The sequence below is a fragment of the Leguminivora glycinivorella genome, chromosome Z, assembly GCF_023078275.1.
Source record: "Leguminivora glycinivorella isolate SPB_JAAS2020 chromosome Z, LegGlyc_1.1, whole genome shotgun sequence".
Taxonomy (NCBI): Eukaryota; Metazoa; Arthropoda; class Insecta; order Lepidoptera; family Tortricidae; genus Leguminivora; species Leguminivora glycinivorella.
The window spans coordinates 35,421,937-35,539,087 of record NC_062998.1 but is presented as its reverse complement, the minus strand read 5'-3'; the positions used below and the strand labels follow the sequence as shown (position 1 = coordinate 35,539,087).

Here is a 117,151-nt window from a genome sequence, read left to right as displayed (position 1 = left end):
AGTATAGATAAAATCTATCTGGAGTAAAACGATAGTTGAGGTAAAAATAAAATAATTAAAATTAATTTTACTTGACCGGTCATGGTGATGCCACTCGCATGATAAAACACTTTTGATGTGCAATAAAGTTTAAAATAATGATAAAATTTTTGTAATGGGACGGATATTTTTAGGTAAGTGTCTGTTTTAACCCACAACCGAACCAGGCATGAAAAATATTCGTCCGGTTTCAAATATATTTTATTGGTACAACTGATTACGTTTATAGTCAACAATACAGTAGCTTTGCTACATCTTTGGTTTAGTTGAGAATTATACAAACCGTAATTTGGAATTTAAACTTAAACAGTTAAAGCTTGAGTTTCCTAGGATAGCGGTGCCGTCATATAGCGGCTGTCTCCATGCAAAATGCATAAATAGAAAATATGCTTTCCTAGGAAATACGAGCTTTATAGATAAATCTTAAACTTCGCCGAAACCTACACTAAAACTTGGCTCAGAGAGACCCGTACTCCTCTCCGTGAATAAACACAACTAAGTAATTGGGACAGGGCTGCATTTGTTTTAATTCTTCCAATTTTCAAACAAAACAAAGTCTGTACAATGTTGTTTGTACAATGTACAAATATCACTATGAATTTTATGAGAACCTAATAAGAGAATTGCTGGTTGACTAGTAGCAAGTGGCACCCCCTGGCGTCAATAAATCATAATGCCTTTTTGCCTTCATAGTATTGGTAAAATATTAAGGGATTCCCGATCTTTTAGAGTATGCGTCCGCGTCCTGTCTGCATAGGGCGCAATTGGCGCCCTAAGCTTTTCTACACAGAAAATATAGAAAAGTAACTAGCGGTTAAGGATTTCCTCGCGGCGCTGTGGTGCACAGTTCGGGAACTAGTATAACCTAACTACATATTATAATATAACACAAGACAGTCTATCGGTAACTCTATGGTTTCTTATAAAATAGTGACTAGACTTTCATCTAAGTATGTCTTTTTAGGTTTTCTTTTTTTTTTACAATAATGACTGGAACAATACACAAAGTTGAAGTTTCGTTTCGAAGTAAACAAATGTGATTTGTTTCATTTCGTATTTTCTATTAAACTTGTAAGTATGTATCTATTTTTACAGCTGCTTCCGAATGCTACTTGGAAAGCACAAATATTATGTTATTTAACCTATCTACTTATGATTATGACCTCTGGCTACGGCCTAAATCAATATTGGTATTACTTAGCCTCTGTACTAAGCAGATGTATAATTGTATATGTATAATGCAGCATACGTATTACGTAGGTACCTACCTATACTTTTTATCTTCAATATCTAATGCATATTGTACGCCAAATTCTGGCAGATTGTGATGTTACAAAATACTAACCCTATCATCATTTAAACCACTCACATTCGAACAATAAATAAATTGAATTGAATTAATCATGTGAGCAAGATACAAGTTTCGATTTCAGAAAGTACATTACCCTTGTGTAATACCATGTAATAAGGACAATCTCATTGTACAGGCTAGATATTAGATAAAAAAGTAGGTATCTAAATTGTAATTGTAAGAAAGTATGGTAAGTACCTATTAAAACATAAAAGTAATGATGAAATATTGACCTAACTGAATCTAAATCTTGTACAAGGGTAAACAAAATCTTTCGGTTCACGATTCCAGTTTGTCGGACAAGGAGAATAGGCAACTTGACTGTACTTAAAATAAAATATTTTATACCATGCACGAAATAAAGCATCAGATAATTATAAGAAAAACAGGACAGAAGATATTTTTAACTCCAGTTCATATTTTATAAATCAGATAGAAATATGTAAAGGAAATCAGTTGACCGTGACGTCACTCAATTTATTAATTCCATATTAGCAAGTCGTTCAAAATCGTTTTGACAGTTCTTAAAAAGAAGCTGATTTGACTAGGAGGCAAGTAGCCTATTGCAAGCCTTAAACCAGAGGTCTAAATTTCCGGATTAGACAAAAATATCTTTTTACTTAGGTATACTACAATTCATCAGAATTTCAAAACTTGGTCTACCTTTTGGTCTTATACTTGTGCGACATTTTTATTATTTGAAATTATATTTTTATACGGTAGTCATTATTTTCTTTTCTTTAAAAATGTAGGAATGTTTAGTTCAGGAAACATCTGGAGCAAGTGATCTTGTAGTTCTTTACCCAAATATCCAATATTTTTAAATACTGACTTTTAAGCCGTAATAAATTAGACAAAAGGTATGCACCCACCAACAAGTTAGGGAGATCCAACTCAACGACTGCCATTTCACAAATGTCCACATCATAGTATGTTGAAAATCGAGGTTTACCCCACACATTTATCCGAACAACGAGGAGTACGTAGACCCCATATCGATTTATCGATATACAAATATCATAACATATCATAATCAACAATGGTGTAAGTAATACTTTGAGTTTCCTTAATTTATTATACTACCAATAGTTTAAAATATAGTTGTTTTTATGTAGGCCGCCAGCGGAAATCTTAACGAAATCACTATAACTACAGCTCCACATGTTCTTAGGTGTATGATGGAAATGATGAAACCAATATCAAAATATTGCTTGGATAATAATTATATAATAACATTAACATGCTAATTAACATTTCTAGTTAAAAGAGGCAAAATTCATGGCTGTGTCTACAGTACATTGTATAATACTTCATTATCATAATACTGAAATCAGTATTTTGGCACTCTTTATAATACTTCCTACTCGTTGATATAGTATAGACTGCAGTGGTAAATAAATACTTACCCCCTTATTCATAAATGTTCACTAAAGTTATCACGCCGATAAAGTTCTTTTTTTTATACCACGTCAGTGGCAAACAGGTATACGGTCCGCCTGTCCCTTTCCGACATATTGAAGTGATAGAAAGGGACAAACGAACTTTATCGGCTTGATAACTTTAGTGAACGTTTATGAATAAGGGGGTAAGTTTCTTGATATACAATTTACCACTGAAGACACACTTCAATGTTTTAATTAAAAATAGTTAGACGTCATAATTACTGGTCTGTGCTTATAAATGAATATAGCTTTCATAATTCACGTAAAATACAAATTACCAATTATTAATGAGCATTAAATGAATTAAGTTTGTTTTTTTTTGTGTCTTACGAAGTGAGGCGAGTGTACAATGACGGATACAAATTATGCATACGGAACATTTTCTGTTACTACACCTAACACTTTGTCTACCGCTTTGCCCGACTTACTAAGTTAGCGTGTAAACGTCACGAGCAGATTATAGGCTGGTGTTTATTTGATCTAATGAGTCGATTATTATATGGATGCTAATACGCAATAATGTGTTATCCGTTATCCCACATGAATTTTGCAATAAAATGTCAACTTTAATCCTCAAATTTGTGGGTTGACACATTATTGCGCATCAGCATCCATATTAGGCAAACTGACTGTACTAATTAATCAGTAAAGTTTGGAATTGTGGCCAGTACGCACTTTTCCCCGCCACAGCAAACTCACACACACAGGGACAGTAATATTTTATTAGCATATATGAAAAACTTTCAAGAAATACTTAGCGGTTGAAATAAACACTACACGAATTATTATATATATCGTAGGAATAATTTCCTAAGCATATACTGAGCATACTATTGGGTTGGTAAGAAAGTAATGAGCGATCGATTGAATTCCACATAAAATTTTTGAGAGAGTTCTAGAATCTTCTATGGTCGAAAGTATATAAAGGGCAAGTCGCACAGTTTCTCGTCAGTCATTCACTAGCTGTCGCCGAGCTAATATAAGGAAGAAAATGGACGAATTAAAAGTGCATGTAAGGCATTGCTTATTATATGAATTTCAGTCTGGCCATTCAGCCGCCGAAGCAGTGCGTAATATATGTCAGCGTGTTGCTCCTGAAGTTGTGTCTGAGGCCACGGCGAAACGATGGTTCCAGCGTTTTCGTAGTGGCGACTTTTCATTATCAGATCAACCTAAGTCTGGTCGACCGGTGAAGATTGATGTAGCCAAATTAAAAACCTTAATTGAAGGAGATCCGAGGCTAACGAGTCACGAACTTGATAGACATCAACTAAACCGCCGTGCCGATATCTACATACAACTTCTGTCTTTTCGCCGCACATTCAACTGGTTGGACCATCTTATCACTGGAGATGAAAAATGGGTCTTATACATAAATCACACACGCAAACGTCAGTGGCTAGCTCCAAACGAAAAAGGAATAGAGGCACTAAAAACAGAGCCTCACCCGAAAAAAGTTATGCTGTCCGTTTGGTGGGATATTCATGGTATTATTCACTGGGAACTCCTACCAAGTGGAATGACTGTTACCGCATCAGTATACTGTAATCAGCTTGAAAATTTAAAGCAAAAAATCTGTCAGAATCGTCCACAGCATGCTAAAGTTTTTTTCTTACACGACAATGCTCGCCCACACATTGCAAAAGTGACTCGGCTAAAGCTATTGGAGCTAGGTTGGAAAGTGATACCTCATCCACCGTACTCTCCAGACTTGGCACCTACGGATTACGCATTGTTCAGATCGCTAAGCAATGCCTTGAATGAAAAAAAGTTCGATGATCAAGCCCATCTACGACAGTACATAGCTGAGTTTTTTGAATCTAAACCTAAGAACTTCTTCGCCGATGCTATTCATTCTTTACCAGAACGATGGAGACAAGTAGTAGATAACGAAGGCCGTTATATTTTTGATAAATGATTAAAATAATAAATTAAATAAAAATTACAATATTGGTTATGATTCGCTCATTACTTTCTTACCAACCCAATAAATCTATTGACGCGCTTGGTGAGTGATTCAAAAGGCCAAAAACACCCCCCGATCATTATATGTTAGTGTGTACGGGAAAACGTTCCACTTTGTCGATTGCTATAAAGCCGCTTGGTAACCGAAAAAGTGGGACGATTTACTAAACACACTCACATATGCACTTAGAGCGATGATTCGGATTGAATGCTGTAAACTGTACCTATCTTGCTTTGGATGACTAGTGGCAGTGTCAGTTCTTATGTACGGAGCTCTTGAAACGAGTCTAAAAATTATTGTCGGCCTTGTGAACGATCGATGCTTATCTAATTAACATACATATTTTACATAACAGACATTGAAGTTCTAACGTAAGCTGTGTTAGTATTTGTACGTGTTCGTTGGTTCATGTTACCACAATTTGGTTTTAGCTGTAGGTATCTGTGGTTAGAGTCGTCAGTGAGAACACTGTAGAGAGTGTCAGGAGTGAGAGGCCGGAGTGGACCGGCGCGGCGGCGGTCGGCGCGGAGGCGGTGCGGGCGCTCGAGGCGTGAGCACGGCCTTTCACGGTTATTCCGTACTGCAGGAAGAATTCTGGGCAGAATCGGCTGAGTTAGTCGGCGGCTGGACGCTGATTCGGACGTCACCTGTAGGGCCCACCACGATTTTCACCTGGAATTTAACAATTGGATGTTATGGTATGTTATGTCGAGTTTTTGGCACTTATTGCAAAGGTTTTCTTTTTTGGTAGTTATTGTGTGGGGCTGTCCCAATCGCTTCTGTTGTTTTTTAAAATTCGTCTCATTCTGTTTTCATGTTTTTATTTGTTATTTTAAATAGTAGTCTTTGATCAAAATATCAAAATTAAAAAAAAAAAAATTCACAGTTTCGTTTTCTTTCAACCCCTTATTTGCCAAGAGTGGCACTGAAGCTTTAGTAGTTTCATGTGTTCTGCCTACCCCTTTATGGGATACAGGCGTGATTGTATGTTGTTGTTTATTTTTAAAAAAATTTTTTTTTATGTTTTTTGAATAGTAGTTTTTGCTTGCATTTATCTTATTACTAGCGACCCGCCCCGGCTTCACACGGGTACTATACCTACATGTAAACCTTCCTCTACAATCACTCTATCTATTAAAAAAAACCGCATCAAAATCCGTTGCGTAGTTTTAAAGATTTAAGCATACATAGGGACATAGGGACAGAGAAAGCGACTTTGTTTTATACTATGTAGTGATGATAAATAATATTAGGTATAAAAAAACAGATTAAATAGTAAACGGGAGAATAGTTTGCGATGAAAGCGGAATGGGACGCATTCAATACCTTGTCAGAAAATGAATGGCACGCTCCAAGACAAAATAGAAAATTCATAATGGTATCAATGGTTTTTCGCCGACATGAGGGCTGTTTTAGTGTCACGCGGACTACTTATTTCTAATTTAACTTAACTGTCGGCGGTGAGCCTTGGATGTAACTTAGTGTTGACCATGAGCGTTTGGACATCTGACAGAAATATGGCGTTAGGATGTTTTCGTCAGCCGCAAGCCACATTTCGAAGATTGTGCACACTTATCAGTCGCGGTCGTCATTCATTTGTTCCCAGCTTCAAACCGGACAACCGGACGAAGTAAATAGTAGAACAGAAGGTACTCGCCTAGTCCCCCCGTCAGACGTTCATCGCGTAGTAGACCGGGTTGGCGGGCGGCGCCATGGGCGAGGTGGCGGCGGCGGCGGCGGGGCCGGCCGGCGCGCCCTCGGGGGCGCCGCGCGCCGCGCGCGACGGAGACCCGGGCGCCTGCTGGTACAGCGGTGCTGCCACCTACCGAAAGTAGGATATACAGTTGCTATTTTATACAAATGTGCCAAACAGTGCAACATTGCCAAAATTGTATGACTATTGTCGAGGCCGCTGTTATTCTAATGTATGGGGTGACAGTTCAGTATAGTACGAAGAAAACAGTTCTAATGAAATTCCGCAACATAACGCGTAGTCATATATTTCTGGTCGGGCTTTAAATAAAGGAGGAAAAATAAAACAGCCATAGAAAAGTGTTGCCATCTCATATCTTGAGTGTTGTTGTATGTAGACAAAGTGAGAAAATTTAATTATTTATCGCTCGCGTTAGAAAGAGACAAAAAGTAGCCTATGTCACTCTCCATCCCTTCAACTATCTCCACTTAAAAAATCACGTCATTTCCTCGCTCCGTTTTGCCGTGAAAGACGGACAAACAAACACACACTTTCCCATTTATAATATTAGTATGGATTCCTTATATTTAGTCTAATGACTGTAAAATATCTAAAGTATTATCTACTGCTCATGATTTCTTTTGCTTACCTATTAGCGTACATATTTTTGTTAGTATGTTAACAATCCTTTTATTCAGTAATGAGCCTTCAAGTCTTTTTTTATTCTAATTACTAGTGCCTACATTGTAATACACCAACTCATTTGTTTATATGACTGTTTGTGTTCTAAATATTTTTTTAAATAGCCTATAGAGTGTTCCACTGCTGGGCAAAGGCCTCTCCCCCTAGATTTCCAATCCTCCCGATTAAGTGCAGCATCCATCCAGTTGTTGAGAAAAGAGTCCAGATCATCCCGCCATCTCTTTCCGGGCCGACCGTTTGCGTTTTCGCACCCACTCCATAGTCTTAGCCCACCGCTGTGGATGCATACGCCGTACATGGCGTGCCCAGTCCCACTTCAACCTGGCGGTTTTGACCCCAATGTCAACAATGCCTGTCTTGGCGCGCAACGTAATGTTTCGGACCCGGTCAATCCTTTTCACCCCAAGCATGTTGCGCTCCGTAGCTCTTTGACAAACCTTCAATTTGGTCTTTTGTGACTCGGTAAGTGACCATGTCTGAGAACCGTAAGTGAGGATTGACAATATACACATGTCGACGAGTCTCCGCTTGAGAGCTAGTGGTAGGGTTCCCTTCAATAGCTCCTTGAGGGACCAATAGCTCTTCCAAGCGTTTTGGGACTCTTCTTTCGATCTCTTTGTCTTGCCTTTGGTTGAAAAAGACTATTTACCCCAAGTAAGTAAATAAATTAAAAAAATATATCTTAAGAGCTCGTTGTAGCGATGGTATACCTTTTCAGAGTAGCATATCATCTGCTTCCCGCCTCCGGGCTGCGGGGCCGGCACCGGCCGGTACCGCGCCGGGGCCGGGATCAACGTCTGCGGAAAAACGCCTCGTCATAATATACAAAACACAATAGAATGAAATAAAAAAAAATGCTCTAAAGGACAATATTTTATAAAAAAAGTTACTTTGCAGGCCTAGGCCTAAAAAATAATATGAAATCCCTTTACAGTCCTCTCGAGTTGTTGCGCCCAAAAAGCGATACTTCCCAGCCCATTTTAAGGAACGTAAAGACAATATTTCATTGCATGTTTGAGAAAAATATATTTCGTTTTCATTATTTCAGCTTGATTAACAAGGGGGCAAAGTTGATGTTTAACATGCAGCATTGTGCTAACATTGATACCCGAACAAGCGAAAGATACCAATGCAGATGCCGCAAGTTGAGCCCAAAGAAACTATCGATAGTGAATAGGAATGGAATCGATTGGCATCAAGTAAACACCATGTGAAAAAATATATACAAATTATACTTATGGGAAAAGTTTTTCGCGATTGGTGACTTTTCTAACCGGAAATTATTTTTTAGTCCCATACAAGCTTTTGATCCTGGATAGGAATGGGATCGATTGGCGTCAAAAAAAAAGTTTGTCAAAAATGCCCTGTATGTTTTTTCCAAAATCTGTAAATGCCATTTTTCATCAATATGAAATCGAGGGAAGGTCTCCTCTTAGCATATTTTTGCGTAGGACCACAGGATTTCATAGCTGTCCTTACTGAATCGCTATCAAAATATACCCTGAATATGTAATAAAAGTATAGATACCTGTAGTTGCAAAGCATGTGTGTACTGAGCGCGCTGAGGCTGCGCCGGCGACGGCTGCGGCGTGCTCGCGCCGCCGCGGCTCTGCTGCTGGTAGTATGAGTGCATGCGCGTGTCTGCAACAATCGTGCAACACTTCATTCACAACCGTATCCAATCAGAAGACAGTTGACTTCAAAAATACTGTTATTAAGGGCTAAATTCCTACAAAAAATAGTTGTGCGTTCAGTCCGTAGTCCATCATCTGCCTCTTTACCACATTCCCATATACGTGACCTACGCTAAACCCACTATAGTGTACGCACCATTACCTGCCATTCACTTCGTATGAACTAAGTAGAGATGAGAAAAGACAGCGGGGTTTACGATCAGCCTTGGCCTTGATTTCCCACTCACAGGCACGTAGAGCAGCTGGTGGTGGTGGGCTGTCTACTCCGAGCCTGTCTGCGTGTGTACACCTGGCTTGTGAACTCACAGTCGCTGGCGGTCCAGTGCGCCGTGTTGTCGTGGTGCTGGTAGTGGTAGTGGCTGCTGTAGGGCACGTAGAGCAGCTGGTGGTGGTGGGCTGTCTACTCCGAGCCTGTCTGCGTGTGTACACCTGGCTTGTGAACTCACAGTCGCTGGCGGTCCAGTGCGCCGTGTAGTCGTGGTGCTGGTAGTGGTAGTGGCTGCTGTAGGGCACGTAGAGCAGCTGGTGGTGGTGAGCTCGTCTGCGAGCTGTATAGCTCTTGGCTGCTGTCTGAACACCTGGAAAACCGCCAAAGTACATAGTGGTCACAAATAAGTAAATGTGTTATCTAAGTATTACATAAGGTAAACATTTACCTAAGTGAGTAGACAGAAACCTCTCTATCATATCACCCGCAGTGAGACAGCTTATGCAAGGAACTGATCATTAGAAGGATGTGCGGTTGTATGACATGAAATTTAATCATCTTGATATTACAAGTTTAAACACTTATATTGTAATGTATCACTTGCTATTAATACGGTTTTCTACTTCTGTTTTTCTTTCTTTTGTTTTTTCTGGTTTACTCTTGTGAACACACGAAAACGTACAGCAAATTATAGCATGTTTTGGTTTGTAAATAATATTCTTATAAAGGAAACTGAAAGTCTACAACTTAAGTGCTTTAAACAATGTCAATGACGGCATCGCTCGGGAGACAATAGGCTAGATTCCTATACTTAATATGAAATATTTTATGCAGTGCACGAAATAAAGCACCACATAATTAGAAGAAATATATGGACAGTAGTTATGCTTAAACATAATTTCTATTTAACTAGTCAAAGAGAAAGATATAAAGTAAATGAATTGACCGTGACGTCACTCCTCAGTATTTCATAGTACATAATTCCATATTAGCAAATCATTTTGACAGTTCTTAAAAAGAAGCTGATTTTACTAGTAGGAAACTAGCCTATTAGACATATTTAAAATTGCAAACGGGACTTAATCGCGTATTTACTATGTTTTAAACTGTTCAAGTGGGTAGTCAGGACCAAGTGCGGGTAGTTCCAAAAACTCGTACAGCTAGAAGAGATGTTGATGTCAACTTCAGCCAGTCTGCTCCGAGACTACGGGGACAGTGCCGTCCTTGAAACGTCGAAGGTTAGTGTTTAAAACATAGTAAATACGCGATTAAGTCCCGTTTACAATTTTAAATATGTGTAAAAATCGTGAAAGTTTGAATCAGTGTTTAGTGTTTAGAGTTTGGTGAGAGTTGTAAGGGCACAGTTAGGCAGTAACATACCCCACATTGGCGTAGAGCGAGCAGTTCTTGTAGACGGCGTCCTGCCGGTGCTGGTAGGGCGCGTACGCGGCGCCCGCCGCCGGCCCGTAGCACGCGTCGCCGTGCGGCACCGGCGTGCTGCCGCACTGTCGCCCCGACACGTACTCGGACGACTTCTGCGACCTGATGTCAAGTAAGGACCTGTTTTACAATGTCCAAAAGTTCCGAATAATCATCGTTGCTCTGCTCAAATAACCTACTGGATAGTAAAAAATTTAAAACCTGCTGCGCTTCACTGGGGGAATAATAATTAAAAAAGTCTTACCTTCTGTGCTATGTATGTATGTACTATGTATCCATTTGTCGCGTGTTTGTTTCGTGTTACTGTCTTTTCCATCATTGTCAGTCATTGTTTCATATCGTGGACACTCTGTCAATGTTCCCTGATGTTTGTGCTGTCACTCGTTCTAGTTTTAGTTTAGTTCTTAGCTTAGTTTATTAAGTCAGGGTCCCACTGAAAATCAGCGCCTCGGCTTGCCGTGGCAACATGCTGAGTGGGATCCCATTTAGTATCTAGTTTGTGTTGTATGTACCTCTACCTTGTATTTGTCCAATTTGATGTTAAATAAAGTATATTCTATTCTATTCTAAAAAAATGCAGTTTAAGAGGAAGTTATTTCGACTGTTCTTACGATTTATCAGTAAAATATTGCGATTACAAATGTGCACATTCCATTCCGAAAATAAACTTCTCTTTGGGAGTCGCAAGCTTGATTACCATACTTTAAAAAATAAAAAGTGTTTTCAGGTGGCAATTTTGCAGTTGTGACGTCTTGAAAAGATCTTGTACCGCTCAATCTTTAGTAAAAGAGAGGAGGCACACTCAAGATTATGACATGTGGCACCACATTATAAGTCCATTGCACAGATAAAGAATTTCATACGTTTTCACGAGAAGAAGATTTTTTTTTCTCTTTCTCACATACGAATGACAATGACATGCCTAGACACTTGCACAGGCGCCGCCTGAAGGGATAAAATGTCAGTGTGTCACCTCATTAGTCGTAGCTTTGGCGTAAAAGTTTGTAGAAGTTCAAGTTCGCCTCGGAGTAGTACGTAGGGTCGTTCTGCATCTGGTGTCCTATCCGACGCACCGAGTTGCTTCTTGATGGCTATGCCACGCAGCACCGACCGCTGAGTCTTGTTACTTACCAATTGGAGGTGGCACTGGCCCTGCTCTGCGGCCTCGAGTTGAGGTTCGCCTCGGAGTAGTACGGCCAGGAGTAGTTGGAGCTGGTGCGCTGGCAGGCGTGCGCGGGCGCGGCGGCGGGCGCGGCGCCGGGCGACGGCTGCAGGTCGTTCTGCATCTGCTGCAGGATGTCCTCGGACGCGCCCAGCTGCTGCTTGATCGCGATGCCACGGACCGCTGGACGGCGGTGGAATCCTGAACCAAGACAATGTTGACACTGATTCTCACATGATCTACTCGTACGTACATAAACGTCAGATGTTGACTCACTTTTCTGTCTCTGACTTTGTCTTATGATTTTTTTTTTTGCAAAAAATCATTTTTGGCACAAGCTTTTATCACCGACTGTACCTTTCCTTCAACAGTCATCTACTGCTCTCCGAGACGTTTCTAAAAAAACTCTAATCGATGGGGATATGACATTTCATAACAGAGTTCCTATGACCACCTTTCTGCTCTATCATCAGATCAGCTTTATGATACCATAATATTGCATTGTCACGTGATTTACATATGTGTGCAAAATTTCAGCTCAATCGGAAATCAGGAAGTGGGTCAAATTTTGCTTCTACGTTTTGACCCAAACTAACATACTAACAACTCTAACAAGGCAAGTTGAATAAAAGCTTGTAAAAGTATGTACAATACGAAACGAGCAAAAATCAATCAAATCTGGCAGGCAAGCAAGATCGCGTGATAAATGATATAACGTCAGGCCGACGTTTTCGCACTATTTGTAATCCGATACGATAGAGTTTATCACACTAGTGTGCTACACTCGCTGGACAGTGCTTTCGGTCATATTGAACTTGAAATCGCGTACAGTGAAAGTGTTAAACGGTATCTAGCACGCTTACCGTAATCGTCGTGTTCGTCGTCGCTGCTCGCCGGCTGCGACTCGTGCCCGTAGCGCTGCCGCAGCCGCTCGGTCCGCGGGCCGGAGGCGCGCGCGAACGCTGCTAAGCCGTCGTCACCATCACCAGCGCCTAACGACCACAATGATAATATTGATAATTAGGTACGTACAATCGAGTTCGGCAACAGCTATAGAGATCAACGTTTTAAAAGTTTAATATTAATACTGACTACTGTTTTAAAAGTATAGATCTATAGTAACAGTACCGCACTGATCCCTCACACCGCAATCTGTTACTGGCCTCAGGCGAGGCCAAACAGTGTAAGTTAAAGTTCAGTCAGCGCCGTCAGGAGCGCTAGTGTCGCCAGCAAGTGTCTAGTGGCAGACGTACCGGGGGTCCCGGCGACGACGTCGGGCGCCGGAGCGTCGCTGTGCTCCTGCAGGTCGATGTTGGTGGAGGCGGAGGTGCGCTCGCCGGGCGGCACGTAGTAGAAGCCCTCGTGGTGCGCCGCGCTGCCCACGCACGCCGTCAGGGGCGCTAGTGTCGCCAGCAAGTGTCTAGTGGCAGACGTACCCGGGGTCCCGGCGACGACGTCGGGCGCCGGAGCGTCGCTGTGCTCCTGCAGGTCGATGTTGGTGGAGGCGGAGGTGCGCTCGCCGGGCGGCACGTAGTAGAAGCCCTCGTGGTGCGCCGCGCTGCCCACGCGCGCCGTCAGGGGCGCTAGTGTCGCCAGCAAGTGTCTAGTGGCAGACGTACCCGGGGTCCCGGCGACGACGTCGGGCGCCGGAGCGTCGCTGTGCTCCTGCAGGTCGATGTTGGTGGAGGCGGAGGTGCGCTCGCCGGGCGGCACGTAGTAGAAGCCCTCGTGGTGCGCCGCGCTGCCCACGCGCGCCGTCAGGGGCGCTAGTGTCGCCAGCAAGTGTCTAGTGGCAGACGTACCCGGGGTCCCGGCGACGACGTCGGGCGCCGGAGCGTCGCTGTGCTCCTGCAGGTCGATGTTGGTGGAGGCGGAGGTGCGTTCGCCGGGCGGCACGTAGTAGAAGCCCTCGTGGTGCGCCGCGCTGCCCACGCACGCCGTCAGGGGCGCTAGTGTCGACAGGAACTGTCTTCGAGGCTCCGGACGAGGCTGAACATGCATAATAGCATTGAGATTACTGATTTCCTTTTTGTTGTTTTAGGTATACTCTTATAATGTAATATTTATGTTTTTTTTATGTGTTCAGTTAGTGTATAAGACACGGAAAGATACATAATATCGCATGTAGTTTCACAACTGAAGATGATGATGTAACTCGCCACATGATATTTTAACTGAATTGACAATGGAAATTAAAAAAAATACGTATATCTCTTCTACAGTATGACCAATTAATGACATTATTTAGCGTACATTAAACCGCAACCGATGCTAATTTCACACGTGTCGTAATTAAGCCGCTCCTGCAATACGTATTTGATAATATCACATAGTGTTCATTGGTAGTTTTGAATTAAACGTTGATTGATTACTTGATTATCACTAGGGCCTGGATTTTGTGTGCGGTTTTTCTAATGTCCTAAGGTTGTGAAGTTGAGAACACTAATGTTTATCGATATATCGAGGGATTTTTTAGTCTCTTTAAATAATACCTCAAACTTAGCAATGATACACTCTTTACAACGATCAATGATGAAATCGCGTGCGTGGCCGACAGCGTAGACGAGGAGGAGCTCATACATCGCAAGAACTAAATTCTATTACCATATAAACAAAGGAAAGATGTCTGACTGAGCCATCCCAGTCCCAGAGTTGAGAGGATGTCTCACCTTCTGCGGTTCCTGACGAACATCTCCCAAGTCGGGGGGTATCTGGCGTCCGATCGCGGGCGTGACCGATAGCGTGGACGACGATGAGCTCGTACAGTGCAGCAGCCAGACTCTGTTACCACATAAACAAAGGAAATAGGGATGACTGGGTCCTCTATGTATCAGATGTCTCACCTTCTGCGGTTCCTGATGAACATCTCCCAAGTCGGGGGGTATCTGGCGTCCGATCGCGGGCGTGACCGACAGCGTGGACGATGAGGAACTTGACGAGGCGCTGCCGAACGCCTTCTCGTTGTTCCGGTCGACGCTGTTGTAGGACTTGTCGCTGGACTTGTCGCTGCCGCTGCAGTACTTGTCGGCCGCGGCGCCGGCCGGCGACGCGCGCTGCTCCTCGCCTTCGTCCTCCACGTCACATGTGAGGAGTCTTATTCGCTCGGCCAGTGACGTTGTCTCTTGCTGCAATACAGTAACATAACATGAGATAGCGCTATAGTCTATACTATACATTAGTTGGTTTAAAATCCACGACACCCCACGGTATGTCACTAGACGAGTTCGCGCATTTCATTAATTAGCAAATGCATCCATTTAAAAACATTTTACATCACTTGGCATTGTTGTTATAAATAGTACAGATTTTTATATTCTGCCATTTCTTGTAAGTAGCTCTGGAATTCCAATAAGTAGTCAAGATATTTCTGCGATTCCAGTAAACAGGGTAGACAAACCCATGAGCGAATGTAAAAACGTTATTCTCTCTAAACCGGTCCGTCGGCGTATAATGCGATTGTAATGTTTATCGATCCTTGCTAAACCTCTCGAATTGATTTGCTTCTCTGTGAAGTTATTTTATTCGTGACGAAAATGTTTCTCAATTTTATTTAATATAGGCACATTAAAAACAATGACTTGTTCAGTTTGATAAATACCTTGGGTTGTTGTTTCTTTCTCGCTTCGCTCCGCAGTAGAGAGCACCGCAGGGCATTTCTCTCGGCTACCCGACGAACGGCTGCTTCCTCGGTCTTAGGCCTGACACCGGCGTCCCAAGCTCTGTGATCATCCGATTGATCCAATTTATAACTTTAATTCCATTATTTAAACTACAGGCAAAAAGTTACGGACCCAAAAGGACGCGTTTGTTGTAACAATAAATGCAGCGATGTGCATCTACGAGGGGCGTTTAATAAGTAATGATAATGAGTATTAAAACATAAGAATGTAAGTATCCTTATATTTTTATAATTAAAAGTAACTCTTTTGTTATTTATTTACATATTTAATTTTTTCAATTATTACTTTTTTGCCCTCTTTAAAAATTAAAATCTTAACGATAGTCTAAATACCATGTCAGTAAGCACTTCACTTCATTATACTTCAGAGTAGCGATTATATTACAATTTTATTTAAAGGTCGGGTATAAAATATTAATGATCTATTACCTTCAATATTAGGTATGTCACTTGTAGCTTTAAATACACTAACTTGAGCAGAACCCTCGGCAATTTGAGGATTCGGCCCTGTCGACTGTTATTTTGAAGGCCAAAAACATTATTATTTGTTTATTTAAAATGTTCTTATTGTAACTAATCATTTTTTTAATATTAAAATGATTGTATGTTCTTCTTTAATACTAACGTAATTTTGTTTCCAATCTATATTCTCAATTTTCGTGATAATCTGTAAAAATCTTGAACATGACCCAAAACAGCACCTAGATTTTTTTTGGATACCATACCGTTTGAAAATGTATCTATACGAACTTTTTTATTGCTGTTACTAACAAAGGATAAACCCAGCTTTAATTTAAAGTATGATTATTTTTGATATTCATGTCAGAAATGAACTCACGACATGTCAAATATTCATGAAAACATGCTCTTATTTTACTGAAAATTTTCATCCCCCACCTTGTGTCAATTATTTACATATCAAAGAAAAACAAATGAAAGTAGTAAAAATTTGAATTATGCAATTTCACTTTAATGAGTACTGCTACATGGACAAGTTAAGAAAAATTAAATCAAGATACAGGAACATATCATTCTCATTACTTTTTGAACGTCCCTCGTAATGACCATATACAATTTTACGCAGCATGCGTATGCTAAAATTTGCCGATATGTTTTTGAAATTCCGTTGATTGCATGAGCTCAACGCTCTCTTTGTCCCGTAAAATACGCGCGGATAAAGTATTCCTTTAGACGACTACGAAGTGCTACGCCGCAGCGTGTAGATACTTACAAAAGTAACAACAAAGCTAGCGACACCGCCTAAAGTATGGGTAAAAAAATATATCAATGGATTTACGTAAAATAATATTCAAAACGAATACGAATACGGCATAAAAGAATGCATGCAAAATTATTTAAATAACGACATTTTAATAAAATCAAATTATAACGAGAAAATATCGACGTTAAATACTCGTAAATATTTACGTTCATTTTTATATGAAAACACTAATTCAATTAAAAAAGAAATTGGATAGCTCGTGTACTATCTAAATGAATAAAATATCGACATGCACGGGTTTTATTGAATTTACGAATTAACCAGTTTGCTTTCGAGTAGGTATGGGTGAAAAAATATAACAAATAAAAAACAATAGGTACTTATTTATTATGTAGATACATAATTCTGATATCTTACATAAACATACCATTATCATGACAAAATACACTCTAATAAATATTTATGTTTTTCGAATACTAACTCAATAGGAATGCGCTATCTCGTGTATCGTGAAGCGTTTTAATAAATAAAATATCGATGTGAACGGGTATCATTGAAACTGGCCAATTACATTAGGGCGCGTTCGGCATATAGTCATCCTATAGTGCATCTGCATACCTACATGTACCTAGATAGGTACCAGCCCGCTTAATCAATGCATGCATTGATTGACTAGGGTTCGCAGAACAGAGAAAAGACAAAGCTAAGCCCTCATAGATTTTTTATAGACTCCGCATCGTGAAGCGAAAGCTGGTTGTCACCACCGTCAGCCGCACCACTGAGATGCATATTAAATCCTGTACTGCTGCTAAGAGAGTGTCCGAGTTGAGTGTAACTAAGTCATTCCTTTTTGTAGTATGTTAAGCATACAGCCCTTTTGGACTTAGTTTTCTGCCAAAAAAAAAAAAACAAACAACTTCTTGTGTAGATACCGATTTCTTTTATACTCCACTACATTACACTATATTCTTTAGACATTTTTATACATCAACAAGACAAGTAGCACTAGGGTAAACTCGCCTCATTCGGTGGCACGCCTAATTCGGTGGAACAAAGCTTGTAACACCGAATTAGGCGTGTCATCGAATGAGGCGAGTTTACCCTACTGGCGTCATCCATATATTACGTCACAGTGTAAGGGGGGAGGGGGTCATACTAAATGTGACAATCCCTGTTATACGGATGCAAAAAAGCGTGACATAGGGGGGGTCCAAAAACCTGAAATTTGGTGTGACGTAATATGTGGATGATCCCTACTACGGAAAAATCATGCATGTGTGTGTGGTCGGTACTGTAAGTGATCTGGGAGCCAGTGAGCAAACCACATTTGCTTGTGATTGTCATAATAGGATGCGACGTTCGGTCTGTGGTTTTGAGATGTTATCTCTTAATCCGAATTGAATGACCTATGTTCTATAGCTCAATAGTCAAACGTTCTCGATCCCGTTATGTCTACGGTAGTTCAATTCACTTGTATGGCTACAGTCAAGTGTAAAAATATGGGTGCGTACAACTTATCAAAAATATGTCCCATAGCACTTTATGTCGGCGGAATAAGGTCTCGGTACATATTTTTGAGCGGATAAAATCGATACGTATTTTTGCACTTGACTGTACCTAGAAATTGGCACTGACGTGACTTTGACATAATTATTAGTTGACGTCTGAGTAAATTACTTTCTATACATAGAAGTTACGTGTATGCTATCGAATATGTTATTAATAGTGTCACGACACGTCTGTGGAAATGGTGGTGCTTTTAAAAGGATTTATTTGGTTTCTGAATAATTATGTTAAGCGTATTAAAGCCGAGCGGTTTTCATCATCGTACCTATTATTGATAGTAAGTATTTAATTTATCCTACGTGGATTAAAATTTACTTACTTACTAAAGCCACATCTCGGACACTGGCGATCAAATATATGAAAGAGGCGCGTTCCTAGCACACATTCTAAGCTTCTGTAGGTGAACGCGTACCATGCTTGTATGAGTGTGATATGACAGGTCGACTCGACTGTTCGCGTTTTTGACAGGCGGTAACTGTGAGGTAACCGAGAGGGGGTGGTTGGCACTTTCAGCGGGGAGCGGGAGTGGCCATACTGTACGATAGTACTCTTTATTATACTGTGCTAAAGCTACATTCCGAAAATTCGCATTTACACGGGAGAATGGTATACAATTTCGTCGAATATTGCAATATCAAACGAAACGAACAGAGTTAGTGAGAATGTATTGCTGAACTGCCATGCACAAAGCTCCTTTTGTGCTCCCGGTATAGGAAAACTGGCAGATATAAGTCTCATTAATCGGAGTCAGTACAAATCAAACGGCCCATAAGTAGTGGGGAATTTACTAAGGTAAATAGAATAATCTCTAGCTTAAGGATGTATATCAAAGTATAAAATAAATAAAAATAAATATTGGGTGGCACCTTACACAGATCAACCTAGCCTCAAACTAAGCAATGCTTGTATTATGGGTGCTAGGCGACGATATACATACTTATATAGATAAATACATACTTATATACATAGAAAACATCCATGGCTCAGGAACAAATAATATATTTTACGGTAAATATGGCGTTGCTTTACAGCCGTAGTAGGCATAATAGTAGGTACTTTGGTATTATGGTCGAAACAAAAATGGCCATTTATTGTAAAAAAAATGTTTTAATGCTAATAAATAATGTTAGAATTATCTATATTCGCAACTTGTGTCGATTTACTTTTGCGAATAGGCAATTCGCAACTCGTGTCAATTTAAAATATCGCCACTTCGCCCATCGCCACTTATTTAGAATTTTTAACGTTTTATTTTAACCCTTGTATGTAGTAATGTATAAAAATGCATAGGCCTCTCTTCCAGTAGGTACATTACTTTCCGGTCTTAAGCTAGTCTCATTTATATCCACATACATAATAGAAGATACATACATAAAAGTAGATCATTTATTTCATATTTTGGTACGACGAAAAAATCTAGATCTTTAGAAAACAGCAAGTTAAGACTTAAGGCACAGAATACATATTAGTACAAGTACAGAAAGCCCACTCCAACAGCCCATTTAAAGAAATAACGACTCGCGCTACGATACTACATATTAAGTTGAAATTCCGACCGAGCAACGCTAAATGCCTACAATTATATTGACGTAGAAGCGCGCTCTCTTCCTATCGCGTAACTCTTACCTTTTCTGACGATATAGGGTAGTATCCTTTTAAAAAATAATATAATCTTAATATTTAACTAGATATTGCTCTACTTTAGCTCGAATAAACCTAAGATGTTATGTCTTAGTGGTATGTAGGTTTAATTTTAATAAATTCGCGAGTAACTAGTTAGGAGTTTTTACTTAGAAGTATTAAACCTATTTAGTATAATCATATAATGATAAGTAATGGTAATTGGATGTAAACCTATAATAATAATATCCATTTAAAAACCTTTCATCGTCCTTAGGGAGCTTAAATAAAGTTAAATTTGGTTCGCAATCCGTGTTAAGACAGCTAAACACTGCACAATATTTCTTTGGCCTTTTTTTTGTTCATTTTTATCACATTATTAATACTCGTATCAATTCTGTGACAGCGGTCGAATCAGTACGTAGGTATGCGACGAACACCTCTCGCGCGTGCGTCACCGCTCGCCAGTGAGGCCCTACTGATTGCCACCTGCGAGGGGTGCTTACGATTCGATACCTACACGCGCGAGTGGGACAGGCCTGCTTAAGGCTAAAGTTACAGTATTTAGCGCTAGCAAAATTATCAAAGCGAGCAAAAGAAAGTTCTCACCTTAGAGTTTCCGAAGTAACCAACTGTGGCTCGATAGCTGGAGGCGGCGGCCTACTGCTATTGAAAAGTTGCTGCACGGCTGAGTTGGGCTTCGCTGTTTGAGTTGAAACTATCAGCGGAGTTTCAAGTCTATGAAGAGAAGCGGATTTATAACACATGTTCCATTAGCAGTAACAGTGGAGAATATTTATGTATACATATAAATATACCTAACTTGTTTTGCTGAAAATGTTTTGTCTGCGGACGGCAAAACTTATTAATTTATCACTTACCATAAGAGCGAGTTTTTACTATATCTTTATAGAACTATAACATGTTAAATCATCTTTATGGAAAGTGGGACATTTGTGGTCCGCGGTCACATATGGACTGAATACAACTCGTAGAATTAGTTACCAATAGATACACCGTAGACTTCCAGGTAGGCAAGACAAAGTTAGCTTTGTAGACTTGCTATATTGTTAACAATTAACAATAAGCGATAGACGGATATACCGAATCACAGATATATTCCCCAGTGAATATTAATTTCAGCAGCAGTACTGTTCTTGACTGGTATTTCTTGGTACAAACTGTAGAGCTAACGAAAACGTTCTCACTTCTCACCTCTGTGTATTACTTGAATTGTCCTTTTGAGTGGAGGTTTCACTATCAGACAAGGACGTCCGAGCAGAGACTTCGCTCTTTTGTGAAGAGGCGTCTTCACTCGGCTCCTTGGGCCTCTCGACGAAACGCACTGAGCGCGGCGTGAAGGACCCGTCCTCGTCGCTAGCCGTCGTAGTTGAACGCTGGTCGTCATTCTGTTGAATGCACATTCAAACTGGTCATAATAAGATAAGAACTAGAGATGTTGCTAGCACGAACGTGAAGTCTGAGCTTGATAAAATAAAAACTGCGACAATCCGGCTATTCAAGTTCGTATTTAATTGATCATAAAATAGTGAACATTTATCAATGTTTTTAATAATATTGAGTGTAGGCCTTATTTTATTTTCACAGAATTTAGATGATGGTGTACCTACCCACACATTTTTATATTGTTTAGATTTAGCCCCATTGTGGGGTGAATTTGAAAAATGAAATGGACATTTGTTCGAAATTCCAATCGAAGTTTATACTTAGGTATTGGAGATGAAGCATAGCGACTCATATCATAAGGCATGGAACGGAACGCCACTGTAGTTTATAATTACGTTCTGTAGTCACAATTCGCTTTAGGAACATTCTCAACCAGCATACTGCATAACGTATGCACCAACAAACCAGTCAGTGATATTACAAAACTTTATTCATTATACCATTCACTCAATATATTCAAATACCTTCTAGTTTGTTTTCCAATATAGGTACCATCGTTTGATAAACGATGTGGGCAGCGATTCTGTAATTTGGCAGTGAAAACGTATGGCCACAAATATGTTGATCTCCAGTAGGTACCTATATGTATACTGTGTTTACGACACGATAACATAGATGATATCCATAATCACAATATAATAGACTTCCTCTTATATAGTAACTTTCATGTCAAAGCCATTCACTGAATATCGAAACTGAAGATAATAAAGGGTTCAATTAATAAGACGAATGAATAAAATCATATCAAAATCTCGAAATTAAAGTTTAGAGCCAAGTCTATGAAACATTCGTTTCTTTGATGTCGTAGATAAAGTGAGCGGAAATCACCTGTTCGATAATATCCTTGTCGTTGTCGAGCGATTTCCAGAGTCGGCCGCCTTTCAGGATGCCCCCTCGCCGCTGCCTCGAAGGAGAGTTCTCGGAAGACTGCCGACCTTCCGCGTCTCCCGTGTCACTCTCTTCGCCTGATCGGAAATAGAAACGCTTTGTAAATAAACTTTCCGATTTATATTGCAACAGGCGCGGCTGCTGTGTCAACCCTACTCATCTTTTATCAGGGTTCGGTATGCAACCAGGAGAGACCTATGTTTAACGTACTTATTCGGCTTAGCTTACTGATCGGTATTAAATGATAAGTTGAGATGGAAATAATATGAGTAAATGCGTAAATATTACCTGTACCTTCAGGTAGGTTATTCGCGTTTAGAATTGCAACTGCACCGGAAGAAATCGATATCAGAAAACCGGAAGAGTCCGATAATAATACACGGAGCACCGGTATCACACGAGGCCCTGTTTATACCTTGTTTAATGATAATAATGGAATGTTTATTTATGGTACAGTCCACGATAAAAATGTACATAAGTTTAAAGTGTTATAAATATGAATACAGGACTTATTTTTTGAACATTAAGTTATGTATTTACTATACACTTCGGCTACATACATGTCCTTGTTACTGACTGTACCTTTCTATTAAGAGTTTTCCTGTACCACGGTAATACTACATTATACATGGAATGAAGACCGCTCAACAATTTTATAAAAATTGTATTCATATGTGCGTGCACAACCCACGCGTTGGGGAGATGGAGAACGCCCACGGCTTTATACCCGGGGGTATTTGAAAGCCACTCACGTCATTTCTAGAATAGAGGCACAGCGCTGCCGTCAACAACTTAAGCTACGGTGTTTTACGTTTTTAACTATTTAACAAATCTCTTCTATGTACTTATATAGTACATTACGATACAAGTGCGTAAAAAAGGAAGTTCGAAACGAGTGGCGATAAATTAAAACACGACCGAAGGGAGTGTTTTAAATCGACACGAGTTACGAATTTCCTTTTTGCACGTGTATCGTACGACGTTTTTCAGTACAGATGAGCCTCCGAAGTTTCGACCTGGCATATAATGAACCACTTTTCGCACTAGTGCTTAAAAAAAACCATCTGTACTGAAAAAGTATGATATGCAAGTATTCAGAGGAAAAAATAAATTCGTTGCACAAAAATGAAAATATACAGAAAACCACTGTACATTTACATTTTCGAAATGGGAAAAAACTGTAACAGTATTTACAAGTGGCGTATAACAAAGTTTACCTTCCAAGTACCTATCGAATTTCTGATATCGAATGGAAAAATATATTTTTTTGCAAAAATTTTTACGGATTAAAAAAAAAATAAAGCATTTTAACAGTTTTAACTGAATATTTCCCAATGTAGCAGGTATTATTGCTGAAAAGTAATATTTTCCATAGTAAAGCACCGTATTCATCCTAAAACGAGGTTAATTGATTTTGAACATTTAGTTAATTCACGGCAGCCGCCGTTACGGCTCGCGTAGATTAACGTCAGGAATGTCAGGATTCAATGTAGCCGCCTACGCTTTCCACGCCAGCCAATGCCAATCAACGAAGTTAATGTGTACTTATGTGTGTGTCATATACTTGACAAATAATACGAACATTTCCCAGGAGGCAGGTACTAATATTTCTATATTAATGATGTTTATGTATTGTAATTATACTTATTTAGTTTGTGCTCAATAAACATTAAAACAAATAAAAAGAATTCTGTGGACACATCTGATACTGTACCTATAAATAAACGACTTGAAATAACATGAAGTATTTAACTTTTATATTCAACGCCTACTTATACCTATTACAAACACATTTAATATTTATATTAAAAATAATATGATAAATAAAGCACGTTATCTATTCGCGGATTTGCAAAGCGATCTTGATGATTTTGTTTTTCCCGTGACTTATACAAAACTAGCTTTTGCTCGCGGCTTCGCTTGCGTTAGAAATTGACAAAATGTACTTCATGTCACTCTCCATCCCTTTAACTATCTCACTTAAAAAAACAACGTCAAAACTGAATATTAAATCACAAGAAATATTAAGCCGCCACATAACAAGCCGTGAAAGATTGGACAAACAAACAGACAATACATATCTTTCCCATTTTAGTATTAGTATGTGATGTATACTATTTGTAATATAACCAGAACGATCTACTATAAAACCGACCAATCAGTCGCTCAGTTCGTTGACCCTGCAGGCTTACGCCGCGGTCCCGGATTCGAATCTAACGTAAAAATAATTTCAAATTGTGTGATGAGCACAGATATTTCGTTGTTCATAATCTTAGTCATAAACTAACGGTTTTTACTATTACGTGATATATATAAGTATTTATATATTATATATATCGTTGTCTGAGTACCCACAACACAAGCCTTCTTGAGCTTACCGTGGGCCTCAGTCAATCTGTGTAAGAATGTCCTATAATACTTATTTATTTATTTATTTATAAGCAGGTATACATTTGCTAAGCAACTAAAAGTGTCTATAGAATGGTCACGATTTAACGCCACGTGCCGACTGCTGGAGACAGTGCTACGTATACAACACGAACACGACGCTTTTGCGCATCGCGATAAAGAGGACGAACTAATTTCCACAGAACTGTTAAGTGAATAGGTAGTATTTTAAGAGTTTAAAAACAATGTTGTATCGTCTTGGAGCGTCGCATAATTTTTTTTTTTCAGTGCAGATGGTGTTTTTTACGCACTAGTGCGAGAAGTGGTTCATTATATGCCAGATCGAAACTTCGGAGGCTCATCTGTACTGAAAAACGTCGTACGATACACGTGCGAAAAGGAAATTCGTAACTCGTGTCGATTTAAAACACTCCTTTCGGTCGTGTTTTAATTTATCGCCACTCGTTTCGATCTTCCTTTTTTACGCACTTGTATCGTAATGTATTATTTCCACTTTTTATTTTTGCACTTTGTTGGCGTGATTGATATACATGTTGGTACCAAATTTCAGCTTCGTAGTGATTGCTCTTTGCTTTTTATTTACCCATGTGTATTTAATTAATTAATGGGTACTACCTGTCAACTAACTTTGCCCCGGAGTTCCAACAATCCATACCTACTATACTACCTTACTACCTAATATTATAAATGGGACAGTGTGTGTGTCTGTTTGTTTGTCCGTCTTTCACGGCAAAACGGAGCGACGTATTGACGTGATTTTTTAAGTGGAGATAGTTGAAGGGATGGGGAGTGACATAGGCTACTTTTTGTCTCTTTCTAACCCACCACTTCCCTAGAATGGGGGGTGGAAGTTTGTATGGAGTATTCCGCAATTTTAGAATTTAATGCGAGCGAAGCCGCGGGCAAAAGCTAGTAGTCTATATAACATACATAGTATAACGGCTTAAACAATTTTTGTTCGTTATACGTAGATGACATTAGGGCGTTTAAGGGGATAAATGTTCCTGAAAGAGACAAAGATTGAAAAACACATAGCCTCGGCAAGCGAGAACTACAGAAAAATTGTTTTCCTCAGTATAGGTATTTACATGTAAATTTTTGTGCTGGCTAAATTTCCCTCGGGTATTGGTTTCTTTTCAGTTAGCAGGGTTCTAGAAACTAAGTCTACGTAAGTAGGTATACAAAGATAGGTATCTACTTATTTACACTTTTTTTTCTTAGTTTAGTTAGTTAGGTAGGTATGTATGTATGTACAATGTGATTTAATAAATGAGACAAAATATGTGAGTGTGTTTAGTAAAACGTCTCACTTTGTCGGTTACCATGAAGGCGAGATTTACTTGTATCTTTATATGAATAAACTGACAAAGCCTCAGAGCATTTCATATATCTGTGGACAAAGCGGCTTTATAGCAATCGTCAAAGTGGGACGTTTTCCCGTGCACACTCACATATAACTCTCTCTTTCTCTCTCTCTTCAACCTAGCGTTTTCCCGGGTTAGCCCAATGGTCCGCTTTCTCTTCTCCACTTCGCCCGAACACAAAATATAATATCAATCGTTATCAGGGTGCACTTTTCGTGGCAATTGGTACGGTTGGCAAAAAAAAACAAATACATTTAAATATTCACTTTGTTCTTAACTACAAAATAAATACTTACCTTCTTAGGATTACACCTATATTTTTAAAACAATATACGTCAAATGACATGAATTATGTTTGCCATGAAAAAAAAATTACGCGAAGTGTAATTATATTATTTAAACGACTAATTATCTAGAATTGTTATTCAAGTAGTTCAAGTCAAAAGTAGTGCACGAAGTAAGACGAGCACGGAGGAGTGTAATAAAGTGCACCAATAATCCCAGTATCTTCATTCACAGTATGGATATCACACAATACCTAGATTTTATAACAACCTTCTTGTAACTTCTATCAACGTAGAAAGGTCATTTAGTTATTAAAATGGATTTTTTCTAATCGACGTGAACGACTGACAGCCAAATATGTTGAACAAATTTTAGTTAAAGTAATTATAAATATGTATATATTTCATAATTTGTTAAGTATATGTAGTGTTTTAAATACTTGTGTATTTGTTTTTTTGTCAACCATACTCTGCCACCAATACAGCAAGCTGATAACGATCTTTACAGTGATATCATTCAAAGGCTCTGATATCAGGGTAGACTCGAATTGGCCTTAATCAGGCTAATCACAATCAGTATTGCCCGTCGGCACTTACAGGATTAACTACATATAAATATGTATATTAATTAACTTATAATCTCGACTGTTAATTTACCCGTTCACAGTTTACCTAAATAAGGAAGTTAATATGAATAAAATACAAAGAGAAGAATGTTTAAGTGCGTTTTCACATTATCCGACATCGGATGTCGGACTGATATCCTATATATTTACGCCGCCATCTTAGATTTTTTCTTTGAAATCCTTCCTACGTCCGATATCGGATCGAATAATGTGGAAACGCACTAAGGGCACAGAATACGGTACTATCCGGTGTATGTAAGCTTTTAAGTCCCGCCATCCTTAAAAATAACAAAACAAATCCGAATTTGAACTACAGTCTGGGTCTTGGGAAGGTAAAGAGGGGATTAGTTCCGCTTCAGCTTGTTTAGTGAGCTATCTGAGAAGCAGACACCAGAGTTTAGTCTTCTCAGAGAGCCATGAAACATAACAAAACTAATCGTTAGAAAATCCTTTTCGTTTAGTTCTTTCCCGCGGCATTTTTGTGACACGAGAGACAGAACCCCCTTATTGATAAAAAAAGTTACTGATTAGTTAAACTTTCTCGCAAATACATACTTAAGTCAACGTATGACAGAAAGGGACATAACACTTTTTAACTTATCAGTTCAGTAACTTTTTTATGAATATGGGGGTTAATAAATACCATTAGAATAGTATGAAACCGCAAATAGTAACGTACTGCAAGCAGGAATAGGAAATATATAAATACGGGCAAAATTACTCACTTGTTATAGGCGCAGAAGGCAGTTCTATTTGGTTATCCTCTATAAACATCTCTGACGGGCATTCTGTAACAAAACCAACCAATTAGTATAAAATAATGCTTACCAATAGATTATTGTTCAATACTTATATAGGATAGGTGAAGTCAAGGTTGTGAACCACTGACATAGAGGAAACCTTGCTCGTGTTCGGAGCAATTTTGTCTTTGATGAAAATTGCTTTTCTAAAGGCAACTGTTGGAAATAGTTATTTGAGTTCGAATTTGCCCCTTAACTGTTCGTTATTGTTAGGGAGCAAGAAGCAAGGTTGTTCTTAAGGCCCAGTAAGTTCGTATAATTTTAATGTAATAAATCGTACGCAAGCGACATGGAGCCCATTTCTCAAAACTGAAAGAAGAACAAGTTACAAGCGGAAGTCTCTTTCCAACTTGTCATGTTAGACATTGACTACCGCTTGTAAATTGTAACTTATAGCTTCGAGAAATGGGCTCCTGGAAGTGCTTGAATATTATGTTCTTATTTCTATTTTATTTTTTAATTCGTGAAGTGATACTTGTAATCGAAAATGATATTGATATGATATGATATTAGATATTAAAGTTTTCTATTGCGCGATAGTCTCAAGCCCTGGATTCAAAATATTCAAATCAACATTCTCTAAAAAAAAAACCCCTATTGCTAATCATAAACTAGAACGTTCCTTTGCTAATCCGCGAATTGATAACGTGCAAGTCAATCAGTGCTAACCTGTTGTACTTACTTGCGTATTTTTTACATGCAATTAATTTTCCCACCCTCCCACCGCAAAAATAAAAATAAATACGCAAATAATTACAACAACCCACCACCAAAAATACAAAACTTGACACGTGTTTCGCCTCTCTACGAGGCATCCTCAGGAGCTGATGTTGACGGTCCGAAGTTCCGCAACTGATCTCGTAGAGAGGCGAAACACGTGTCAAGTTTTGTATTTTTGGTGGTGGGTTGTTGTATTTATTTATATTTTTGCGGTGGGAGGGTGGGAAAATTAATTGCATGTAAAAAATACGCAAGTAAGTACAACAGGTTAGCACTGATTGACTTGCACGTTATCAATTCGCGCATTAGCAAAGGAACGTTCTAGTTTATGATTAACATGGATTTCCGCAAAGTAACGCCTGATTCCATCGATTACCCTATTGCTAATTATATGTATTTCAGTATTCTTAACTTCTGATTAGCAGAAACGTGGGGTCATATCTCGAATATAAGGTAGGTGCCGAATTTTTTGAAGACCATTTTGTCATAAACCTGAAAATGAAGCAGCGTGAACGGGAAATTGTCGCGGAGATGCCTTTGTGCCTCTGCTAAGTTTTTAAAGACTCTTCTGCTATCTGCTTTTTTTATTTAAATCGTTAGTATTTCGTGACAACCCTAGAATACCGTAGACTTTATCTTTTTTCGTGCATTTTGTGACAGAGGTTGTTCTAGGCGCCTTTTCACCATGACGTTGTCACTCCATTCATTTTCTTTTGTAGGTATAGAGTATCGTCTTACATAACCATGGTTTCATCTACAGTAGCAATTGCATTCATAAAACTCGCTACGCGGTGTCTATGCTGGTCTCAAGTTTCATGAACTCACGGTTTTTCACTCATCTCGCTGTAAGCACGATAAAAGTATGGGCACTAACCTGGCACTAAACACCGTAAAAAAACCTATAGCCAACAGACATTTAAAGAAGCTATACACCAAAAAAGTGGAATAAATGACGAACACAATGATATCTATACTTTTTTTAAACTCTTCCGTCATATTTGTCGGGCCGGAGACATTTGGACCGCACCTCGTATTTCAGTAAGATTACAATAAAAACCGTTACGCCTTTGTAATGCCTTCTGAATCCTGAACCAACCACGCCTTAAATTAATTTGGCTCAACGTGCCGTCGCCCGTGGTAATTAATTATTAAACAACGTTTGATGTTCATTGTTGAAAGACTTCGATTGTAGTTATTTTCAGGCTTGGCCTACGGCCTACGGCAGACCTTCATATCACATATAGACCGTCAACCAAATCTTGTCACTAGAAAAAGGTGGCAAATTTGAAAAATCGCGGGCTAGCAACACTAATTTTGAAAATCGGTGGAAATTCGCGTGTCATTTGTATCTTATCTGTGGAAATCTCCACCCTACCAAAAAGAGAAATAACTAGCACATATCCGTCCCTTTTTAATACATTATCTAATTCGTAAGGAAGAAGCGAGCCCCTTGAAAAAAAAATCTGTAGCTGTTCGACGTACATTGCTGGTTTTTGTTCGTTTCATAGGGATACCATACTTTAGTTTGATGTACATTGCTACTGCCAAAATTTGGTTGACAGGCTATATGTACAACTTATGAAGAAGTAAGTACAGACATGTAGGTGAAAGCACACAATTTTACGAGTACTTAGGTACATTACGTACCTAAAACACTTATAGCTACAAAAGCTACTTAGTTATAATTTTCTTCTAGCTAGATATTCATTGGCATTTGCATATAAAACGTATTGTTATGGAGCAATAAAGAATACTGGTGTTCACTACCCTAACCAGTCGCTATTTCTGGATGGGTATTAAATTAAGGAAGCGCTGGTAGCCTAGCGGTAAGTGCGTACGACTTTCGTTCCGGAGGTCGCGGGTTCGAACCCCGGCTCGCACCAATGAGTTTTTCGGAACTTATGTGCGAAATGTCATTTGATATTTGCCAGTCGCTTTTCGGTGAAGGAAAACGTGAGGAAACCGGACTAATTCCAATAAGGTCTAGTTACCCTTCGGGTTGGAAGGTCAGATGGCAGTCGCTTTCGTAAAACTAGTGCCTACGCCAAATCTTGGGATTAGTTGTCAAAGCGGACCCCATGCTCTCATGAGCCGTGGCAAATGCCGGGATAACACAAGGAGGATGATTAAATTAAGACCCCTGCCAACGTATCATGCTTCCAATTTTATCACTTATCCACACTGACATACTTGCCAAAGCGTGACGGATGCTTTATCCACGTGGATAAGTGATAAAATTAGAAGCATAATACGCCGGCAGGCCGTATTTAGATTAAAGATTGAAATAAGTTATTATAATATTTCTATTAAATTACCATGCTTATTTTTTTCGTCCTAAAATATCCTCAAAAATAAGGAAAAAGTTGTAATAATGAAAATGTACACATAGCTTCAAAATAATAGCTCATTCACAATAAAATAATAAAATGACTACCTAGTACCTATCCTACTTAAAATATTTAGAAGATCACTACATTTATTGGGTTGGTAAGAAAGTAATGAGCGATCGATTGAATTCCACATAAAATTTTTGAGAGAGTTCTAGAATCTTCTGTGGTCGAAAGTATATAAAGGGCGAGTCGCACAGTTTCTCGTCAGTCATTCACTAGCTGTCGCCGAGCTAATATAAGGAAGAAAATGGACGAATTAAAAGTGCATGTAAGGCATTGCTTAACTACTATATGAATTTCAGTCTGGCCATTCAGCCGCCGAAGCAGTGCGTAATATATGTCAAGCGTGTTGCTCCTGGAGTTGTGTCTGAGGCCACGGCGAAACGATGGTTCCAGCGGTTTCGTAGTGGCGACTTTTCATTATCAGATCAACCTAAGTCTGGTCGACCGGTGAAGATTGATGTAGCCAAATTAAAAACCTTAATTGAAGGAGATCCGAGGCTAACGAGTCGTACTCTTGCTACCGAGTTAGGCTGCTCTCATGTCACCATAGAAACACATTTACACGAGTTGGGAAAAAACTACAAATACAGTGTTTGGATACCGCACGAACTTGATAGAGATCAACTAAACCGCCGTGCCGATATCTGCTGCATACAACTTCTGTCTTTTCGCCGCACATTCAACTGGTTGGACCATCTTATCACTGGAGATGAAAAATGGGTCTTATATATAAATCACACAAACGTCAGTGGCTAGTAGTGTATGCAAAAACCGGTTAACTTAAAAAACCGGTTAATAACCGAGACTTTTCCTTCAAAACCGGTTAACCGGTTATTAACCGGTTTTGAGGATTTTTAGTAAATGGCCGTACTACGCAATAATTACCATTATCTTTAAGAATTCTGATGTTGATGATATCGTAGCATATATTACTTGCACGATGAAAATCATTTTTATCCAGTTTTTGGAAATTTGGTAAATGCGGAAATTGCTAAAAAAGGCTTGTGCGGTTTGAATGTGATTCGACAGTTGCGTTTTCTAGGCATGTCGCGATGGTCTACAGCTCCCAGAGCCCCTAGTAATACAAGCAATTGATGTAAGAAAACCAAGATCTCCATTTTACCTTTCTTTTAAAAAATATAGTTTGAAATATACGGTAGACTCCGGTTACAACGACGCTCAAGGGACCGCTGATATTACGTCGTACTAACCGGATGTCGTACAAAACGAATTTCATTTCTTTTAATTGAAAGTAATATCTACATCTCTATTACTAAAACATTACAATCAATAGGTTTATTTACAGCGTATTATTATCATCATAGTATTAATACCTTATTTTATTGTGACTTGTTTAGATAGAAAAGTCCTTTTTAGTATGCGTGCTTGCTCATCATTTGTAAGTAAAGCTAGTTTACACGCAATCGAAAAATACAAATTGGGTTCTATTTAGCTTATAAGATTAGACCCGAGGCGAACAAATTGTTAAAATTTTAAATGCAATACTCCAAAAAGTTACGTGGCCACAATGTAATGTTGCTGCTTGTTGTAGGCAAGACTGGGGGCCGTGCTCGGGTGGAAGTAGCCTTGTTTCCTCAATTTACTAGTAAAACTAAAAACGTTGTCGCTCGTCGTTGCAACCGGACTTGACGGACGGATTCTGTGTAAAATGTGTCGTAAAAAGCGGCTGGTCGTTAAAATCGGAGTCGTAATAAACGGATGTACTTTCATACTATCACATACGAAAACCAAATAAATAGGTACCTGTGCTTATGTCGTTGTAAGAGGTTGGACTTTAGGTCTATGCGGAGTCGTAATATACTAACTGGACTCTACTGTATTGTATAAAATGTGTAATTGAGTAGACTCGGGACAAATTTTTAAAATAAACGCATTACAGATAATAATGTTGTCAATGAAAAGTAATGAATAAATCTTTATTATTACAAAACATTAAATAATTACGTATTTTTGAACCTTTTAATGTCTAATTTTCCAAATTTTGAGAAATAAATACAGTTTCGGTTTTTAACCGGTTAGAGACTATAAAAACCGGTTTTTAACAGAGGCCAAAAAGTCTCGGTTAACCGGTTTTTCGGTTAACCGGTTAACCGGTTTGCACACCCTAGTGGCTAGCTCCCACAGAGAACCTCCTATAGAGTAGCATTCTTGTATATTTTGTTCGCGATACGAGTCACCAGTGCCAGGGGTGCGAGGAGCGGGCGGGGAATGTGTTAAGCGCGCTGTGATTGGCTGTTTCAAGGACGGCGGGCAGTCGCGCCAGATGAAAGGGACTGTCCCTCTACTGACGCGTAAGTGGCCAATGTAAGTTGACCTATGCCGGCTCTGAATAAATTATAAATATGACGTTTATGTGGAATGTAATGACGTCTGTTTTTAAATTTGAGCTTCTTGTTACCTTTCCACACCATTTCACACTACAGGTGGACATCTTTAAGACATCAAAATACCCTTTTTCAATTTTTTTACTGCGAAAAACACGCGCTGCTTTCGGGTCTGTTACTTGGTCGCTACTGATCGGGCACGGCGAGCGCCCGCGCTTATATCAGTGCAAATACTAGGAAGGCTGGCGACCGCGAGTCGTCTTGTAATGGATGTCTAATTGTCTATAGGGGTTGGTCTGTGCTAGCTCCAAACGAAAAAGGAATAGAGGCACCAAAAACAGAGCCTCACCCGAAAAAAGTTATGCTGTCCGTTTGGTGGGATATTCATGGTATTATTCACTGGGAACTCCTACCAAGTGGAATGACTGTTACCGCATCAGTATACTGTAATCAGCTTGAAAATTTAAACCAAAAAATCTGTCAGAATCGTCCACAGCATGCTAAAGTTTTTTTCTTACACGACAATGCTCGCCCACACATTGCAAATGTGACTCGGCTAAAGCTATTGGAGCTAGGTTGGAAAGTGATACCTCATCCACCGTACTCTCCAGACTTGGCACCTACGGATTACGCATTGTTCAGATCGCTAAGCAATGCCTTGAATGAAAAAAAGTTCGATGATCAAGCCCATCTACGACAGTACATAGCTGAGTTTTTTGAATCTAAACCTAAGAACTTCTTCGCCGATGCTATTCATTCTTTACCAGAACGATGGAGACAAGTAGTAGATAACGAAGGCCGTTATATTTTTGATAAATGATTAAAATAATAAATTAAATAAAAATTACAATATTGGTTAGGATTCGCTCATTACTTTCTTACCAACCCAATACATGTACCTAAAGTATAATTCGATTGTAACATTCGAATAACAGGTATTAGGTCTTATACTTCGTTATTACATTAATTACGATAATTTTCATCACACTTGTCCTGATTGAGTGAGAGTGATGGAAAAACACGAAGCTATTGGGCTTTACTGTGCAAACAGTAACTACCGTGAGTTATTATTATTAATAGTCACGAGAATGACGTTCATTGTGCGGAGAACTTGACCAGCCCCTCAAAAAGTTACTTTAGAACAAAAAAATACCTCCGTACATTTTCGTGACGTTCAGGCTAAGTAATAATATAAGTCATGGTACCCTACTTAGGGCCAACAGCCCAACCACACCTCGGACACTGGCGATTAAATATATGAAAGAGGCGCGTTCCTAGCACACAGTCTAAGCTCGTGTAGGTGAACGCGTACTATGCTTGTATGAGTGACATATGACAGGTCGACTGTTCGCGTTTTTGACAGGCGGTAACTGTGAGGTAACTGAGAGGGGGTGGGCGGCACTTTCAGCGGGGAGCGGGAGTGGCCATACTGTATGATAATACTCTTTATTATACTGTGGCCCAACACACAATTACACAAAAGGCTAGTTTCCTCTATATTTAAAATAAAATATTTTATGCAGTGCATGAAATAAAGCAAACGGTCCGACACAGATTATTTCATTGTTATACAGATTCTCAAATTTCGTTACGATTGTTTAAGTTTTGAAGGAGGAAACAGTCGAGAGCGGAACCTCGATTTTAAAGATTTTTTCGCAATATCTTTTAACTGAGTTGTTCTGTAGGGACAATTTTTTTTCGATAAATCTAGTTAATAACACTAGTATATTTAACTAAAATTCCCAAATTGAAAGGGGCGCTCCTTTCCATTTTAGTATTTTCGCTCCTAACCCACGCAGTATCATAAGCATTTACGGTTTACGATTACGTCGTAGATTTCCACGACACGACGTCGCAACGTGATACGACGTTGCATCGTGTCATGACACGACGTCGTATTGTGTGTTGGTCCGTGCTCGTATCCGCCACACACTGGGTGCTGATAATGCGTAAAATTAATAACCAATTATGTCACCATTAATAATTAAAATTTGCATTGCGGTTATCTGCGTTCCGCACTGCTGTCAATGTGACCGAGTGTATTAATATGAAAACCCAATTGTGTGTACAGTAGGTACCACCTATACAGTGTGTAACGCTAATACGGGAGAATCTCTTAACGGTGTTTAGTATAGTATAATTTATACGAAATGTAATTGGATAAATTAAACTTAAAAATTGAAATGAAAAAAATATCCATGTAAAATAATTCGGTGCGCAATGCCTGCGTTAAACGCTCGTTGACAGTTGTCATTGATTGGTCATCGCATCGCAACATGTTTACAGTAGGTACATTGCTGCTGAGAAATTGTATTGTATCGAAAAATCGTTCGCGTGCTATACATATTTTGTTTTGAACACTGGTTCGTACAGTAAATACTGGCGTAATTAGTAATATGCAAGTACAGGTCATTACTGTGCCGCACGCGCGCGCACGCACGCACGCACGCACGCACGCACGCACGCACACACACACGCACGCACACACACACACACACACACACACACACACACACTTTTTTTCTCTCTCTTTTCTGCAAGTAAAACTATTTTTGTTTTTCCTTTTAATAACTATGCAGCTAGCCTGCTTTCATTCCTTATAAGGGTTTTGGTACTGTATAAAATCAATTTCTTACACGAAGTCACTAAAACTGACATAATAGACCGCGGGCAGAAAGGGAGGAGGACCTTGCCGTAATACAGTATTATACTAGTACGGAAGGTAGCTTGCTTTCGCTATACTTTCTACGTCCATTCATAGAAATAAGTAGTTATATCTATAGGAATAGCGATGTAATATACCAATTTTCATGTGATACGTTATTATACTTTTATGTAAAAGTAAGCAATAAAGATATTGATTGATTGATTGATTGATCATTATGGAATAGGCAAAGACTCTTATCCTGTATATATTCCTGTAGTATTTGACATAAGAAACCAATTTTTATAGATTTTGGGTATTAAAAGTGTATGGTGGCTACGTATTTTCGATTAAAAATGTGTGTAATATTTTTTTAACTTTGGCCACCGAAAACGCTGTCAGGCGTGTAGTGACGTCATAGAACCTAACTTAACTTCATGTTGAGTCAATCACTGACATGATGAACTTTATGCCTCATAACTTTAATGTCAGAAAATTTTAAGTTCAATTCGATTTACGTCATGCGCAGACAATATATAGATTAACATGGCTAATGATGTTTTTGCCTAATTAAGTTAAAGTAAACTTTACAAATGTTTTTCTGTGGTTTTCAAATTGTAATAAAATATGGTAGTATTTTTTTTCGCTTAATTGGACAGTAATAAATAATATAAAATAGACTTTAAACAAGGGTCAAGTAGCCTATTAATTTGTAATAGGGAGTTGTACGGCGTGGTAATTTTTACTTCTAACTAATAACACTGGACTACTTTAGTACCTCAGCACTACTAGTGTTTTCTATGTCTAGTTTTAAATTTCTTAATATACATGTAGTTACTGTTTGAAATTTTACTAAAATTTTTGCAAAGTATCCTTACTAAAGCCTAACTAAACCAAACCTATCGGTAAAAATCTGCGCTCATTGGACTGCTCGTACAGCATAACATATCGGCCCCGAAAGGCAGGCTGCGGTTCAATTTACCCACACTTCGGGACGTCATTGTTCAAACGCCTTTTGTTCTGAGTAGGCAAACGAGATGTGAAGTGTTATTGAACGTTTAACCGAAGCACAGAGAGCGCTTATTAACTTAAATACCTAGCAGCTCTCAATTTCCACTCCTGATGAATTAGCTCATAACAGTCATAACTCATAATTCAAAGCTGAAAAATTGTTTCTTACGTTGTTAGTTTTGTATTAGAATTTCGTGTCGCTAATGTCGCTATAGATGTCAAACAGGTTTGTAGGTCAAGTTGGATTCTTTTTCAGATGATAATTCTGTAGGTATATAAATTTCTTTTTCTGGCTGATTTTTATTGTTAGTTACATTAAAAATAACATAGGTACATTCTCAGCGACATTATCTCTATGTTTTCAGACCAGAACCCATGCTACCCACATAGGAGGGTTATGAAAGGAATACCAATTAATTATACTTCCGTTTAATAAACTAACATATACGACTCTCACGAACTTACTGGTATATGAGAATCTTTTGAATTGTTCACGTCAGAATGCTGGTTTCACCGACATGTATAAAACTTGAAGGATATGTCGGTTGAAAGTACAACACATCACAATGGACCAACTCCAACTACTCGTGGTTATAGTCGGTAGTGATGATGAGAGTTTTCACACACTAGAGCGCTGTTCAGCTGCTTTCGCGAACGAACGTCGTTTTTGTGAAGAGCTGTAGTTTACGTACACATTTTTGAGTTCTGCACTGCAACTTATAGCTTGTTACATTTTACCCGACTGCGCTTTTACCTGTTACCAACGACTCGTAAAAGTCGTAAGCCAAGAGGAAACGACAAGGTAGGTATGTGAAATAAGTCTGAAAGTAAATCAAATATAAAATGTTGATCAGGAAAGAATGTTACATTTTGTTATTTGTTACTTAGACTAAAACAAAATTTCGTCACAAAGGCTTTAAGAAATCTAAACCACTATTAGCGCGTATTGGTTTCTTCTTCTAATTCATCACATTCCGGCCCTAGTCGCGACTTACAGAATAGATTGATTTAATTGTGGGTAAATAAGGAGATCATTGATCAACCTACTCATGTAACCCAATATTCGTTACCAAATAAATCATTCATTATTTCATGAATGTTTTTAGTTTAACTACGCTATCAGGCTTTAATGAATAAACGAGGAATCTAATATATCATGAAGGTTGATGGCCACTGTCTTTGTTGACCTTTATCAATTTATAGCGACATTGAGATTTTTATGAGTTGGTGTTTAGTGATAGGTTAATTAAGTAATTTTGTGATAGGGCAAAATCCTCTTTGAGATATAAATAGGCACGTATATATATAGCCGTAATATAATTAATCTTAGTTTTGGTGCACATGTTGCTGTTACTGCGATATTCGATATAAAGAATTATAGTTATACAGGGTGGCTCATTCAAATCGGTCAGTTTGGGAAAGTCTGAAACTATAAGACATACGAAGATCTGTTCTTAGGAACCTTGTCATCGATTTTAATAAAAAGAAAAACTGCATTCATACATTTGAAAAAAAAAATAACTGTTCCCAGCTGGGGAATCGATTTTTTTCAAAACAACCGGATGTTTCGAAAAAATAAACTTACATTTTTTTCTATTCAAATTCACAACAGCACAACACACACAGCACGTAAGATAAGTAAACGCATAATTTGGTTTTTTTAGTTCTTTGTGTGTGTCTTTTTGACATACTAAAAATATAGTAAAATATATTTATGCAAAATGCGTTTTTTCGATCGCCAAAAGTTGTATGAAAAATTACTATGGAAAAAAAATCCTAAAATTTAAAAAGCGTCTCTGGTATCAACTTATGGGGAATTAGGCGGCAATTTTTTTTATAGCGTTGATGTTTAGCAAAAATCTAAATATTTTTCACTATTTTGGTAAAATAAAAAATGATAAAAATCATAAATTTGATGAAAGGAAGTAATTAAAACATAAATTTCAGCAATGTAATTTTTTTCATATGTCCCACACCATGGTAAATGGTACGATCCGCCTGGTGATTAGCAGTTACGGTAGCCTATGACGCCTGCCAATCTAGAGCCTCCACATGCGCGTTGCTGGCCCTTTAGGGTACCTTTCCACCAGAGATGCGCAACGTGATAGTGTTTGATATCCACCAATCATGTTCACTGTTCACAAAGCGTAGCGCTAGTAGGAACGGGTTCGACTTAGCTGATTGTGGATATCAGAAGCATCCATAACACATCTCTGGTGGAAAGGTACCCTTAACAGTCCTCAGCTAGCTCGCAGGATAACGCGCGTCCGCGGGAGAAAAATCCTCCTATTGGGTAACCGTATTTACCATGAACTTGTATTTTGGTGGGGTTCAATATAAGTACTTATATAAATTGTCGCATCCCATAAAAAAACTGTCGATAAAGCATTATATCGAACACGAGAGAAAACCAAAACCTAATAATCATCGGTTTTTCTAGTCATAAATCTGCGCATCCACACACCCTGGACCCGTATATGGTCGCACTCTGCGGCTTCTTCTTCTTCAACCTAGCGTTTTCTCGGCCTAGCGCCAGGGTCCGCTTTCCTACTCAGTCTTCTCCACTTTGCCCGATCTTCAGCATACTTAGACGTGAGATTGTTCTCTTGTATGTCCGCTCCCACGACGTCCAGCCAGCGCTTCTTTGGGCTACCGGGGCCGCGTGACTTAGAGCCTTGGACAGCGAGATTAAGGCATCTGTTTTCGATGTAGGCTTAGGAGGATTTTTCTCCCGCGGACGCGCGTTATCCTGCGAACTAGCTGAGGACTGTTAAGGGTGCCTTTCCACCAGAGATGTGTTATGGATGCTTCTGATATCCACAATCAGCTTAGTCGAACCCGTTCCTACTAGCGCTACGCTTTGTGAACAGTGAACATGATTGGTGGATATCAAACACTATCACGTTGCGCATCTCTAGTGGAAAGGTACCCTAAAGGGCCAGCAACGCGCATGTGGAGGCTCTAGATTGGCAGGCGTCATAGGCTTCCGTAACTGTTAATCACCAGGCGGATCGTACCCGTATTTACCATGGTGTGGGACATATGAAAAAAATTACATTGCTAAAATTTATGTTTTAATCACTTCCTTTCATCAAATTTATGATTTTTATCATTTTTTATTTTACCAAAATAGTGAAAAATATTTATATTTTTGCTAAACATCAACGCTATAAAAAAATTTGCCGCCTAATTCCCCATAAGTTGATACCAGAGACGATTTTTAAATTTTAGGATTTTTTTTCCATAGTAATTTTTCATACAACTTTTGGCGGTCGAAAAAACGCATTTTGCATAAATATATTTTACTATATTTTTAGTATGTCAAAAAGACACACACAAAGAACTAAAAAAACCAAACTTCGGTTCTGTGGGAATTATTATGACCCCCCCCATACAAATTCTCATTCCACTCCTCTACTATAAATGTTACATTAGCAATAAGGTTTTTAGGGTTCCGTAGTCAACTAGGAACCCTTATAGTTTCGCCATGTCTGTCTGTCCGTCCGTCCGTCCGTCCGTCCGTCCGTCCGCGGATAATCTCAGTAACCGTAAGCACTAGAATGCTGAAATTTGGTACCAATATGTATATCAATCACGCCAACAAAGTGCAAAAATAAAAAATGGAAAAAGATGTTTTATTAGGGTACCCCCCCTACATGTAAAGTGGGGGCTGATATTTTTTTTCATTTCAACCCCAACGTGTGATATATTGTTGGATAGGTATTTAAAAATGAATAAGGGTTTACAAAGATTGTTTTTTGATAATATGAATATTTTCGGAAATAATCGCTCCTAAAGGAAAAAAAAGTGCGTCCCCCCCTCTAACTTTTGAACCATATGTTTAAAAAATATGAAAAAAATCGCAAAAGTAGAACTTTATAAAGACTTTCTAGGAAAATTATTTTGAACTTGATAGGTTCAGTAGTTTTTGAGAAAAATACGGAAAACTACGGAACCCTACACTGAGCGTGGCCCGACACGCTCTTGGCCGGTTTTTCAATAAATTATTCTTATTCTTTATCGATTGTGTAGGTCTTAAGCAGTAAATGTCTCTATGAAACATGATGTCTAAAATGAATAACATGCATTGTTTTTACATAATTTAATTTATTTTAGTAGATGTTCGAAGTGATTTTGACGATTTTCAAATGCATGAATACAGTTTTTCTTTTTATTAAAATCGGTGACATGGTTCCTAGGAACAGATCTTCGTATGTCTTATAGTTTCAGACTTTCCCATACTGACCGATTTGAATGAGCCACCCTATATATGTAACTTACGAAAAGTGAATAAACCCATTCACAGCGTAGTTTTGTAAACTACATAAATTGGAGTTGCATTTAGACACTGGATTTGAAATAATGGGCGTCTTGCTATCGCAAGCAGACAGACTGGCTCAAACGCAGGGTTTAGGTACTAAGGATATTTTAGACAGCCTCCGTGAAGCAACATTTCTCTAAATACGTATTTCTGTAAAGGAGTCCTTAGATGTTTAGAGTATAAATAAATCATTTGAATACAAACCACTCCAAATGGCTCTGCTTAGTTAATGATAATAATGATTGAACGGAGCCGAAATGAAAACGGCCTTTTGTGTGAATCTGGATTTGGACCGCAGAATAACTAATATTACAAACTAAAGTAGCTATTAAGGTTCTCTCACCCAAACTTGTTTGTTGTAGCTTCTACGCGTGTCTTTTATTATTTGATAATGGCGTCGTATATAGTATATCATTTATACAATGCATTGATAATATGTATGTATGTATGTATGTTCATTAGATAGAGATTATTAATCAAAGGATTGTTAATTTTTATGATAAGCTCAAATTATATTTATGTAAGTAACTACGTACACAAAGGTTTAACTCAAAAGGGTCGCTAATAGACTTTAATGAAAATTATATCTAACCTTGGCTTAGTCGTTTTATGTACATACTCGTACCTAAAATCAACAAAAACCCTCGTTCAAAGTTCAAAGATGCCTGTTGTGAAGGACGGGTGACTATTTATTGCCTACCTACGCAATTCTACGCAAACGCAAATATACCGAAACCAATTTTATCAACAATAAATACTTTAGTGCAGCCTCAAAGTTTATAATTTCGGCGAAAGCCTTGTAGGCGATACTGTCGCAATACATTTGAGATGTCAAGGGTTGTCCAGAACGGGATGGAGTTGTGCCCTCGGCCTCGTGAACTCTAACCCGCCGTATTCATAAACGTCCACTAAAGTTATCAAGCCGATAAAGTTCGTTTGTCCCTTTCTATCACACCAATACGTCGGAAAGGGGCAAATGAACTTTATCAGCTTGATAACTTTAGTGAACGTTTATGAATAAGGGGATAAGTATATAACTTTATAAATGAAATAAAAGCTAAATGGTACGTAATCTCAACCGTATCTTCGCTCCACTTTCGCGGGCCACTCGCGGGCGAGAGCGAGGCCCGAGACGTTTTTAGAACGACACAACAAGACGGTCTTTTTTACAAACGTATATTATTACTGCAGTTCAAAAAGTTGTCAGATATAACTCTATTATTTCAATTTGATATAGTATGTTTCATTATCAATGATTTTATAATTAAAATATGAACATGTAGTAATATACTATATAGGTTGTAAATAAATTAACATGGATTTATTCATTTAGGCATATCACACATTGTCAGATGATTTAAACAGCGTCAGTCTAGTACGTGAGGGAACAACGTTCAGGACTTTAAATACAACTCTAATCGGGTTCTGCAACGGGGATTCATTTAAGGGCATATTCAGTATAGTATTCTTATCAGGAAAGAACATTTTTTGTACACCAACATTATTTTCCTAAGGAGCAGGTAGTACAAGTCGACGAATCTTTCATACGAATGGTTCGGTTCCCAAAGTTGATTGAACTTCGACTCGCCTAATAAAAACTGTAAATTTTTGGGCCCAACGCTTGTCTGGTCTGCCTTATCCCATTCACCGCTACACTTAAATAGTATTTTTTTCTCTACGAACCATTTTCTCTACATATCAGGAAATCCTTGTTATCCGCTACGACGTAGCGCTACGAGCTTCCATCGTGTCTGCCAGTACCATTCCAGCGGTGAACGGGGTAAAAAGGCGACAGACAATGTTATTGGTTATTGGTATATCTCAGATAGTTTCAGGGCCAAAAGTCATTTGAAATTACAAATGAAGCAGCGGGTAAACTTACCAAGGAACTTCTTATTTGTGCAGATGATACGTACCTAAGACCCTTTTGAAGGAGAAAATTTGGAACGTCACATGCGGTGACACATTAAGAGATCATGCAGACGCGGGGCGACATCAGGCCACGTTTATAATGAAGAAAACAACAGCCTACAAAAAGGACGACCGGCCAGCATATGAGGATCTGCGTGTTTTTTTACTACGCCGTACAGACATCTTCTTCACTGAGATTTGCGGGAGCCGAGTGTGTCTGGAATATCTGGTGGCTTTAAATTCGAGATATACGCGTTGGCTCGCCGCCAGCCTCCTTGCTAGGTTCAGAGCCTTGTGTAACTCGTAATTAAAAAACAAAATTGGACCACATTCAAACGGTAATTCTCGCGAGTCTTAACGTGCAATAGGTGATGGTCACATTGAGTGTCTTAAGCAGATTTAAAATATAAATACATTTTACTACCCCTTTACTAGGTACTCATAAACTTCAAAGGATCTACACCGTAATTAATATCTAAATTATGAGAGTTTGGATTGTAGATTACATGTCATATAACTTTATTAACTCTAATTAAAGAATCTCAAGAATTCTTGGATTCAATCTTTCGGGTTATAAGCGCCCACGGTGTATAACCCTGCACCTGTGACCTATCTGGTGACTTCTGATCGACTAGTTCTCACTGTTTCGTAGTAAAACACATTTTATTTGCCCGATGCCCATGCTCTAGACAGAATTGTTATTCTGCAAAATATTTAAATTTAAAAATGTTTCTATGATATTCGTTTTCGCACTTTTATGACAGAAGTTGAAATTAAAACCTTTGCTAACTCGTAAAATACTGAATTTTTGGCTTGGAAACGATAAAACCTGTTGTTATTCGACGTTTGAGTTTTATAAAGACAATTATTTACAATTGGTACTTTACATTTATAATTTTCTACAAGTTCTCCAAATCAAGTGATCGTCAAATATGTTACACGTTAGTAAGCAGGCATATGAAGACTTTTGAAAACCTTTTATCATTCAAGATATTTTTGTTGGAGAGCAAAATGGTAGAAATATTGTCAGTTTACGCAAAATTGATTTATTTACTATCAGTAAACAGCTGTACTTCAAACGGTGTTAATTTGTAAGAGACTAACCAAAAGCACACTTCTAGATATCCCGAGCGCCCCAGATTACCAGGTCAAGGTCGAACCCCGCCCCACTCCCCAATGATACCCCGGTCGCTAAGTTGAGGGGTAAGCACGATCGTATATTTTTACGTCTCTCATACAAATACCGAATTCGTACGTGGTTCAAATAAAATGGTTAATGGGATTGACAAGCTTGATCGATTTGAAACGACTAACAGAATCTGAGATTATCAGATTCGCTTAATCGCACGATATGATAACCCTTTTTTGTAATTTCCTCAGCGTCGTTATTTACGGTCTAGCGGTCTCTTTACGAGTACCTACATTCTCGTTTTATGGCCGTTTGAATCTAGGGAATTCGATAATACAGGTCCATTAATGCCAGTTGTAAATATTGATAACAACATGAAGATTATCATATTATTCACCTTGATAAAATATTAGCCTTTGCCAACATCAATTTTACTTTGATTTATTTAATTTGTTCATGTTTTTCCTTTCTTGAAAATATAAAGAATATTGGCAATAGAATTATAAGGCTATTATGGTAAAAACGCTAGTCTGGTCTGGGTTTATGTTTGTTGTTATTGACGACGGCCATTATTGAAATAATTACTCAGATAAGTACGACGTATTACTTAGTAGCCGTTTTAATTTTCATTTGGTTTTATTTTGTGTTTGTGTGCGTAATAAATAATAATGTATGTCAGCTCTGGCGTTGTTGTCCCGCAGTCTGTTTGCAGTGTACACCGACTACAACCCAGCTGCACGGTTGTAGCTATTGCAGTTGGTTTCTGGAGCTACTGCAATACGATTAGAGACCATTACACACACAGCTATAGGCCAACCAGCGGGTGTAAGAAGAGTGACGCTGACGGTAGGTATAAACCAACAACACGATAAAAAAAAAAAAAAAAAAAAGACAGAACATAAAAGTTGTCCAATATCTGAATGGACATGACAAAATAAATAATAATAGGAAGTATTAAAGGTAAATCTAGTTCTTAGAGAAATTAATTGTATTTGACCTAAATAACCATTAAAATAGGTAAACGCAAATAAATAAAAATGGGATGTATACTCATTCGTTAATTACCAAACGATTTTTAGAATTAATAATTAAGAAAAAAAAAACCGCCGCCTTTGGGGTTCTGGTGAAAGCTACTTGCGAATGTTGGATTATGTAGAAATGTGTAGGTATTTTTTTAAACTGCTTTTAATAGTTTTAATGCTTTAATTATTTGATGGCAACAAAAATCAATACATATACCGTTAAGGTTTGAGGAGTTTCCTCAATTTCTCATGAATCCGATTATAAGAAATCGAAGCTTGACAAAATTTGACTTGAAAATATATGTATAACAAATGGAATGCTTAACAAATATAACTAAGTAAATGTTACTGTTCTGAACTTAAATGCATGCTGTTCTTATAAAAATACCAAAGTCACTATAAGTGTGCCGTTCAGATTTGAGGAGTTCGGTTCTGACCATCATCTGCAGTTCCACTGCACCAAATGTCACTATTCTGGACGTAAGTGCATGCTGTTCCTTTAAAAATACAAAATCGCCATATGTATGCCTTTCAGATTTGAGGAGTTCCCTCGATTTCACCAGGATCCCATCATCAGAACTGGGTTCTGAGAAAAATGGGACCAATCTGTATGCATATACATTCAATAAAATAAAAAAATTCAAAATCGGTCCAGTAACGACGGAGATATCGAGGAACAAACATTAAAAAACATAAATAAATAATACAGACGAATAGAGAACCACCTTCTTTTGAGAGATTTGAGGCGGCGTTTAAAAATGGGGGCGTAACAGCCTGTGATCAAACACGAGATTGTCTACTGTCTCCGTAACTTAATTATTTTATTAACTCGTAACATTCTATGTTTTTGAGATCAAATTTTCCGGTTGTGCAACATCAAAAAAGAGGTTGTATTAAATCAACATCAAACAAATTTATTGCTAAGTGAAATGTAAAATTTTTTATGAGAAAATAAATTTCTTTAACCCTGAAAGATGAGGTTATTTTATTTGCAATCGGGAATAAGGGACCTACGGGTTGATATAAAAGCAAAACAGCAACTAATTAAGTACCTATGAAGAACTATCCCTTATCGTAATTAGCAATGTGACTCTCACCGATCTGTACTAATTGGATCAAGAAAAATATATCGGTTTAAAGTTTGCCAGATTTTGTCAAAAATAATCATTGTGCTTTTTGATCCAGACTGCCGTTGCAACATTTAAAAGATGCCTTACGGAATTTGTAGTCGGTTCGATTCCCGGACGAGACGAGAGAACTGAGAAATCCTATACAATGCTTCTTTTTATAAATAAAAAATGTGTCATGTGCCTCACTGTACAAGTGTCTATCAAATTTTTTATTATTATTATTATAAACTGGCCAGTGATTGACCTTAGTCGCACCTGATGAAAAGTGACGACAACGCCGAAGTTGTAACTCACTGGTTCAGTAATAGCCTAGCCTAAACCAATTGAAAATGTTACAACGTGCTTCAATAAAATAAAACATGAATACCAAACCGGAATTCCCGTTAAAAGAGAATCCAGAGCAACTATGAGAGATAGGTACGCGAAAAAGTAATGAAAGCTTATCTCCACGCATACCTAACACAGTCACATAAAACAAAGTGAGTATTTCAACTCGTCCTGGCGCGTGGCCTGACGCCGGATCTCAGGCTTCAAGGTCCCGTGCGAGGGGTCCTGTCTGAATATGTCAAGTACCTAATAATATGAGCCTTTGTAGGTAAAGGTTTTAGATTTACTTACATTCACATACTTAGCTTACCCAACCCAACACGAATACCGAAATATAATTTATACCACGCAGCCTAGTAAGATAGACAAACCACGCGGCAGCGTGTCAAGCCAAGATGAAAATTATAACGGCTATGTATTACGTTACACGAACCATTTAGAACCACTTTTGACTTGACTTCAATTAGTAAAAAGTAAAATTTAGCATAATTACATCTGGGCAATTGCCTGGTTATGAACCAACACAATTAAAAACAGTGACTTTGTTACAATTATTTGGATTCCTCATGTTACACCTTGTATTATTTCGTAAATAAAAAGTTTTGGTTTAAGCTCAATATATACTATACGTCCTATTAATTGACAACGTCGCCAACAAAATAATAGAGTCTTTTTCGCCTAGTTCACTTGGGATGTAAGTAATTCAAGATTCGTCTTTAATACCAACAGTTTTAATACCTAGAAGTTTTAATACCAACAAACTAATATTTAGAAAATTAACACAATCAAATACATATATAATAAAACCTGTGTAGCTGTAAGTTTTGCATTCAGCATTTGATTAGCGAAAACGTTACGGGAAATGTATGTTGAAAGTGAACATGCTTGTAAATGAGGCTCATTTTCCTTGACGTCTTTCAAGTCAAATAATAATAATATTTAAGTAAAGCTAAATCCTAGTTACACCCACAAGTCAACTAGAACTTAGCACTCATTAATAGCATATCTTAATTCTTTGGTTAGCCAACTTGACAACGACGCAATTTTATTAATATTTAACTTGGCTTTCATTCCACATTAAAGTTTTACACGGAATGATATTTTCTAGACTTTAAAACTATGACGAGACTTTAATTTAATAGTTGGGATAAACCACTGCATTTTCAAGAGTTCTCAAAAGTGCAATTTAAATCTTAATAAACGAGACTTCCGCATTCTGCTTTAAAAATGAACTTCAGTTTACGTTAAAGAACCCCGCACGGAATGTTCGGAAAAATCCGTTCGGTCGATTTTGCTGAAATTTTGTGAAAAGATAGCCTCTAATACTCTAATTAACTGTGCGAAGATGCAACCTTAATTAATGACTAGTTTTCAAAATATAACGATTTTAGGTTTAACGAAAAATGAAGTAAGTATATATGACGCTAATATGCACTTACTACCTTTTTCCCGAAGTCAATTTTATTACGATATTAAAATGTTCTTGATATATTTAAATCGTTTCACAAGGCTTTTAAAATATTGTTGACAAAGTTACTTACACTACAAGACTACGATGAATACTTAGTAGGCGTAGTCGTTTTCCGTAATAAGAACAAACACTTTGGATCATTATTTAAAGTCTATGTTTTAAAGTTCTGAGTACCTAATTAGTAATTACAATAAATACAATATTCAAGGACCTTACTTCTCTAATGCGAACAATAATGATGCTAGAATTCTTGTCAATGAGTTAGACAACGATTTTCGCGGAATGTGTGACTGGTTACAACCACAGGACATCTTCATTGTGGATCGTGGTTACAGAGATGCAATCCCCAGATTACAGGAATTAGGTATACAAACAATAAGAGAGTGCTATAATGCTATGCTAGTGCTATGCTATAATTACAAGAGAAGAAACAGTTTAACTATAATACAATTGTAAATTTCACTTCTAAATTTTAAATATGACACTGCGCATACATTTTATTTTCAGTACACTTATCAACGAGTTGTTATCTGCGGTATTATGCTTCCAAATTGATCACTTCTGAGGATAAAGTTTCCGTCACGCTTTGGCAAGTATGTCAGTGTGAGAGTGACAGATGTCTTATCCACGTGGATAAGTGATAAAATTGGAAGCATTACGCCGACAGGGCTATCTAACTTATGTACTATGATGTCAATGATTAATTGATTATAGTGATCCCCCAAAATTGATCCAAATTTTATACTAGGATTGGCAGAGTAACGAAGGCGAAGTGTAGCGACGCACGTGTTCGATTTACATCAACCGGTTGAAATTGGATTTACATATTTCAAAGGAACTTAGAAGCTTATAAATATACCCTATGCTAATATGCTATTCTAAACACACGTTCTGATCTCAACTTTAATATATACGGACAAATCCAATCCATATCGTAAGTTCGAATTGAACCGCTAGCCAAGATTCTAGCTAGTAGCTATCCGCTTGTGCTTGGCCTTACCTTAGAGATACAAACGGACTTCGACGTTATAAAGGGCGATTAGTTTAACCACATCGTTTTACATTAATTGTTCCACAGCATTGTGAGACTCGGGTTTTCACTGACAGTATGTATATACAGTACCGGTCAAAATTTTAAGTTCACTCCTTGTTTTCAGTACAATTGACTGCTTTAGAGAGATAGTTTTTTGTAGTTCAGACGTCAAAATTTGTTTCGTAAACAATTTATATTTTTTTAACATCTGTTTCCCTCAAATCTTATAGGCTAAATAATTATTTGGCCTATATTATCTGGCTAAAACTGTGTTTCGTGTAAAGATGTGTCTCAATTAGTGGCAAAGGCAAGGCCATAAATATAACTAGCATTTTGCCGTCATGTTTATTAGATTTTAGTGAAAAAAAGGTACGTGAATTGTGTCTAACTAGTAAAACAAATCTCCACAAAACAATAAATATAAGTTGAAAACATATTTCGACTACCAAACCGAAGATAATTATCGTACAAAAGTACTCATTTGTACCGAAATCAAAGGGTGAACTCAAACTTTTGACCGGTACTGTAGAAATCGGAAATATTCCGTTAGGCTGATAGTTTCGGACTGAATTTCACGCATAATAACTCAGCACCGTAGGCCACTCAACGTCTAAAACTAAATAGGGATTATGTGGATAACTTGTATCAATAGGGCAAAAATGTTGTCTTATTATCCCTGTTTATTATTCATGTGTGGAGTATAAGTACCTACTGACGACTACTAATACTAAATCTACCAATAAACGTCGAACAAGTGCTTGTATAGCGGTCTGTTAGTTACGTTCAAATGCCGAATGTATCACTAAAGACGCTGGCAGACAAGGCATGGCTCTATTTGTAAGTGCGATAGGGACGGCCCGATTGTATCATTTATCGCGCGACTATGCTTTAGATGCTTTAGACGCCAGTTTAAGATAGACCAAAAAGCCTTACTGGTCAAGTTATAGGTACTAGATATGACTACATGACACAATAATCAACTGAGCAGGAAGTGATTCCTAGGGTTACTTCCCACGATAGTTCATTCAAACGCGCGTCGTTATTCATCATTGCAAGCGTCATTCAGGGAGTCAAAGCAGGTTGGTCCTTAGAGTATTGAAATGTCAACAAGAAATGACCGACGAAAGCCTGTATTTATAAGATTACTACTGATCAAATTCAAGTTTCAAATTGCAGTGGTTTCTAACGAGTTAGCCGTTAACACTTTCGAAACCGGGCTCTACGCGGCGCTACGACATTTTCGCTACATACGGGGAAACCCATGTAATCGGCTACGCTTCTACGAGCGGTGTGCCCGACAGTCGGGTTCTTGGTAGCGAAAGTGTTAAGTGTGGGGGCGACGACTGAGCTGGGATTTAATTACGCTTCAGTTCAGCAAAATTATGAAGTCTTTAAATTTTTAATTTTTCATACAAAATAAATATTAGCTTCAATGTATGCCATTATTGTTGTCATTGACGTTGTCTGACACACTTTAGACTTAACAGAATTCGCAATACATTACCTCTTAGAAAAACTTTCAAGGGTGATAAAAATCAAAATACAAGTTATTTTTAAAAGTCGCCGAACAAATGTTGATCAGTATAAGGAGAATAGCCTAGAGTTAAATTCTTCGCCTTTGTTACAGGCCCCACTCTGTATACGGAGTAGAGTAGGCAACCTATGGTCAAGATCAGCTCTGATATATTTCTCCCATAAATTGTAGTATTTGTAGCCTAAATATGTCATTTTAATTACTAACTGACATACTGGGGTCCTTGAGAAACAAGTATCGCATAGCATTGAAAAATTCATTTTGTAGAAAAAGCTGAAATTTTCAAGCACGTCACAATTCAGACCATTGATAATTGATATCGTGAAAGAATGTACAGTTAGCGGCAGAAAATGTTTACCCACGCCCCTGCATTCTTCCATGGAGGATAGCCGCTATCTATGCTACTGTACAATAACTAAACGAGTCCAGCTAACCTAAGTAGGTATCTATGTTCGTTTTCATACCTATACGGCTTAATACCACGAGCTCGGCTCCTCCAGACATCGTTACCTATTCATTGACGTCTACCCGAATGACAATAATACATATACAGTATCATGATAGTCATGATATTCATTTACAAGTAAACTAAATTTGAAATTTCACAGGTTGAGAACAAAATGTCACCTATGTATAACAAGCAAGGGGTAACAGACGGGGTTCAGGCACGGGACGACTTTCAATCAACGTAACCTTGTTAACAGTTCCGGCCCTCTGTACTTATTAACTATCACAATTCGCTGGCTTACGAACCTAACAAGTTTTCAAGTGTGATTCCCATTCAGTAAATCAAATAGAAAAATTGTGAACGTTTGCTTTTTTCATAGAATGGATTAAATTGGCGTATAAATTGTTTGTAAACAGCATCCTCTGCCTTCTTTTTTATTAGTTCGCTTTTGAACTGGCTGAAAAATACTGCATTGCGCTTTATTTCAGTATCGTTATAAATCCGGCCGCCGCCGGCACTAACTCTACATGGTGTAAAAAATAATGGGACTTGGAGGGAAAGGGTCTTGAAACCTTAAGGTAGCTCATATAGGAAGTCAGTTCGATTCCCGGATAAGTCAAGCGATATTTCATAAAATCTTTGCATTTGAAGGGTTCCGGACCTCAAAAAGGAAAAACGGAACCCTTATAGGATCACTCGTGTGTCTGTCTGTCCGTTGTCACAGCCAATTTTCTCCGGAACTACTGAACCGATTAACTTGAAATTTGGCACACATATGTATTTTTCTCTATGAACGATAACTTAACGTACGTTTAGAAGTTGTTAAGTTGTAAGGCATTTTCTCTCTAGCGCCCATATATTTACTTTTTAACCGCCGCCCCAAATCTCAAGAAAGGGGGTTCTTAATTCATCTGTATGTTTTTTTTATGTTTGTTATTCGATATCCGTCGTTACTGGACCGATTTTTTTTAATTGAAGATATATGCATACAGATTGGTCCCATTTTTATCAGAACCCAGTTCTGATGATGGGATCCTGGAGAAATCAAGGGAACTCCTCAAATCTTAAAGGCATACATGTAGTGATTTTTTGTTTTTATAAGAACAGCATGCATTTACGTTCGGAACAGTGACATTTGGTGCGATGGAATGGCTGATGATGATCAGAACGGAACTCTTCAAATCTGAACGGTAGGCTTACAGTGACTTTGGTATTTTTTTGAGAACACCTTGCATTTACGTTCAGAACAGTGACACTCGGTGCAGTAGAACTGCTGATGAATGATCAGAACGGAACTCTTCAAACCTGAACGGCACACTTACAGTGACTTTGGTATTTTTATTAGAAAGCATGGTACGTTCAACAATGGCGTTTATTGGTTAGTAGATTTGTTGTCTTTGTTATGTTTGTTAAGCATATTGATTTTTCAGTCAAATTTGTTGTCAAGATCGATTTCTTATAATCGGATATCATATTCATGAGGAAATTGAGCAAATTCCTCAAACCTTAACGGCATACGTATATTCATTTGTGTTTTCATCAAATAATCAAAGCAGTTTTAAAGAATACACATTTCTTCATATATCCAACATTCGCTAACAGTACTTTTCACCAGAACCCCAAAAGCGGCGGTTAATTTTTTCTTAAAAATTATATGTATTTCACTGTCTATATTAACTACATATTTAATTACTCTCCTTAATATTATTGTTAATTTAACTTTATACTTGCTATAACAAACATTAATATTTAGAACAGCTAAAGTACCATAAGCACAATCGAATTTTCTAATCGTTTAGTGCATTCAATAAACTCGTTGAAATTTGTTCAGGTGAAACCAAAATTAGATAAAACTGTTCGTCGCAAATTCGAATCAAGTCTGTGCCAATTTACTAACTAGGGTGCGGAGTTAAATCTAGTCGGCTAGACCTCGAACCGACCCGACCTTATTCTATTTTCAGTCGCTACGGGGACAAAGAAGGATACGTAGGTACATGATAAAATGTTGTAAGTCAAGTTTTTCAAGCGTAATAGCGAGCATAAATAAGTTTTAAATAGTTGCTATAAATATGGTACTTTACGTAGTTGTTTAGCGTTCACAAAGTTCGTTTCTAACTTGTGCTTTGACATCGCTTAATATTTTTAATCTTATTTCTGACTGTATACGTCGACAGCAGAGTTTGAATGTTCATAAACTTTTTATATTTGTAATTACGCCATTTAAAAAGTAACATTTATTACCCATAAAACATTTTCAGGGAGAGACTGGCATGAAATAGCCAGATTATAAAATAGCTCTTTTTTATTAACTGACTCTTTCATGGCAATTGATAATCTTCGCCTACTGTCTGTGTACTAAATATTTAGGAGAACATTTTAGGCAAATTGATTAGGTAAGTCGCACAATACACTCTGTTTTTATTGAATTCCGTTAACTTTAAGGGAAGGTTCTTTAGATCGAATACAATTAATATCTCTAAGAAACTAGCGTCTTAACTCTTACATTTATCGAGTTACATATTAATAACAAAATAAAGATAATTACTGAACACGTGTGTGTGCCTTTACCAATTCCTAATGTTATTTGTTTTGACATGTGCCGTCAATCACTTGACACTAACTTGAATGTTATTCTTAAGGGTCTCTCAGAGTAATAAATTAATTTATTATGTATGAAAATGATGAAAAATTTTTTTTTGCGAATTTAACTAAAAGTAATATACAGGGTGGTTCCTGATAATGAACCTAACGACGTGTCGAATTTAACGAAAAACAAAAAAAAACACGGTGTATAAGCAGGCCTTTGTTTTCAAATAACTTTCTATTACCTAATAATATAAGTTACTAGCTTTTGCCCGCGGCTTCGCTCGTGTTAGATTCGCGAAAATTGCTCCATACAAACGTCCACCTCCATTTTAGGTAAGTGGGGAGTTAGAAAGAGACAAAAAGTAGCCTACGTCACTCTCCATCCCTTCAACTATCTCCACATAAAAAATCGCGTCAAACCGTAAGCTCTGTTTTGCCGTGAAAGACAGACAAAGAAACACACTTTCTCATTTATAATATTAGTATGGATGATATAAGTCGCAGTGGCAATTGAATTGTTACTCTATAAACAATTGTAAAGAAGAAATAATACATATATAAAAATAATAATGGCCTTACTCATGGCTACAGACTAGGCGAAGACATGTCCTACGGGGTACGATGGAGAGAGCTCGCCCAGAAGGTGCCCGTTCACCCTTGATTTGAAGGTTGCTGGGTTATATGAACTGGGAAATATAGACGCCGGCAAGGAATTCTACTCCTTGGCAGTGCGTATACGGAAAGAAGAAGCAAAGCACTTAGTTCGAATCGGTGGATTATCTACCAAGTGAGGATGGAAACCGGCCGTGCGTCTAAAAGTGTATATGGGTGATTCTATTTTTTAAAATATTTATTTATAAAATCAGAAATAGTTTGTATAATTTAATTAAGGCAAATGGGTTTTATTAAATTATACTAACTATTTAGTATAAATATTTCAAAAAATATGGACCAAGTGTTTGACGACCGGTCTGGCGCAGTCGGTAGTGACCCTGCCTGCTACGCCGCGGTCCCGGGTTCGAATCCCGGTAAGGGCATTTGTTTGTGTGATGAGCACAGATATTTGTTCCTGAGTCATGGATGTTTTCTATGTATATAAGTATTTATATATTATATATATCGTTGTCTGAGTACCCACAACACAAGCCTTCTTGAGCTTACCGTGGGCCTCAGTCAATCTGTGTAAGAATGTCCTATAATATTTATTTATTTTTTATTTTATTTTATTCTATAAATCGGGCACTATACATAATGCCCGGGCATTATGAGTGGGCAGTTTGATAATAACTATTCAAATAATTAAATTGCCCGGGCACTGTACATAATGCCCAAGCTCTATTAGGCAAAATAATAATAACACAGCAAATACCTGAATTTTGCGCGGGCATTATACACAATGCCCATCCTCTGTTGGGAAAAGTAATAGTTACACACCGAATTTCTGAATTTTGCCCGGGCATTATATAATTCCCATCCTATGTTGGGCAATGTAATAATAACCTACCGAATATCTGAATGTTGCCCGGGCATTATACATAATGCCCATCCTATGTTGGGCAGAGTAGTAACAAAATATGTAGCAGAGCTAATAGCTGGATTGGCTCAGCTGAGAGCATGTTAGAGTTGATCCTAGGGCACTCCTCCCGGCGACTATGTGCTTGTGCGAGCAAACATTTCATCCATATACGTAACCTACTTTCAACAACCTTATGATAGAAGTTGCAGTGGCAGTGGCTAAAAACAATAGGCGAATTGCCTTCTGTTAAAATCTGCTTTTTTTTAAGAACTGTCAAAATGAATTTGGACGATTTGCTACTATGAAATTGTGCCGAGTGACGTCGGGGTCAACTGATTTGCTTTATATCCTTTTCTCCGACTTATAAAATATAAATTGGGTTTAAAAATAACTTCTGTCCATGTTTTTCTTATAATTATCTGGCGCTTTTTTTCGTGCATGGAATAAAATATTTTATTTTAACTACGAGCAAGTACTTAGCCTATTTCAAGGATAAAACGTCTATACGAATACCTTCAGTAGGTGTAGTCTGCTGGCTAGAGTTGATCCTAGGGCGCTCCTCCCCGGCCGCTATGTGCTTGGCCGTGCGCCGAACTACCGGCCGCAACTCTTTGTCCGCCTCGTTCGCTTCCTCTTCCTCATATTCGTACTCCATTTCTGGAAAATTGGTCTCATGTTAATGTCATGTTTATGATTACATTGATCAGGTACATAGTTTCATTAGCGAAGGGTATTTATACACTTGGAGCTTAAGGACCCCTTTGAAATGAAGCTTCACATACATATTTTCACTTTTTATTTTCTAGGTAAGGTGCAGGGGGGCAATTTCAACTGATCTGATCGTTTTTTTTTTCATGTTTTACATTTACACTATTAACTTGAGCTCCATATGTATGTATCTACTGAACACGCCTGCCATATATGTATGACTAGTGGACACCATTTAATCCATACTAATATTATAAATGGGATAGTGTGTGTGTCTGTTTGTTTGTCCGTTCTTCACGGTAAAACGGAGCGACGAATTGTCGTGATTTTTTAAGTGGAGATAGTTGAAGGGATGGAGAGTGACATAGGCTACTTTTGTCTCTTTCTAACGAGAGCAAATCCGCGGGCAAAAGCTAGTAATGCAATAATTGTAAAACATGAAAAAATCGAGTACTTAGTTGAAATTTGCCCCCTGAACCTTATTATTTTTTTCAAAACAGAAATACCTAAGGGCCTAACGCTTGTCAAGTTCGATGTGTTGCTTCCCTGCCACACTTACGTACGAATCCGCAAGTGCGGCTGAGAGTGCGTCGAGCGTGGTTTGCGATAGGCTCTCTACAAACTATACATACATGGTACGCATATCTCAATCCCTCAATAAATATTCGCGCTGCAAATAAGAGGATTTAACAGTAAAATTCCAAATAGGTAGCATACGTGATGTAGCAAAAGGTAGGTAAAAATTAATATAAATATTCAATAGGTATTTCTAAAGATTCCATAATATTGCCGAGAATGCCGAGGAAACTACACCGATCGCTTGAGATTCTACGAAAGCTGGCAGGCAATTATGGTCGCGCGATAAATGATAACTGGCCGTCCCTATCGCACTTACTAATAGTGCGATAGGGACGGCCTGATATTATATCGTCTATCGCGCGACCATGCTACCCGTGCTGATGTATGTATGTAAACACTTTATTGTACATAAGACAAGTTAGGACATAACAATACAGCAGTGGCGGGGCGTCGATATAACTCGATTCCCTACGGGTTCCCTAAAATTGTCCAGTATCTGTAGAAGTTCATACAAAACAGATCCCGAAAACCCGAAAACGAAGGCTTTATCAACGAAAATTGTTATATCATCACTACTTTGAAAAGATCTCGTATCTCACGCTGCTCCTCAAAGTTAAAACGCAGTAAGTCTATATGCATTCCATTGTAGTCTCTCTCTCTTCCAAGCTATTAATTCCACATGGTGGTGGGGTCAGCTTTCCTTGTCAGCCGCTTCCACTTCGCCCTATCCTTGACGTCGTCTTCGGACACTCTGCACTCAGCCATATCTTTTAGCACTACGTTTTTCCATCTTGTCTTCGGTTTTCCTCTGCCTCTCTTACCGGGGATGGAGAATCGTAGTGCTAAATTTCCAACGTAGTCTGGTGGTCTTCTCCCTACATGCCCATACCATCGCAGCCTACTTTCCTGCATTTTGTCCGCGATGTCGCGTACGCCCAGGCTGCCTCGCACGTACTCGTTGCGGATCCTATCGAGCCTGGTGACAGTGGTGACGCCGCACATCCATCTCAGCATCTTCATTTCGGCAACTTGAATAGTATGCACATCCTTCTGCTTAACTGCCCACGTCTCGCTGCCGTACATCAGTACGGGCCGTATTATGGTCTTGTAGACTAAGCCCTTCAGTTTGACCGGCATTCTTTTGTCACAAGTGACACCAGTCACTTCGCGCCACTTCAGCCATGCAGCTGCTATACGGTGCTGAATATTGCACATTCTATGTCCCCAGAAGAGTGCATCATACCACCCAGATATTTGTATTGTTTGCACTTAGTGACTAGTTGCCCATCGATGGATATCAGGCTATCGTCGCTTTGATTGGGTTCATTTAGGGAGAGAAACTGGGTTTTGGCAATACTCAGCACTAGGCCTCCGGCTTGTAACTGGTGTTTCCATGACAAAAGGGCATTTTGTAGCTCACGCCGACTTTCCGCGCAAATGGCTACATCATCAGCGTATATAAATGTCCACTTTGCTGTATCTTGCGCCTCTTCGGTAAGTGAGTCCAAAGCCAAGCAAAACAGGAAGGGGCTCAGTACCGAGCCTTGGTGAACGCCTTCCGTGACCGCTACTGGTTTCGTCTCACCCACCACTGTCCGTACCATCGATCGTGCCCCCCTGTACATGTCGGCAATGATGTGGACATAGTGCTCGGGGACGTTCTTCTTGCGAAGGCTCCACCAGATCGTATCTCTTGGGACACGATCAAAGGCCTTTTCCATGTCCAGGAATGCAAGGAAAAACGGCTTCTTTTTGGAGCGATATTCTTCAGCAATCGTACTTAGAGCAAACATAGGATCGGTGGTTGATAAACCAGGTACGAAGCCATAGTGATTTTTTGATAGTAAGCACTCTGATCTTAACCGACTATCAATCACTCTCTCGTAAAGCTTCATTGTGTGGCTTAAAAGCTTGATGCCACGGTAGTTAGTGCACTCGTACTTGCTTCCCTCTCCCTTGTAAATCGGAACTATATTGCTCAATCTCCATTCCATGCCTCTGGCATTTTAGAAGAGAACAGCATCTGATTAAAGAGTTTGGTAAGCAGCCAAACTCCTTGATCTTGCAGGCATTTCCACGCTTCCACCGGAATACCATCGGGTCCAATGGCTTTCTTGTTCGACATTCTTTGCAGCGCTTTCTTAACCTCCTGTGGTCCTCCTCCATGCATTCCATTGTAGTCACATACTACAATTTTCTTTTCATTAACAGACGAAGATACAAGTTTTTTTTTTAAATAGTGACGATATATAGTTATTACTATACTGTATATTATATGTTTCAGTACAGATGGTGTCTTTTTTACGCACTAGTGCGAGAAGTGGTTCATTTCTTGTCAGGTCGAAACTTCGGAGGCTCATCTGTACTGTAAAACGTCGTACAATACACGTGCGAAAAGGAAATTCGTAACTCGTGTCGATTTAAAACACTCCCTTCGGCCGTGTTTTAAATTTGTAAAAGTTCTAAAACAATTGTAAAACGAATCTCTGAATTTGTAAAAAGATAAATCAAAAGATACAGCCATTAACATGTGCTCACTCAGTTCTCACAAACTACCAACGAAAACAGTGAATATATTCATTTAACATATAATATTTATATACTAACATTTAGTAAAAAATAGGCCAACCTACCTCTATAAATATTAGATCACCTAGTGACGTATTAAATTTTTTACAAATAGTTTCTTATGCTCACTCAATCCACACACTTTTGAAAAGCCGAATTTTGATGAAAAACATAAGATTTAGACCGCTATTATATGTGTATAGTTTAGTAAAAGTGAAATGGGAATTTGTAAAATACAAAACGAACCACTAACGTGTCAGGTTTTTTTATAATAAATTTTTGTAAGTGCTCACTCAGTCCACACGTTTTGAGAAAGTTAAAAATGTAAATATCTTACGATTTGTAGCACCTAAGACACTCGAAAGTACTTCAACATTTAGTAAAAATTTTTACTAAATATCCACCATCTAATATTTTATATTCGTTGTCTGGTTTTAAAGATATTCAGACATAACTTTTCTCATACAAATGTATCAAGTAGGGTGACTACACTATGTCGGCTCCTGATTTTCCCCACCTTCCCATTGTCTTATTGAGATTGGGGAGTTTCGTTCGTTCAATTTTGATAATATTAAACTAATACCATACTAATTATCCATCTGCAAACTGTTTTTAGGTTATTATCTTGGCCTAGTGATGATGTGTATTGTGTAATTTTTATCGACGTCAGGATAATAACCATATCGACATGCATGCATTAAAAAGGACATGAATGATAATTGGTAAGAAACAAAGAATATAATACTTCACTAGTAAGAAACCAGAACCTGGTAATCTAATCGCGCTAACAGATGAGCGTACCGGATTTGTAAGTGGGAGCGAGAAATAGTTATTCTTTTCTCGCTCCCACTTACAAATCCGGTAAACTATTATCAAAATTGAACGAAACTCCCCAATCTCAATATGACAATGGGAAGGTGGGGAAAATCAGGAGCCGACATAGTGTGGTCACCCTACTTGATACATTTGTATGAGAAAAGTTATGTCTGAATATCTTTAAAACCAGACAACGAATATAAAATATTAGATGGTGGATATTTAGTAAAAATTTTTACTAAATGTTGAAGTACTTTCGAGTGTCTTAGGTGCTACAAATCGTAAGATATTTACATTTTTAACTTTCTCAAAACGTGTGGACTGAGTGAGCACTTACAAAAATTTATTATAAAAAAACCTGACACGTTAGTGGTTCGTTTTGTATTTTACAAATTCCCATTTCACTTTTACTAAACTATACATATATAATAGCGGTCTAAATCTTATGTTTTTCATCAAAATTCGGCTTTTCAAAAGTGTGTGGATTGAGTGAGCATAAAAAACTATTTGTAAAAAATTTAATACGTCACTAGGTGATCTAATATTTATAGAGGTAGGTTGGCCTATTTTTTACTAAATGTTAGTATATAAATATTATATGTTAAATGAATATATTCACTGTTTTCGTTGGTATTTTGTGAGAACTGAGTGAGCACATGTTAATCGCTGTATCTTTTGATTTATCTTTTTACAAATTCAGAGATTCGTTTTACAATTGTTTTAGAACTTTTACTAAATGATCAGCATATTTTTTTTTATTTTCGGAAGGTGCTCACTCAATCCACACACACACTTAAATTTTTAATTTATCGCCACTCGTTTCGAACTTCCTTTTTTCGCACTTGTATCGTAATATTCGTAATGTACTATTTTATATGGCTGATATTTTTAACACGCACGTATTAAAACGAGACATCACTCCTGTGGATAATAGGAAGTCACGAATACTTTATCTGGTAGATGTGGAATTTCATGTACATATTGAACTATTGTCCCAATTACCTATTCAAGTGGGCGTTGGAGTACCTCGTTGTAATCGATAGGTGAAACTAATATGTATTACGTGTCTGACTAAGAGGCGTCCAATAATGGACGATTCTCCGAACCGATATTGACCCTTAATTCCGGAACTCCGTTATTAATACTGTTACTGAGTGCAGTTCAGTATAAACTGAACAAGTGTATTAACTCCTATAGTGACGGTTTGCTTCTACGAAAACAATTGGGTATTGGGTAATTTTTTTTTAAATCAATACTATACCACCAATGACAGCTAAGTGACACTGATCAGAATAATATTATATTTGCCTATCTTCAAAAAACTTTACCTACCCAATATAAATTCACTAGAATATAAAGCCTGGCTAGAAATATATGACTACGCTCCATGTTGCGGAATTTCATTAGAACTATTTTCTTCATACTAAACTGAACTGTCGCCTCATACATCAGAATAACAGCGCCCTCCCTGACAGTAGTCATATACACCGTGTTTCACTTAACACTAAAAACCTGAAAACAGTTTGTTCAGAATCGAGAGTAGAATCGATTGAGCTATATCTTGATGGGGGTAATATTTTTATTTAAATTAGTATTATTAGTTATTTTTTACGTGCCCATTCTATTGTACTCGTAATACAACATTGTGTATATCGCATTGTAGGTTGTTTACCTTTTTTCAGTATTTAGGGGTATTAATACTGGCCGGTTACTTGGACGATTATTTTTTCCGCTACTAGTTTGACGTTGTTTGTCAGTTTAATCTTAATGTTTATCATAAGTCATAACAAATTGAACTCTTACCTAATTACAACCTTGTCATTTTGAATATTGAGTTTATTTGCTTACTGCGATTACCTGTCCAATTTGAAGTTTACTGTGACAAAGCTTTAAAGTGTTTTACAGTGACATCTTAGCTGTCTATTGGTAAACCTTATGTCGTTGCAGTAACGTACACAAATAAATAGTCTTATGGTTTATGATGGTAGTTAGCAATTATTTTATTGAGTGTAGAGCTAAAAGTCAAGTAGAGCTGTACAGAAAATTAAAAATTCAATTAAAAAAAAAGTAACGATCAGATTAAAAGATGAATACTCTAGATGAGTTAAAAAAAATAAAAATCAGTTGGGGTGTCTGAGGTTTTGAGTGATACCGGAAACACCGTGTATTTCTGGAGGCTTTAGATTTATCGTCTAGCGTGACATACTTAGTCTTTTTTTTTTAAAGTCTAATATGAATTTATTAAATACTATACTTGAGGAAAGGAATTTCAATTTAATTTATTTATTGCATAGAATTAACACTAACGGTTAAACCTTACGTGCTAATTGGCATTATATTTCTTAATATCTAACATGCATTAAACAATAACAACTCGTTACATATTTAGAGTGACGTCCACAATGGAAAGGGCATAAATAAAAGCGCGTCTATCTTAGACCCGCAGGTGTTTAAACTTTATCTGCAGAAATTATAATGATCAAAGTATGTGAACTGAGATCAAACGTCAAAGTTTTCTGCACAAATTAAAAGTTGAAGCTGCAGCGAACCAAGTATTCACTATTAGTTTTTAGTGAATTGGGTGTTCCGGACGGGTTAGCTGAAAGAAAGGGACGATTTTGAAGAAAAGTTTACCGCCAAATATTATTTTTAAACAAACAGTAACTATAATTATGGGTTCCTTATATGTAGCTTTAGGTTCGTGTTCATATTAGTAGGTAGTCTTTTAAATCTGATTTAAAAAAAACTTTCATCTAGTTGTAACAAACTAGGTATGAAGTTCATTCGCAAACATGTTAGTGTGCAGTACACCACCACAATGTTCGTGTTCGCAGCTTTATGTTTCGATACAAGAATCCCAATTGGCAACAAACGCATAAAACTATTCATAACGAGTAATATACCTACATAATGTCTTAGCTAACTACTCTGTACAGAAATGAACATTTAGGACTATTACTTAGTACTTAATAGATATTTTATGGTTTTACTTTATCGCAGTAGTGCGAGACGTGGCACTTTGTGTCTATGTAGAAGCACATGTACCTACTGAAAAATGTACAAAGAACACGTGTAGTACACGTGCGAAGAGAAAATTCGTATCTCGTGCCGATGCTCCCTGTAGTTGTGTTTTAATCTTTTCGCCACGCGTTTGAGTTACAAGGTCGTGCATAGAACCTTAAAACCCTACATAAAAGATGTCAGGACAAGTTTCTAGTCTCTACCCTGAAAACATTATGTGATAGACGAAGCGCAGAACACAAACGATCACGAAATGTGTGAAAAATGTCTATGCATAGGTACTGTTATGATATGACATTTTTTCTACATTCCGTGCGTCGCATCGCATGGCTTCAACACTGCGTCGATGCCACATAACATTAAACAATCGCGCGTTTTAATTAATTACTTTATAATGTCTATAAGATGTGTTTACGCCAGCTTTATAAATGCTAAAGCTATTCATAAACATTTTATAAACCTGAATTAGCTAATTATCGTTAGTCATTATTGACTTAGGTATATGGTCGTTACTCGTTAGAAAGGAACAATACATTTTTTAACTAATCAGTTCAGTAACTTAAGAATAAGGGCATTAGGTCCTACTTTTTATTAGTTATAAAGACCAACTAGTAAAGTACCTACCTAATGTTAAGGTAGGTTTATTTTTACTGTGTTGCCTAACAGATATTTTCACCAGCCGCCACTGAAAGACCATGAATAGTTATAATAAGTATTCAAATGTAGACAGTCAAAGAAAGTTCACAGGAATCGAGTCCAGCGTTCTCTCTTCGTTTATGACAAGGGCGCTTTTATTACCGTGCACGCGAATGCCAGAACCATTGATGCTCGGAGCGATATAGCAAAATAAAATCGAGGTTTAAATTTACAATTTCAGCACACATTTACGATACGTAATAAAAATAAATATTACTTTCCCCTGTAGCTTTACTTACTGCATCGTCATTTATCGGCGTTTATACTGTTTTATTTGCAATCGATGAACGAGTAAATGAGGATAAAATAAGGCTTTAATATAATTCTATTCTACGAAAAAATTCTTGTTTGATGCGCCTTGGTGGAAGTGGTGGAACGCTTGCACGCGGTTGATGGATGCGTTAGAATAATGATTCGTCCCTTAGAATGAACGTCACCACCATTTCGTAAAGGGCCTTTTCTTTCTTGCGAGGAGGGTAGGAGGGAGCAAAGTGGCACTTTTCCTCTCTGCTATGATGAGCTAAGTGACCCTTTTCCGTTCAGGGGCCAATTTTTGTACATTTTTTTGTTTAAATATATAACATTCATAACATAAATTTCCTCATAGGTGCTGTGAACAGCAGTATGTGTCACATGGTAGCAAAATTAATCCCACCTTGGGCGTTAATAGTTAATATCTCACTACGCTAAGAATTCTATTTTGAAAAAAAAAAAAGAATATTTTACTTCGCTCAGGATTCAATGTACACCCTCGCTGTGAATATCTCATTTTGCTCCTTGTTGGCCTTGTTACACAATCTACTATTTGCTCTCATTTGGGTGCCCACTATTTTTGGTGCCAGCTGCCACGTCCTTACAAAGTAATATGAGTCAATATTTGCCATGCATGCAAATAATAATATTAATTTAATTTCACACAAAACAATAACAATGTACAATTAACACGCTCTATTTCAGATTTAGTGTTGGTAATATGGTGTTATTAATCAATACATGAAACTGCGATGAACATATGTATAATTGGGTACATGAATTTAATACATAATGTAGCATTGTCACTGGTAGTGGGTGCAGTATACACCGGTTTCACTTAACACTAAAAACCTGAAAACCGTGTTCAGATAGACAAATATAAATATTATGTGAGAGGTAATACAACATTGTGTAGAGAGAGGTGTAAGAGGGGGTAAAAAAAATAAACCGGCTTGGTATGAACCATTACATTACCAATATTCATATGGACTAGCGTGGTGGGGATTAGCCCTAGGCTCAATTATTGTATTACCGTATACCAAACGCATGTAACTATAACTACGAGATACGATGTGACTATATTCAAAATATGACATGAAACCTTAAAATATTGAATAAGGTCGAAATAAATATAGCTATTTGATTCGCCTTCAAACTTGGGTAAATCCGTTCTGCTTTAAGGTTGATTATAGAAAAAAATGATCTGAAAGATAACCAACCTTGTAGCAGAATGGGTTTATCCAAGTTTGAAGTTCAAAATCTTTATCTCGGGAACGCGTTTATCGAGCTACATTTAAAACCATATTACAGGTCTACAATTTTTTTAATCTGTAAAAAAATAGTTCTAAGTACACACGAACTTTCTTAAATTTCTTAAAAAATTGTGAACTACCTCATTCGCGATGCAATGGAACACCTCAATATGTTACGATTACCATAAGGTGTTCCCTAATAAACAGAAAACCACAATACTGTTACCTTTAAGTGCAACTTGGACTAGGGCAAAGTGCCCTGGGTGGCTAGCCGAATGGCACAATCGCTCACGAAACGCTCACGAAACGAAGCGCTAGTAGATATCTATCTCTATCGCGCTTGCGTATTGGCGCGACAGAGCCAGCGGCGTATCGCTTTCGTTTGGCGTCGGAGAAATGCCATTCGGCTACGGGGCCTGTCAATGGTTAGAAGGTTATCCATTAATTACTGGGCGTGGGCACCCGGACGTCGGACAACGGGCTATGAAGGGTTACGCATTACCGCTACGGTGCTACCAATGGCTAGGTTCGAAGCATAAATGAGCGGCCTACGAGCTAATGTACGCTCGTAGCGTCTATTCCGTAGCCGTGTGACGTGCGACTTTATTCGTCTTACTGGCCGTTGACCCCAGTCGTCTGGTTCGACTTTATAGTTTTAGCCAAGTATTTTTTAGTGGGTTTGCTAGTGACTTATGTGAATAACACTAAGCAGACTTTTGCAAATCATTCATTATACTTAATTATCTAATTATCTCATAGTCTGCCTTAGCTTTGTAATTTTGAATGGACTTGACAAAAGTCAAAGTTGCCAGTCTTATCGTTATGTTTGATAATAACCTTGATAATCGGATGGTGGTTATTAACTTATTAGTTATTTTAATAGTACTTTTTTATGACTGGGACTATTTGCAATGTTATTTGACAAATTTGTAAAAATTCACGTCAAATCAATACTTGGTTGTACCAAATCAACAACGATTGGTCTTATTTATGTTACGTTCGTTTGCGGATTTTTTTTTAAAATTGCTATTGATGTTCAGTTATCCAGTTCATCAAGTTCAATCGGTAAGTGGAAACGAAACCTAAATCATAAGAATGTAGGTACCTAAGTAGGTACCTATCATTAAAACATATTAATGAAAACGAGGATAATTATGTACATTTATGTAATTTTTCATTAACTGACAGACAACCTGAATGAATACTTCTATGGAAATAATTTAATTTGTTCTGGGAGAACTGACAGACATACGCTCATGTTTACCAACTTCAGCACTCTTATGAAGCTATGACTCGACAAGCGAGAAGCAAATAAGGCTGGATAGCGCGAGTCCCCTAAGGGATAAGCCCGACATACTCATATTCAGTAATAACAGAGACATGTAAAAGTCACTGTCCGTGCCAGATTGATGAAACAGCGAACGGTGAGAACACGAGTTACATTCCAAAACAGATAGAGGTGTGAGATAGCTTGCATTCAATCGCGGAGCTGGAGGCGAGGCGGGGTGAGCGAGGTTGACTGAATTGCCGAAAATCGATGCGGGCGCGCGAACCGGCGTTTACACGAGGAGACCTCTCGCAGGTCTGACGCTCGGCGGAGCTGACACATGCCTGTTACAGGACTGATTACGAGTGCAGTTGCGTGCGTTATCGGATCACACGGTCAACAGTTACACTGGTCAAAAAGAGAAATAAAAAAACAAAGTGTGATGTAAAGCTGCATTTTTGGTATGTTATTTGGGGTCCTTGGGGGAATGTAGGACTATATTTTGCAAGCAAAAAAATGGTGTGCTAACTTCGTAATTTAAAAAAAAAAGTAAAAAAATCAGACTTTTTTTGGTATTTGCCGTTTTATTAAAAAACTATGCATTTTTGGTCAAAAGTTGCTTTGTAATGTTGAAAGCGCATTAAATTCCAAACAGTTTGACATCTTTTGTATCAATGTCCGTCAAATATTTTTTGAGATATGAAGCGTCAAAAAAAGAACATTTTTCCCCTTTCTATGAAAATATTCATTTTGCTAATATTTTGAGACAGATATCAGCAAAACAACTCAGGCTATTACATAAATTGTAAAATAAAAATGTAGAAAATTTCACTAGCTTTCATTTAAGACCAAAAGTGTGCCAGTTATTAAAAAAAATAGGATTATCGATGGATGGTAATGGCCAAATGGGATAGTTTACATATATTTACAGGAGGTGTAGCGGAGAATGAATTATGATTATTTGGGGGCTGTTCAAGTATTACTCAGTCACATATTTGCGTATATCAAATCAACATTTATTTAGTTAGTTAAGTTTACGGTCAAAAAGACCTCAGGATCGACGCTTGGCGGAAAAAAATATTTACGAGTAGAAAACCCTCATTAATTGAATCAGATTGTTCCGAAATTGTTCTTGTACGGACTGGTTTTTAAAGCATATCACTGAGGGTCAATAACATCGATGCAATCTCACGAGCGTTGTCGTTTGTCGTGGTCGTGCCCGAATCATAGTATTCTCCGTTTAACGAAATATCAGTACATAGACTACATAGTATGTGTTGTATTGCACGCGCAGGTCTCTCACCGCCGCGCAGGTGTAGTCGAACCATAACTCGACAGTATACACTGAGGAACAGCTGTCTTTTTGCGCTGTCACTAGTTTTGCGTTGTCACTACATTTGGCGAATCTTCTAACCAACAGGTTTGCCCTTACTGCGGTGGCTCGCCTCTGCCTTTCTATGTCCTCCTGGTCTTTTAAACTGGACAAGATGTGACCAAGATATCTGACTTCGTGTACTCTCCGCAATTGAACTCCATCAAGCAAAAGAGGTGGTACATGTGTGGGCATATGTGCTGCCTCCATGAGCATAAATTCAGACTTGTCCGGATTGTATCTCATGTTATGCTGGCTGGCGTATCTCTCGCATTCTGCAAGTATCTTACGCATAGCTCCCACAGATGGTGCTAGTAGGACCATATATTATCGTCTGCATATGCGATGTGATTTATCATTTGCCCATTGATGGAGCAGCCAACCTCGGTACTGGTCAAAGCCTGCGACAGCCCATCCATGTACACGCTGAAGAGAGCCGGAGACATACTGCCTCCTTGTCTCACGCCACAGTTTAGCCCGCTGGCTGTGGACAGAGTTGACTTCCATCTTACTACGTTCTTCTGCTGGGAATACCACTTCTCCAGTATCTTAATAATTGGCGTGGGCGCTTTCCGTTCCCGTAGTTTATTCCACAGCAATCGGTGGTCAAATACAACTCAAGTGGACTTTCTATCACTACAGGAGTTGTGCCATCAAGATGCAGAACCAGGACCCTCAAAAAGGAAAAAGTAAAATGTAACTAATTCTGTTTTATTTTTCTAATTTAGGCCACTAGGTGAGTGTTTTATTGTTGTATTATTGTGTCGACTTTTTGTTTATGTTATACTAACAGGTAGTTTTTAAAATATCCAATAATGTATAAGTACTAACCATTATGGGCCCTTTGTTGTCTGATATAATAAATAAATTAAATTAAATTAATTTACTAAACTTCAAAATTTTACTGTATTTTATTTCTTCATTAGTAATAGTCAAATCGATGCAAAGTTAGCTTAGACAATTTTATCAGATAAACGGATATCAAAGAAAGTAAGATCGAATAGATAACACTTTCAACCTAAAACTTTTAGCGTAAACTAATACCTTAACCAATCTACCAGACTCTTGGCTTCTCTATTTATAGATTTTTTTTTGTTTACCAAAGTAACTATTCTTCTTACTGACTTTTACTTGCACTAAAACTAAAGCAAAATAAATTTATACAATGTTGTATTGCAATATATATCATATAATGAAGTATTTTGCAGATATTTGTCCAAAAATATTGGCAAAACGCTACATTTTATAAATGCGTCAAAAATTAACCTTTTTTGACGCTTCATATCTCGAAAACTATTTGACGGACATTGATAAAAAAGATGTCAAACTGTTTGAAATTTAATGCGCTTTCAACATTATAAAGCAACTTTTGACCAAAAACGCATAGTTTTTTAATAAAAAAATAAAAACCAAAAAAAGTCCGATTTTTTTACTTTTTTTTTTAAATTACGAAGTTAGCACACTTTTTTTTTGCTTGCAAAACATAGTCTTACATTCCCCCAAGGACTCCAAATAACATACCAAAAATCCAGCTTTACATCACACTTTGTTTTTTTAGCCGATTTTCATGTAAGATTTGACCGGTGTAAGTACCTAATGGCTATGAATTAGACAGATATCAAAACCTAATTAAACACGAATTCTAACGGCATCAATGAATAAGTAGACCTTGAGGAGGAAATGGCCAAGAGTTCAAATGTGACCTTAGTACACAGAGTTTCATCCGCATTTTCCTTGTGGTCGAACTCATTGTTCCGTGGCTTATACCACTGGAAAATTTAATTTATTCATAGCTAAATTCAAAATTATCTTCTTGTTTACATAATTTCCATTAAAATACACTGCACCTACTTAACATTTCTTCCTTCCGCCTATGAGTTGAGAGATTCCTTGAGTCTCTCGTTTGTCTGCGTGTACTTTATAATAACTAATAGTTTCTGAATACGATTGAGTATGGAGGTTATGGTCCCCTATGGCAGAAGCCACGAAACTTGGCTTTTTCTTTGATAATATTATAGATGTAGAAACACGCCGAGAGGGTAATAAATAAATTAAATTAATAAATATTATAGGACATTATTACACAGATTGGCCAAGTCTCACGGTAAGCTCAAGAAGGCTTGTGATGTGGGTACTCAGACAACGATATATACAAATACTTATATACATAGAAAACATCCAATGGTAATGTTTCTCCCCGTGCCTGTGTCGTCACTTTTATATTCACATGAAGTTTTACCTGAACTTATTTTCACGAAAAAATGAACGCGATATCAATTAAAATTTGGAAAAAACCCCCGACCGCGACATAGTAGACCGATTTTCATGAAACATGGCTAAGAACACTCCCGACTAACTCAGCTTTCAGACAAAAAAAACTAAATCTAAATCGGTTCATCCGTTCGGGAGCTACGATGCCACAGACAGACACACACACAGACAGACAGACAGACAAACAGACAGACAGACAGACAGACAAACACACAGACAGACACGTCAAACTTATCACCCCTTCGTTTTTGCGTCGGGGGTTAAAAATATGAAATCTATTAAGTGAAACTTTTCAAAATTACTGATAAATGGCTTGATTTAATTTCACCTGAATTTCAATTTACCAAAATTCCTAGTAAGGTAACTGTCCCATATTACGGGAACTTAAGACGTTTCTGACTTTGAGTGAGGATTGTAAAAAAAATGTGAAGTTTCTAGTCGTGTTAATTATTTTATTTTAAGGATAAGTCTTCTACGATGGATTTAAGACACTATTTTGCATCGTAACTTCTAATTTAAAGAAATTACCGTTGTTTTACTTAACCCTTAGTTTGCCCATTATTCCGGGATACAATTTTGGTATGGCTTCAATTCCGGGAGTCGTTGTACGTAATTACGGGATACCTTTAAAGTCCACGTTGTCGAAGCATAATGTAAAAAACGAATTAAAAATATTGTTTAAATAAATATATAAATGCACTTATCGTTTTGATAGATGCTTATACAGAGTGTATTTTTTATAATTGGCAATGTTTTGATGGGTTGGGGTGGGATGGGAAATATGATATTTTACGGTATAACTATTGTATGATATAATAACAGGGTGTATATAATAAGTTTTACTGTCTGTCTAAGGCATCGCTTTCGAATGGATGAACCAATTTAGATTAGTTTTTTTTCGTTTCAAAGCTGAATTAGTCGAGAGTGTTCTTAGCCATGTTTGATGAAAAACGCTTTACAATCTCGGGGGTTTTTTTTCAAAATTTAATTTCAATCCAGAAGCTATTGCCGGTTATAAAAATTGCACGGTACTCGTGAAAATTTCAGTTTTTTGGTACTGGTGATCACTGAGCTACACCGTATACATATATGGTGGTGATACGTTATTCAAGTATGTATATATAAATAAATAGTACTCAATAAATAAATATTATAGGCCGTTCTTACACAGATTGACTGTTTGACTAATTTGTACTATTTTATATTTATATATGTCTATCCTATTATGTATTATCCTCATGTAAATTTTAGCTTTCTAGTAGTAATAATGATTGAGCTAAATCGTAGACGGACAGACTGACTGACGGACAAACCAATATGCGGTATAAATATTATATTATCTATTCTGAATTGTAAGCTGTTGGTTCTCCAAATAATAAATAAATAAATAAATAAAGATTTTTAGCTAACTAATAAGGAAGTTTAAAAACATAATAGTCGGGTCTCTATACCTTATTTTGTGTTTTTATATTTTAATATACTTTATATAGGCATACCGGAATAAGATTCACTCATATAAAGTCGTGTACTTAATTACGGCAGTCAAAACGAAGGCTATATATAAAAGACAAACAAGATTTTTTTTTTAGTACATTGGAAGATTATTTAACAATTATACTCAAAACATCGAAATAAGTAACCTTTGTGCTTTAATTTTGTGAAATAAAACAAATTTAATGTCGATGCCACACTCCAATATTTCGCACGTATTACTCAACGAGTATACATTTCGTACTCAATTATGAGACTAAAATCTAAAAAATATATGTACCGTAATTATGTCACTATAATCTGTAATCTTTACTCAATAAATTTACATCAAATATATAAATATACTGCACCGCAAATAGTAATAAAACATAAAAATATTGCGGACTGTGTTTGCGTTATTCCGGGATACTCCCGCAATTATGTACACCGTGTCAAAATGGTGTACATTATTCCGGGAGCGGGTATTTTAATTAAAATATGCTTTAAATTAATTTGAAAAGATGATATAAATGTCTTTTAATAACTATAAGACAATTATGATATAAATTTAATATAAATAAACTTACCCGCATCACAGTAAACCCTTAAGAAGTTCCGCTGCCGCGTTAAGCTCACCGTCAAACACGCCCATAGAAACCACTGCGTGGTTGCGACTGATGCGTTTAGAGGTACCTCACGGCTTCAAAAGATATGATAGATATTCGAAAATCGACTTTTTCGGTTCTATTTGATCTATAGTTAATAAAATACTGCCTTAAATTAAGATTTTACTGATAGTTTCCTTATTTTGCGACAAAAACCAAAGTATCCCGGAATAATGTACCACATTTTACTATCCCGGAATAGTGTACAGTTACCTTATCAAAGTGCAACAATTACCTATACGTACACATGATTTCTCGGCGCGGTCCTACTTCTATATGTTAATCTTTATAAACGTAAAAGTTATATGTAGGTAGTAGGTACATATTATACCTGGCAAGTTCCGTGCTTTCTGCCGGACGGGAGCTTAGGCTAAGAAGCGGGGCAAGTGCTGCCGATAAAATTAATTCTTTCATTAACTTACTTTATTATTAGATGAAATTAATTCCTTCATTCAGTTAGTTTATTATTAGATGAAATTAATTCTGATGAAACTATTTTATTAACCCCCGACGCAAAAACGACGGGGTGTTATAAGTTTTACGTGTCTGTCTGTTTGTCTGACTGTCTGTGTGTGTGTCTGTCTGTGGCATCGTAGCTCCCGAACGGATGAACCGATTTAGATTTAGTTTTTTTTGTCTGAAAGCTGAGTTAGGCGGGAGTGTTCTTAGCCACGTTTCAGCGGTCGGGGGTTTTTTCAAAATTTTAATTTTTTATGATCAAGATAAAAGCTGGTGGCCGAGCGGTAAGAGCGTGCGACTTTCAATCCAGGTCACGGGTTCAAACCTCCTTGAGCCATGGCAAAATGTCGGGATAGCGCTAGGAAGGAGACTTATGACACAGTATAAACCAGTAATAACTCTTCTTACAAACTTCACGCCGCGCGGTGTGTCGAAAAAGTACCCTCGCATGCAGCGAAAACATGCGAAACTGGTAATTATTGGGCTGGACAGTCGGGGCCGCGTTTGCGCGCTGTATCGATGTGTGTGTGAAAATGACGTCAGTGCCGAGGTCATTTCGTTACTGTAGTGCTGTAGTGTTTATGGATGTATATGGAGAACAGTTCTAAAAATCCGGATATAACATTCTTCACAATTCCTAGACTTCCAGAAAAGTAAGTGGTTTTTATACTTAAATTTTTGCAGCGTTAGGTAAAAGTGAGATATAGTGATGCATTAAAATCAATAAGGATTTACCTGTAACGACATTAATTACCTACTCTGCAACCAAATACTTGTTTTTTATTTAGGTAGATGATGCGATCTATCTTATCTCGGAAGTTTGGTACCTACTTAAATATTGTGGAACCATCTATTCAGACATTTTATGTAAATACTATTTCGTCAGTATTTAAGAAAAAAACACGTACCTACTTGAATGGTACGTAGTAGAAAGTGCGTTTTTGTTTTAAATAATATCTAAGTATAACATATAAATTACCACATACGTGATGTGAAAAGCCGTCCCCGTGAATATCTCATTTTGCTCCCTCGTTACACAATCTAGTATTGCGCTTATGAGACTAATATATGAATAATATTTTTTTGTGTATTCAATATTGACTGGTGTGGTATTGTTATACTAATACTTACAGTTACCTAATAGTACCTATTAGATAACAACTACTTACTTTATACGAAGTTGATTGATTAACTTTATAGTAATTTTGTTCAACCCTGCGTGACCTTGCGCAGTAGAGACCGCCCGCATCTACCTGCCGGAGATTAACTACTGAATATTCCTTATACTGTGCTTATGATCGAGAATAATTATAAATTATGCATAAAGAATCTAACCACTTACGTACGATTTTGTTGGTCCTAACCGGGTCATTAGCCCTTAGCCCCATTACATATTCTTTTCGAAATGTATATGTCGGCGGCCGAACGAAGAATCCTCCAAATCACGAGATTCCTAGGCATATCGTGAAACGGCGCCAAATCATGACTTGGCTTAGTAACATTCGCCATATCGTTCATAGCTCACCGTTTAACGATTAGCCCAATGACGTTTAAGCAGATCATGAAATTCCTAGGCATATCATGAAACGCCGCCAATTCGTGATTTCACCAAGTAAAACCCGCCAGTGGCATTTAGGCAGATCATGTGATTCCTAGGCATATCATGATACGCCGCCATATCGTTCAATACTTAAGTAGGGTTCCAAAATTGAAGTAAAAAATGCAAAAAAACCATAATAAGTACAATATTCAATTAAATACTTTGTATTTCACAAATGAAATGAAACGAGACTTGTATTGTTACCTAATTGGAACAAATATTAAATTAACCTTTTCAAGAATTTTGTTAAAACTATCGTGAGACATATTAAATCCATACTAATGGAATGGGAAAGTGTTTTTGTCCGTCTTTTATGACATAACCACAAAATTAAAATTTTGAAAAAACCCCCGGCCGCGACATAGTGGACCGATTTTCATGAAACATGGCTAAGAACACTCCCGACTAACTCAGCTTTCAGACAAAAAAAACTAAACCTAAATCGGTTCATCCGTTTGGGAGCTACGATGCCACAGACAGACACAAACACAGACAAACAGACAGACAGACAGACAGACAGACGGACAGACAGACAGACACGTCAAACTTATAACACCCCTTCGTTTTTGCGTCGGGGGTTAAAAACAGAGCGACGGAGTGAGGTGATTTTTTAAGTAAAGATAGTTGAAGGGATGGAGTGACGTAGGCTACCACTTCCCTAAAATGTTGAGCGGAATTTTGTATGGAGCATGCTGAATATTTGGATTTAAAGCGAGCGAAGCCGCGGGCAAAAGATAGTTATTGAATAAAACCATGTCAGTTAACTAAAGTGAACTGTAATGAGATATTTTATAGCCAACACTGAAAATTCAGCACTTATAGTTTAGTCTGTGTCTTAATTGACGGATTAAAGTCGACGAGTAGAAAAAAAGCTTCTTTTGCACTTCTATTTTGAATAACCACAATATTTTCGGTGCTAAAATCATTTTGTTGTGGCGCCGACATTTTTCACTCGGTAAACAAACACGGCCGCCATCCGCACCATCGCATACGCAGCAACACCAATGGCCAAGAAAGAAACTATTCTACGAAGTGCCCGATATAGAGCTAGGAATATCGACGAATGCGTTTCTTTAATCGATCTGCCGTGTTGTTTATCAGGCACATCGTGATATGCCTGGGCAACTTTTAGGCAATTCATGCCTAGGAATCTCGTGATCTGGCGGATTTTACGATTGGCCGCCGACATATACATTTATTTGCAGTTAGAAAGCCGCAACACAACACTGTGCAAGTACAAGAGTTCTCGCAAAACACTTCACCCAGAATGAAAACCCTCCTCGTGGTTGGATATTTTCCGGAACCCAATTAAGCCCCATATTATATGGAAATGTGTCTACATCATAGAGAAATGAGTTTTGAGTGCGCATTTCATACATTACTTTACTTGCCCTGCTTAGTGATAATGAAAAGTATAGTAAAACTTATGTTTCTGTGCTTGCATCGTAGTACAAAGTCTTATTATTCTGATACAAAAGTGGGCTAACTCTGGACAGCAGATATCTCTAATACCTAGTTAGTTTGTTCCGCTAAACAGTACCAATCATACCAATGTTATGTTATGACTGTATGTATACCTACAATAAAATTACATCAAATTGGAATACAACAAACGAACAAAGCTGTAGGGTAAGGTTAACATTTTTTTTTATACAATTACTTATGTAAAGCCTGCCTGGCTATAAATATTGTCGAATTCTGTACTTATTACCACATTTACTGCAATGAGCGCATAATATAGGTATTCAGCGTCATTCAAGTACCCCTGGCAGTGAACGCGTTAAAAACTTACGTAATTCCGGTATATGTAGTGATGGCACATCACTACATCCCCTGGAATATTCATTAAGTAGAGAATATTTCCTGTAACGAGAAATTGTTTCGCTTAATTTCAAACTTGGGTAAATCCATTCTGCTTTAAAGTTGATTATATGAAAAATATGATGTTGATCTGAAAGATAAGCTATATTGATTTCTCTTCATGGGGAATATTTATTACTCACGCAAGGCATCTTCCCAGGAACAGCAGATCACTTGGTGAGAACTAAGTGCTAACTAAATAAATTATTTTATGCAGTGCAACGAAATAAAACACCACATAATTGGAAGAAAAATATGGACAGTAGTTATGTTTAAACATAATTTCTATTTAATAAGTGAAAGAGAAAGATATAAAGTAAATGAATTGACCGTGACGTCACTCCTACTCAGTATTTCATAGTAATTCCATAATTCCATTCCAGTTCTTAAAAAGAAGCTGATTTGACTAGTAGGAAACTAGCCTATTCTCCATACAAACGCTCTCGACTATTTCCTCCCTGGTTTTTGAAGATGCAATGATTTTTTCAACACAGATTATTATTATTTTTATCTGTGTCGGACCGTTTGGATTGATTATTGATATTTCCAAAAACGGCGTTATTGATTATGGCGTAAAAAAGGTGTGGTATTCAAAATTGGTGACAATTAGCCCAAAAAACTAAACAATCCGACACAGATTATTTCATTTTTATTGTGCTAAAATTTCATTATTATTACGATAGATTTAGTTTTGAAGGAGGAAACAGTCGAGAGCGGAAACTCAATTGAAAATATTTTTTCGCAATATCTTTTAACTCAGTAGTTCTTAATGGACATTTTTTGTGTGTGTGTGGATTGAGTGAGCACCTTCCGAAAATGAAAAAAAATATGCTGATCATTTAGTAAAAGTTCTAAAACAATTGTAAAACGAATCTCTGAATTTGTAAAAAGATAAATCAAAAGATACAGCCATTAACATGTGCTCACTCAGTTCTCACAAACTACCAACGAAAACAGTGAATATATTCATTTAACATATAATATTTATATACTAACATTTAGTAAAAAATAGGCCAACCTACCTCTATAAATATTAGATCACCTAGTGACGTATTAAATTTTTTACAAATAGTTTCTTATGCTCACTCAATCCACACACTTTTGAAAAGCCGAATTTTGATGAAAAACATAAGATTTAGACCGCTATTATATGTGTATAGTTTAGTAAAAGTGAAATGGGAATTTGTAAAATACAAAACGAACCACTAACGTGTCAGGTTTTTTTATAATAAATTTTTGTAAGTGCTCACTCAGTCCACACGTTTTGAGAAAGTTAAAAATGTAAATATCTTACGATTTGTAGCACCTAAGACACTCGAAAGTACTTCAACATTTAGTAAAAATTTTTACTAAATATCCACCATCTAATATTTTATATTCGTTGTCTGGTTTTAAAGATATTCAGACATAACTTTTCTCATACAAATGTATCAAGTAGGGTGACCACACTATGTCGGCTCCTGATTTTCCCCACCATCCCATTGTCATATTGAGATTGGGGAGTATCGTTCGTTCAATTTTGATAATATTAAACTAATACCATATTAATTATCCATCTGCAAACTGTTTTTAGGTTATGTTCTTGGCCTAGTGATGATGTGTATTGTGTAATTTTTATCGACGTCATGATAATAACCATATCGACATGCATGCATTAAAAAGGACATGAATGATAATTGGTAAGAAACAAAGAATATAATACTTCACTAGTAAGAAACCAGAACCTGGTAATCTAATCGCGCTAACAGATGAGCGTACCGGATTTGTAAGTGGGAGCGAGAAATAGTTATTCTTTTCTCGCTCCCACTTACAAATCCGGTAAACTATTATCAAAATTGAACGAAACTCCCCAATCTCAATATGACAATGGGAAGGTGGGGAAAATCAGGAGCCGACATAGTGTGGTCACCCTACTTGATACATTTGTATGAGAAAAGTTATGTCTGAATATCTTTAAAACCAGACAACGAATATAAAATATTAGATGGTGGATATTTAGTAAAAATTTTTACTAAATGTTGAAGTACTTTCGAGTGTCTTAGGTGCTACAAATCGTAAGATATTTACATTTTTAACTTTCTCAAAACGTGTGGACTGAGTGAGCACTTACAAAAATTTATTATAAAAAAACCTGACACGTTAGTGGTTCGTTTTGTATTTTACAAATTCCCATTTCACTTTTACTAAACTATACACATATAATAGCGGTCTAAATCTTATGTTTTTCATCAAAATTCGGCTTTTCAAAAGTGTGTGGATTGAGTGAGCATAAGAAACTATTTGTAAAAAATTTAATACGTCACTAGGTGATCTAATATTTATAGAGGTAGGTTGGCCTATTTTTTACTAAATGTTAGTATATAAATATTATATGTTAAATGAATATATTCACTGTTTTCGTTGGTAGTTTGTGAGAACTGAGTGAGCACATGTTAATGGCTGTATCTTTTGATTTATCTTTTTACAAATTCAGAGATTCGTTTTACAATTGTTTTAGAACTTTTACTAAATGATCAGCATATTTTTTTTCATTTTCGGAAGGTGCTCACTCAATCCACACACACACCATTTTTTTCGATAAATCTAGTTAATAACACTAGTATTAAAATTGCTAAAATTGAAATGTGGGCTCCTCCTTTCCGCTTTTCGCTCCTGTAGCGTCTTAAAAATGTGACAGTTCACATGGAAAGTGACCTCATAGCGTATTTTAAAGCAAATTTAGTATTGGGACGGCACAGCTATGAATGACGTAAGCACCGACCTTCATAAGGGTCATTTCGATGTAAACGGCCATTCATAAATAGTTCGCAAGTTATGTAGTTTTGTACTTTTTTTCATAAAAGAGCTCGGGCGGTATAACAATTCGGGAAATATTATTCGTGCGTTTGTAGCATTTATTCGTAATTGTCAATAGTAGTTATTGAAACCGAATGAGAGAATATTTGATTGGCACAGTACATTGATCACTGTTGTTTATCAAATCTGAGTAAACAGGTCTCGTTACTCTCGTTTCGTATCAGAATTTGTTAGAGTTAATTTGTTTTTGATCGTAATAGGTAAGATATTTTTCTGTCCTCCGACCGGAAAGCATCAAATTTCAGGCCGCTGCGAAAAGCGAAGTTACCGTTTCCTGTCTCCGTCGATCAGAAAAATAGTTGGTATACATACCTAGGCCAGTAATAAGCCATAAATAAGAAAGCGTCAGATCACACGATTAACGATTGTTGACCTCGGCTGAAAACTACATCTACTATGTATTACATTATTTACCAATTTAATGGTCACTCTAACATTTTTAGGATACTCGTACTTCTGACAAAAAACTCTTTGCCTTATCCGTCACGATGAGTCAAATTCAATGTCACCTGAGTCTGGTTACTTTAATTAGAGTCGTATGTATACTAAACTGTAATAATTGTCGTTACAAAACTGACAGAGAGTTATTTTTTTGTTAACAACTGTCACTAATTTTGGATCCCAATTTCTGAAAATGCCCATCTGCTCGAGTACCACTACCACACGGATTACTTACTTCCAATAAATTTCTACATTCAATATTTTACATATTCGCTTTTGCTCTGCGGTCAATACCTAGTCTAGGAGCAACAGGATGTTGAAAGTCTACAAAGACAATAACTTCAGGCATGCCTGTAATTTTCAAGTAAATAAAAGAGCATGCTAATTATCAAGGATCGGACAAACGCCCGTCTGTTCCGTACAGCAGATTCCTTAAGTATTTAATGATCAGAGTAAAAGTTAATAATATGACCAAGCTTGCAGAACTATTTATATTGAAACGTTAATCGGAAGTCATCATTATTCATTACGCGCCACACATGTTTTCAAGGTATCAGAGTACTTTCCAATTGCCAATTGCCATTGTCGCTTTAATTTGACGAGAGCCTTTATCTTTATTAGTTCGGTATTGTTTGGAGAGCTGACGAAAGATAGAGGAGAATGGTAGAAAAATATGTTGATTCGATTCTACACAGCGAGGGATTAGGTCGGGAAGAGACAGAACCAAGTACACTGAAGAGTATCTGTGATTGTGAACAGTCGAGTTCATAAATATGTGTACATCTTTTCGCCTTATTTCAACTAGTTATGGTGAAGAAATGTTCACATATTTATGAACTCTACTATAGATGTACCAATTTGTGCCTACCAAAAAGTAAAGGGAATAAGTATGATTGTTTTACTTAAGTTTGACGGTGATTGTCCTATTTACATAATACAGGCTTAGTCCTCTCATGTCCCGTGAATTTACATACCTACACAGCTCACGCTCTTGACCTGAACCTGAATCTTTACGTGCCATGCCAGTTAGCGCACACCCCTAAACCACATTTAAATGTTATTACTCAGAACCCGTACATTAAACAAACACGAAGCGTATATAATCACATAATAATAAGCTTAACGGCTTTATCCTTTGTAGGTTTAAATAAAAAATCTACACAAATGGAACGAGGCAAAATAATCTCGCTAAATCAAACTAGTAGTGAAAACCGCGGCGTATTGTGGATTAACAATCAAAGGGGCTTTGTGGGACGTCAATCGGAATTGCGAGGCTTATAGGTGACGCGAATAAACGTTTCATTATTTTGTTTGTCCAATAAACCAATCAGATTTTTTTATTTTAGTTTATCGGGTAATAGATATTGTGTTGGTATTTATGTATTATTGAATAGAACACTCAGGGTATAGTAGAGTCGCTACGAGATATCAAAGACATATATAACTACCATACAGAAAAAGGTACGGTGGCCTAGATGGCAAGGCATTACACCTTTGGGGTACGCTCAGCTAGATGGCGCTAATATTAAAATTTGACATTTTAACACAAATCAAGCTAAGAATATGGGCCCAGTTGTCAAAACTGAGGTTCAAAAGTTTTAAGCCTGTGTCAAGAGATGGCAGTCTATGCACTGTAATTACACATTTTACTTCGACAGTAACTCTCTATAATACTTAGAGATATATAGGCTACTACTATTAGACTCATATCGAAGTTGGCACAGTAAATTATTGTATTTTGTACTATTTGACATAAAAAAACAATATTTATAGATTTCGGGTATAAAAAGTATATTTTGACTACGTATTTTCGATTTAAAATGTGTGTAATTTTCTATTTATTTTGGCCACCAAAACGCTATCAGCGATGAAGTGACGTCATCGAATTCGAACCTTAACACTTTCGAAACCGGGCTCTACGCGGCGCTACGACATTTTCGCTACATACGGGTTTCCCCATGTAATCGGCTACGCTTCTACGAGCGGTGTGCCCGACAGTCGGGTTCTTGGTAGCGAAAGTGTTAACTGCATGTCAAAACAATCACTGACATATTGAACTTTATGCCTTCATACTTAAGAAAATGTTGTTTTTGAATAGAATGACCTGATGCACAGATGGATGGTGATAAGCAATAATGTGTCAACCCACAAAAACTAAAAAAATGAGATTTTAATGCCATGTTATAGCTGGATTTTTTAACTTCTATTTGCAAAAATGACCTTTTCATTTTGAAAATTTTTACTATCCCAAAAGTAAAAAAATAGGTTAACACAAATCCTTTATGGTGTGTTGCCTGTTTCGCATTAATGTGTCAAGAACCTTAACTTATTATAGTAATTGGCAGAAGACATATTTAAATTACAATAATGTGTTATGAGGATTGACTCAACGATTTTTTTACACTTGACTCATTCTTGCAAAACGCAAAAAATGACATAGTTACCCACTATGAGACTTGAATGATTATTGCAAAATGATATTTTATTCGTTGTTTTATGCTACGACCCGTGTTATAAAACATAAGTCATTATTGTTAAATTATATTCGGGTCATAAATTGTTCGTTTTTGGTGTAAGTACCATGACACTATATTGTAAAATATAACTGTTCATATTAATTTATGTTTGAATAAGTTATGACTTAGTCCATTAGTATATTTTTGCACATGAATGGTAAATTCAGTACGAAATTGAACATTTTAAGTCATGAATATACATATTCGTTATTATAATTTGCAAACATTTTTTACAAGTACGTGTTTATATAAAAATCTAATATAAGCTACTATTTTTTTATAATTACTAATTACATTAAGACGTGTAAAAATATTGTTTGATTTTTGAATACTTACTGAATGGTAGTTTATTATTTTGTTAAAGATATTTTATGTTTTGTTCTTGTACAAGTCATGAGTTATTCATAATTTAAATGACTTAGTCTATTTCTTAGCGTAAAAAAATATTTTGTTGTATATTTTAGATAAGTAGTTTATTTTTTTTAAAGATGATTATTTGGTTTTTGTAACGATTTTTTGTTGAAAAAGCACAGATAATTTAAATATGTGTCTAGAAATGATCATTACTCTAATAGTTAATTTATAGTATTTTATTCAACAGGCGTTTTAAGGAGGTCAAGAAATATGAGTGGCGTACTTTCCACGAGTATTTTGGAGTCAGTTAAACACCATTGCATACAATACTTTTACAACGACCATGCACTTAGTTTTTAATAGTTTTTTTTTAATAATTCTCGCGAAATTCACACTGTTTCCTGTATTGCAAAGGTTTGCACTGTCAGCTCAGCTGCCCAAAGCCTTCCCGCGCACGCACGCAGTATCGTTAATCCAATGCGTTGCCATGATTACAGAACCAAACAATGCGTTTTCAGTTTTTTCGATACGCACAATCCTGTAAATGACGAATAACAGTTCGGGAGTAGAAAAATCATTAAAAGGTTTGATTAATAAATAATGTATTGATTCCTACATACCTAATAACATAAGTGACCATGACTGATATGTTACTAACACTTATAAAGTTAAAAATATGCATAGGTGCATGCACATGTTTATTTAAGACTCATAGATATTTTTAAACAATTAGCAAAAGTGGGTTAAGTATCATAACACAGTCTTGAAAAAGTTTGACGTCGTCGAACAATTCGCAATAAAAGAAAAGGGCATTATTTCGTCAAATTGAAGTTTGTTTTGAAATTAAGCTACAATAATCACTACTACTGAACGTATTATAGCTGAAAAACACAACAATCTATATAAAAACAATTTTTTTTTAAGAGGAACACAAAAAAATGAGAAAAAATCTTTAGACGCCATTTTCTCAAAATGGTTGGCGTGTGGGTTGACACATTGTTGCTTATCAGCATCCAGATAATCTATAGATTAACATGACTGTGTTGTTTTCGCCTGATTACCTAAAAGTATACTTCAAAAACATTTTTCGCTGTTTTTAAGTCTTAATAAAATATGGTAATATTTTATTTCGGTTAATTGGACAGTGCTTAAGCGTATAAAACAGACTTTAAAAAAAACCGGCCAAGAGCGTGTCGGGCCACGCTCAGTGTAGGGTTCCGTAGTTTTCCGTATTTTTCTCAAAAACTACTAAACCTATCAAGTTCAAAATAATTTTCCTAGAAAGTCCTTATAAAGTTCTACATTTGTGATTTTTTTCATATTTTTTAAACATATGGTTCAAAAGTTAGAGGGGGGGGGGACGCACTTTTTTTCCTTTAGGAGCGATTATTTCCGAAAATATTAATAATATCAAAAAACGATATTAGAAAACCCTTATTCATTTTTAAATACCTATCCAACGATATATCACACGTTGGGGTTAGAATGAAAAAAATAATCAGCCCCCACTTTATATGTAGGGGGGGTACCCTAATAAAACATTTTTTCCATTTTTTATTTTTGCACTTTGTTGGCGTGATTGATACCAAATTTGAAAAATATTGGTACCAAATTTCAGCTTTCTAGTGCTAACGGTTACTGAGATTATCCGCGGACGGACGGACGGACAGACAGACATGGCGAAACTATAAGGGTTCCTAGTTGACTACGGAACCCTAAAAAGCTAAACGGTCCGACATAGATTATTTCATTGTGATTCAGATTCTCCAATTTCGTTCCGATTGATTAAGTTTTGAAGGAGGAAAGAGTCGAGAGCGGAACCTCGATTTTAAAGATTTTTTTGAAATATCTTTTGACCGAGTTGTTCTTAATGGACAATTTTTTTCGATAAATCTAGTTAATAACACTTGTATATTTAACTAAAATTCCCAAGTTGAAAGGGGGGCTCCTTTCCATTTTAGCATTTTCGCTACCGTATCCTCTTAACTGATCAGTTCTGAATATCACGTCCCTCTTGTATCTTTTCTTGTTACTAACAATAGATATATAGGTTGTTGTATTTACTAACCCTATGGACTTGATGGTTCTAAAGTTAGCTACTTAGACTGATTACGGCCATGTTGTTGTATGTACATATATTTTTACAGCTTTCGTTGGCTTTCAATACTAGTTCCCGCTAGTAAACATACAAGTCCTATCGTGCCAGCACCCACTCTCTCTTAAGGTGCTTACTGAGTTTTTGTCCGCTGGACTGCACGGCAACGGCCTTTCAGTTAGAAGTAGGTAAATACTCGTAAAATAAACACAAACAGCAGTGCCGGAAAATTGACAAGCCATTCGGTGGACTGATTGTAAGCGGGCGCCTTTACAAATAAAAAGTTACCTTTAAATACAACGCCTTCATCATCCTCCTTGCGTTATCCCGGCACTTGCCGCGGCTCATGAGCCTGGGGTCCACTTTGACAACTAATACCAAGATTTGGCGTAGTCACTAGTTTTACGAAAGCGACTGCCATCTGACCTTCCAACTAGGCCTTATTGGAATTAGTCCGGTTTCCTCACGATGTTATCGTTCACCGAAAACGACTGACAACTATCAAATGACATTTCGCATGAGTTCCGAAAAACTCATTGAAGACAGTTTTATAAACTCATTTCTTTTACTACAATTAGGTACTTACAGAGTGCTTGTTAAATAAAACTATTAATAATGTAATCGTACAACTATTTTCGTTTACATTCGGCTAAAAACGTAGGTAGTTATTCGCCAAAATGTAAAATACATAACAGAGAATTACATTGAGGTTTGTTTTGAAACGAAATTGTTTGCACAAGTACGACAACCAATGTCCACAGCAATTAAAATAGCTGCCGCTAACTATTAATTGTAAGCCACTTTAAGCTTGTTCAGGGATCGCAGGCGAGGAATATTCTCTGTAACAATTTATATTATCCGTATTTTGCTAAACATACTACTACACATAGTCAGTGTCGTAATTGAGGCACATCACCTGTAATTTGGAGATGTTTATTTCCTGCTGGGATTAAATAATTAAACTGGCGCTATGAAACATGATGATAATATTCGTAAAATCCGTTTTTTCTTTACTTTGGTCTAAAACACTTGAATCCTTTACTACACTCAAGATTTAACTTCAGAATCTTTCGCTTCGCTCAGGCTTCAAACTGGTGCAATGTAGTAAATTGTATCACAATAGAGTTAGGTACCTAATCGTTTGTTTACAACTATAATATTAAATTTTGATCGACTTAATATCTCTGTAATAGGAATCAGGATATTTCTAAATAGCTATATTATGAAACTGAACAGAAATTGAGTACTGTAAATTTCATTCTTAAACGCTACGTTTCGTTAGTTTTCTTTAGATATAAGCTGTGTTTTCAAAACGTCCCGCTTAGCGAGCTGTTTACTCCATACAAAGTGAGGTTTACCGAAACGGCTCGCCTTTAGTTAGATGAAAATGACATTGGTAATAAAATAATATAAAACTAAATGATTACAGATTGGGACCCACGAAATACCATAGACAAGGCATGCCGGGGTTCGGGCAGACCAAAAAGGAGATGGCGGGATGAACTGGACGCATTCCACCCAAAATGGTGGGAAAACTGCGATAGAAAAACGAGGGGAGGCCATTGTGGGACACTAAAAGAGCCACCAGTACCATTGGACAACCCTAGCAGAATGTTAAGTGGCACGATTAACCCTAAATACGTCCCAAGGTTGCACGAGATACGCTACACGGCGTACACGCGCCGCGTTGTTTGCGTGGGCCGGGGTCTCTAAACACCTGAGCCTCTGCTTTCAATTTTTGACGGTTTAGAATGCTTTACTTAATCATCTACTATCTGTAGAAGTGTATTTGTGTTTGACATAATTGTTTTTCATCGTAATTTGTAGGAAACATTCGTATACCGCCAGACCTTTATAATGTTCACGATACGATACGACGTTTCACAAAACACATACAGCCGGCATAGCCGAATGGCAATCGTCGACGCCAGACGTTGACAGAAATGCAGTCTGGCTCTGTCGCGCCAATTCGCAAGAGCGATAGAGATAGACAGCTACGAAACAGATACTGTTGTGAGCGTTTGTGCATTTGGCTACGTACCCTGTTAAGAATTGATAATCATCATTTCCTGACCATACACAAAACATCAATATTCTCTCTAGCAACATCGCCTACATTTAACATCCCACAAAATGTCGTACGCGAGATGGCGCTCACGTCATGCACGGAAACGGTACGGTAGAGTACATTTCTATGGATAAATGACTACTGATCCTCCCTCTGCTTTTAAGACTGTCTCTTAAGACTCTTAATACTCTTAAAAGATTTAGCGCCAACCCATTTTCAATGAAAAAGAACTGGCGGGATCATAGCCGTAAATGTGATAAAATCCCGTATATAGTCTAAAAGCAAGTATTTACACCGTGTCCAATAAGTTTGAATACAGCACAAATAGCCAATAAAACAAAATTAACAAATAGTTACTACATTATTATTATATTTTCTGAATGGCACTCTTATTTACTACATTCACAACAAATGTTTTGGAATAACTCCAGCATTAACTTGTTTACCAGCCTCAAACGGATCACACGCGGCACGCACCGTTTTCTTCACATTTCATCTCAAATACTCTCGATAACCTTTTTGAAATGATGTACTTAGGTTTATGATTTTATAAAAATTTTGTCTTCAAAGCATGTATGACCATACAAAATAGTCTAATACGCCTAAACCTGGAGGCCTGGGTGGCCACTCATGTTTCGGATAAAAAACTGCCAAATTAGTCTGAAACTACGCTAGAATACCATTTGCCGAATGTGCTGGAGGTGCGTCTTGTTGGGACACATGATACTCATTCCCAAGCATCCTTTTTAACTTTAAGGCATTTTTTTCTCCAAAACCTTGGTTTTAAAGAAAAAAACGTTGATTTTAACGCTTTTATCTGTAAGTACTGAAGGTAGTTTACCTCGCTTACATACTGTATCCCACACCTGGGCCGATGGTGAGCTCTGGAACCTAGGCACATTTTTCTAGTTGCCCGGAACGTTATCTATCCTCGGTACCCATAATAGTTTATTTTGGACACGTGGCGTCTGTGTCTGTGTGGCGGCGGACAAAACACGTGTTTCCGAGCTAGTGAGGGGAAAAATACGTTACCACATACAGATTCTCCTTATAAAAAATAACTCGTCACCTGCGTGCCGAGCAAGTATTTTGTTGGCACTTTACCTCTTTGTTTTTCTTAGACACTTCGGAAATTTCATGTACTTTGTGCTTGTATTTTATTAAGAGGAATATACTCTTTAGTTTAAATAAGAATTTGATGGCCTATGATCCCTATATCTTTAGAACTGAGGTAAAATGTGAGTATTCGAACTTATTGGACACGGTGTATAGTTGTTTTTGCAGTAATTGATACATAATTACATTTTCCTGAAACTCTCTGTGACACTGCCCCCGATTACGAGAAATGCTAAATGCATTTCTGAAGTTTTAATGAAACCCATTCAATCGTTTGATTGAATCGAATTGCTCGCGAACTAAATTTCAAATTGGACAATTATAGGGATTAATGGGCAAAGAGGTGTTGCAAACATTAATCGGATCTCAGATATCATGACGCTCACATTTGATTCACATCACGCTTGCAAATTGGCCGATTACAGAGCATGGATAATTGGATATATGTATTACTTCGTAAGGACTTGCAGTAGGTACTTGGACATTAGAAAGACGCCACAATACAAAACATAACCGTAACATTAAACACTATTCCAGAAAAATCGAATATGTTTATTTATTACATTTCATATCAACGCATTATATTCGTAAATAAATCATTATTAAGACGTTTCAGATTATATCATTTTCAAGCCTGTAGGTACAACTAATTTTTAACAATCCTTGAGTTTCAACATGACGATCGACCCGGTCACTATTCTCTAGCCAACTGAGCCAACTGTCAAGTAGTTTACGCAGTATAGATGGCGCTGCATTGCGAGACGTAAAACGTTCGGACGGGAACGTATGAGATGCCGCATCCCTATATTAATATCGTTGTTATAGGGACTGGTCAAAGAGAGATGCCCACATTAATCGGATTAGGTACATGATGTCGTCGTACACGTGATTGGATCAATACCTACCAAAGTATCTGCATAAATGAAAATAATTTAACTTGTGTTTTATAGTAGTCACAATAAATTAAAAACTGAATAAAATTACATACATAAAAGAGCGACCAATGCTTCCATTGTCCATGTACGATTATACAGAAAATATTGTGGCGGTGTCTGATGTCTGAGTACAGTGTACTAGAGCGAGTAACCTTCATCAGCGCTGGAACTGCACGGGAGCGTTATCCCCGCGGTCACCTTACAGCGGGTTCAGCGACACAATGAGTCTGGCAGGTCTGACATACTATACCAATCTGTGCTGAATTAAGGTACCTTGAATTAAGGCTCAAATATATTTGAAACGCCTGTAAGTGCGTTTTCACATTATCCGATCCGATATCGGATGTAGGACCGATATCTCATACATATCCTACATACATTGAAGCCGCCATCTTTGATTTTTGCGGTGTATGAAAATTCAGCGAAAAAAGCGAAATCTCGACAAAAATTAAAACTAGCTTCAAACGTTCTCTCATCCGGCACAGATGGCAGAAAACTTGGCGCGTGTGGCTTTTACAAGCTGCAAAAACGGGAAGTAGAAGTCTTTTAAACAATCTTAAATTTACTATTTATCACATTTTGATTTAAGATGCAATGAAGATACAAAAAGATTTGGAATGGAATTGTTGCAATGGGCTTCTAAAAAATACTTAGTTTATGATTTTTGCTATGTTCAACAACACAAATAAAAAACTACTCGATTCAGCGAACCGTGTTTGAAATACCTTGCCAATTGATTGCTGAACTGCAAACTAGACATAGTATAAGTTGTAAAAATTGCAGTATTGATACGAAAAGAATAGTTATTTGTTATACAAGGGGGCAAAGATGTATTTTAACGCCGAGTGTGGAATTGAAAAACGAGCAAGTGAAAGGATTCTATAGTTGAACCACGAGCGAAGCGAGTGGTTCGAGAATAGAATCCTGAACTTGCGAGTTTTTTAACACACGAGAAGTAAAATACATTTGCACCCGAGTGTAACACAAAACTTTTCCCCTCACTATAGCGAGGAAACTACAACGCAAAAAAATGCGTTTATCATTGCTTCCAGTAGTTCCACAGGTGGTAAATCATCTTAATTACTAGATTTACCTACTTTTAACAATTTTAAAGCAGTTAATTTGACTTTATTCAAGGTCAAATTACTTTACCCACTAGTGGATAAAATGCGTGTTTACCCGCTGATATTAAAGGACAAAACACGTGTTTCCGAGCTAGTGAGGGGAAAAATACGTTGGCAATTTCACAAGCCTTATAGTAGAGCGGCGAGAGGCTCTCGGAAAAAGTTGATGTGACTGGAGAGTATAACTAATGCTATCAACTTGAAATTTGGAATAGTTGTGAACATTGTGAACCTCTACAAATAGAAGGTATAATTTTTTTAAATTTATGAATTTTAATTGTAAAAAATGGCCAAAATGAAAGGGGGGCACACTGTAAATTTCAAGTTACTAGGTCAAGTGGGGTATCGTTAGAAAGAGCTTAAATTGAACGTAAATAAACTATTTTTTATAATTTTTTTGTTGTGGAAAAAAAAATAATTTTGAAGGAAAATGTAAAAAAAAATACCGTTCCCCCCCCTTATCTCCGAAGTTTACCAACGAAAAATTATGAAAATTTTAGGAAACATTGGTTTTATGCTAAATATTACAGGAAAAATATAATCGTGTTTGTATCTTGAAAACTTTTTTTTTAATTCACAAAAAACTTTTCACATTTTTACTTTTAATTTACCCACCTTTGCGGATGTATATAGTACTTCAAATTAATACGAGATGTTACGTAAATCATCTTCTTTCCAATAAAGTAAAAATTGTTTAAATCGGTTAACATTATAAAGAATAGTCCCTAAAAAACCAACATACTATGGTCGCGCAAATTAGTTAGCGAATTCACCGAGAGATGGCGCTGTACACAATAATGCTCATTAGTACCTATGCTTTTGTCTTCTAGTCAAGTCGTTAGAGTTATGTGAAAACATGAGATTATTTTAACTGGGGAGTTTGAAAGTTTGTACGGAACCCTCGGTGGGCGAGTCCAACTCGCACTTGACCGGTTTTTTTTTATTTTTGTGACTCAAAAAGGCAATGAAAACAGCCACTTAGCTAAAAAATATGTTTTATAAATCATTTAACTACATTATTAAGCTATCTATTGCTTTTTAAATTTCTACGATCGGATAATAAATAAACAAACTACAACCACATACCTGTAGGCGGGGAGTACCGCTTGACACGCGTTCCCATACATTCGGCGTCTACCAAATTACACCTCGCGCAAAATTCGTTTCAAGCAGATACGCTTTCAATCGACACCTCATTTTTCAAAATTGGATAAGGGGTTCTAGACAAATTGGCAAAAAATTGAAACCCGGGACCGCGATCTTTGTGACGTCATAGTTAACCCCCCCACAGTCTGAGAATGCGACAAGTCATTATTTCGTACTCAGTAAAGTCTACCGATCACAACGATACCACTTGTCAGCAGTATACTCTCCAGTCACATCAACTTCAAAACTAGACGACTTTTTTCAATTCCGCCGCCTTACTATTATGTAACTTACTGTGTTTGTTGAGATTTTCTATTTCTGGAAGTTCAATTTGACCCATATACCAATTTTTGAGATGAAAAGTTCCAAACATTAATATGTGATTCGGATGATAATGTAATATTATAATGACGTGGAGTTACTCTGAAGATGAAGTCAGAAGATGGTCATGGGAACTTTGTCATAACACAATGCTGTGTCCAAGGTCCACACATACATATATCGGCGAACATTCGTGAATGCGTCTATGTTGGGGCTGGTGTCCCTCTCGCACTTATTACCACTATCAAAATCATTTGAATGACGTCATCACTGTCATCATTTGGGGATACCAGTCAATATTCAAAGTTACTACCAAATCTACTAATACCCAATTAAAGGTTTTTAATAATTGCGCAATTTTTTGGTTTTATGGCTTCATAATAATGACTTACCAATTCGTTACAAGGTATTAATACCCTTGCCTCAATATAATACGAAAATAATTTAAGAAGTTTATAAACTTAGTTATCATACAGGTAAAAATACTACTACTATAGTAATTTTTTAACACTGGTCACACGTGCGAGAGGGACACCAGCCCCAACTTTGACCCTCTCATGTGGACACACTTGTGCTAGTCTGTCAAGAACGCCTTTATGCGCAGGTGATAAGGTTCAATTTAGTATGGCAAAAAAAGTGTGAGCTCAGTCCCTATTGTAAGTCGATGATTTTAATTCAGTATACAAACGTTTATTGGGGAATCCCCGATGCGGCGTACAGCGTGGAGAGGCGGTGGTGTTGCCAACAGTAAATAGTGATAACTACAAACTACAGATTTCGTAAATGTTACTTTTATAAGACCAGAAATTAAAGTTATTTGATTAAATTCGTTTAATAGTTAACATTAAGTCTAAAAAACCGTATAAAAGTATTAACTACTTTGCAAATTTTGAGATTTCGTACTTTAGAAAAAAAACATACTCCAGAAAAAAAACTGTTTTTTTTTCACGGTTTTTTTTCATGTTTTTTTTTTCAAGCCAGAAAAAAAACCGTTTTTTTACAACCCTATCCCCCCTACTTTTTACTTCATACATTGCTCCATAATCTTGACAAATATTTATCTTAGACAAAAGTTTTCTTCAGAAATCTTGTAGACCATTCAATCACCTTTCATAATATGTGTACATACTCGTATGCTTATGTGTCACGTACCGTTGAATAACTATACGACTTTAAAAAAAATGACACTTGGAGCAATTTTTTCAGTGAACGAAAAGAAGCAACAAATACGGGTCACTATCAAGTTTATCTTATCGCTAAACGACTATTTCGGCTAGATGTCAGAAAATGTAAATATACAGTCAGCATAAAGTCAATTCAGCTGGGATGACTTGAAAGTAGAATAGTATTACTCAATCAGCAAAAAGTTAATTTAACTGGATGGCTAAGACTTAGAATGAATGAGTAGCCAAACGTCTGGAAATATACATAGTCCGTATGATTAGCATATCTAAAAAGTCAAAAGTGAAGTTAGTTAATTGACGTCAACACAGAACGATACAGTAGCAAAACGTCCGGAAATATAATGTGTCATGGACGTCATGGTTTATAATAAATATGTAACAGTTCTTATTAACAGTGCGAGAAGGTTTGAATTCTCAAGGCACTTAAGCATTTTAAAACCAAACGTTTTGCTAACGGGTCGTTTGGCGTTTATTCTTTTTAGCAATAAAAACATTAAACAATCCAGACTTTTTGCTCCTCGACTGTTTAGCGTTCATGTCTGTTTTGTAATACAGACATTCGAAGATGAAGATGTTTTGTAGTTAGATCATTTTAAATTGTTGCGTTTTAAGATCCAGACGTTTTGCTAAAGACGCATTTAGCATTCATGTCTACGTAGCCACAAAGACATAACACAATCCAGACATGTCAGCTATATAGTCTTTTAGCGATAAGGTAAATTTGATAGTGACCCACAAATACTATGTATGTGATAAACGTGTAAAATATGTATTTAATGAACTGGATTGTATAACGATGCTGTATAAAGGCATTTAAATAACAGGTAACAATAATTATAATTAGCTACACATAAAAAAAATTGGCCCAGAAGACAGTTAGTAGTATATTGATACCTCCAAGTATACTTACTGAGACTGAGACAAGTGACGATTTTCAAATTTACTAGGTACATTTTCCTTCCACGAAAAATTCATGCTGAAATTCGCATTAGTTTTGGAAATAAAGTGACGTATACTGATGAAACTAACATATTATTTAATATCGAACAGTGTAGGTATACTGAGACAAGTCACATGCACAACTGTATCCCGTGCAGTCATAGTGGAGGGAGGTAAAAAAAGTGTGGAATACTGATACTGATACCACTAAATAATAATATGTAATGAACTTGATTGTATTACGATGCTGTATAAATGCATTTACACAACAGGTAACAATACACTTAGCTATACATAAAGGCCTTCTCACCTCACACCCACATCTACCACTACTACAATCTGTGGTGCACCGGCAAAATATTAACTTCAGTATTTCTTCCGGAGCAGCTGCTAAGTACTTTGATTTGCACATGAATCAGTAAGTTGCTTTCGTTCCGTGCCCACCCCCATTGCTCAGCATAAATATCGCATCCAAGCCAAGTCTGCACCTGGTGGCATGTGCGGAATGAGTGCTCCATCGCTGCTCCCTCAGTGTTGGTCCGCATGGGCTCCACCAGACCAAGACATTATGTTAGTTAAACCTATAACAGAGGCAAATTCCCTACCGCCCATTATTCGAGTCAGGAGATGCAACAGATAGGCCTAAAGGACGTACTCTTTCTACACGCCTTCACGGGATGTGACTCCAGCTCAGCAGCATTTCGGAGAAGTAAATTGGTTTCTGCAAACTTTAATTTTATTTGAAAACCCCTGTATTTTCTAATCCCTCTGCATCATCTGCTGACATTAAAGACAGTGAAAGTGTTTGCTTTTTTAGATGGTATATGGAGCAAAGCACGAGACCTCTCTGTATGAGTTCAGATACCAGCGTTACCTCCAGAGTCCAGTCCGTATCTTAAGTAAAACAAGACATTTCGTCCCTCCCACCAACTAAAGGCGAAGCGATGGAGCACTCATTCTGCATATACCACCAGGTGCAGACTTTGCTTGGATGCGATATTTATGCTGAGCAATGGGGATGGGCACGGAACCAAAGCAACTTGCTGATTCATGTGCAAACCAAAGTACTCACCAGCTGCTCCGGAAGAAATACTGAAGTTAATATTTTGCCGGTGCACCACAGATTGTAGTAGTGGTAGATGTGGGTGTGAGAAGGCCTTTATGTATAGCTAAGTGTATTGTTACCTGTTGTATAAATGCATTTTCCCCTCACTAGCTCGGAAACACGTGTTTTGTCCTTCAATACCAGCGGGTAAAAACGCATTTTATCCACTAGTGGGTAAAGTAATTTGACCTTGAATAAATTCAAATTAACTGCTTTAAAATTGATAAAAGTAGGTGAATCTAGTAATAAAGATGATTTACCACCTGTGGAACTACTGGAAGCAGTCATAAACGCATTTTTTTGCGTTGTAGTTTCCTCGCTACAGTGAGGGGAAAAGTTTTGTGTTACACTCGGGTGCAAATGTATTTTACTTCTCGTGTGTTAAAAAACTCGCAAGTTCAGGATTCTATTCTCGAACCACTCGCTTCGCTCGTGGTTCAACTATAGAACCCTTTCACTTGCTCGTTTTTCAATTCCACACTCGGCGTTAAAATACAACTTTGCCCCCTTGTATAACAAATAACTATTATACAGCATCGTAATACAATCAAGTTCATTACATACATATTTTACACGTTTATCACATACATTTGTTGTTTCATTTCATTCACTGAAAAAGTTGCTCAAATTGATGTTTTTTTAAAGTCGTATAATTATTCAACGGTACATGACACATAAGCATATGTGCACATATTATGAAAGGTGATTTAATGGTCTTCAAGATTTCTGAAGAAAACTTTATTTCCAAAACTAATGCGAATTTCAGCATGAATTTTCCGTGGAAGGTAAATGTACCTAGTAAAATTGAAAATTGTCACTTGTCTTATAGCCGAGCCACGACATTGGTCTAAGCGCGGCAGCGGCGAGCGGCAGCCATACGTGCGAATGAAAAGTCCCATCGCTGTGTCTCGCTTCAATGTATTGAAAATGTCGTCTTAGACCAATGTCGTGGCTGAGCCGTTGTCTCAGTAAGTATACTTAGGAGGTATCGATATACTACTTAACTGTCTTCTGGGCCAATTTTTTTTTTTGTGTAGCTAATTATAATTATTGTTACCTGTTATGTAAATGCCTTTATACAGCATCGTAATACAATCCAGTTCATTAAATATATATTTTACACGTTTATCACATACATTAATATTTGTTGCTTCTTTTTGTTCACTGAAAAAATTGCTCAGATTGACATTTTTTTTAAAGTCGTATAATTATTCAACGGTACGTGACACATAAGCATATGTGCACATATTATGAAAGGTGATTGAATGGTCTACAAGATTTCTGAAGAAAACTTTTGTCTAAGATAAATATTTTTCAAGATATGGAGCAATGTATGAAGTAAAAAGTAGGGGGGATGACGATTTTTTAAAAATTGACAGTTTTTAGGAGCTCATACCTAGACAACGGTTAAGAATAGAAAAAAAGTTTCTAGATCAAAGTTATAGAGAATTGTATAAGCTTTCGAAGAATAGAAAACCAAAATTTCGTATGACGCATAGTTTTTGAAATATGAGCAAAAAACCAAAAAGTGGGACCTTTTTCATCCCCCCCCTCTTCGAGCTCACGTCCAAAGTCCGAGGACTTTTAGTATGTATGTCTCCTGACTATCCCTAACAACATCCCGTAGTGAAACTTTCTGCTTTCGGCCATTCCATCTAGAATCGTTCGTTGACCAAGCTACCAGCCCGAACTGCACTCTCTTGTAGACCGTATTCGCTAGTCTGATACGACGCCTTTTTGGCTGAGTGATAAGGTTTAATTTAATATGGCAAAAATGTAGAGTGCAGTCCCTAACTATTATAAGGTACAGCGGGGTAAAACTCGACTGGGGGGCAATTGTAACTAATTTTTTTTTTCCATTACCTACACTATGATGTTAAGTTCTACATGTATCCACTGAACACGCCTACCATATATAACCGGTGCACAATCTATTTAATAATGCAAACATTGTAAAACATGGAAAAAATGAACCAGTTATATTTGCCCCCCAGTCGAGAATTGTCCCACTGTACCTTAGGTTCCTGCTCTTAACATAATAGTTGAGTCGAATTTTTCACTCGAAACTGAATTTAATTATTCTTTCAGGTATGAAAAACGTCATTGGAGAAGTTCTGATTCTGACGAACAGCTAATTTCAAATGTAATACCAAAAGAATAAGGTGCACACTTTACATACATACAGTCTTCTACATAAAAAAATTACTATTGCTATTTTCTATTAAGGAGACATTTACTCGTATCTTCATATAAATGAATAAACTGACATAGCGACTTTATAGCAATCGACAAAGTGGGACGTTTTCTCGTGCACACTCACATATTAACTTCTATCCGATCTTACCGGGGTATACAGTCACCAGCAATAATATTATTGGTAGAGCTACAAGAGCGTGTCACATATTTTTGCAGCCTTCGAAGAGTAATTAATGCTGGTGACAGTACGTGTACAGTGTACATACCTTAACATATAGCAATCATTAACCCTTAAATGCATGGTGATGTACCATGGCTCGATATGTAGCTATCCAAAATCACATTTATTGCTTAATTATTATTTATTATTATTTAATAAACAATTAAAGACATTCAATAATATAATGATTTACTATTTGTCTATTTATTATTTAAGGATTAAGATGAAATGGCGGAAAAGTGTGAAAAAACAGGACGATGGCGATTTTTAGTATGTGATTTAGGCTGATTTTTTCGGAGTTAGTAATTAGTTTATGTTTAAACATTTTATCATAGAGGTTCCACAAATAGTGTACCTTTTCAATAGTAGTAATTTTTTTGAAATAAAACTTACCAATTACGATATATTTATATAAATAAGATTTGGCCTATTTGACTTCTAACACTGATTTAGTATAAAAATCGATCTTAAATATTTTTTTTATTATTTTTCCCAGAGTCAGAAAACCATTGTCTATCACATATATTAATATCTCGTTAAAACAAAAATTTATGCATTTAAGGGTTAAAACGGTAACCGTTTTGCTCTTTAAAAACCCCGCAGCCACACGCGCGTGGCACAGGGTGCTAATGGGTAGTGTCCATGAATCGAGCACGGTATAAAGCCTTTGTCAGATACCCCTGTCCTCAATCCATAGAACAGAGCATTTTCATTGTTATCGTCCAATGTGTAAACAATATCTATACCTGCTACTTCCATTTATCGCGCTAATAGCTCGGATAAAATATAAGACAAGAGGGGAATTCGAAGTTCTATTAGTATATATAACTTGATTACGTTTGATTGGTGATTGATCACTCGCAGTGCAACATAATATTAATAAGACGCTACGGGACTTACGGGAGCGAAAATGCTAAAATGGAAAGGAGTCCCCCTTTCAATTTGGGAATTTCAGTTGCGCTTTGTTATAGCTTATAGCGACTATATTGAATATAATAGTAGTTTTTCAACTTGTCGACTGTAATCTGTCAATTAGGCCACCACAGACTAAACTATAAGTGCAAACTTTTCAGTGTTGGATACTCTATGGCAGTTCCGACTCAATTATAATAAGCTCATTATAGTTGACTTTAGTTAACTGTAATAATTTCAAAAATAGAACTTCATAAAATTTCTATACTAATTTGCGATACCTGGCAAATTTTCCTGCATCTGAAACACATTTTTTTTATCTGTCGCGTTATCGGCCAATCAGAGACGGTTATTGCAAACAATTGGTTGCTAGGTAATTCAATGTTGATACAACGGTGAACGACTCTATGAACATTAATTTTAACTTGCATGAATGATATTTCCGTCCATTCATGATGAAGATGATGACTCATAGAAAAAGTATTGTATACAATAGTGATATAATTAAGATTTTCACTCTCGTACCGTACTATTAGGCCACTCAGCAAGCTTCGTGGCCTAAACATGGTACTCGACTGAAAAGCTTTGTATTATATCACGATTGTATAAAATACTATTATGCGACTGTGCATAATGAAGGACATTACAACAACACAAGTGTAGGTTTATGAAACGAGCCGAAAGCGAGTCCCTACCCTACATATTCTTGTGTCACTCGAGATCAAAATGTCGTGCGATTGATAGTATCAACAAACTGAATTGGGGTTTAGTATCGATATCTGTTTCAATGTACTAGAATAAATTTGACAGCTGTTCCAAATTTAAACTCATAACCTACTGTTTTCAGTTTGTAATGTTAACATTTATTTGTGCTGGTTGGAAATGCTGGTCCAGCCTATGGTTTTTGAACGCATAGAGATCGGACAGTTGGGCGTCATTTGTATGACGTTTTCGGAATATTGAACCTTTTGTTGTTAGAATGACGCCCAGTAGTCCTATCTCTGCGCATTATAATAGAGGGTTTATGATATTTGGGAAGACAAAAGTACCTTATGATAAAGATGCAATGTGAGCAATTCACACGGTCGGATGCTTTTACTAATGTATATAAAATCAACTTGCCACATGCAAAAAAATGTTTTAAAAGAGTTTTTACTGACGACTCTACTGATTAGGAATCATCTCTGTCAACGACAAAAAGTGATTCAAACTTACAAAACCTATGGATAGGTAACTACCTAAACATCACGAATCAACACAAAACGCGTGTCTGTGTGGCTGTTTGTTTGTATGTTCGCGATAAATTCAACAACGTCTGAACGCAATTTCATGCAGTTTTCACGTATGAAATAGATTCCTAAGGAAGGTTTAGGCATAGAATTTGTTAGATTTGTGCATTGGTTGAATTGAAATATGACAATATTAGCTAATAAGTTGGTAAGAATCATGCCGCTTCAGAGCTTCCATCTAGTACGCTGCCCATATCGATTGAGATATTATAACAAAATAATGTATTGTGACATTGTAACTCTTGTATAGGTCTACAAATAGTCAAAAATTCTATATAACTTCGGCTTCAGTGTGGACGGGTCACTTGTTAACATACAAATATGTTAAAGTCTCCGGAACATTCTTTCTATACCTATACATCTCTCTAACATTAATAGGCAAGTGCAAGAGCGATGCATAGAAAATAATTATTAAGTAATAATTAATTCCGTACACGCTGTCAAATAGGTACGTCAGAGCCCCGCTCTCATATACCTGTCAAAGCGCCCGATGTGTTTACAAAGAGGTATTTGAAGACTTGTCTCAACTGGATAAGTCTACAAAAAAGCGATGGCATAAATTATATGTAACTCTATTGTTTAAGGAAAACTCACTATACCCGTATTATGCTTTATTCCCCGGGGCGGGTCAATAGTTATAGTTATATTTTAGATGTCACTTAACTCCATTCAAACTCAGACTGCCTTCCGCTTATACAACTGGACATCTCAAGTTACTGTATTAAACTGTTTTCATAACACGTTGATGAGTCAGACGGACATGTTTCTTTCGTGTACCGTTTGCAATAAGTTCCTTAAGTGCGAGTTTAAAAAACATACTCAATTTTAACTAAACATACAAGTTTGTTTACAATGTAATTTTATTATTTTTAAAATCGGGACTTAATCGCGTATAACTACATATTAAACTGACCTCCAACGTTTCAAGGACGGCGTTGTCCCCGTGGTCTCGGAGAAGTTGCTTAGGTTATTCAGCCGCCGCAGAGACCATCAAGGGTCGAGGATTATTTTCCATAACACAAAATTCGAAAAGTAGAGTTTTTAGTCGGATGAAATACATTATTTGTGGCTTACTCCTGTTACTTAACTCCTGAAATGAGTCATTTTCATTCCTCGAATAACAACGAACTATTTATTTTTAACTAACAAACATGGACGAGTATACGAAATATCCATTGTCTAATGCTTGAATTATGACGCGTCTTTTGTTATCCATTCACTAGCAAACCACAGCCAATAGAGCAGTGCTCTGAGCATTATAATTTCAGATGTTTGCATCGGGTGTGCCTCTATTTCGCCTATCATTAATTCGCATAATATGAATTCGCATAACAGATTTGGCATAACATAATTGTTCATAACATTGAATAAGCATAATATTAAAAATGCATAATTATTATTTCGCATAACAATGAATCTGCATAATTGAAATTTGCATACTATTATTACGTATAACTTTAATTATCCTAAAATGAATTGCCATACTTACTAACTGTATGGAGCAAGCGATTGGATCAATCAGGGGCTGATTTTCCAATTTCGAGCGCTCGATTTTGAGTGTTTAATTTTATACTGTCTCGCTTACTAAGCTTGAAAAAAATAGGGGCAAGTAAGGTACAGTGGGGCAAATCTCGAGTGGGGGCAGATGTAACTGGTCCATTTCTCCCATGATTTACAATGTTTGCATTATTAAATAGAGTGTAAAGAGAGTGTGGTTCAAAAAGTGATATCTTGAGCGTTGCGAGGGTTTCAAGGCACGTTAACCTTCGTACAGCACGTTAAACTTTGCCACCGAGTTTTAAACACAAAATTTTTCACCACCCAACATGAACAAAATACTGACTATAAAACATCAAACTAAATCAAATCCATCGATTTCTTCAATATTTATGATTCAAAATCATCACTTATAGGTAAAATTCTATCAAATAGTGTGGCTTAAAGCCAGCAGATGTTCAAAATGGACTGTATTGTGTTATAAAGAAGTAAGGCCGTACTACCGCATATGGAGCTATGGCTTACCTGATGCGGCGACAGTTGGAGTTGGCAGAGGCCTCTGCTTCTGCTTCTTCTGGTTTATACGTATTCAAATTATGTTATTATTTAGAATTTCTGATGTCTCTCGCTTAAACATTTGTGACACTGACTTTTTGAAGTATTTGCATGACATGTGATTTTAATAACAGGCCAGTAGCCTCACTAAATCCAATGAGGTAGTACAGCGATATAAATAAAAAGGTTGTATACTAAACAACTAGCTTAAGACATCAAGTTAAAATTTACTTTGCACTCTTGTGTTAAAATGCAAATTTGCTATTTGTTTTCAAACAGCAAAGTAAGTCTTTACCCGTTAGTGTGGTGAAAATATAATTTTCTTGTATGCCATTTAATAATTCTACGAAACAAAGTTATGCTTATTATACTTATACCAATTCATCGTTATACCAATTTACATTATGCGCATTAGCATTATACGTAATCTGTTATGCGAAATAATGATATGCGTATTTAACGTTATGCGTAATAAACGGTATGCCAATTCATATTAGGAGTATTCAGTTATGCGAATTAATATAGACAATTTAACTTTATGTACGTTTCTTTTCTTTTTAACCCCCGACGCAAAAACGAAGGGGTGTTATAAGTTTGACGTGTCTGTCTGTCTGTCTGTCCGTCTGTCTGTCTGTCTGTCTGTCTGTCTGTTTGTCTGTCTGTGTGTGTGTCTGTCTGTGGCATCGTAGCTCCCGAACCGATGAACCGATTTTGATTTAGTTTTTTTGTCTGAAAGCTGAGTTAGTCGGGAGTGTTCTTAGCCACGTTTCATGAAAATCGGTCCACTATGTCGCGGTCGGGGGTTTTTTCAAAATTTTAATTAGGGTTCTTGATAACGTCAGTTTAGCTGTTAAGGGACTAGGGTCAGTAGGGTCTGACCAGCGAGTCGCTGCCCAAGCATTTTTTTAGAATTCGATGCCAAAACTAAAAATGTTAGACGGAAGCCGATGCTAAAAAAAATCTTATTTTGGAAATTAGCTCTTGAGCTGGTCTTCCTCTGGTGTCACTGTGGCGTGGTTCTTCTGGGATACCCTCTATACCATAACATGGCAACAATTTTATCTATCAAACTGACTATCAACCTCTTTTTGTACATAACCTCAACCTTTGTCTCAGTACATTTGTTACGGATGCTATAATGGCTACACCCATCAGGAGCAGTGTGAAAAGCATGCTATTTTCGCAAATTTGTAACCGGAATCAGGTTCGAACTGATGAAAATAAACGAATACTGAAAAAAAACGAATTTTTCGGAATATGCTTCGAGTTACCAGCTAAAGATTTTTTGAATTTTCCAGTTTTTATTGTGCAGCGACGTCAGCGACTCAATGGTAAGACTACAAGTTCTCAACATATAAAGCGATACTTCTGGAGACTTGACGACATTTCGTCGTCGGGTTCATCTTAAGACTCATAACACATAATAGAGAATTTGTTGTATTTTTATGGTCACCGTTGCTCATTAGAGGTTACTTACACGGGTAAAAGATAGACTTGTCATGTCACAGGCCATCATATTTAAACTAAAGAGTATATTCCTCTTAATAAAATACAAGCACAAAGTACATGAAATTTCCGAAGTGTCTAAGAAAAACAAAGAGGTAAAGTGCCAACAAAATACTTGCTCGGCACGCAGGTGACGAGTTATTTTTAGGGTTCCGTACCTCAAAGAGGAAAAACGGAACCCTTATAGGATCACTTGCGTGTCTGTCTGTCCCTCTGTCACAGCCGATTTCTCCGAAACTACTAGACCGATTTACTTGAAATTTGGCACACGTATGTAAACCTGTGGCCCAATGATGGACATGTAATATAATTAAATGAAATTAAACGAAATTTAATCATAGGGGGCACTTTTGGGGGGTAAAATTGAAAATTAAAAATCAAAGTTATTAGAACTATATTGTGTTACATATCAAATGAAAGAGCATTTTATAAGCATCTCAAATATATTTTTTTTATAGTTTTTATTTTGGTAATTTAGAAGTAATTTAAGAAAATAAGCAAAAAATGACCATTCCCCCCCCTTATCTCCGAAACTACTTAGCGTAAAATTTTCAAAAAAATACATGAGATAGCCCTCTACCTGTAAATTACAGGAAAACCTATTAGAAATCTACAGTCAAGCGTAAGTCGGACTTAAGAGAAAAAAACTCAAATTGAGATTTTCACTCACTGCCGCTGCAAGTACTTACTAAATGTTTTGAAATTTTGTGAGCGCCATGGACAGATAGAAAGAAATTCATTTCTGTTTAGAAATTGTTAAAAACTTTAATCATTTGCCAAAATGACTTAAGTTCCTACTAAAAAAGAGGCGCTTAAGACTGTTTAGAACTGCACTGACCATAATATTGCCCTAATAGGTCCAAAAAATGGTGTATATATACGAAAACAAAAAAATTGTGCCACCGACAACCAAAATCTGAAGTCTATTTGCTCTATCTCTTATAGTTTCCAAAATGTACTCAAATTTTTGGAAGTACAAATCTAGTGTACGTTGCTATCACATGTCGTCAGGCGCTCATGACCTTTTTGTATGGAAATGTCGAAATCCGACTCGCACTTGACCGATTTTCATAGAAAGTTGTGTTTTCTTATAGTTTTGAAGGAGGTTTCATGTTTTTAACTACCAACGCAAAAACGACGGAGTGTTATAATAATAATAGGTTTGACGCTTGACATGTCTGTCTGGCATCATACTCCCGAACGAATCAATCGATTTTGATTTAGTTTTTAATGTTTAAGGTGAAGTCGTCGAGAGTTTTTTTTGTACCACGTAGGTGGCAAACATGGATACGGTCCGCCTGATGGAAAGCGGTCACTGTTACATATGGACGCCTGCCACTCAAGGAGTGGCACATGTGCGTTGCCGACTCGACTCATTAGAAACTTGTACAAACCTGTACTTAGAAGGGGCCTGGGTGCCGACGACTCAAAGGACCGAAGGAAGGAGGAGGAAGGAAGGAAGGAAGGAAGGAAGGTGGAAGGAGGAAGGAGGAAAGATCTATTGTCCTAATTACTTCCGTAGGTCCTCCAGTCGTCAGCATACCGCACCCTCGTTGAGCTCTGGCTGCCTTACTCACCGGCAGGAACACAACAATGAGTAAAGTCTAGTGCTACTTGACTGCGGTCTTTTGTAAAGCGGAGGTAATTCCCCAGTTAGACTCTGCTCTACCTTAGAGTATATTCAATTTAGTATTAGAGTTATCAGTCAAGAAATTCAAATGCAGCGCCATCTATTATTAGTTTCGACAACTTTTCATGTGACTTTCCATGCCTAAAGGTTCGCACAAGTCTCAAGTCGCGTAAATTACTTAGTAAATTTTGCCGAGAGACGGCGCTAAATACAATAATACTCATTAGAGTACCTATACTTCTAGTCAATGACATATAACTCCGTATAGACAGATAAAGTCTAAGAATAAAACTTACTTACCTCAGTACCACACAGAAGAAGGGCTCAGCTAGATGACGCTAATATTAATATTTGAAATTTTAAAACATATTAAGCTAAGAATATGGGCCAAATTGTCAAAGCTGAGGTTCAAAAGTCTTAAGCCTACGTCGAGAGATGGCAGTCTATGCACTGTGATTACACATTTTACTTTGATTCTAACTCTATAATACTCGATCTTCTTTGCTTCTTAGCACACCTCGGACACTGGGGATCAAATATTTGAAAGAGGCGCATTCCTAGCACACAGTCTTAGATCGTGTATTTAACATACTTTTTTCACTTCTCCTTAACGACCTACCGGTTGCGATACAGGCTGCCAACATTTTAATGTACGCCGATGATGTTGCTGCCATAGTTACTGCACCAACGTCTGAAAGTCTTCAGCGAGCCTTGAATGAAACGACAACTCAGCTGTCTCAATGGTTCGCATGGAATGGCTTAGCTTTAAATCTCAAAAAGACTCACTTTGTGCATTTTAATCTTTCGGGCCGCATGACCACGCCGTTGATAGTTCATAATTAATGGCGAAATCCAATTTGCGGTCAAATTAACACATGTGATGGACCCTGCCGTCTATAATAAATTGCCGCAATATGTGGTTGAAGCGCCTAGTGTGTCGAACTTTAAGTATCTATCGCTTAAAAAAATTGGCTAGTCGAGCACCCGTTCTACACTTATGACAATTTTTTTATTACCTAATTAGAAAAATATTTTTGTGGATTTTTTATGTGAATATTGCCTAACTTTTTGTAATTTCAATCTTCTGTCTATTTATTCTCTAAGTATTATTGTTGTATGAATATTATTTTTTTAAATCAAATCTTGACGTGTAAAATGGCGTTACAAATATGAATACCTAAATGAATATGAGTAGTATGATTATTTTAACCATTGAAAGTTTGTACGGAACCCTCGGTGGGCGAGTCCGACTCGCACTTGGCCGGTTTTTTATAAGGAGAATCTGTATGTGATAAAACCACAGACCATAAAACAGACGCCACGTGTCCAAAATAAACTATTATGGGTACCGAGGATAGATAACGTTCCGGGCAACTAGAAAAATGTGCCTAGGTTCCAGAGCTCACAATCGGCCCAGGTGTGGGATGCAGTATATAAGCGAGGTAAACTACCTTCAGTACTTACAGATAAAAGCGTTAAAATCAACGTTTTTTTCTTTAAAACCAAGGTTTTGGAGAAAAAAATGCCTTAAAGTTAAAAAGGATGCTTGGGAATGAGTATCATGTGTCCCAACAAGACGCACCTCCAGCACATTCGGCAAATGGTATTCTAGCGTAGTTTCAGACTAATTTGGCAGTTTTTTATCCAAAACATGAGTGGCCACCCAGGCCTCCAGGTTTAGGCGTATTAGACTATTTTGTATGGTCATACATGCTTTGAAGACTAAATTTTTATTGTAGGTACCATCACTTTTTTGTAGACCTAAGTTCACCATCATCCAATGGTGAACTTAGATCTAAATTCGTCCGTTCCATTCCATGTGCTTCCCAAACTGCCCTATTGTGAGATTGTGACGTTATCGCAATAAGAATCAGGCGTCTTCAATACATACAGTCAAGTGTAAAAATATGGGTGTACACATGTTACTCAAAAATATGTCCCATAGCACCTTAGTCCGGTGTAATAAGAGCGTAGTTCCATATTTTTGAGTCGACTTTTTCGATACTTATTTTTGCACTTGACTGTACAAACATAAACTCACGCCTTTGATCTCAAAAGGAGAAAGAGCACATATTACACGGCTCAAGATTCAGTGCCACTCTTTTGCTCACATATCTCGGTCTCACATATCCACGACCGGTCTGGCTCAGTCGGTAGTGACCCTGCCTGCTAAGCCGCGGTCCTGGGTTCGAAACCCGGTAAGGGCATTTATTTGTGTGATGAGCACAGATATTTGTTCCTGAGTCATGGATGTTTTCTATGTATATAAGTATGTATTTATCTATTTAAGTATGTCTATCGTCGCTTAGCACCCATAGTACAAGCTTTGCTTAGTTTGGGTCTAAGTTGATCTGTGTGAGGTGTCCCCAATATTTATTTATTTATTATTTATTTTATCTATATTTCAGACAATATACGCAAAACGCTCATAAAAGAGTAGGTATTACTTTTGTATACTGTTCCATTGTACAGTGTTATATGCAAGCGAAACGTGGACACTGAGACAGCGTGATAGGAAGAGACTGGAGGCTTTTGACATGTGGTGCTGGCGTCGAATGGCAAAGACCAGCTGGATTGAAATGAAAACCAATGAAGGTTTTAAGTACGTACTAAGTAAGAGATAAGAAGTTTGCTGATAACGACAGATAACAGAAGAGGGAAATTGCTGAGGCACCTGCTACTTCGTTAAAAATATCTTAGAAGGAAGAATTGAAGGTAAGAGGCAAAAGGGAAGATCAAGGAGAGTGTACGTACATGAAGATCGTCGGCGTAGTTACTTATTAATGTAAAAAATAACGTGTCAACGATGTGCTTTAAGATCAAATAAATCATAAATATAACCTTCAAAGAGTAACAAGTCAGTTACACACCTAAATCTGTAGAAATCCGTCTTAGGAACATTGTTTCTGCGTAGCCTTCTAATGACGTATTCGTATAATAACGAACAGCTTATCTGCAAGGATTCACTGCGGATAGCTATTTGAAAAGGAATAGCTCTTTTTCTTTGTTTCCCCATCAAAGTGCAACGCTTTAAATAGCGTTCTGCGCTGAAAGCGCTCCTGAATTTTTAACTTGCTCTTTTGTTATCTGTAACGGAGTGAGAAAATGAATCCTGAAAATAATCCTAACCATATACATAGCAGTGCTTGTAAAGCTGATAGATGTCTTGGTTACTCAATGTGGCTTAGAAACTATTGGTCAATAATTGCGAAGGCAAGTAGTAGTCACTCAAGCATAAACTTCAAAAAATAACAATGTAAAATAAGAGTAACTTGTGAAGACGGAGACTAAAGATTTCGTTTGTTTAGTTTAGAAATATAACGCCCTATTTACGGTCTTCATCGCGGTTTTATTTTAGTAATCCAGTAAGTCTGTAAGAGCAATATTAAGATATATAATTCGCATGTGCTTTCGCTTAGAATAAACGCAATTACTCTTTGTAAATGGCTAAAAATATATAACAACGGTTACGAAAACAGCAAACATTCGCCTTGCCAGGTCTAATTTTAAATGACTTAGATAAGTTACCTTTTAATTTTCATACATATTACTATTTATTTACGAGTGAAATACTAAACTACACGATACATACGTATACATACATAATTTATAAAGAGCAAACTAGACAATGATAGCTTCTCAATTACTCGTATAAGGTTTCACTAGTATAGCGAGCCGTGTAGTGAATCGCCATCCCTGACCAGTGAAATACTTCAAGTTGAGTATGCAAGTAAATAAGTGTATATATAGTCTGTGGCATCTTGGGGGCGAAGGCAGGACGTCTAGGTTGCGGGCGATCGCCCTTTGCTGAGATAGAGGTGACTCACCGAGCGGCTGGTGAAGCGCGGCGTGTGCGTCGCAGTCCGCGCAGATGGTGGACCGCAGCATCCGCTCCCGCTGCAGCCGCCGCAGCAGCTGCAGGTGCTGCGGCGTGAACACCGTGCCCGAGCGCTCGCCCACCAGCAGCACGTCACCAGTCTCCCACCACGCCTGCTCTCGCAACGTGCCATCCCTGTTGAACAGCCCCATATCCTTGTACCCTTCCGGCGGGCTGAGCGCCCCGGGCTCCGGCTCCTGGTAACGCTGCTCGCACGCCCCACAACCCGAGCACTCTTCGCTCTCGCCTTCATCTGAATACCCGCACTCATCGCGTACGACAATAATGTAATCCGCTTCGAAAAATTCATTCGCGCTCTCGTCAAAAACGACTCTGTGTTTTTTTGATTTGCTTCCTTTTTTGAGAGACGATTTTAGGTTGTCGTGATCCTTGTTGTGACGGTTGTCGCGGGCGGCGCGATCGCCGCGCATGGTCGCGTCACGCGTCGAATCGCGACGCGAGTGCTCGCCGGAGTGCCGGAGAGGCGCTGGCGAAGTGCCGCCGCGGCGGCGAGTCGAGACGGTGCGGTGGCGGCAGCGGACGCGACGCACGGCGCGCGGTGTTCGCTCGGCGCGGCTCGGCTCCGGCGCTCGGCTCCAGGCTTAGCACAACCGAGTCGACCGCGACGGCATCAGGCAGCCGGTTTGCCGACTGCAGCGCCGCGCCGCTCGTCCTATCGATCGCTTTTGCCCGCCTCTCACCGTCCTCTTACTTACGACTTACTGTGTATGACTGGGCGACGATTTTTTTACACGAAACGTTAGCGGTCACTCTTTACATTCTTGAAACCAGTAAAATTCTGATTTTTAAAATAAGTTTCAAAATTAATGCAAAATGGCATTACATTACACTAATGAATAATGATCATCATCATTATAAGATATTTTTTTTGGTTTTTGTTATCTGGTTGACTGATTTAAATTTGAATTAGTGGTTCATCACAAAAATCCCTGAAATTTATTGTTTATTTGTATGTAAATGATACTATTTATAAATGTATTGTAATTTAATTTAAGAACACCGTTCCCTTCCTTTCAACATTAGTGTATTTTTAAGAGTGGTAAATAAATACCGATTAAGACGATACAGGAGGGGTCAATTCTCCATACAAACGCACTCAACTATTTCCTCCCTGGGTTTTGAAGATAGAGCAAGTTTTTTTTAACACAGATTATAACTATTTTTATCTGTGTCGGACCGTTATGATATATTTATTTTTAAAGACGCTAGAGCCCATCAAAAATTTCCAAAAACGGCCTAATTGGTTATGGCGCAAAAAAAGGTGTGGTATTCAAAATTGGTAATAATTAGCCAAAAAAACTAAACGTTTCGACACAGACTATTTCATAATTTCATTGTTATTCAGATTATCAAATTTTGTTACGATTGATTAAGTTTTAAAAGAGGAAACAGTCGAGAGCGGAACCTCGATTTTAAAGATTTTTTCGCAATTTCTTTTAAGCGGGGCTCCTTTTCATTTTAGCATTTTCGCTCCTGTAGCATCTTAAGATCCACTTAATCAGGCGACGTATAATAAAGAAGGGTTTCTTTTTCGCGACGTATAGTAACTTACGTTCAATCGTTCATCCACATACCTTACCCAATATAAGTAAGGGCCTTCGCAGCGTTTACATACTTTGAATAAAAAAAATAGTGCCGCTTGGTAACCTTGATTAGTATAGTAATACAAAGCTATGGTACGGAACAGCAACTTTGACGTTTATAACTTTTATAAGAATAAATAGAAGTAGAAACACGGCGAGGAGTTAATGTTTCCCCTCCTCTCCGCACTTTTATCTCCATATTTTTAATATTATTTAATTTTTGAGTCGACACCCGACACAGACTTATAATAGATGATGATGATGATTGTGTTAAAAATTAACTCCATAAACAGTTTATACCGAAACGATTGATAGCAAATGGTCATACCTAGAGTTGAGCGGAAAGAGAAGAGTCACAGAATGTATATAATATCTCATACACATACATTCCACGACGACTCTCCTTTTTCCGAACTGACTCTAATTCTATTTATAAAGAAAACTAATATTTCTTAGATCTGAATTTCCCGAGACTGAGCTGTTCCTGTTCTCCGAAACTTTGCGTAAATAGATCAAGTCATAGAGGATAAGGACTGTATCGTTAATTATAGGGACACAACAAACTTCGTCTAAATGTTGACATGTGCATAATTTTGTATTATTATGGTCCGAGAGTATGATCTGAAGGTATTGGTAAGTACTATTTGATATAAGAAGGTCTGATATTTTTTTTATTTTAGGGACTTTATGGTACTTTCATTAAGGTCTAGCAAATACATTTCGGACAACCCCTAATCTGGCTTATGGTATGACTCGGTCGCGTCAATAAGGAAGAGCGATTGAGATAGCTAGTTACGATAACGAAATTATAATAAGCGTTTGTGCATTTGGCTACGTGCCTAGACAGGCAAGAACGGTCGCGTGATACTGATAATAGTTATTTGTTATACAAGAGTGCAAAGTTGTATTTTAACGCCGAGTATGGAATTGAAAAACGAGCAAGCGAAAGGATTCTATATTGAACGTTGAACCACGAGCGAAGCGAGGGGTTCGAGAATTTTTTTTTTTTTTTTTTAATTTTTTTCTAATAACACTATAAAGATGCTTACTGCTACAATTTCGCCAAACCAAAGTTTAACGGCGAGGTTATGCACTCTTATATTAAATACTTATAACTATTCATTAACATGCACCATCAGTTAATACAAAACTAACCACTAACAGTTGAATTTGGAGGACACGTAACATGTCAACAGATCCAGTCATATCCTATGCTACAATCTACATTAGGTATGTATGCACGTAGGTTGTTTACATCTTACGCCGCCTCCCAAGAGCATAGTATACTAAAGCTACTTATTGATTAATGTATCTATGTTCTTTAAACTAACACTGAAATGATCTAAATGAGAGTATCTAATAGGAACTTTTTTACTCTGTTTTTAAAGACTACTTTACTACTACTATTGTTACATGATTCTTCAAGGAAAACATTGTTAAAAATTCGGGGTGTCAGGTAACTGCGCGTTCTCTTCCCGTAATAGTTACTAGCCAAAGGTTCTACATACTTTTGAATAGTCGTATCTCTTAAACTACGGGTATATAATTTAGGCTTTTTAAAATCAGTTTTTTTAAATTGGTCCGTTGCTATTAGGTACTTTATTTTTTCATGCACCGGCAAGATTTCCATTTTTTGGTATAAGACTTTATAGTTTCGGTTGCACTGTTCTAATATTTTCTTATCTGATATGGTTTTTAATATCCTAGTTTGTAACTGAATAGAATCCTAAGCTTGCGAGTTTTTCAATACACGAGAAGTAAAATACATTTGCACTCGTGTGTGACACAAAACTTTTCCCCTCACTATAGCGAGGAAAGTACAACGCAAAAAACGCGTTTGTCACTGCTTCCAGTAATTCCAAAGGCCTTTGCTTTTTTGATTGCCTGCGCTGTGGATCTAAACGTATGTATTTTTTAATGATTTCTTTTGTTCAATAAAAATTAATAATATTCCAAAGGTGGTAAAACATCTTCATCACTTGATTAACCCACTTTTATCAATTTTAAAGCAGAAAATTTGCCTCTATTCAAGGTCAAATTACTTTATCCACTAGTGGATAAAATGCGTTTTTACCAGCTGGTATTAAAGGACAAAACGCGTGTTTCCGAGCTAGTGAGGGGAAAACGATATAACATCAGGCCGTCCTTTTCGCACTGTTTGTAAGTGCGATAAGGACGCACCGATGTGATACAATTTATCCAACTAGTGTGCTACGCCCGCTGTTCACCCTTGATTCACTGTTTGCTTTGAGACAAGCCGACTTTATCCTTTAGTACCGTTTCGTAGCTAAAAATTGGTAACCAGCTTCGAAACGGGAAAAAGAATCCCGTGTTGTAACTGGTTACAAAATGAGACTAAATTATTACCAGAGGGCGGAATTATTCATGGCAAAAATCAAACGTCAATAGAGTTGGAACGTAAAATTTTATCGACTATCGATTAAACTGAAATTATCAATATATATTGTTGAGTTGTTTTCGACGTAAGTAAGACAAGGATACTTCTTTATCCATTTGTTGACTGTTTTTTGTTTTGGATTAATTAACCATTTTTTTCAAACGTGAATTAGTTGCAAAAGGACTAGTGACAGAAATGGTAATTAAATGTCATTCAATTTACTTTTAATCTAATCAAAGAGGTCAAAATCAAATGGTCGAATAAAAGGTGACTGAATTTATCGATAGCTGAATATGTCGATAAAATTTAACATTCCAACTCTATTGACGTTTGATTTTTGCCATGAGCAATTCCGCCCTCTGATTATTACCAATTCGTAGCCATGGTTGGTAACCAGCTTTCAAACGGGAAAAAATATCCCGTATTTTAACTGGTTACAATATGGGATTTTTTTGCCGTCATGAATACATGATTAATTCGAATAATGCTGACATTGAGTAATTATTTAGGGTTCCGTAGTCAACTAGGTTGACTAGGAACCCTTACAGTTTCGCTCTGTCCCGTCTGTCCGTATGTACACCGTCCTAGCTTCGATTTGGTAGCCCAATTTGTAGCCAGTTACAAAACTTAGTTACCAAACGGCACTACTATGGCCCAATACGTAACCGGCTACAAAATGGGAATCAAGATTCCCGGTTTGTAGCCGGTTACGAAATTTTGGCTACCAAACTGTACTAAACCGACTTTATCTGTATAAGTATATTATGTTATCAAGCAAACGCATCTTGCTCGATATGCATAGGCGAATAATATCATATCGGGATAATATTGACACGAGTTAGTACGTTCGAATGAGTCTTTACTCTGTATTCTCTGTAATCAAAGGTTACGAGTTAAATTGACCCAATTCTCTACATAGTCCAACTGTTGCATGCATACAGAACGGAAATGTAAATCGGATACGAAACAGTATACATAGGTACCTACAGCAGTGTAGGACTAATAATAAGGCAAGAATTGGGAATTCCTAATTTAACCATTAATCATCGTTAAATAAAATAGGTTATTCTACTCTTAATTTACATGTATGAATTATGCTGTTTCTGTAAAAATAGGCAGAACGAACGTAAATAGCGGTGCTAAGCATTCGCATAGGTATGTGGAGCGAGTGGGTTCGCGAATGGACTTGCGATTGCACTTGACATTCGTTTGCATAAATGTGTAGGAAGCTAATGGTTCATTATTGACGCCTTATTATACGTGTATAAAACCGAGGCTTCCAAAGCACGACTGTCATTGAAATTCGTCTACCATCGCGGATGTACAATTGTACAATGTACATAGTTCTAAATCTAGACCAAATCCAAATGCCGTATTTGCACGATATCAAAGGGATTAATTAGTATGTAGTTGGTTGTTAATAATTAAAAAACTTGAACATTCAGTTTCAGAATTTTGCATGTTATCGGCTACGCTCGTAGCGCGTAGCCCGTGCTCGCATAGAATAGAATGAGACTGAATGAGTACTCACCATTACCTACTGGTAAAGACAAGCTAGAACGTCTTATCGGCGATGTAGCATTCTGTCAGCGTCGGCCGTCGTCAGCGAAGTCCTGGCGAAAAGCCCGACGCGCGTCGCCTCACATGTCCATCAAATTGTGGCGAACCAAGAAGAAGAGAACTAATACCTACTTTACACTGATGCCGTTAGTGCGTTGTTGAACACGCCAATTGTGACCTCCGATCAGCCGTTAACGTTGGCCTTTGACGCTATGGTTTAGTCGATCGGGCATCTTCGTGCTACGGCAAAGCAAACCAACAGGGCATACATTATATATTATACGGTCTCGTAAGTGAACGCAGGGGACAATTAAAGGGTTTGCCGAAGTTGAAGAAACACGGAGAAATAAGTATGTACTTGTACATAGAATATAAGAATATAGGTATATTTTTGGCACTAATGGATTACAGTAGGATAAGTACCTATAAGTGCAGAAATCTATAGAGCAATATGGCCAGTATGCAATTTTGTCTCAAGTGACGTCGGTTGACAAGAATCTACATATGTAAAGTGTTCTACGCGATAATAGTGGCTTGATTACCCCTGACAATGTATTGCATCGTGTGGAATGTGGATTAATTTAATTAGTCCTTAGATCCATTTGACCGTAGCGTAACTAAGTAGGTAACTACTAGCGATTTTGGAAGGACATCGGTTCTAATGTCGGGCCTCTAGCGGGGGTCATTTTCCGTTTCACAAAAATATCATAACGTGAACATCGTTAACAAAATACTTAATTACATAGCTTTGACATTTTCCACCTTGAACTAAGATAAGTTTTAACATACTATTTATACCTTTCGATACATAACCGTGATTAATAGTGTAAAATGGAGTTTAAACATGGTCTAAACACTCTAGATATTAATATGGATACATTGTTTATTTTCTCGTACAGCAGAACTTACCTAAAACAAACGATTATTCACACTGCCTTGACATCTTCCCGTATTTATTTATAACGTGAGATAACTTAATAATTTGCCATAAATTGGCGATAAAACCGACATAGGACTTGGGTTAATTTTCGCTATTTTCTGAGTTTTTATTATTATTTACAAACAGTCGAAACATTTGAACCCAAAACTAAATTATAAACTCATAGTTGCCAACTGAATATGCTAACAGATGATCTTACCGTACTAAAGAAAGGACTTTGTTTATGGTTGTACTACACGGTCGACAAGTGGCAGCCGACGGTAGAGGTGTTTTCCAAAAAAAAGTAGGTTTTATTATTTAGGCCGGCAACAGACAGTCCTAAAAATTCATAATCTTAAAAAAAAAATGTATGCAAATTGACAGTTCAAACTGACACTGACAGATCTGTCAGTGTCAGTTTGCATACAATTTTTTTTTAAGATTATGAAAATTAAGACTCGTTTGTTGCCGGCCTTAAAATGCATAATCTGAAAAAAAATCATAATCTTATGAAATCAGATCGAGTTCCCATACAATTTCGCAACTGTCCACACACAGTCTTATTTTTTAACATTATGATTTTTTACAGATCGATCTCACAGTTTGCGAATAATCTGAATTTTAAGAATATGTGTGGCAAGACAGTCGATCTGATTTTTGTAAGATTATGATTTTTTCAATTATGAATTTTAAGGCACGAAACAAAGGTGATGTCAGTGTTTGTGGGAATTACCGAGGGATTAAACTCACCTCACACACCCTGAAAGTCTGGGAAAGGATTATAAACAATCGCCTCATAACTCTGGTGGATGTATCAGTAAACCAGTTTGGCTTCACTGCGAACAGGTCAACAACAGATGCAATTCAGGCAGTCAGAATTGTTTTGGAGAAGCACCGTCTCAACAAAGAAGACCTACACCTTGCCTTTATTGACCTAGAGAAGGCATTTGATCGCGTGCCTAGAAAGCTCGTATGGCAAGCTCTGAGAGCTCAAGGAGTACCAGAGTCTCTCATCAGCTTAGTGCAAGATATGTACGACGATATAAGCACGAAGGTCAGAAGTCCAGCGGGAATCAATAAACCGTTTGAGGTAAACGTAGGAGTCCATCAGGGATCTGCACTAAGCCCATTACTTTTCAACCTGATGATGGACTTTCTCACCAGGAATATCCAATCACCCTTACCATGGTGTTTACTGTATGCCGATGATGTGGTGCTGGTAGACAAGTGTTCACACCATTTACAAGAAACCCTGGAAATATGGAGACACGCACTGGAAAGCAGTGGTCTACGTATCAGTAGAAGCAAAACTGGACACATGGAATGTCTTAACTATAAAACTCCCGTGAGACTCATACATATTTAAAAAAAAAACCGCTTGCCGCGCGCACCGAGCAAGCGCCCGCAGTATGCGTCGCGCTCTCGACATGTAAAGGCGGGGTCGCTACTCTTGAGAAAGGTTCTCGAAATTGAACCGAAACATGTCGAACGCTTTATCGACTTAATACGTGAGTAACCCGCTTAAAATATTTTTAAATACATGGAATGTCTATTCGGTAGTGGCACCTCGCACCCACGCACCGTTCACCTCCAAGGATTTCCTTTGCCAAAAGTGCCCCAGTTTAAATACCTTGGATCAATGCTTTCTGCAGATGCTTCCATTGAGGCTGACGTCACACATCGAGTTAACGTTGCGTGGCAGAGATGGCGGGATCTCACGGGGGTTCTCTGTGATAGAAGAATGCCGATCAAGACCAAGGGCAAAGTGTATAAAACGGCAATCAGACCTGCCCTGACATATGGTGCCGAGTGCTGGGCCCTGAAAAAGGAGCATGCACAGAAATGCCATACCAACGAAATGAGGATGCTGAGATGGGCTGCGGGTGTAACTAGACTTGATAAAGTGCGGAATGAACACATCAGAGGAAGTTTCAAGATAGCGCCCATCACGGAGAAACTCACCGAACAGAGGCTGCGGTGGTATGGTCACATTATGAGACGTGACGATGACCATGTCGTGAAAAAGGCACTAGCCCTTCAGGAGACCAAAAGAGGACCAGGGACGAGGAGAGCCGACCCCAAATGATGGGATAAAGGCAAAGGAGAAGAAGAAGAAGAAACAGACAGTCTGAAAAATTCATAATCTTAAAAAAGATTTGTATGCATCCTGTCACTTCAAACTGACAGATCTGTCAGTGTGTGTCTGTGGCGTGCCTAATAGGCTTATTATACATGTACTAATAGTACAAAAGACACGATTCTCTGCACTGTACTAGACCGAACTACTCCCAAATGATTCTGCTCTCTAGTACATTTAGTACGTACACTCACACACGCGCAACAAAATAGGAGCGAAGAGCCGAGAAGTGACAATGACAGCAAAGCGATCCGTGTGATCCGACCGCAACCGAAATATAACCGACTGACTCGGACCGAGAGCGCTCGAAAACGGCCGATCAGCTCTCGGCTAGTACGAGTGAGCGTTACTGTACGCCATATGCACAATTTGTCTCTCGCTCTCTCGGTATACTACTCGTACTGCACTAAATGTCCTAAATAAAAGAACTAACTAGTACACTTCGGAGATCGTACTAGTTGGAAGCGATCTTTTCAGTAAACGAGCAGGCACAACTCTAGTGCCTAAGGCTGTCTGTTGCCGGCCAGCGACATCCCGCACGTTAAGCTAGGAACATACTACGCGGACGTCCGCCGTCGAGCGACCACGACCGCGACCGATCAGTGTGCACGGTCTTCGGGACGTGGCTTCG

At 37.4% G+C, this 117,151-nt stretch overlaps 2 protein-coding genes across 2 annotated transcripts; both read right to left on the bottom strand.

Moving 5' to 3' along the window:
* Positions 1 to 6,467: 6,467 nt before the first annotated feature.
* On the bottom strand, positions 6,468 to 9,574 carry LOC125240474. The gene is made up of 5 exons (XM_048148366.1): positions 9,544 to 9,574; positions 9,334 to 9,465; positions 8,722 to 8,834; positions 7,904 to 7,990; positions 6,468 to 6,620 (listed from the first exon to the last, which is right to left on the bottom strand). Exons 1-5 carry the CDS (start codon positions 9,572 to 9,574, stop codon positions 6,468 to 6,470), a joined length of 516 nt encoding a protein of 171 aa, XP_048004323.1.
* An 885-nt stretch (positions 9,575 to 10,459) lies between these two features.
* On the bottom strand, positions 10,460 to 108,794 carry LOC125240473. Its single transcript, XM_048148365.1, has 12 exons — positions 107,853 to 108,794; positions 55,677 to 55,820; positions 27,548 to 27,610; positions 22,080 to 22,216; positions 21,000 to 21,193; positions 20,394 to 20,522; positions 15,296 to 15,416; positions 14,541 to 14,822; positions 13,134 to 13,686; positions 12,561 to 12,689; positions 11,667 to 11,898; positions 10,460 to 10,637 (listed from the first exon to the last, which is right to left on the bottom strand). Exons 1-12 carry the CDS (start codon positions 108,331 to 108,333, stop codon positions 10,460 to 10,462), a joined length of 2,643 nt encoding a protein of 880 aa, XP_048004322.1. The 5' UTR covers positions 108,334 to 108,794.
* Between the last annotated feature and the right edge of the window lie 8,357 nt (positions 108,795 to 117,151).

Coding starts and splice junctions, on each gene's coding strand:
- LOC125240474 (XM_048148366.1), bottom strand. CDS start 9,574: ATGATAGAGAGGTTTCTGTCTACTCACTTAG. Junction 9,466..9,543: donor GTTTCTGTCTACTCACTTAG/GTAAATGTTTAC, acceptor GCGGTTTTCCAG/GTGTTCAGACAGCAGCCAAG. Junction 6,621..7,903: donor TGATATGCTACTCTGAAAAG/GTATACCATCGC, acceptor TACTTTCGGTAG/GTGGCAGCACCGCTGTACCA.
- LOC125240473 (XM_048148365.1), bottom strand. CDS start 108,333: ATGCGCGGCGATCGCGCCGCCCGCGACAACCGTCACAACAAGGATCAC. Junction 14,823..15,295: donor GAAAGAAACAACAACCCAAG/GTATTTATCAAA, acceptor ACTGTATTGCAG/CAAGAGACAACGTCACTGGC. Junction 12,690..13,133: donor CGTCGTCGCCGGGACCCCGG/GTACGTCTGCCA, acceptor TGTGGTCGTTAG/GCGCTGGTGATGGTGACGAC.